Genomic DNA, 144,179 nt, shown 5'->3' with positions numbered 1-144,179 from the left:
CAACCCAGTGATTCTCAGGGAGAGGAGCAATTTACCTCCCTTGGGAGAAACACTGCTCTAGGCTAGTGCTTTTCAAATTTTAATGTGAGGACCGATCACCCAAGCTCTGGTTTCAATGCAGATTGTGGTTCTGTAGGTTTGGGTGGGGGTGAAGATTATGCATTTCAATTCCTTGATGCTTGTATTGTTGGTCCCTGGACCACACTTTAAGCAGCCAGGTTGTAATCTCGGTCCTGAGACCAAGTACGTTAAAAAAAAAAAGTCTCTTCCTGTGCAGTGCATATTGTTTGTTTATCGGGTGTTGATCTGGCAAGTAGTTGAGTCAAGGCAAGATAGGAAGAATTATTTATAAGCATTGTTGGGGGAAAAGTTTTTCCTCTACAAAATTTCTTCTGGTTGGTCTATGAACTAAATTGACATGAGACAGATTAACAGGAGAAAATCAAATTTGATTTTGTATGTATGGGAACACTACATATATTGTTTCTCTTGAGTCTACTGGATCTTGACTGCCTCTAGCTCAAAATAAGACTTTACGGGCCCAAGTGGCATACCCTGGGGAGACTTACCCTGGGCCCCTTCAGGGTCAATGAGAATATCCCCAGAAGTGGAATAAATGTTTCACTTTTCAGATATATGGAGGACAAAGCAACTTGGAATGTACTATGATATTTAAAGACAAATCCGACACCCCATGTGCAAACACACACATACACACTCACCTCTAAAAATTCCTAACATGCCTAGACGCTCATAGGTAATTATTCAAAGCTCATAATTAATATCGAATCCAAGATAGTCTAAGGTAGTGTTGAAATAGACGTTATGGCCATGCGACTCCATATCACAAGTGGACGTAGATTCTAGGCCCTTCCGTCTGACTGCGCACACTTGTTCACTAACTCTAGTAACAGCAGTATGAAACATATGAGCACCTGGGAGGTTCACCATTTTCAGAGAGAAGAGAGTTGCCCACCCTTTTGGCAAAGAGTTTCTCAATTTGCAGGATTCCCCATTGATACAGACTTGGTTTTTGTTGTTTGTTTTTAAGGTAAACGTAGCCACCGCTGAGGATAGTAAAGGCAGTGGTAAAACTAGCTTGAGTAGCAGGTTCCTATGAGGAATAAGTGTTAGATCTTCCATAGTGTCGCTGTGCCAAGGATGCTGTTTCCGGAAAAGAGGTGTGTATTCTGCTTTCTCATTACTCGCCAGCAGCCTCGACCCTGGGAGGTACTCATCTGGCGTGAGGGTGCTCTTACTGAGCTCTGCTGCAGGGACTCTGGTTTGACTGCTGGCTTTAGACGCTTTGCATTTTCAGTTGACTGAGCGATGATGTCCCAGAGTAGTGGGTCAGAGAGCCTGAAGAGAAGTGGGTCCTTGGAAATATTTTTTAATGTGTATTTATTTTTGAGAGAGAGAGAAACAAAGAGGGGGGGAGGGGTAGAGAGAGAGGGAGACCCCGAATCCGAAGCAGGCTCCAGGCTCTGAGCTGTCAGCTCAGAGGCCAGTGCAGGGTTCGAACCCATGGACCGTGAGATCATGACCTGAGCGGAAGTTGGACGATGCTCAACCTACTGAGCCACCCAGGCGCCCCTAGAAGTGGGTGCTTTTAGATGAGTAGAAGGCTTAGCTTGTTTTCCGGAAGCTGGAACTGTAGTTGCACGTGGGAATTACAGGTGAATGGAAAAGACAACAACCTAACTTAGTCTTATCCTCTGGTGTTCTGAGGCGGTCTCTCTGCGAGACTCCCCCACCTCTGATTTTAGAGAGGGTGAGAAGCTCTGAAGTAATTCCTCAAATGTGTAGACACGATGTCCTCATCTGTCATGTAGGTGCCAGTCGCTTTGGCCTTGTGCCAGTTTCCTTCTACGTTTCCTAAGGCGTAAAGAATGCAAACCACCGAATGAGAACAGGACGAGAGCCGACCAGTTTTCCCCATTCATTCCCTGGTCCTATACTTTTTAAAAACATTTAAATTCCAATGTAGTTACCACACAGTGTCATATTAGTTTCAGGTGTACAATATAGTGACTCAATAATTCTATACCTCATTCAGTGCTCATCATGATAAGTGTCTCTTAATCAAAGCACACACGGGAGCACCCAGTGATGAGTAACTCAAAGGGGTGATCAGAACTGGGACGCTTACACCGTCTCGACAAAAGGACCACATATTTTCAGAGGAGCTATCAGACACAGCAGAAGGACTTTGATTTCTTAGGGTGGCAAACTGTGGAAGGCAGATATATGGGGGAGCTAATGGAAGGCAAGGGCTGCTGAGTAAATGTTATTATGTCTCTTCCTTTGGTGCCTTCTCTGGGCTGGCAAGGGTAACTTTTGTCCTTCTTGGCAGAGAGGGGAGGGGGAATCCCTTCACAGATTTATATCATGCTTTTAAGTAACTGGGAGGAAGGCAGAGAACTTTCCTTGTATCTGCTTCTTCTCTGTTGACTTCAGCTCAGAATAATCATTATGCCAGGGGTGTATTTTGGGGTGCCTACACTGCATATATGTATACATCTATTGAGGAATAATTGACGTAACATTATATTAGTTTCGGGTGCGTAACGTAATGCCTCCGTAGTTCTATGTGCTGCAGTATATTTGTATATTACCGCCAGTAACTCCAGCATGGTCCTCCTTACCCTTGGGTGGCCATTGTTTGACAGAAGGTCCCAGCGCCCAGGAGGCTGTAAGGGTGACGTCCCTGCTTCCTCTGGGCTCTGCACTCACCTCTCGGGTGGTCTGAGGTGGTAGGAAGGTATCTGGGCTTCTGATCTGCTCGATCCCGGCAGCGAGAACTCACCTTTTCTCCTCCTCGTTGGGGGAAAAGGCTTTCTTGCTCTCTCCTTCTTGTCATCACTGACCTCAGAGCTTCTCAGGTCTGATGCCCAGCAGTGGGGCCCCATTAGTCTTCCAGCAGTAAAGACAACATACTCTCAAGGAGACCTTGTTGGAGAAAGAATACAAAACAGATAACTATGCTCTGCCTCCATTTCTCCTCCTCTTCTTTACAATTCCACCACTTCTGGAACTTTCTTTCATGTTACATAAAAGCTAAATGGGCCTAAGTCAACCTTGAAAATAAAAAAACCAGCCCTATGCTTTTTTTATTTGCCTTCCAGACAGGATTTATTAAGAAATTTCCAAACTCCAGCATGTGACAAAATGAGCCATCAGAAAGAAAGGCTTGAGATTAATTGTACAAATAGATGGACCCTTCAATACTGTTCCCTAAGATTAGTTAGTCTGAAAAGGAAAAAAAGACTGTCTTGTTTTCTCTCTCTTTTTGTAAATTAATTAATTTATTTTGAGAGAGACAGAGACAGAGAGAGCACTCCAGCAGGGGAGGGACGGAGAGAGAGGGAGAGAGAGAATTCCGAGCACACTCCGTGCTCAGCGCAGAGCCCAACGTGGGGCTCGATCCCACAACTGCGAGATCACAACCTGAGCCTATATCAAGGGCCAGATGCTCAACAGACTGAGCCACCTAGGCATCCCATTTGTTTTCTTTTTTTTGGGGGGGGGAGTACAAGTGAGTGAGGGGCAGAGAGAGAGAGAAAATCCCGTGAGGGAGGGAGAGAGAGAGAGAGAGAGAGAGAGAGAGAGAGAGGAGCAGGGCTCACCCCAAAATAATGGGACTCATGTTTTACCCGAAGTGGGGCTCGTGTTCCCAGAAGTGGGACTTGAACTCAAGAACCGCGAGATCGTGACCTGAGCGGAAGTCAGATGCTTAACTCGCCCAGGCACCCCCATCTTCTTTTGTTTCCCGAGAAGATACTTCATCAGTGCGCCCAGGCTCTTTACCTGAATCATTTTGCTTCAAAAAGCACAAATCCTTCTCAGAAATTGTTATGAAACCTCTCACGTGGTGTGGAGCTTCAGCGCGGAGATGGTTAATGAACAACTGACCGAGTCCCCCGGAGAGCAGGCAGAGTTCCACGAGCTCTTTCCCTACACTGGGAACCAGCGAAGTTCCGTTACTCTGTAGGAGAATTTTCACCACGGTGAAGGTGGGGCGGGGGGCACGTCTGGCTCTTAGAGACACTGGTAATGGTGCACGCAGCTCAGGTATTGCTGCGTGGTTAAAATAACACCAAGTATTTCCCAGCTGTGATGTCTCCGCCACTGGGATTGGTGTCCAACATGATTCTGTAAATGATACACATAGAATATTTTAGCGGATCATTTACCTGCTGAACGTGTCATGACCTCCCCAGAGACACTCCTTAAATTTTAGGCCCTCGGAGAGTGAGATACAAAGTGGGCAGGGGCGGGGTTCTAGCACCAAGTTTGGGAGTCTTTTTATTATCTATCTATCTATCCATCTATCTATCTACCTATCTAGTTAGTTAGTTTGAACTAGAGAGAGAAAGCATGAGCTGGGGAGGAGCAGAGGGAGAGAGAGAATCTTAAGCAGGCTCCACACCCAACTCTGAGCCCAACGCAGGGCTCGATCTCCTGACATCATGACCTGAGCAGAAATCAAGAGTTGGACACTGAACCCCCTGAGCCACCCAGGTGCCCTTGGGGTATTTTTAAAACCAGGCACACGGCGAGACGAAAGTTCACAAAAAGTGGTCCCTGACGTGTCAAGTTTCCTGAGTTTCTGATGCTCCTTAACGAACATCAGTGTAAGAGTTGCAGTATTCCATTAAGGGTTACCTTTATTATGGGGGCTCCTTTCTTTCACCTCTACAGTGGTTCCCAACCCTCTCTATGCCTTAGAAACACCCAGGGAACTTTTTAAAATAACACTAATACCCCCGCCTTACTCGCCATACCCTCTTCCCTAGATTCTAATTTGGTTGGCTAGTGATGGGACCCGGGCCTGTACTTTAAAAGGGCCCTAGGGGTGCCTGGGTGGCTCCGTCGGTTAAGTGGCCGACTTCGGCTCAGGTCATGATCTCGTGGTCCGTGAGTTCGAGCCCTGCGTCGGGCTCTGTGCTGACAGCTCAGAGCCTGGAGCCTGTTTCGGATTCTGTGTCTCCCTCTCTCTGACCCTCCCCTGTTCATGCTCTGTCTCTCTCTGTCTCAAAAATAAATAAACGTTAAAAAAAATTTTTTTTAAAGGGCCCTAGTGCTTAGTCAGGGTTGAGAACCACTGGTCCTGGTTAGAGGGACCGGACTTAACACGCAGGAAAAAGGCCAGTGAGCAGAGTGAGGCGCTGTGTGGTTCATACTCTCGGTAGGACAGATCAAGGAGGTTCCTTGGACGTGAGCCATGAAGTGGGCTTTGAGGGACCCATAGTGCAACTGGGAAGTCACAACGGTGGCAAGCAGGTAGCTAAGGTGGGAGTGAGGCCGTTGGACTGAAAGAGAGGCCAGAATAGGGGGAAGAACAATTGAGGGGCTTTGAACACGGCAAAAATCATGGCCACCTCACTCTCTTAGGAAATGGGGAACATTAAGCTCAATCTCCATAATAATGGACGCAAATTAAAAAAATCACGCAAATTAAATAGACGCAAATTAAAACAGGGTGATGTGATAGACCATACCTGGGCTGGGGGACGGATGGCCAGTGGTCAGGGAAGCCTGTCTGAAGAGGTGACGTGTGGGCTGGGACATGATTTATCCTGGAAGAGAGCCAGCCGTACACTCACAAGCAAGTGCAGACAGAATACAGAAATGCACGTGGAATGTTCCTGAACTAGCTGGGAAGGATGAGATGGGAGAGAAAAGTCCGTTCACTAGCGTGCTCCCTTCACGCTGTGCCTCAGTTTTCCAGGTTGCACGGAGCCCAACTCCAGGGGACGCCATCCCCACAAGTCAGTGGATTTGAACTCACACACACTCTTGGTACATACCCTTCTCTTCCTTCCCTTCCGTCTCCTCCTTTCCACCTTCCCCTGCATGTCCACTGAAGTCTCGTGGCAGTCTCTCCTTCGATCTGTTTCTTTCTTGTTCACCATTATTGTTGTATGACAATGGCTTGAAGTCTTTGCTTGTGCCCTTTTCTCTATTTTCTCACTTTTGCCCACCCTCCTCCAAGGACCCACCCTTACCTCCCTTGATTCCGGAGCGCAATTTCCCCTTTCTTTCTGTTCCCTGGGGTCATCTGCAGTGACCTCCACACCCCCAAGCATTCCCTCTCTTCTCCGGACCTCTGCCTCTGCTCCAAATCAACCACCCCACATGACCGCTCGTGACTTCTAGGGACGAAGCCCAGTCTGCAACAGGTAGGATTCGGTGACTCTGCCTCCTATCCCAACTCCGTAACTGGTCCCATTTCCCACTAGATCACGCGTGCTGACTCTGCTCTCATCCTCCTTCGTGTTTCTATCTGCTTGTCTCTGTTTCCAAGTCCATCAGGCTCCACCTGGTTTCCATACGTCGTCCATTCAGTCTGTATCCCAGGGTGAGCTGCACCTCCCAAGCCCTTGCCTGACAGACCTGTTTCCTAACCTTCGTTCTTTGCCCCTGTCACTTTCCCCACCCCTCCCTGAGGACAGATGTGCCGAGGAGAACTGCAAACCTGTCTGGTAGTCTAACGCGTTTCTACATAACCTGACGCTTCAGGCAGTTTGATGTTTTTTATTCATCTCATGCAGCGCTTTTCATGATGGCTGTCCCAAATCTTCCCCACCAGGTTCCAGAACCTCTTCTATCCTTGTCTCAGTCTTGTCTCCTGTGTTACTAACCTGCTCATCTAGTTAAACGTAATGGTGGCTCGTTGAGTTATCTGTCTATGCCCGTTTATTTACGATAGATACGTATTGGCATAAAGCATGGAGATCAAAACTTCAGGCTTCTGGGTGAAAAGTTTGACAGACCTGAAACGTTCTTTGTATCCCAACCACCTGAGTTGCCTCCCGTGCTTTGCTCAGAGCCCGGATTGTCATCCTGTTTAAGGCCAGGGCTTCCACTGCTGTTCATTCCCTTTCATGACCACCTCTGCCCATCTTCCCTGGCTCCTCATGTTTTAAATAATTACAAGAGTACTTTACCTTAATGGAGGGCTTGTTATTATGGGTCTGATCTGAGCTGAGTGTTTCATCTATGCGGTCACGTTCCTGTGACCTGATAAAGAAGATTTGGTTATCATTATTTTTTAAAGTGTCTATTTATTTATTTTGAGAGAGAGAGCAAGAGTGCACATAAGCGGGGGGTGGGGGCAGAAAGAGACAGGAAGTCAGAGAATCCCAAGCGAAGCTCCACGCTGTCAGCACAGAGCCTGATGTGGGGTTTGATCCCACAGACCATGAGATCATGACCTGAGCCGAAATCGAGAGTTGGATGCTTAACCAACTGAGCCACCCAAGTGCCCCAAGAAGATGTGGTTATTAAATCTAGAAGGGAACAAAGCACAAAGAGGCTAAGTAAGTTGTCCAGCTACAGTACTCTTATGTGGCAGTGTTGAGATTGGAACCCAGAGAGTTTCTTTCCAGAACCCGCGTTTCTGACCACGTGATAGCACTTTGCCTACAGATGTGCAGAATGAGGACGAGACCCTGCTGCCTCCCTCTGTGCTCCAGGAGCTCTGTCTTGGCTTTTACTGCCAAAGTGACGACAATTCCTCTCCAGTCACACCCTCTGATTCCTCGTAGACCATGTGCTCAGGCCCCAGTGTTCTGCCTCCTGCCCCATCACTCTATGAACATTGATCTTTGGATACTTATTCAGGATCAAATCTAGAGTCTCTCCTTACACTTCATACCCTTACGTCCATTTTGCAACTTTTCCTTCTTTGCATCTGGACCAAATCTTTTTCTGGTTTCTCCTGCAACCTCTCAGACCATTATTCCTTTACCTCTTGGCAGATATTGCTATATCCAGGTCAGTTTGGAGAAGAATCTGGATACATAACCAGGAAGGCTTGGACACCAGCTGATCAGGGCGGAAAGGGGACAGACCAGCCTCCTGAGAGTGTAGACTGTAGCTTAATTGGGGTGCAAGTGGAACACAAAATAATCTCAAATGCAAAGTCTTGCAGCCAGAAGGCATTCTGAAGGCTGTTTTTCAAACTGCCTGAAGTAATTACAGCCGGAAGAATGGATGTATTCCGTAGTCATTCCCCTTGATTTCATTGCTGGCACTGCTAGTTATGAGCTGTGTAACCATGGGCGCGGAAGGCAACTTCCCTCAGTCTCACCAATACAAAAGGGGCATACGGTTTTGCTCGGAGGGTTGTGTGAGGGTTAAATGAAGTAGCTGAAGGACTCAATAAAGGCGAGATCACGTTACGACTCATTCATTCCCTTACTTGTTCACCAAATAGACATCGGATGCCTACTGTGTGCCAGGCATATGCTGGATGCCGGGGATAGAATGTTCTAGTACAGACACAGTACCTGCTTTCACGGAGCTTACAGTCTAGCTGGGGAGATAGCTGTTAGTAATACTCGTGCCTTTCTTCACTTAGATCAAGGGTACAGAGAAGGCGGTGGTAAGAGACGAAGTTGGAAAGACAGGATTTGGGACATCCGAAGAATTGTGTGTCAGCTCGAGGACAGCATCCTAACCCAGCGGGTCATGAAGTGACCAAACGTTTCGGGAGGGAAGTGACAGGAAGCTGCCGTTTTGGCGGTCGGAGTGGGGGCTGGAAGGGGGAGACAGGAGGAAGCAAGGTCAGTTAACCACCGGTTTTGCAACAGTCTTGGTGAGAACAACGAAGATCTCAACTAGTGCTTTGCCAGTGAGGATGGGCAGAAGGCACCAGGGGATGGAAATATCATGACGATCTCCCAAGGTCTCCACCGGTTTCTTCCTCCCCCAGAATCCCCCAAGTTCCAGAAACTTCAGAGGCCAACAGAATTCACGATAACTCTTCCCTCAAGGCAAAAGGACAGCCTCTTCCTCTTTCTGGGCCCTAGCTTTTGTATTGGGCTTCCCTTGGGTCCCCATCTGTGCTTTCATGACCCTGAGCTGCCCCCTGGTGGAGTCTGGGAGTTTACAACAGCGCCCAACCCTTCCCGTGGTTCACTCCACCAGCCACTTGGGGGTCCAGCTGAACCAGGATGGCACTTTACTTTTCAAATACAGCAGCTCTGTGCCTGGGACACAGGAAGCTCAGGAAAGATTAAAAGATAAGATCGGGGTGGTGTTTTAAGGACGGTCGCTTGAATGGGATTAAGGAAGAACTCAGCCCTACCGGGTGTCTCTTGAAGGCAAACTGTCTACTTGTCCCTTCTTCCTTTCTGATGAGGACTCTCAGTGAAGCCCACGCAAGGGGGGCTTTATTTGGTGTCCTATGGGAATGTGGGCCCAGCGTTGTCAAAGCTTTAAATGTTTTAAGAGAAGTTGGGAAGCCAGATGAGTGCATGAAATGTGCCAGGATTTTTAATGTTGTAATTTAAAATCTTAAGAAGAAAGAAATTAACTCTATAGCCACCTGCTTTCAAGTTCAGTATGGTGGTGTATCAGTTACCAAATGCTAGTCCTATAAAGGATGAGTCGTAATCTGTGGCAAATTTGCACCGATTTACGGTGAAATTAGAAGAAAAAAAAACAGACAAAGAAGCAGGGTTTTCCATACAGCGAAATCTGTCTCATATAAAGGATGGCTTTTTTTTTCCCCCTCTTCTGTGACTGTGTCCTTGTATATTTTGTTAAAATAGTTTTGCTCTTACATTTATGCTAAAAAACCCTTTATTTTACTAAATGATGATGTTGTTTCTCACGGATTTACTTCGCAAAATTAAGAGTTGGCGACTCAGCATCACTGTTGTGTTTCATTCTGTTTTGTTCGTTGTTGAGATCTAAGTGGCTGGGCGCCACTGCTAAGATAAGGGCTGAACACCGTGGGGTAGTGTTTGCGCTTCGAAAGGACTTCCCCACCACCTCGAAGTGGATGGGGCAGATGCGTTGGCTGGGGAGAGACTGGAGGGTGGCAGTCACAGGGTGTGACGACGAAATGGAATTTCGCCTCATTCTTTTGTCTGGTGACTGAGGACACCAAGGCGCACGACGGGGAGAGATTTGTCCACGGTCGCCAGGCGGCTAGTTGCACAATCACGACTATAACCCAGTTTGCTGACAGCAAACGCGTCCTTTCGAATGCTCTGGTCGTTTGCACGTCAGCCCCACAGAACCTGGAGACGCTGCTGAGCCCAGCTTGTGATGAGGCCTAGGCACGGGGTGACCCGTGCGGTAGCGGAAGGGGGGTTGTGTGGTTGGGCATTTCTACTGCATTTTGGACCCCTGTATCATGCCCATTTCTTTTGGGGGCACAGAACTTTGCCTCTTATCTGCTATTGAGCTGACTTGCCTCTGGGATGTTTCTTTCGTGAGCGGGGCCTTGGGTTTAAAAGTATCTTACTATTGGGGCGCCTGGGTGGCTGAGTCGGTTGAGCGTCCGACTTCGGCTCAGGTCATGATCTCGCGGTCTGTGAGTTCGCGCCCCATGTCAGGCTCTGTGCTGACAGCTCAGAGCCTGGAGCCTGCTTCACATTCTGTGTCTCCCTTTCTCTCTGCCCCTCTCCCACTCATGCTCTGTCTCTTTCTCTCAAAAATAAATAAACATTAAAAAAATTTTTTTTAATAAATAAATGTCAAAACAATTTTTTTTTAAAGTATCTTACTTTTGAGGCGCCTGGGTGGCTCAGTTGGTTGAGCATCCAGCTCTTGATTTCGGCCCAGGTCATGATCTCATAGTTGGCGAGTTTGAGCCCTGCGTCGGGGCTCTGCGCTCACAGTGCAAAGCCTGCTTGGGGTTCTGTCTCCCTCTCTCTCTCTGCCCCTCCTCTGCTTGCATGCACGCGCTCTCCCTCAAAAATAAATAAACATTAAAAAAATCTTACTTTTAAAAGCTCACTGATTATGATATTTGGCTATGTTAGAAACATGAATTGCTTCGCTAACATACCACTCAGCTTTCTCACTGGTGCTCATTACCCCAATCTGTGCTTCTTTAACATTGTTTTCTCACTGTTGAACGTGTGTGTGTGTGTGTGTGTGTGTGCGCTCACGCTATATTCCCAACTGGTAAGTACATTTTGCATGGTTGAGAGTATTTTGTACACCTGTCCCCGGCAACTGCGACTGGGACACAGCAGAGGTCTGACCTTGTCGCCAAATTACAGAACGACTGAATAAGCAGTAATAATAATTTCCATAAATTGAGCATGCCAGGTGTGATTCTAAGTGCCTTTTTTTTCACACTCTCTAATTAAAATCAGTCTGAGAATATTTAGTATTTGCCTACCATGTGCCAGTGCTGTGTTACATACTGGGGGTATGAATGGAATAAATTCAAACATTACGTGGAACAGTATAGCCTCTATCCGCACGAAGCTGGCAGCCAGTGCCTTCCCGCACTCAATGCTGCCTCAACCCCTCCCGATTCGTGCTGGCCTGCAGCGCGCCATTATACAGAATTAAGACAAGAGTGGACAGTTAGGCCAGTTGCTGTGAAACAGGGCTGGAGTCAGGAAAGACGGGGTAAAGTAAAACTTAAGTGACGACACGAGGGATGGGCCAGAGGCAGCCAGGTGAGCAGAGAGGGGGAAAGGTGTTTTGTGCAGAGGAAGCAGTAAGGGTGGGGCCCAGATGGAAGAAACCAAACATGAAGCATTGAAAACAGAAGACAGGTCCAGAAGAAGGTGGGGGAAAGTGGGCAAGGGGAGGAGGTCAGCTTAGGTCTTGCTGTCAAGCTCCCATGATGCTTTGCAAAGCCCCTTAGGACACTTTCTAAATAAAAAGCATCGGATCCAATCAATGATGTCATTTGTTATTTATGTATTATTTGTCTAAAATGGGTCTTTTCCACCGGGCTGGTTTCCTGGAGCACAGGGCGCCATATGTCTTTGTTTGATCATCTAGTGCTGCCCTAAATTCCTCCGATGCACCTACTCTATATTCGGTGAAATCCTGCCTCTCTGACAGGCGTCATCCATCCGTGAGCACACTCTTGAACGCATCTGTGTGCCAAGCAATTTAGGAAATCGTTGAGAGGTTCCTCGTGGACTTGGCCTTGTTCTAGATTTAAGGCTCGGCATAATGGAGACCAAAAATCTCATGTACAAAGCGATACACAGTAAAACCTTGCTTTGCGAGCATAATTCGTTCCAGAAACATGCTTGTAATCCAAAGCATGTCTCTCAAAGTGAACTTCAAGAACCATTGGCTCAGTTGTGATCACGTGACATTCGGCGTCATGTACGACTCGTATTGCAAGACATCGCCCGTTTATCAAGTGAAAAGCTGTCAGAAATTCTTGCTCGTCTTGTGGAACCTTCACGGAACAGGTTACTCGCAATCCAAGGTTTTACTGTATCGCGATTTGGAAAGACTTGAGCTTTAAATTATCGGGTGGTGATTTCTCTCTTACGGGGGGCTTCGTTATGCCGGTATTTCAGGACCTGCTTGTGGTTTTCCCCTCTTAGCCCATCTGCCAGGCGGCCTATCAGAACGACTTTGGTCAAGTGTGGCGCTGGGTGAGAGAGGACCGCAACTGTATCAATGTGCAAGATGGCTTTAATGGAGACACCCCCCTGATCTGTGCTTGCCGCCGGGGGCACCTGAGAATCGTTTCCTTCCTCTTGAAAAGAAATGCTGATGTGAACCTCAAAAACCAGGTAGGCCATTACACATGAGTGGAGACAGCAATTGACTGTGGTAATCCTTTCTCCTCCTAGCAGTCGAGGATGTGCCATTTTCTCATTGCTTGTAGCTCCTGATACAATTTTTTTTTTCTTTAAAGGGACTAACACATACCATTCTATCAGGCTAAAGAGCCAAAATAAATCATAGTTCAATCAGCAGGCGTATTTTATGGTTAATTATGTCCTTGTACTTCTGAAAAGAAAGGTTCATTCATTCCTTCATTCATTCATTTGGCTAGTTGGAGCTCTCCCTTTCCTTTCCTCTTCCTCCTCATGCTTTTTCCTGCCTTCCTGCTTCCCTCTCCCTGCTCCTCCTCCTCATGATTCCAGAAGGAATGGGAAAGATTTCCTGGAAAAGAAATGCTGACCTGGTGGTGCTATTTCATGAGGTTTTTACCTACTGGGTCAATGTTCTCCGGGAGATCCTACCGTTCGCTCATAGGATTGAAGAAGGCCAGGTAGGTATTTGCCGAGGACAAACAAGGTCACGAACCAGAGGCTCCTGGAAGCCACACAGAGAGGCAGAAAGATGGTACTTAAAGATGCAGTGTTAGCCGACGGAACCCTCAGAATCAAGGACGAGCAGAACACAAGTGTATTGCTGAGAACATCTCTTTCGGAGCACCTTGGAACGGCCAGTGTCTGCATCCGAGTAAAGACAGCATTTAAAGTACACTCAGTAAATATAAAAAATCATTATTTGTAATACTGACGAGTGCTCTGTTTCCACTCACATACACGGAGTGAGGAAAACACAGCCTGTCGGGCCCGCTTACCCCCTTCCAAGTCAGTATCGACACCAGCTCCTCTGGAGCAATCGTGTATTATCAGCAAATGGATCGCTACCGGGCCTTCTTGCTGGTACTTCCTATTTTTTGCTTGGTTGGGTTTAAAAGCAAGGCATGCCTGCACCGAATGTGACAGCGAAGCAGCTTCGTGGACCGTGACACCGTCTCCCTTGCACACAGCTGGAGGGCCAGGTGTGTGGGCTTGTGGTGAGTGGGAGTGGCGAAGGCAGATGTCCGTGGGTTCACATCCTCTGTCGGGGGGACGTGCTCGTTTGGAAGCCGGGGGAAGGCGATGTCGGACAGCACAGGGATGGGGCCGAGAAGGCGGAGAACCTCAGCCAGCCTGCAGGGATCCTCTGGCATCAGGAACATCTTGGGAAGGACTTTAGGGATATGTTAGATAAACAGAGACTTTATCAGAAGGAGGGTTCGGTTTACATTTTTTATTTTGAGAATAGTTTTAATGGTTTTTAAATATTTAATCTTTCCCAAACACTAATCTTTGCACGTTAACAGCTTAACCGGTGCCTTCTCGTGTCTTAAATCTATGTTCAGGAGTCATTTTCAGACGTCCTATAAACAAAGGCCTGAAAATAAAACGAAAAGCCCTGTGGGTGATTCACATGCATGCGCCTAATAGAGACCATCAATTCTCTGGAGAGCACATTAAATTAAAACATAAATACGCTCTTTTTTTGGCTTGTCAGACTGAGCAGGATTAAAAAAGAAAATCAAGGCTTGATCGGGAAGAAAGTTTAAAATTTTTTTAATGTTTATTTTTGAGAGAGAAAGAGAGAGAGAGGGAATGAGTGGAGGAGGGGCAGAGAGAGAGGGAGACACAGAATCCGAAGCAAGCTCCAGGCTCCGAGCTGTCGGCACAGAGCCCGACGTGGGGCCGGAATTCACAGACTGAGAGATCAGGATCTGAGCCGAAGTCGGACGCCCAACCGACTGAGCCACCCGGGTGCCTCAGGAAGGAAGTTTAAATCGTTATTGTACCCGAGCACAGTTTAGCGCAATACGAAAAGCATTCACACATTTCATGTTAGCAATTATACTTTGAGAAACTTTTGCCAAAGACAAATTTAGAAATGTTGACAAAGCCTTATGAATGGAGATGTTCAGGCAGTATAATTTATAAAAATAGAAAGCTAAAAACTTGAAATGTCCAACAGATAGGGTTTGGTTAAATAAACTAGAATGGCTCCATTCAGTAGAAAGTCATGAAGCCGTTATAGGCCTATGTTTACCATTTTTAAATGGCATGGAAAAATGCACATATTCTAAATGTTAATTAAGTTCCACTGCCCAGTGTGGGGCTCAGACTCATAACCCTGACATCAGAAGTCACGCGCTCTACCGACCGAGCCAGTCAGGCGCCCCAGAAACTAAACTTTTTGATACGGTAATCTGAAAATATGAAATTTGAGACAAATATTAATGAGGAATCCTTTTCTTAATTTTCAGAAACAGAGAAACTGCTTGCATTATGCTGTGAAGAAAAAATTCACCTTCTTTGATTACCTACTCATTATCCTCTTAATGCCTGTTATGCTTATTGGGTATTTCCTCATGGTAAGTCCACTGTGCGTGTGACCAAAGGGCAAACGTGGAGATCAGCAGCATGAATCATCAAGTTTTGCTGGGCCGGTCATGTATAAAGAAATAGTAACAAAAATGAACTCTCGGTTTGCATTCTAAAAATGTACTTTCTTTCTTTCCTTTTTTTTTAATGTTCATTTATTTATTTTGAGAGGGGGAGAGAGAGAGCGAGAGCGAGAGCGAGAGCAGGGAGGGGCAGAGAGAGGGAGAGAGAGAATTCCAAGCAGGCTTCCTGCCGTCAGCACAGAGGCCGACGTGGGGCTCGAACCCACGAGCCGTGAGATCGTGACCTGAGCCGAAGTCGGACGCTCAACCGACTGAGCCACCCAGGTGCCTCCCTCTTTTTACCCCCCAAAGAACACCAGCTCTGTGCTGACTCATTCCCTTTTTTCCATCTGGTTCCCTAGTGGCTGGTTCCACCTTTGAGAGATGACTCAACACATGTGTCACTTACTCGTTAAATGACCAAGCTCCCTTCTCCTTGCAGCTAATAGACCGTGGATGTTAGTTAGTTAGTTGTCTTTGCTAACGTGGGCTCCGGGACAAAATCTGCCAGTTGGAAGTGTCATTGTTACCTCCTTGGGTATTTAAATGTTACAGAATTAGATATGATAGTGTTGATTTTGATGCTTCGATTTATGGGAAAAAGAAAACTGTAAGTCACTGATAAACACATACTCTGTTTATACCCCAGAAAAGTTCTCGAAAAATTACTTGTGTGTTTAGTACATGGCAGTTGCAGTTTCAGGGCCGGTGAGAGATCTTCCGTGTATTTTCAAAAGGATCGAAAGGGGGATTAGAAAGACTCGTTCAGAATTTGTTGACTCACAACGCTGCTTTCTAAGAAGGTCAGATGTTTAAAAGCCGGAGGCCCTGGCAAAAATACCAATTGGAATGAATAACCGCCTCTTAATGCACATTTTCCTACTTATTCATGGGGCTTGAATCTGTGCAGTTGAGATACGTACGGCATAAGCGACCGGGGAGGAAATTTCAGAGGAAGGGACCAGGAAGGACTGTGTCACTGCAGAGAAAGGCAGTGTAGATGTTGACAGAGGAGGGAAGTATAACCAGGGAAGAAAACTGGGTGGGGCTTCCTGTATGGCTAAGGGCTGACCTCCGGGACAGCCAGGACTGCCGTGCTCCCCTAGCAATGGGACGTTGGGGTGACGCCCAAACTGTCCTGTGGTCAGGGTCTCGGGGAACTGGGTAGGAAAAGGGGATTTCTGAGGGGTCTGGTTCATTTCGTTTCTTTGTTCGACCTTCTGGCACACTCTTGCTGGGGCCCTACTACGTGCAGGCACTGGGTGTGAGGGATGCAGAGATGAACCAAACAGATGGAGTCCTGTCCGTGCAAGAGTTCGTTGGAGGGCAGTGAAGAACGCATCAGTAATAAAATACGGCAGAAACGCCTGTAAAATTACTCTGAAGTAGGTAATACAGGGAGGTGATCAGTGCCACGAGAGCCCAGAGAGAGATTTCACCTGGCCGGGTAGGTCAGGGAAAGCCTCCTGGAGGAAGAGGGGCTCGGGCTGGGATACTAAAAATGGATTTAAAAATAAAATTAAAAAAAAAAATTTAAAACAGGGCTCTTGGGTGGCTCAGTTGGTTAAGCGTCCGACTCTTGATTCTGGCTCAGGTCATGATCCCAGGATTGTGGGATCGAGCCCCACGTTGGGCTCCGCTCTGAGCATGGAACGTGTTTGGGATTCTCTCTCTCCCCTTCTGCCCCTCTCCCCACTTAGATTCTCTGTCTCTCTCTCTAAAATAAAATTAAAAAATTGTTTTTTGAAAATAGAAGAAGAGAGGAGAGGCTTCTAGGCGGAAGGAACATTCGGGGCAGGGTGAGCCGGCAGGGACCAGAGGCCAAGACAAATTGGGCCTTGCAGGACAGGCTGGGAAGTTTGCTTCTGTCCTCAGAGCAATGGGACAGTGCCTGTGGGTTCTGAGCCAGGAAGGGAAAGACTGGTCCCTGGGCCCCAACCTCAGTAAGATTTGGCGGGTCTGGCGTGGGGCCGCCGAATTTGCATTTCTAAGTTCCCAGGTGCCCACGCTGCTGCTTCAGGACCACAGTCTGAGAACCTGATTGGTACTGGGCGGGGTGAGGAGGCGGGGAGATTTTAAGAAAGATGCATAGACGCATAGAGGTGTTGGGATTAAAATAAACCCCGTGGAATAGAATAGTCCAGGCACACGATGGAGAAAACGCTTGTCAATGAACCTCCTCTTTACGTGTTGTTTGTAACAGGTGTCAAAGACCAAGCAGAACGAGGCTCTCGTTCGAATGCTGCTGGACGCTGGCATCGATGTGAACGCCACGGACTGCGTAAGTTCGTGCGTTTAGTCACCTTGAAATGATATTCAGAATGGTATTTGCGGGCAGAGTATTTGTCACCTACAGAGTTACTCGCTTTGTTTTCCTAGACACGTCTACATGTTCCTCGTCTTTCTTTACGTTTCATTTTTCTTTCTTTCGGTTTTCACTGCTAGTCAGGTGAGCTGGGGGTCGGTTAGATGCTGCCACTAAACTCACGGGGATCTTTATGGACTGGAGGACAGTTTTAGAACTTTTTAAAATGTTTTTATTTTGAGAGAGAGAGAGAGGGAGAGGGAGACGAGTGGGAAAGGGGCAGAGAGAGAGGGAGACACAGAATCGGAAGTAGGCTCCAGGCTCCGAGCTGTCAGCACAGAGCCCGACGTGGGGCTCGAACCCGCAGACTGTGAGATCATGATGTGAGCCGAAGTCAAAAGCTCAACCGACTGAGCCGCCCAGGCAGCCCCCAGCTTCTCATGTTTTGCTGTGGGCGTTTTCACAAGTCACACACGTACTGGACTCTCCATTTGTCACCTGTAATGTGAGGGTAGCCACAAACCTACCTTGCGAGGCAGACTCATGTAGGGTGCTCAGCAGAGTGCCTGGCACACAGTAAGTGCTCAACGAACAACAGCTGCGGTGGCCAAGCTCCCAACCCACCCGTAAGCGAGTCCCCACCTGTAAACTCCATGGATGAGGATCAAAGTCAAAGAGCCCAAGTGGCGCGGAGGGCGTGATGAGCAAGCAGCAGTGAACTTCTTCCTGTCTCTAACTAAATATAAGGTTTTGTTCTCACCTTTCACCCGTACACCCTGCGTCCCTCTTCCTCCCTTAAATGATCATAAATGGGCCCGATGTTTACTTGTATGACGTTTTATTTGCTTATATTGATTGGATGAAGTTTTGGATTCCCAATTGTTTATTGAGAAAGGAGGCAAGTTGAAATTTGAGTAGACACGAACCAATATTCTGTGATCCTTGATTTGTTTTATGCCGTGTGCACCTCTGTGGGTGCATGTGTGTTACCGCTGTTCCGTGAGAGAGGAAATGTGCCCATCCCTGTTTCTATTAATTATTTACATCATTTTAGTTTTGATTATATTGGTATCATCATATGTTTAAACGGAGGTAGCTCTACGTGTGTGTGCACGTGTGTGTGCGTGTGTGTGAGAGATTGAGAGAGAGAGAACACAGGAGAATAAGTTACTGAAGTGTATGTTTTTCCTTTTATTTAAAATAGAATTTTGGGGGATACCTGGGTGGTTCAGTTTGTTGGGCGTCTGACTCTTGATTTTGACTCAGGTCATGATCTCACGGTTCATAGGATTGAGCCCCGTGTCACTGTCGCTGTCAGTGCAGAGCCTACTTGGGATTCTCTCTGCCTCTCTCAAAGTAAATAAATAAACATGAAAAAAAAAAGACAAAAAGAAAATAGAATTTTTGGGTTAATTTGGATAGATGACTACGGTGCTCTGTCATTCCTTAGAAAACTTCAAAATGTATTAAGTAAGATGTTATTAAAGATTGGGTGAATGGTTCGCTGAAGGTTTTTCTTGGTCCTTTCATTTAAAGTCAAAAGGTTTAAAACTTTGCCTGTGATCAAAATTTCTCTAGGATACTTTTCTGCTTCTCGATATGTATCTCTAGCTGGACTGTTACATTCCACACACACACACACACACACACACACACACATGCGCCACCATTTTTCTAAGACTATCTGAATATTCAGATAGTTTTTCCAACTCGAAGTAATGCGGTGCATTGTATTTCTAGGTAATTACACTCACTTTATTTCACATGGAAAAGTTCAAAGCCAGCTGTTTGGTGCATGATGTTATCACTTAAGAAAAATCAGCAGTTGCAGCATTATCCGTTATGCTCTTAGAAGAGTTAATAAGGTCTGGCATTAATTCGTCACATACCCAAACCATGGTTGTTGGGCTGCTTTTTGAGAGGCAATATCTGGGGCACAAACACCCTAGCTATCCATCTCTTTTCACTTGTAGTTGGTGTTTTAAGTTAGTACCAGCAGAGGAGATCCGCTATTTTAGAATGCAGAATATAAGCCACAGCAAACCAAGCATGAGAGGTTTCTACATAGAACTAACTGCACCGATCCTGGAGCTGGGCTGTAGCGACATGAGCACCGTCTTCGGGTTGCGGGGATTTTGATCAACAACCACGGGGGATGATATTTGCAAAAAGGCCCGTGTGGGGACCCTTGAGGAGAAAAGACGGTACGATGATCGAGGTGGCGATTGCCCGGACATATAGAATTCCACAAAGAAACCTTGAGACAATTGAGCGTTAACTTCTTGCAGGCTGTGTTAAGTTTGGAACAGAAAATGAGAAAGGAAGATATTAATGGCGTATAGGACGTTAACCATATACACATGGAGGCAGGGAAGCCTTTTGAAATACAAGAAAAGTGGGTGTGCGTGGATGATTTGCAGACCGGTTTGCTTGGGTGGACCCTCTAGGATGTGACAAGTGCTTGCCGAAGGAGCCGCCTGCCGGGTCCGTAGAGCCCACGATGAACTCACTGTTGGTCTTTTGGTTTCAGTACGGCTGCACCGCGTTACATTACGCCTGCGAAATGAAAAACCAGAATCTCATCCCTCTGCTCCTTGAAGCTCATGCAGACCCCATGATCAAGAATCGGGTAAGAATCTGTGGGCTGTGGTCCGAGGTCCTTCTAGCAACAGCATCTCCTAACTTGGGCTGTGTGCTGAAGTGAATTAATTGCCTCTGATGTTGTTGACAGCAAAGCTAATTGTCCTCACTAAGGAATTACGTTGTCCTATTCCTGTTAGAACCAAATGACCTTTACAGCCCTTGCCAGGCTTGTAAGTCAGTTGGTCTAGACTGTTTGCTAGGCCTTTTGCATCGACCTTGGACTGCACTGGAGACAAAGGACCGTAATTTCTTTTTCTCCTCAGCGTGGTGAGACTTCGCTGGATATTGCACGGAGATTGAAGTTTTCCCAGATTGAGTCAATGCTAAGGAAAGCATTGTAATCCTAGAGGCCTCACGTGGAGAAGTAGAAAGAAACCAAAGCGCCGTGTTCTCTCTCCATTTTGGACAATCAGTCTGTGGACCGCTCAACCTGGATGCTGCAATTTTACGGTTACCATGGGTAACCCTAATGGCGGTTGCCATGGTGACATTTGTGGAAGAGCTTTGTACTGATGATTTTTTTTTTCTCCCCGTGGAGTTCACCATGGTCATAATCTTTCTAGGAGAAACACTGAAGTCATGGGAGTTTCCACTTTGGTCAACACAAAGGTGACGTTTCCACCCCGGTTGGTCCTGAAGAAGAGAATCGCAGTTGGCTGGCTCGGTCCTCTCTTCTCAGGTGTGCCACTGTGACCAAGAGGTGGTCCTGTCTATATCATACCCAAAAAACGACTGTTTCTCTCCGTCCTTTTGAGTGGTAAGAGGAAGATTCGAAGTAGAAAGATTTGTATAGAATGATGTGTTGGGGGGGGTGGGGGGAGACCTTCATATGTAAATATTCATTTGGTGAAACAACTTCAATAAAACCATCTATCAGTCGTCAGGGGTGGGGGTATTTAGGCCACAGTCATATTGGGAAATCCTACAAGCCAGGGCTTTTTCTTTCTCTTTCCCGAGAGCCAATTTAACTAGAATACCTCTAGACATTTTGCTGTCAGCTTATAAGTAAAATCCGTCTTAATTATGAACAAAATTAGGCAACTATCAAGATGTTTCCTCACGGGGCGCCTGGGTGGCTTAGTCGGTTGAGCGTCCGACTTGGGCTCAGGTCAGGATCTCATGGTCCGCGAGTTCGAGCCCCGCGTGGGGCTCTGTGCTGACAGCTCGGAGCCTGGAACCTGTTTGGGATTCTGTGTCTCCCTCTCTCTGCCCCTCCCCCGCTCATGCTCTGTCTCTCTCTGTCTCAGAAATAAATAAACATTTAAGAGAAAAGATGTTCCTTCAAAAATACCTTTATGATTCTCTCGTGAATGCCAGGCAGCTACTAAGGTTGTTCTTTCTGTTTATTTTCATTGTTAAAATTCAAAATATTATTGTTAACGTGGGACAAAGGATTTCTTTACAATAAATAGAGCAAGAGAAAAAGATGCTATCTGCATTATACTTCCAGAAGGGAGACAGTGAATATCAAAATACATTTCCCAAGTCCTGTGTCAATGACACAGAGTAGAAATAAACACATTTAAAAAATGATCAAATTTCGCCAAGCAAGACTGAATCATTAATATCTTTAGACATGGACTAAAGTGTAGACATATCACACACTATATGAGGTAACGAACAGTCTAAGAAGAAAAGATTTACCATCCTTGAACAGAACAAAGGGTTATTGAAAATCAAATCCAGAATATTTATTGAGCCTTAAGGTGTATGTTTTGTGAAGGAAATAGTAGTGTGTAGGTACAGATTCAGAAGCCCCTACGTGTCTCTGAAATTATTTTAGACACATGGCACCGAATCGAGTTAGCAGGTGACTCTGGGGGACTGAATCAACAAATGAACTTCACACACCAGCGTACCTTCCACACGCACCTGTGTACCTTCAATTTGGTTTGCAAAATTACGCTATCACTCATGCGTGACCGTAACTGTCATCTTTGAGACGGTGTGAAAATTGAGCATTTTCTTCTATTCGTGACTGACTCTGGGCAGTTATCAAGATCAAAGAATAAAATACGAGACAGTTTGTTGTCTCTATGCTCATGACATCCTAATACTTTCTTCCTGGTTTTTCGTTTTTGAAGGCAGAAAACCGGGGCAGACATTTGTGGACATTAGGTCTTCTAGCGTCAGTCAATGAACTCTCCAACGAGCTGGGCTAGGTGCTAGGTACTGAAATACATATACGTGCTTCATGGAGTGCATAACGTGCTTACGGAAAACTCATTAAATCCCTCACAAAATTATTTCCTCTGAGACTTAACTATAAAACCCTGGTGCTTTCTAATGGGGCTTAAAATGTATTTCATCCATATTGTCCCCTCCCTCCCTCCCTTCCTTCTTTCTTTCCTTCCTTCCTTCTTCTCTCCTTCATTCCCTCCCTTTTCTTTCTCTTTCTTTCTTTCTTTTCTTTCTTTCTTTCTTTCTTTCTTTCTTTCTTTCTTTCTTTCTTTTTCTGTCTTTCTTCAGCTCAGCTTCCTGGAGTAGTATTATGTCTCTACAGCAATAAGGTGAAAATGTCCAGCTTATTTTGTCAAAGTTACAACAATCCAGAGATTCAAGACCTCTGTCTCTGTCCCGATCAGTCATTTTACTTGACTGGTCCAAATAGATGGCTTATAGAAAAAAATTAACATTTTAAGGGGCTCTCTCTGAATGACATAGAGAATCCTAGATAACCTCTAGCGGTCAGGTAAAATCGACCCTTCAGGATGGTAGAATATGACACATGAAACCTATGTTCACCCAATCAATATTTTAATTAGCTGATAAAAATTTCAATGTCAGTTTTAGTGTCCAATACAGGAAATCTCAAGGAATATGTACTATATCTCTGTCCTCCCTTCTCCACCCCCCTCCTACTCATATGGTGGGTTTTCAATTCTGGAAATCCTTAAAATCCTCCATTTAAGGGTTCCCTCTTCCCCGAGGCTTTTCTGAGACTTGTCAGTGTCCACGGTTTCATAATCGGATGCCACACACTCCCTGGGAAAAGCTGGTTTCTTCCTGCTTCATCAGGTGTATGATTTCATTGTACACACGGTGAGGAGCGTCCAAGCCCCAGATGAAGTCCACGTGTGCCCATTCAGGAATGTTCTTATGGTAGATGAGATTGGTCACCTCGGCCAGCAGTGTCTTCACATCCTCTGGGTTTGAAAGCCAGTCCTGACCCCCCGTCCACATCGCCGTGGGGACCGTCATGTCTCTAACTTTGTACCTTACAGGAGTTGGCTAGAAAAAAGGAACGTAGGTAATGTTTGGGTTTTCAAGCTCACAATTTATATTTAAAATAAACGATAAAAATATGCCATGTGTGGGGCGCCTGGGGGGCTGGGTCGGTTGAGCGTCTGACTCTTGATTTCAACTCAGGTCATGATCTCATGGTTCCTGAGACTGAGTCCAGAGTTGGGTTCTGGGCTGATGGCTCGGGGGCCTGCTTGGGATTCTCTTTCTCCCTGTCTCTCTGCCCCTCCCGCACGCTCTCCCTCTCTCTCTCAAAATAAATAAATAAATAAGCTTTTGAAAAAAAAAATATGCCATGTGTTGTGAAGAAAGGTGCTCGGGCACCCGCAGCCAAGCAGAAATTCATCAAGAATTTCTGTTCAACCCCTGCTTGAAGGCACAGTTGGTTAACCTTGCTGGGCCTCAGTTTCTTCATCTGGGAAATGGGGATGACACCTGTAATAACTTAGGAGGTTAAGGGAGAAATTTTGAAGGATGATTTCAGAAATCTCACAAGGCTAGAGGGAAATTTTATATATATATATATATTTATTATTATTATTATTTTCAATATAATTATATATAAATTTAAATATAATACAATATTTTAATATAAATATATATTATATATTATATTAGATATTATTATATGTATTATATGTATATTTTATATTATATATGTATAATATATGTATGTATGTATGTATATGTATGTGTATATATAATATACACATAATGTATGTGTGTGCATATATAATATACACGTAATAATATGTATATATATGTATGTATACACACACATATATGTACATATATGCATACATACACATATGTGTACGTACATACATGTACATGTACATACATGCATATATATGTGTATATATACACACATATATAATATACACATAACAATATGTATATATAATATATATAACATATATATATACATATATATATATATATATATATATATATATATATGATTCTATAGAGAAAGGCAAGAGATTGGAGCCTCACTGAGAAGTCCTTGGAATCTTCACAGAGACTTTCTGGAATAACAGAAAGCCCTTGAGGCAGACCCAAGCTCCAAACCTGGGGAAGTCAATGGCACTGGAACACAGGTAGTCTGAACCAAGCGAGGTAACAATTAGAGCCCGGCTCTGGTCTTCTATCACCCGAAGAAAAGTATCCAGGATTCCTAACTGACACTTTTCCTTTGTCAAGACGTGCTTTCAGATCATACTGGCTGTTCGAGCCCTGAGGTTGATCAAGCACCTAGAACTCTCCACAGTGAAGTTGAGGCTCATTTCTTCTCAGGAAATCCACTGTGGAGCCAAGGTGTCAACCCAGGCAGTCCTGGTTGAGTCTCTGGGGTTTTCTAAGAATTTACAGTTCTGGCCTGAGACTGTGATTTAGAATAAGAAATATATATTTGGTTTCCATCCCCATTTCTGGCACAGAGCTCCTAAAACCCTTGGAGTTTACCGGGTGATGAGAGCCAACAAAGTGTCTTTTGTGAAGTTAATGAGCTGACTTTTGGACTTCACCCAAAGATGGGGGCTGGCCCCCCAGTGGACACAAGCACGTGAGGGCTGGAACTTTCAGTCCTGCCCCCAGACCTCCAGGGAGGGGAGAGGGGCTGGAGACGAGTTCCATCGCCAGTGGCCGATAATTGAATCAATCCTGCCGATGTAAAGAAGCCTCTATAAACATCCTACATGGTTGGGGACCTTCCTAGCTGGTGAACACGTGGAGATTTGGGGAAAGTGGCATGCTAGGAGAGAGCTGGAGGCTCTTTGCCCCTCGCCCACAACCTTGCCCTATACAGCTTTTCCATCTGGCTATTCCTGGGTCACCGTCTTTTGTAATAAATGGATGATCTAGTAAGTTAAACGTCTGTCTGGTTTTTGCTAGCCAATCTGGCAAATTAACAGAACCCAAGGGGAGGGTTGTTAGATCTTCACTTTATGGCTAGTCGGTCAGAAGCACAGGAACAACCTGGGCTTGAGATTGGCATCTAGCTGGAGGGCACTCTCAGCAAATCGAGCCCTTGATCTGACGCCGTCTCTAGGTAGTGCCCGAATGAAGTTAAATTGTAGGACCCCAGCTGGTGCCCGGAGAACTGCTGGTTGGTGGTGAGGGATCTCCCCGCGCTCACACACACACAGAGGAATTGAGTGATCGGAACTACCTTCTTTAGCCTAACTTCGACACAAAAGGTCGGAGCATTCTATGGTGCCATTAATGCATTTTTCTCTTTCACGTGTGAGAACACTGAACTGAATTCGGGTCGAACTCCAAGGTGCTGTGATTCTACGACACCTTTTTGGCACGCGTGTCTTCCTTTCCTTTCCCTGACCATTTCTAGGGCCTACACTGCACACGCTGCTTTCTCTAGAATGTAAAACATTTATGTTGATAAAACTATCTTGAAGCTAGACTGCTTTCTCCAAAGGCATGTTTTAGGAAACAGTGAAGAAGGACCTAATAAAAAGTAGCTGATGGCTGTGATGGATAATATGCTGGTCAGGGCGCTCCCAGTCTGTCCCATTTCTCGGCTTTTTACATCTAGACCCTCAGAGGCTGGCCTCTATCGGGCTCCCTCTGGCTCTATGTTTGCATGGTCAGTATTTGTTTGCATTCACACAGAAGCCAACCAATAATCTTCAGTGGGGATTTCATGCTCAGAAGAGTATCCTAGTCCCTTCGGGCTTTCCACAACTGTTAATTTTATCCTGTAGCATCGACTGTGCATTTTCTTAGGTAATGCAATAACCTTTCCTATTTTTCACTTGCAAATGATAGATTCATTAAAAGTGTGACCAGCGGGACTCTTAAGGGTTATCGAGTCCACTAACTTTTAAAGACGGAGACATGGGGGTCTGCAGAATCAAAAGCAGCTCGCCCAGGACCACACAGAGGGTCATGCAAGAGAAGGACCCATGGGCATTGAGTGCTCTTTCATGGGCCATGAAGCAGCCTGACCCCTGCCATCTTCATTCATGGTTTTGTTTTTTATTTTTATTTTTTGATCCTAAAAGGATCCTTCTACTGACCACCACAGGCGACACTCTTCCCTTCACTAAATCTACCCTGTCTGGCTCCTTAGAAGCCCAAGTGCCTTCTTCCTGGAGGCAGCCTCATCGAGAAAGTTCTGCTACTCCATTATGAAAGCAGGAGGCCTCTTGGCTAAGCCGTGAACTTCTCTAGTTTCTTTTTTTTAAAGTAGACTTCACACCCAGTGGTGCACAACGCTGGGCTTGAGTTCACTCATGGCCCTGAGACCAAGACTTGAGCTGAGATCAAGAGTCTGATGCTTCACTGACCGAGCCACCCAGGTGCCCCTGAACTTCTCTTTTCAAATGGAGTCAAGCCCGAATTGTTAGCTGCTGGTCAAATTCTCATATTTTATTCCCGCCTTGACAAAAAACAAAAACAAAACCAAAACGAACAAAACAAAACAGAGACCCTGCCATGATCACTTCCCTCCCGTTTATTGCCAAAACAGGATGCATTTGATTTTCTTACCTGATTGCCTTTCTCCAGATTTTTGGTCTCGCTCCCCCAGTCAAACGCCCGGAGTTCCCCAGAGTTCACTGCCTAAAAGGAGACAAATGGACATGGCCTTCAAACGCACCAGACGCATCTGCTACCACTGTCTGTAGTCAGGAGGGAACTGGAGAACCAAGGCTGAGGCTGCTCTTCCACTCGGGGCTAGGATGCTTTCCGGGAAAGCGTAAAGGCAAGAGTAAGGCCCTTTCGGGGAGAAAAACGTATCTGGAAAGCACTTCCCACGTTGTCCTACAACTGCAGGAAGTGCATGCCCAGAACAGCCCACGTGCAGATGGCTGTCCCGCAGGACCAGCCGGCTGCGGCGGGAGAGCGCCCCCTAGCGCTCGCGGTGGGGTGGTGCTCGGAGAAGGCGACCGAGGTACAATCCAGGTCAGAATTCTTCTTTGCTTTTGATTATAAAGTCTCTCTCCCGCCCCGCTACCGCCCCCCGCCCCGTGTACACACACACACACACACACACACACACACACACACACACAGCAATGACCTTAGAAGAACAATCTGACTAGGCTCTAAATCCTTGGAGAAACAGGACCCATATTTATGGCTTTTAAAGGTCCTCATCATATTCTTAAAACTTTCTGCTTACAGTAGGATCCCTCTGGGATTTTTTGTTCAACAAAGTCGTAGTTTTATTTATTTACGTGTTCCACGAAGTGGTAGTTGCGGTAGATGAGAATCTAAGGTTAACCACGCTCTAGCTTTCTGTCTTTATCTCCGTCCTTCCTCCGACAGCCAGTCTACATAGACTCTGCAGTACGTCTCTAACGAGCAATATTAGGTGTGGTGCTTCTCCACGTCTGAAAGGCTAATCAGCATCCACACGGTCCGAGAATCCGTTCTGAGCGATCCGAGATCCACCTGTGGCGGTACATGTGTCTCATGTACATGAGACAGTACATGTGACTGGTGATCGGGACCCTCCCGTCTGTGACTGTCGGTGAAGTCAGCAGCACAAAGGACTCCTGTGAAACTTCTTGGGGTATTTAGGTCCTGCCTTCACATTTTTATCACCACTTGACTGTGCTGCTGGAGAAGCCGAGAAAGAGAATGGAAACGTGATCTCCAGCCTCATCTGTGACGTGTCCAGGGACAGAGAAAGGTCTCTCTTGGACCATCTGAAGTCACATTCTTCAAAAAAAGTTTTTTTAGTGTTGATTTATTTTTGAGAGAGAGAGGGAGAGAGAGCTTGAACAGGGGAGGGGCAGAGAGAGGGAGACAGAATCTGAAGCAGGCTCGAACTCACAGCTCCCGACCTGCGCTGAAGTCGGATGCTTAACCGACTGAACCATGCTGGCGTCCCTGAAGTCACATTCTTAAGGTCCACCCAAGATTCCTTGAGCCATCTCCCTCCCATCTTCCCTCCCATCTCCTGAAAAGATTCACTGCTCTAGATTAAATCCACAGCGGAAACAGCATTGACAGGATCACGTTTCCTGTTGGAATACATGTGAAATAACACTTGCGCAGTCAAAAGGACATCCTTCGACTACTTCAGACAAAACGCACAAAGACCCTCAGCCAAGGCGACACTCCTACCTGGCTCCAGTGTAGGATATTTTGCACAGACGTCCCGGCGGGCGTATGCGCCACATACACGTTTGCTCGGCTCTGTAACAAAGCACGAGTGGTTTGTGGGGCGTGGGAAAACTCACGAGATGTGCACCTTGACAAGACCACATCTCCAGGGGGTCAGAGTAAGACATGGGACTATCGTTAGTTTAGCAGCAATTATCTACGAAACAGACATATACACATGCACCTAAATTTTAAAAATGCCACTAAATGTATTCTCAGGCACCTGTATTTTCTCATCTGAGAACAGCTTCTCTTTAGACATCTGACTTCTTCTAAAAGCTTGACTAAGATAATTAAGCATGAGGGCTCTAGAACTGGGTCTGTATTCAAATCCCACCTCTGTCATTCAATTTGGGAGTTCTTTAATGCATTATTTATTTATTTAATTAATTCTTTAGGTATTTAATGCATTAAGTCTCAGGATACTAGTCTATAAATGGACGTATTGATAATACCTGTCTCATAGGGTTGCTATAGGGAATCACTTAGCCTGGCATATAATAAATGGTAGCTATTAATCATATTATCAATAAAAAAGGGAAAAAAATCTTTAGGAGTGAAAGACGTATGCCCCCGGCTGCTGGGAGCGTGGCTGGCAGACTGTTGGACTTCCTTGGAGTTGACGGGGGGGTCGTCCCAGTTGCAGAGAGCTGTCCTGCCCAACGTCTCCCCCGGTGACATCTGTAGTAAGTGACGGGTTGAAGCGGGATTATAAAGACCAACTCCTTCACTCCGACTTGGGACAGCTTGGAAGGGTCATCTGATATTCACATCAACCGAGGTTCCCACGGAGACCCCATAGCGACTTGACGCTTTCAGTCTACTGAATCCTGCTTCCTTCCTTGCCCTGGGTGCCATCCCAAGGGTCTCACTCCAAATCATTCTGCACACTAATCTCCAACTCAGATGGTGCTTTCTGAGGAAGCCCGCCAGCGACCCCACCAACAGTGGCTATGCCTAAGCTGAACTGAGATTCCGAGACGTCCCCTTAAACTACAAACTGGAAGGACCTATGGAGAAAGAAGAGGTGTGTGATGTCTGGCAGTTAACTCACCGCAGTAGAGCTGCTCTCACACCTGTTCCATCCATAATCTACGAAGTTAATATCTAGCAATGCCCTTACGTCAACCTTGACTCATCCCGTGGTGAAGTATTTACTGCGTGTTAGTATGATTTGAAGAAAACCGAATTAGTTGGTGTATGTCATTTCTCTAAGCCTGCCCTGTAGTAGCTCACTTTCAGGGACTGAGACCGATCACTCCTAGTGGAAACAGGATTTATTAGGCTCCCACTTACCATGTTCATATTGTTGGCGTTAAATCCTCCCAGAAGTAACATGACGTTGCTACAAATCTGATCAATAATCATCTGACCACACAGGTAAATAACAAACTGTCTGAAGAATCTGGTCTGGTACAGAAATTCTTTTTTGCCAAACAGGCCCTGTAAAAATATGAAATGGGGTAGTAGTTATTACATTAGGGTTCAAAAGAAGTGAGTCTAATTTAAAAGCATACAGATCTTCCTCAACTTATGATGGAGTTATGTCCCCAATAATACCTCATCATAAGCTGAAAATATCCAAAGTCAACAATGCACTTAATACACTTAACCTACTGACATCATAGCTCAGCCTAGCAGACCTTAAACATGATCAGAACGCATACATTAGCCTACGGTTGGGCAAAGTCACCTAACACAAAGTCTATTTTATTTATCTATTTATTTTAAAGGAGATTTAAAAATATTTATGTATTTATTTTGAGAGAGAGAGAGAGAGAGAGAGAGAGAGAGAATCCCAAGCAGGCTCCACACTTCCACACTGTCCACATGGAGCCCTATGTGTGGCTCAAACCCATGAACCGTGAGATAAGACCTGAGTGGAAATCAAGAGTCGGACGCTTAACTGACTGAGCCACCCAGGCGCCCCAACACCCATTTTACAATAAAGTGTAATTTATTGGGTACTGCGCCGAAAGTGACAAATAGTGGCTGTGTGGGGACAGAAGGGTGGTAAGTGTATCATTCGTTGACCCTCGTGACCCTGTGGTTGCCCAGAAGCTGTGGCTGCCGAGAAAGGATCGTACCAAATGTCACCAGCCCAGGAAGAGATCAACATTCAGAATTCAAAGTATGGTTTCTAGTGAATGCTTTCGCGCCATCATAAAGTCGAAAGATCATTATGTCGATTTTATATTCTGCATGTCGTGGCAAATCAGGTTGGAGACTCTTCTACACAGACAGGAAGTTCTCTGAGGACTCACATACCTTGATCATCATATCCGGCAGCAGCAAAAATTTGGTGCCAGGACTTTTGGCGTGTTTGACAGTGGCTATGGGTGCTAAAGCAAAATACATTTTGATTTTCTGAGCCAGTTCTGGCATGGTGGAAAAAGCAATAAAGCCTACAAAAGAAGAGATACGTCAGTGTGGATATCGAATCTCCTAAAACCCGTAAAATACTGATTTCACTCTGGTCAAGTTATTTCAGGAACTCCGTGCGATGGTGTCTTAACCGTCCCAGGGAAATACAAGCTCCTTAAAAGGGGAAAACACCAGCCACCAAAACACCTCTGTGTCCCCTAAGACATCTTGCAAACACTTTCCAGCTAGTAGGTTCTCATTACATTACCGAATGGACCTATTGAGTCCAATAGTACGGACTCTGAGAACATATATATGTAGAGGGAAGTAACTGTGTGCTAGACAGTTTTCAGGGGACTTTTGTAGCTCTTCCTTCATTTAATTCTGACTCTTGCGAGAGAGGTATTGAGGCAAATCTCTGCTTTATGGTGAAAGAGGTTGAGCGTTAGAGAAATCACCTTGTTTATTGGTAACGAGCATGTTCCGTAATATAATGGGTGTTTGGGAGAGCAGGGTTTACGCTGGCCTCCTTGACTCCTACCTTTTCTGGAGCCCAAACTGTAATGTAATCTAAGTTGTCTCGTGAACTGGGTTTCAACTCTTATTTTTGTCGTAGACTAGGTCTGGGACCCTGGCTACCCAGTCCGTGCCTCGGTTTCGGTATCTATGAAACAGTCCAAATTACCACCGTGTAGGGGAGATCTCTGTGGAGCCTCGGGGAGAAAAAGGGGGCTTTTAAAGCCAGGCCAAGGTCATTGAGTTTGAAATACTCTGTGCACTCAGATATTTGCAGCTTGAGCGGTAGGGGGCAGGGCAGACGGAAACCAGTATCACGTGACTTCCTCCCGTACCCAGAAGGTGAGTATTCACGAAGAGCGCTTCCTTCTCAACTTCTCCCTCCCTGTGATTAGGTTTGCCAGCCACAGGCCAAGGCAGGTTCAAGAGTAACTCACTCGTAGCTTTTGCCCTCCCAGCTGTAGGTCCTATCGCAGGACGGAGCCGGAATGCCATTAAACTGTAGTCCAGCTTCACTGTGACCCTCTCTGAACTCCCTCGAATGTCAAGTTTGAGAACTCCCGCTAACTCCCTCCAGTGCTACTTCTCTTTCTGCAAATCAAGTACAAGTTTTCCGTAGGAACAGCTCCATGGTTGACCACTAGAAGAGTCCTGTGCTTTTTTGGCCCCCTTTTTCTTCTCGAAATAGCATTTGGCCTCATCAGTAGCACCTTGGTCTTAATGTCACGCTGGACAATTTGAGTGTAGAGAAGAGAAAATCTCAAGGGCCTCTGGACATTAGAGCAAGGGCAGGCACTAACACCCCAACTTTCTTTCTGAGAAGTGTGTGGGGAGACGGGAGCGTCACCGCAACCGGTTAAGGTTGTTGAAAAATCCAGAGGAGAAAATGTGGAAGTCAGACTCTTCATTGGCCAGAGAGCACCAAATAAAAAGAAGCCCACTGAACACCTGCCCCGAATTCCAGGAGGTGTGCTTACCTGCCTTCTCAGAACCCCATACCCTGGCCGTCACCTTTGGGTTTGGCTCGGGGTGAAGGCAGAGCTCTCTCAGCCCTCCCGGGACAGCCTTCCCCTCACGGCCTGCGCTGGGCCCCTCCTGCTCTCCCCTTGTCCTGATCTAAGCCAAACACACTTTTCCTACTGGTTTCGGTCTGAGACGAGGCGGGAGACCGCAGACTGCTCTCCCGTCTCCCCAGTAGATGACCTGTATCCCGCAGGGGCCGTGCGTTACGGTCTCTCACAAGTGCAGCGAATGCAAAAGGACAACAGCACAAAATTCCAGGCGTTGTCCTTTGAAGGAAAGGAAAAAGACCTGGATAAAATCCCCCATCACTGCTGTCCGTAGTGGGACGACAATGCTTGCTGTGTATTGAATTGCAGGTACGCTCTGGGCCAGAAACGGCTCTGAGACGAAATCCCTGCCTTCCCAGACCTTGTATACATTACCATTGAATGGTCCAAACTACCTCTAACTCTGCTAAGAAGGAGTGATTATCACCATCTTACAGATGAGGAAACCGAGACCCGAGGGGCTGGAATATCGGCTCAAGGACATTCAGCTACGAGGCTCCAGAGCCAGATGTGATCTAATTCCACATCTGTCCGCCTCGAAAGCCCTCGCTCCTTCTACCACACCACAAGCTTCTCTCAGCTCAATCCCTGGTTTCCCACAGCCCTCGGAGTGGGAAGAGGATGGGGTCAGTTTTGAGACGCATGTCGGATGACAGATCCCAGGCATAGCCACGCGCACCGTATGCCCGCATTTCTGACTGTACAAACCTGCTTTCCTTCGAACCTACCCATGGTAGTGCCCTGTGAATAGCCGACATAATAGATCTTTTCCTGGCCGGTTTTCTGCAAAATAAAGTTTATGACTGCAGGAAGGTCAAACCTAGCCATCTCATCATAACTATAAGGGGGGAAAAGACAAAGTTACATGAAAAATTATAATCAGAAACGACAAAAGCAGCCCCGGGGTTTACAAACAAGCCCCCGAGGCATCATCCCCACCGGCCTGTTACTGTGCCCCTCACAACCCTCAGAGTGGACTTGTTTCACACCCGGGACACATGGGAGCCTCTGGGGCCACCAGCTATTTGCACACTGCTGTTTTCTCCAGATGTGATCGCAGAGCGGTAATCATCTTCCGTGGATGTTTACTGAGCACATGACTTACCTCCCAGTGGAGGTGTCTTGTTACACAGTTAGTAGAACAGCACAGGGCCGTGCAGATTCATTTGTATGGAAAGGATTGAAAATGCTGCGGGCCCCTTCTCTGATCACATGGATAAAGAGCAGGTTGAATGCCAATAGGTACTTTAAATAAAAACATTAAAAACCTTTCGTAAGAGTGTGAGATATGTATTAGTTAAATTGATGGTCCCTAAGACTTAATGATTTCCCTCATATCTTTTTTTTTTTCCTTTGAGAGAGAGAGAGAGGGAGAGCGAGAGAGCATGAGTGGGGAGAAGCAAAGAGAGAAGGAGAGGAAGAATCCCAAGCAGGCTCCGTGCTGTCAGCACAGAACCAGTGCGGGGCTCGAACTCACGAACTGTGAGATCATGACCTGAACTGAAACAAAGAGTTGGATACTTAACGGACTGAGCCACCCAGGCACCCCGAGTTTCCCTTATGTCTTTAATGTTGCCTGATCTCATCACTTTCTGGGTATCAGTCCTTGTCATTACTCAGGGGGGAGTTAGCCCCAGGATGTGCCTCTACAAGGAAATGGACCTACATCTTCTCTCCCCCCAGTCTCAACCACCTGACACCAACCACCATTTTCGTCCTTTTAGCCAGACCCACCTTCTACTTGGGAAACCCGATCTTCCCCACTCCTCCCCCCAAAGAACCGCTAGTGAAATTAAAACAATTGAGGGACATCACGGTAGGATATTGATGAGCCAACCAAGGTAAATTATCCAAATGCTAGAAGCCATATTCTTTATCCAGTTCTCCCAAAGACATCCGTGTCCGCCTCCACTCTCAACACTGTCGTATACCTGAAAGCCCAGAACTCATCTTGGTCAATGGAGAGGGTCTTGTGTTTCCGAGACCAGGTGTTTCCCCGGCTGTTCCCCAGCCACACGTCAAAACCAGCATCGGCCAGAATGAAGCCCAGGCTGTTGTTGGGAAGGTTGGAAATCCAGTTGCTGGCGTCTCCAAGCAGGCCATGCTGCAGGAACACCACAGGCTTGGAACCTACACGGGAGAGAATTTCAGCCGCGTGAAATGTTCTCCACCTTTCTTGTTACCCTCTAGGGTGTAAGGGCTTTCAAGGTCAAAGGACCTGTGTTCAAATTTTGATTTAGCTGCTTGCTAGATGGATTGTGTTGGTTGGTCACTCACCCTCTCTGCTTCTTGATTTCCTCATCAGAAGAGCAGGATTTTTGTTATGATTAAGTAAAATAGTGCACAAGGGGCAGATGGGGCCATGCCGGGCATAGAGAAGAGATCAATAAAGTTCAGCGTCCATTGTGGTCTTTGTGTAGTTTTTACTGTCACTAGATGTGTCTGGGCACCACAGAGGACATTGGAAGTGTCCTGGAGGCAGTATAGTATCATGATTAACATAATTATGTAATGACAAATATAATTATCTATCATATACTTTTAAATGTATATATAATGTATTATTATAAGATTATATATAGATGTATGTTTCGCATATACCATATATGTAACGGTTTAATGATTATGGGCCCTTCATGTCAAAAGCATTCATTAGCCAGCTTGAAGAAGTTCCCACTTCTCAAATACGGGAACATTTGAGACTCAAAATAAATAATGATAGCAATAAGTTATATCCCAGTGAATACATTAAGAATGCATAAGACTATATTGATACCCATCAATAAAAGAATAAACAAATAATTAGAGAGGGAAAGAAAAGCTCTTACTTACAGTGAAATATCAATAAATATGGAGAGATTGGTGGCCTTATAAAATCATCAGTGGGTGCTAAAATCAGTGGGTAAAAGTTCAGAGAGATATAGTATATTTACATGATCTGAAAGCATCTCCTCAAAAACTATTTGTTAGTTACAAAGGGGAAAATGTTGGATTTAGAGTAGAAAACCTGACAGACTCTACCTTAACAAAATTGTTAGAAAGCTAATATCGCTAAAGGGAACAGGACCAGTCATGCACGCCATTCACAAACGTTAACTCAAAATGTATTAAGACTTAAATGTGAAGCCTGAAACCATAAAATGCCTGGAACTAAACATAGGGGAAAATCTCCTTGACATTAGTCTTGGCGCTGATGTTTTTGGATAAGACACCAAAATCGCAAGCAACAAAACCAAAAATGAACAAGTGCGACTGAGTCAAACTAAAGATCCCCTGCAGAGCAAAGGAAACGCTCTCATAGTGAAAAGATAACTCACAGAATGGGAGCTAATATTTGCAAACCATGTATCTGATAAGCAGTTAATATTCCCGAATAAAAAGAACTCGTACTGCTCAATAGCAAAAAAAAGCCAATCTGATTGAAAAATGGGCAAATGATCTGAAAGGGCATTTTGCCAAAGGTGACATACGAATGTTCAACAAGCACATGAAAAGGTGCTCAACATCACTCATCGTCAGGGAAATGCAAATCAAAACACAATGAGCTATCACCTCACAACTGTTCGAATGGCTGTTATAGAAAAGAAGGAGTAACCAGGACGTTGAGAATATGGGAGAAAAGGGAACCCTTGTACACTTGCGTGGTAACATAAATTGCTACCGCCATTAGGGAAAACAATATGGAGGTTCCTCAACAGATTAAAAATAGAACCACCAGATAAACCAGCAACTACACTTCTGGGCATATGTTCAAAGGAAATAAAACCAGTGCAATCTCAAAGAGATATCTACATTTTCATGTCCATTGCAGCATTAAAAGATTGGAAACAACCTAAGTATCTGTTGACTGAGGAATTCATAAAGATGTGGTGTCTGTGTGTGTGTGTGTGTGTGTGTGTATAATTTAGCCATTTGTGACAAACATGGATGAAACTGGAGGACATTATGCTAAGCAAAATAAGTCAGGCAGGGAAAGACATACTGTATAATCTCACATATATGTGGCATCTAAAAAAAAAAAGAGTTGAACTCCTAGAAACAAAGAATACAACAGTGGTTACCAGGGACAGAGGGGTGGGGGAAATGGGCTAATATTGGTTAAAGGGTACAAGTCTTCAGCTATATAGTGAATAATTCCTGGGTAGCTAATGTATAGCAGGGTGGCTATAATATTAATTATAATATTAATATAAAGGTAATAATAGATAATGTCAATAATATTATCAATAGGTAATAGGTTATATCAATAATATTATCAATAATAGGTAATATCAAGCTAATAATATTGCATTTGCTAACAGAATAGATCTTAAGCATTCTCACTACAAAAAAAAAACATAAGTAAAATAAAATGGTAACTCTTGGAGGTGATGGATGTGCTTGCTAATTAACCTGCTTGTGGCGATCAGTGCATAATGTATCAGAGCAAACCATCACACTGTGCACTTTAAACATATACAATTTTGTCAATTATGCATCCATAAAGCTGGGGAGAAAAGAAGAATATTTTTTAATAAAGCGAATATCACCAGTATCGGGACAAGCCGTTATCATGTGCTCCAAAATATGACACATTGAGGGCACACCTCTGCTTCTGTGGCATTCCCGCCAAAATGTATAACCTGCATCACATCATGAAGAAACACCAGACAAAACAAATTGGAGAGCGTTCTGTAATAACTGTCCAAAACGCTTTTAAAAAAATGTCAAAGGCAAAGAGACAAAACCTCAGAAATTGGTTCAGTTTATAAAGGAGAACCCCCCCCCCCAAAAAAAAAACCCACAAAACATGACAACTAACTGTGGCATATGACCCTGGATTAGATTACTGACCAGGGATAAAAGCAAACATAAAGGACTTTGGTATAACTGACATAATTGTAATATGGGATATGCAGTAGGTAATAACATCAATCATTTAATTTCCTACGTTTTGAGAAATGTGCTGTGATGAGATAAAAGAACATTTTTAGTGAAGGCGATCAGGATACCGCCTAGCCTCCTAGGGGATTTTCTCCTCGAAGAGGCCAATAGAAGCTGCAGAAACAACACTGGCCACGAGAGGGGAGTATTCTGCATCAACGACCCAAAAGGCAGGTGGATACACTGAACTCCAAACTCGCGTGTGACGAGTGAACAGTCTAAGTAAACAGGATGCGAGGAAACAAATTCCATTCATGAATGGGGGCTGCAGGTGATTCGTGAGCTTAGGAACTGCCACAGTCACTCGATCGCTCAGAAGAGCTGTGCCTGGTTTACGTCCTAGGACTAGCAGGGCTTGGTGAGAAGTTCTTTCTGCAACTCCCGGCTACTTGTTTATTTGTATAAAATTCATTAAAATTCATTCACTCCGTCCACGTATGTTTATTGGCATCTAGAACGTGTGTGGCACTCTTTTAGGCACTGGCTGTGTAGCCTTCAAGAGAATAAAGTCCCAGTTCCCGATGAGTTTACATTCTGGTTGGGGGAGACAGATGGTGAATAAGTAAATATCTATCCCACCAGGTGACAGGTGCCATAGGGAAAAGGAAGCACGATAAAACGGCGAGAGTGTGCTAGGTGACAAAGGGCTGCTATTTTGAAAAGGGTGGTTAGGGAAAGAAGGTGATTGAGAGGACCTGAATGAAGGCCCGGGCAGACTGTGTAGCTATCTGATGAATTAGCGGTCCAGAGGGAGCACGGTTAAGTTCAAAGGCACCGAGATTGGGGCATGCTGAAGATATATCAGGCAGGGTTGTGCAGCTGGCATAAAACAAGTTGGTTTTCAAAAAGCTGCACAAGTGTAAGTTGCAATAAAACAGAACCCTAAAGTCTGTTCACACCGAAGACCATAGCATTCACCCAGCCTTCCCTGGTTCTAGTTAAGAACGTGGGCTAGAGCGGCAGACAGATCTTGATTTGCGTGTGGGTTTTGCAACATTCTAGCAAGTGCTAGCACAGGCTTTCTGGACAAGTTACTTAACCTCTGTGAGTGGCAGTTTCTTCGGAGTATTGTGAAAGTTAAATGAGACAAATGCAAATAAAACCCGTAGCCTTGTACCTGGCGTTTAGAAAGAACACAACATGAAATTATATTATCTGTACTCATCACAAATAGTGTAGTTGCTGTTACACACGTAGAGCTAGAGTATTCAAAGGAACAGAGCCACATGGAGATAGAGGGTGGGCACACTTTCATTGGTAAGGAACGCGAATTTTTTAAAAACCAGCATGAGCTGAAAATCCCATATACAAAGAATGGGATTATATGAATTGTAGAGAGGTCTAACAAATTTTAAATGTACACGTGTTGCCTGATTTTTAAAAAATTTTGGTGAGAAGTTGGGCAACATCTCAAATACTTAAAGTGCTGTTCGGATGGGGAATAGAGTGTGCAGGGGTGGGTGTGAGATGCCATATTGAAATTTGCATTCTTCATGAGCAGGGCCTGGTGTGGTCTGGTCAAGAGACTGTCAGTGAATATTCTAGAATGTCTATATAAAAGGAGTTTGGGGATGGGTTATATGCTAGAAGGGGTCAAGAAATGGACCTTCCTGGAAGGTTTTTTTGTTTTTGTTTTTGTTTTTATTTTTTAAGCAACCACTATGCTTCTTTGGGATAATTGGAGATATTTGGATTAATGGGGTGGTTGTGATGGAGATTATGGGGGGTAGTGAAGCTATCTTTTGACCCGAACAATGGGCTCCAGTCTGTAACAAGAACACAGACTCCCCTCTACACCCCCAAATCACAAGGAAGTCATTACTGTAGGGAAGGCTGCCATATTGGAGGGGCATGGGGTGAACCATACCTGTCTTCTTAAGTTTCGTTAGGCCTTGAGGAATTCTGTTAACAGAAAGGATATACCCATCTTCTGTCACGACTTCATACTCTTCCCAGGGATAGCCTTGATGTTGGATGATTTCACTCTAAGGAAAAAGCACAGTGTCTTTTGAGTTCAGTTCTGTATGGCTATACTCTCAATAGTTCAAACGTAGTAAGTAGATTCCTTGACCTGGAAGATGTAGACAAGACGTCCCTTCTGTTCCCTAGTTAAGCGTGTTACCTTAGAAAAACTAGCCACCAACACTAATGCCAGCTTCCTTTGCCTTTAAGCAAAGTTTTTTTTTTTTTTAATGTTTTTATTTATTATTATTTTTTTGAGACAGAGAGGCAGAGTATGAGCAGGGGAGGGGCAGAGAGAGAGGGAGACACAGAATCCGAAGCAGGCTCCAGGCTATGAGAGCCTGACGTGGGGCTCGAACCCACAGACCGTGAGATCATGACCTGAGCCGAAGTCGGAGGCTTAACTGACTGAGCCACCCAGGCGCCCCTCTTTGCCTTTAATGTGGAGAACGGACCAGAATAATGGTTCTCAAAGTGTGGGCCCTGGACCCAAAGCATCAGTATCACTTGGGCACTTGTTAGAGTGACAAGTGATCCGTTTCCCTCCACAACTATTGAATTGGGAACTGGGAGGGATTTGTGGTTTAACGAGCTCTTTCGGAAATTCTGATTCACCCTAATGTTTAAGAACCACTAGACCAGAATACTGGTTCCAAAGCCTGAGTGGACATCAGTATTATCTGGGGCACTTAAATGTACAGATATCTGAGCCCACTTCAGGTTAGGGATCAGGTAATTCTAATGCAGTCAATGCGGGCATCTGTCCCAGGAGAGCTCATGAGAACCCTTAGACCACGGAATTTCCTAAGGTTCTTTTCAGATCTAAAAACCACAGACTCGGGACACCTAGGTGGCTCATCCAGTTGAGCATCTAACTCTTGGTTTCAGCTCAGGTCATGATCCCAGGGTCACGGGATTGAGACCTCGGTCGGGCTCTGCTCTGGGTGCGAGACTGCTTAAGATTCTCTCTCCCTCTCTCTCTGCCCCTCCCCTGCTCGTGCTTTTTAAAATACAATACAATAAATACAATACAATAAAAACCACAGACTCAAGAACAGCAGTTCTTAACATTTTTAGGTCAAGGATCCCTCGGGGAATTCGAGGAGAACTATAAAAAGGAATACACACGTGGACACACAAACACGTTTTTGTGTATACTTTCAGGAGTTCCTGATTTCTTGTTGCCTGTGTATGGACCCCTGTTTAAGGACCCCTACTCTACACAGTTATCACATGTAGAAGGTCTTTGTGAAATACGAGGCTTCAGAAATCTCCTCCGTATCTTCACTATTCCTACCCACTGTCATCACCCAGAGGAGGGGATTATTTCTATCAGCTGCTGCGTTTACAGGACCGATAGAGGAGAAAGCCGGGACTGAAATGCCCAGCGTAGTACCTGAGGAAAAGCCTAGTAGTGGGAGAGAAAGTCCCTGAGGTCCCACTGCTTGGCTTTCAATCCTGGTTTGAACACTGATACACAAACCAGCTGTACGATCTTGGGAAAATTAGTTAACTTGTCCTTGTTCCTCAATTTATAAACCTATAAATGAGGTGTGCCCACGGTTTATACTCCATGGGGTTCTCGCAAGGAATGTGAAGAGATAATGCACATATAACACTCACTAGATTACCTGGCACATAGTAGGTGTTTAATGCACATTAGCGACTACTGTAACTAAACATCACGCCCACCCTCTCAAGTGACTACAATTCCTGTTGCAGACGTGAGGTTAAGAGGCCTTTTTTCAGAAAAAAACTTCCTGAATTCTCTGGATTGGGTCCCCCTATTTTATGTTTTCTTCTTTGATTTCACTGTTCTTGTCATTAGCAATTGAGTGTCTATTTTCCCTGCTGGACGGTATAGCTCCATGAACTAGGGGCTTTTGGTATCCTCAGATCTCTGTAACCTAGTGATTAGCACGTATCAAGGGCCTAATAGGTGCTCAGTTAACACCAGCTAGAAAACCACACGCATGAAGCCAGCTGTCTGCCAAAACATAGGAGAGATTACATCCGTGTAAATCGGTATACGGAATCAAATCCGTTCAGACTCCGAACAGCTTGTATTTCATTTCTTTGAATCAAAACCAGTAGTTATATGAATTTCCTACTTTACTTTGCCTCTCCATGCATGAACTCTCAATGGCAGAGTCGGGTTCAACGGATTTTAGTATTAGGGCTCCTGAGGTCCCAAGGGCGCCCGGCGCTGGGCACACCCAGTGGGTGAGGCCAGGGAGACCGGCTCTGTCTTTGGCTCGAGAGGTTCCCTCTAATTACTCAGAGGAATGTGTGTGGGACCTTCGCCGGGCCAGGAGGCAGGAGGGAGCCTCTCCCCACCTGGGAGGGTTCACTGTGCAGCGGTTAGAGTGATGAGGCTTGTGTTCGGGCAGGCCTGGACTGAAGTTGAAGCTATGCTACCTGCCAGTGGTGTGGCCCAACGGATGCTCCTCATAGCCTCTTTATTCTGTTTCTTGATTTGAAATACGGAGATGATCCTACGTACTGCAGGGGGGCAGTGAGGAGGACACGGCCCCTCTGCCGTTTTCATGACAGTATCTGCGACGGGATACGCACAACTTGATGAGGGGCGCTGCTGAGCTCAACTAAGAGCTCGAAAGTGAGCTGAAAACTTCTCTGGGATGCTTAAAAAGTCGTCACGCCGTTCACGAGTTCTACCCCTCTCTAGATTTCCTCTTATTGCCAGCCAACCGAGTGACCAATCCAAAAGAGGGTAAGGAGAATAGACCAGAACGGGCACAGGATGTGACTAGGAGCAGGTGTCCCGACAGTAAGGAGTGAGAAGCGAGACCCTTCTGATCCACACGAGATGGCAACAATCAAGGGTCTGGGTGTGGCTCAAGATACCACAGTGGTTTCTCTGCTCCTAGAATGAGCCGAAGAATCCAGGAAAGAGTTAAGTGGTGCTCGAAGCAAAAGGATTAAGCCACTCGCCCAAATTCACTGAATTTGTTCAAGGAGAACGCAGGCTTACTCACACCCGTGTTGGCTTTCTTCCCAGCACCGTGTGCTGATCCATGACTACGCTCTGCCAGCAAAAGTCACGACCACACATAAATATAATATATAATGCAGATAATACACAGTGCAAAAGTTAACGTGGGAGCCGCGTCATTTCCCCCCAAGCGTGGAAAATCCCAACTTACAATATTCATGAATGCTTCTGGGTCCGCTGCTTTAGTCGGCAAACCTCCCGAATTCACATTTCTTTGGAACACATATGCCACCACAATCAGAAGCCACATCTCCGTCCTGTGTGAGACAATCCACACCCTTGACAAGAGTTTTGACATGATCCAACATCTGCATGTGTGTTTTTTCCCGGCGATAGAGCAACCGGTTCTAATGTCAGAAGGATCTATGGGTTTAAACACTGTTTCCTGAATGTCCCATCTAGGACGCTTCCCCCAAATTCTGAGACAAATTCAACAAGCTTGGTTGATAGGAAGGAAACAGCACCAAGTAGACTGGAAACGTGGCCCAGGATGTCCCAATGCCACCAGGCTCCTCCTACCGCTCACGCGGCTCAAACTCACCAATCCTCACCTTCTAGGTGTGGGGAACTTTCTTTGATGCAACCTGGAATTATGTGCACGTGATACAGCCCATAAAACCCCTGTTCTTCATCATCAGGAAATAAGAACCATAGGGAAGATCATTTTTCTTTTATTCCTAGGTTTTTTTTTAATGTTTATTTATTTTTGAGAGAGAGAGGGGTGGGGACAGGGGCAGAGAGAGACAGAGACAGAATCTGAAGCAGGCTCCAGGCTCTGAGCTGTCAGCACAGAGCCTGACATGGGGCTCGAACCCACGAACCGCGAGATCATGACCCCAGCCAAAGTTGGACGCTTAAGTGACTGCGCCACCCAGCTGCCCCCCCCTTTTCTCCCCTAGTTTTCAATCTCTCTTCCAAGGGTGGAATCCAGTCTGCAGAACGCATTACAAGTTTCGATAGCCACCTTTTAGTGATGAGTGAGATCATTGGTCGGAAGAAAATGCATCTTCCACGTTTAGACCCTTTTTTAATGTGGCTCCATTAAATAGACACGTGAAAAAAGTTTCATGTGGGGTCGTAACCACTGGCTAATTGCCAGGAGATGAATCAGATGGATGCTTGGTAATTAAATCGTCTGCAATAAGTAGAATGAGTTGCAGCCTAGTTATTTGCATGAGCTAAATGTCCCAGTTTGTTGTACTGTGTGGTCACGCGAACCCCTCCTTACCTTACTATTATTTGAACGGGCCGGGAGGATAGATTTGCTGTCGTTTTGAGAAAGAATGTGTTCACGTGTCAGAAAAAACACCTTATTTAAAGTCATATATTTCTTTACCCCTACATTAGCTCCGTAGAGTGGAGCAGAGAAGCAGACTAACTTACAGCCTTCTGGAATGTGGCTGGCCAAGGAGCCCAGGCCAGAACAGGACTGATGGGTCTGTGAGAAAGTACCACCCACAGTCTGGGCCTCACCCAAGCTGGGCCGGCTGCACAGGTGCTGTGGGGGAAGCTGGAGGCTCTTATTCAGACCCACCTCAACATTCCCACCAGGCCGATCAGATGCTCGCTAAGGAGGGGCCCTTTGACCTAGTTCCGGACAGCAGGGACAGCCGTCTAGCTCTGAGGATCCCCGTGTCTCCAGGACCCTCTACACTCACTCTCCAGTTCTGCAGAGCCAGACTCTGGCTCTCCCATCGCTGCCCTCTTGGGACTTCTCGATGTCACATAGCTAGAAAAAAAGACAAATCTTTTGTTTTTAGAAATGTGAAGGCATTAGATGATTGGCCAACGTTACCTAGGTGGGTTGTGGTAACACCAGAACTGACATTCAGGCGTTTTAATTTATTGGTGAGTGTTCCTGATGCATGGGGGAAAAAAAAAAAAAGAAGAAGTGCCATATTTCAGTGTCCTCTTGCCCATTCAGGGACAAAGCCTCACCACCATCCAAAGAAATGACATCAGTCGCTGGTAATTGGTAACTGGTCTCTTTAAAACATCTTCTCCTGGATTTGAGATTCAAAATTGTTCTGTGATTTCATTATAAGTTGGGAAATCTACTCTCATTTGCTCCAATATATTCGGGTAAGATCAACTCCCACACTGGATTAATTACCTGGTGAATATCACACAGATTTATTAATAAAAGAATTGATGTCTGTTCAGAATGAATCCTATGTTTTGGGTAGTTTTGTTTTCAGCCTTTATTCACTGTGTCCTCCGTGGGTGTGAACAAGACAGAGAAAATACAGTTCAATTTGGCTACCAAATTCTCGGGTGACTTTTAGGAGCCTACAACTGTCATTTTGGAAGCAGGTAAATGACACTCTAAATCCAGCTGAAACAGCTACACTTTGAACAAATGTGATATAAGTTCAGTTCTTCCCCTTTCCAGAATTTTGACCCCATGAGCAACTCTTAAACATGGGAAGCATCAGAAGCATTAGAAAGGGACATGGGGGTCCAGCTGTTCCAACGTGACCTCCAACTTGGAACTATTTATCCCAAGAGATCTATCTTCAAGGGTTTCTATCCTCCTTTCATCCTTTAAATGGGTTTTTATCGGGGCGCCTGGGTGGCTCAGTTGGTTAAGCGGCCGACTTCTGCTCAGGTCATGATCTCGCGGTCCGTGAGTTCGAGTCCCGCGTCGGGCTCTGTGCTGACAGCTCAGAGCCTGGAGCCCGTTTCAGATTCTGTGTCTCCCTCTCTCTGACCCTCCCCCATTCATGCTCTGTCTCTCTCTGTCTCAAAAATAAATAAACGTTAAATGGGTTTTTATTGTGTCAGTACATAAAGACAGAGCATCTGCAATACTCTGCCATCTTGAAACTAAGAAAATGGGTCTCTCCCAACGTACACTACGTGCAAATCAATTAAATATCAAAATTACGTAAAAGCAATGGGTCTTATTCAGTAAAAAGTGAATAAGGAATCAACATGTAGCCTTCCCTGAAGATGTCGTGTGTGTAAAAACTGTAAAAATGGAAACAGTTATACAAAACAGGAGAAAACCCAAAAAAACAGAAAACACACAGGAACACAAGAGTAAAAAAAAAAAAAAAAAAAGGAAGATGAAAAAAAAAAACCAACCCTCAAACTGGAAGAGAAATCTTTTCTGTTTGAGTTGTGGGTTAAAGGGCTTTCAACTTAGAGCTGTGTTCCACCAACGTTGAACTGAGTCTTGTTACAACAGTTCCTTCAGGTTTTACAAGCTGAAGCCCTGAGTCCGGTGGAGGCTGGGCTGTGGGATCTATCTGAAGTCTGAGACTGTGCTCTGATCAGAATCTCTCTGTGATCAAACATCCGGAACTTCGAAATCAGGCCTTGAACTCAGGCCTGATCTCTTCCTCTCTCACCAAGAGTTATCTTCAAGGACGCTCCAGGCCTTCAGGCAAATGGCCTTTTGGCTTATCTACTCTCCCGGTGGGTCAGACATGCCTGAAAATATGTTTCTCATTTTGAAATCAACCAATACCTCTCAGCTATAGTAATCAGCATAGGTTGGCTCCTTTTTTTTTTTTTTAAGAAAATAGAAATTATTTTAAGTTAGAATAAAGTTATTAAAATCTAAAATAAGTTGTAGTTAAATTAAAAAATTTAGAGTTTGCAGGGCACCTGGGTGGCACAGTTGGTTAAGCACCAACTCTTGATTTCGGCTCAGGTCACGATCTCATGGTTTGTGAGTTTGAGCCCCAAGTCGGGCTCTGCGCTGACAGTGCGGGGTCTGTTTAGGGGTCTGTCTGTCCCTCTCTCGCTGCCTCTCTCTCTCTCAAAACAAATAAATAAACATTAATTTTTTTTAGAGTTTGGGAAAAATGTTTAAAACATGATTGCAAAACAAGACAATAGAATATATTTAGGTTTATATGAGACACAAGGAAAACTACAGAGTTTTAAAATACCAATTGCACAATATCATGGTGGCTGGGTAAACAGTGGGTTAATTTCTAAAACCAAATATACAAGCCCTAAAAAAAATTTCCCTAAGCTTTTGTTTGTCCGGGAAAGTATTTATCTTGCCTTCCTTTCTGAAGGACGACTTTGTGGGTAAAGCATTCATGGTCTGCAGTATCTTTCATTAGTGCTTTGAATGTCTCGTCCAGCTCTCTCCTGGTCTGTAAGACCTCTGCCAAGACATCCACTGATGGCTTTGTTGGAGCTCCCTTATATCAGATAATTGTTTTCCTCTCACTGCTTTAAAAATTGCCTTAGATTTTAGGCAGTTTTATTATAATGTATCTTGGGGAAGATCATTCTGAATTGAAACTTTGGAGTGACCTAAGAGCTTCATGAACCTGGTCATCCAACTCTCTCCCCAGATGTGGGAAATTCTCCATCAGGATTTCTTTAAAGTTTATTTATTTTGAGAGAGAGAGACAGAGAGAGAGCAAACAGGGGAGGGGCAGAGAGAGGGAGAGACAGAATCCCAAGCAGGCTCTGTGCTGTCAGCACAAAGCCTGATGTGGGGCTCAAACTCATAAACCATGAGATCACTACCTGAGCTGAGATGAAGAGTTGGATGTTTAACCGACCAAGCCACCCAGTTGCCCCTCCACCAGGATTTCTTTAAAAAAAAATTTTTTTTTTAATGTTTATTTACTTTTGAGAGACAGAGACAGGGACAGAGTGTGAGTGGGGAGGGACAGAGAGAGGAAACACAGAATCCCAGGCAGGCTCCAGGCTCTGAGCTGTCAGCACAGAGCCCGACATGGGGCTTGAACTCAGAAACCATGAGATCATGACCTGAGCTGATGTCAGATGCTGAACCGACTGAGCCACCCAGGCGCCCCTCCACCAGGGTTTCTTTAAATAAGCATTCTGTTCCTTCCCTTCTTCTCCTTTCTGGATTCCAGTGATGAATATGCTGTTTCTATTCATGTGTCTTATAAGGTCCTATAGGCTTTCTTCTTTCTTTTGTATTTATTTATTTTTTATTTTTTTAGCTTTTGCTCCTCTGAGTGGATAATTTCAATTCATCCGTTTTCAAGCTCACCTCTTTTTTCTTTCAGTTGTTCAAGTTTTGTTCGAATTCTTCGTTGGATTATTCAGTACAGCCATCATGTTCTTTAGCACCCAAATTTCCGTTTGTTTCTTTGTTATGTTTTCTACCTGTTGAACTTCCCATTGAGATCCTGATACCATTAAATTGTTACCTGTGTGTTCACTTTTTGCCCTCTGGGTATCTTTACAAGAAGCAGTTTTGAATTCTTTGTCAGGCAGTTCCTGGATCCCCATTTCGTTGGGGCCAGTTATTGGAGGGGCACCATATTCCTTTGCTGGAGTCATGTTTCTCTCATTCTTCATGATTGCTGTAGCCTTGGACAGGTGTCTGTTCATTGAAGAAGCTGTCACCTCATTCAGACTTTGTGAACTGCAGTTGGTGAGGGAAACTTTCGCCTGTGGGGGGAACATGCTGTGATACCAGACCACGAGGCACAGGGTGCCAACGTGGGAGGTATGTGTCAGGCACTGAGTCAGGGAGGGAGTGATGTCGTTTTGGCTCAGGCTGCTGAGGTCCATGGCATCGATAACTGTGTGGTCCTTGGTTGAGCGCTGTGAGGGTGTGCAGGGGTTGCAAGGGCAGTTGGGGTCCTCAGTAGGTCCAGGAGCTGGGGATCAGCGTAGGCAACAGTGATGGCTGGGGCTGGTGCTGTTCACGCACTTGGCCGCGGGGGCCAGCGGCAGGGGCCGACGGCAGACGCACGGGTAGTAGTGGGGGGTAGGGCAGGCAGCAAGGACCAGGCTCAACTTTGGGCATGCTGGCTGCTGCGGGCTGTCATGTGCTGTCCGCTGACTGCACTGTGTCCCGTTGGGCACGTGCATAGCAGCGGAGGTCAGTGACCGGCGTCTGGCGGGTGGTGTGCAAGAGGACGGCTGAGAGACTAGCCCTGAGTGTGTGCGTGGCAGTAGGGGGTCAGCCGGGGGGGGTCTAATCTGGTGTCTTGCTCTCATGCAGCTGCAGGGTCTGGGCTGGCAGCCGTTGCAGCCGAGGCGGGGGGTGGAGGGGACCAGGCACTCGGGAGGCTTGTGTCAGGGGATGTGAATACCCACGGAGGAAAAGCTGGTGAAATCTGCAGGGCTCTGTGCTGGCCGCTGGTGTCTCTCGTGGGGACAGTTGCCAGGTCTGTCTGCAGAGCAGGTGCCCGGGAACCGGGATGGCTTCTGCTGCGTGGCCGTATGGGTGGCCCCTGCTCTCTTCTTTGTTCCCACCTGTCTCTCAATGTCTCAGCTCTGCCACCTGGGTGGGGTGAAACCAAAGCAGGTTCTTTCACGTGGTGTCCTGAAAGGCCAGGGAAGCTCACCACTTAGCTCCTTCTTTCTTTCTCAGGCAGGGGGACTCTCTCTAGCTGGGGGGGACTCCCCCTTCACCCTGGGCAATGCCGGCTTCGTGGCTGGGGCGATGAGGGCAAAGCCAAGATATCTTCCTTTATTCTCACGTGTGGTTGTCCTCTGGTTATTTGTTACTGAGGTTCTTTAAGTGGACCCCAGAACCCTCCCGGAGCTGTTGTTGTTTGCGGGCAATTGTCTACTGGTTGAGTTTTGTGCTGGGGGGGGTGGAGGCTGGGGTCTCCCCTGCTTATGGAACGTCTGACTCTCTGACACTTTCTTACCTTTGCTGAGCCTCGGTGGCCTCCCTTGTGACACGTGAACAGTAATGGCACCTCCTTCCTCGACTTCTATGTGAGATAAGAAGGCAATGCTTGGTTCAGAGTGAGCACCGAGCCCATCGCAGCAATCTTATGTCATGCAGATCATGGTGGTGGTGATGCTCGGCAGGCTTAAGCACCATGGCCTCCTGCTGGCTGACTTGACCTTGATAAGATAAATCGGTTTGGGGTCGCCTGGGTGACTCAGCTGGTTGAGCAACCGACTTCGGCTCAGGTCACGATCTCACGGTCCGTGAGTTGGAGCCCCGCGTCGGGCTCTGTGCTGATGGCTCGGAGTCCGCTTCGGGTTCTGTGTCCCCCTCTCTCTCTGCCCCTCCCCTGCTCATGCTCCATCTCTCTCTCTCTCAGAAATAAACATTTAAAAAAATAAACCAGTTTGTCTATCAACCAGTAAAACTAGGAATCATCCAGTGTGGAGAGCCACAGTCACATGCACTGAAGGCTGGTCCAAGCCTGACTCCTCCTGACTCTGTCCCTTCCTGGCCCAGTGACCTTCGTCATCTCAGCACCTTGGTGAAAATATAGCACCACGACGATGAATGGGAAAACATATACAATGGGCTAAGTGCATGTGCCTGCTTAAGGAGCAGTAAGCTCTCTCCCCGTGACTCTTTCTTCTCGAAGGATCCTGTGATAGGGACACAAACCTGGTGGCTTAAGTTCTCAGATTTATTTCCAACCCGGGATTAATTAAGCCACAATTTGTTAGAGCTGAAATCACAGACTTCTGAAATCAATGAGCTCAACTTCCTGACTTGCATTCAAAAATTATATGTTATGCAGAATACGTATTTGCAATAAAACCTCAAACACTATGAAGCACACAGAATAAGATGTTCATCCTACTTTTCTTCCTGGAGAGAATCCCCATTGATCGGTCCACATGTCACCTCCAACATACTTTTTGTATGTTTCCATACACATAATTATACATACACACAAACACATGCAGCTTTATTTACATGAAAAATGCATTTATCTGTAGAAATACGTGTATGTTTCCATGTTTCTATATAGCCTTGAAAATGTCTGCCATAGAAAAGGCCTTTTTATTTCAATATTTTAAATCTACCTCATTCGATTTCACTCCTGCAAAAAGTCACATGGTGGGGATCAGGATATGAAAAGGCAGCAATCATTCTATGCTCATGGCTGGCTCTCGTCTCTCTGCAGTGTTTATCACAAACAATACCATAGTGAGTATCATCATATCTGCATGGTGTGTGCACATATGAGAGTATTTTTGTAGGACAGACTGAAGATGGGGAATACTAGATCAAAGTTTATGCAGTTTGTACATTGTCATAGCTCCTGCTAAATTGTGTCCAAGAGATAGACCCAATGTAAGTTCTCATAATAAGGCATGACCATGATTTTTGATTCGCATCTGCATTTATCGATTCTGCATTTCCTAAATTTGTTTTTTTTTATTGTTTTGAGACAGAGAGAGAGAGGAATAGAGAGAGAATCCCTAGTGGGATCCGCATTGTCGGTGTAGAGCCCAACGTGGGGCTCGAACCCACAAACCATGAGATCATCACCTGAGCCGAAATCAAGAGTCAGATGCTCAACTGACTAAGCCACCCAGGTGCCCCATTTCATAAGTCTTTTTAATTTTTCCAGTCTGATGAAATCAAGATGATATTGTGATTTTTGTTTGCATTTTCCTGAGTTACAATGGACTTGGGAAATTTTCATGTGCTTTGGCTAACTGATTTTTCTTTACGAACTGCCCTTTCAAATTATTAGCCTATTTTCTCTGCCTTTTAAAAAATGATTTTCTAGGCTTTTTATTTTTATTGAACATTGATCTTTAGTTGGTTATACGTGCTACAAATACTTTCTCTTTTCCCCCTTTTAAAATGTTGCTTATGGTGCCTTTCTTTCGTTCTTATTTCATTTTACAGACGCATTAACATGCTACGGAGTTAAGTCTCTTGAGGTTTTCATTTGGGGCTTCTAGGTTTTCTGATTTTTTCCAAGACAAATATTCTTGACCCCAAAGTTCTATAAATACATTCTATATATTTTTCTCAATATTTTCCCCACGCTTTTCATCTAGAACCGCAGACCATTTGAAATTCATTTTCTATATAGGTGGGTGTCGAATCTGGATTTTTTTTTTTTAAATAAGCAGTTATTTCATTTTACAAGTATAACTTGCCCTGTAGTCTTTTCTGTCGGATTCCACTGCTGTGCATGTGACCTTTCCTTTATCATCTTCTATCATAAGCTTCCGAAGCCTCAGAGAACTTACAGGGTTTTCCTAGAGCAAAGCTTCTCAACTGAGAGCGATTTCGTTTCCACTTTTGGCAACGTCTGGAGACATTTTCGGTTGTCGCTGCAAGGGAGATGCTACTGGCATCTAGTGGTAGAGGGTCAGAGATGCCGCTAAATAAACATGGCACAAGGCCGTCCCCCCACCCCTCACATACCGCACCCCTGCAAAGGATTTCCCCATTCAAAATGTCATTGATGCCGAGGTTGTGAAATCTTGTCTTAGAGCCATTACGGCATATGACTATAGGTCTGAGAAAAAAAAAACCAAATCCTACTTGGAAAAGGTACATGAACATGTTTTAAAATCAGTATTTACAATTGCTGGCTTTTCGTATCCGTTGATAAATCCTCCGAAAGTAGTGATGCGTAGGAGCTGGCTGTTTTCCAGGTGAGAATACTGTGACTTTTCACACTGTCATTCTTTTTTCCTTCACTTTTTTTTTTTTAATGTTTTTTTTTGAAGGAGAGAGAGGCAGAGCGTGAGCCGGGGAGGGGCAGGGAGAGAGAGGGAGACACAGAATCCGAAGCAGGCTCTGGGCTCTGAGCTGTCAGGCTCTGGGCTGTGGGGCTCGAACCCACCAGCCGTGAGATCACGACCTGAGCCGAAGTCAGACACTTAAGCGGCTGAGCCACCCAGGCGCCCCTCACACTGACATCCTACGAGATGCTCCCTGTCTTCACTCCACAACTGGAATATTTTATTCTCACCGACGACATTGTTTGTTCCTTTGAATGACAAACGCATATACCAATTGTGTGCTCTTTTCAAAGCACTGGCTGTGAGCAGACCAGGTGGGGCGCAAGTTTTCAAAGCTGACTTTACCCCCTTACAAAAACCAGACCGAGGATCATCTGAGCGGTGATGCTGATGTGGGTTTCCATCCCGGACTGATGGAAGCAGCATGTCCAGGTTTGGGACCCGGGGATTTGTATTTTTTTTTTTAATTTTTTTTTTAACGTTTATTTGTTTTTGAGACAGAGAGAGACAGAGCATGAACGGGGGAGGGTCAGAGAGAGAGGGAGACACAGAATCCGAAACAGGCTCCAGGCTCTGAGCTGTCAGCCCAGAGCCCGACGCGGGGCTCGAACTCACGGACCGCGAGATCGTGACCTGAGCCGAAGTCGGACGCTTAACCGACTGAGCCACCCAGGTGCCCCCAGGGGGATTTGTATTTTTATCAGGTGAACCGGATGGTTGTGAGGACGAGCTGGGTTTGGGGACCGCTGCATGCGACGCTCACAGACATCCTGCCCACGGGAACAGAAGCTCCAGAATGGCTCTTTGCCCTGAAGGGAATTTAACCCCGAGGATAAAGTAGGACCGGGGCTTTTAGGGTTAAAGATTTCCCTGTATCCACCAGCATCAAGAGATGTAGTAAAAAGATGACTCATAGTAACCACGATCTCTTTGAGGTTTCAAAATATCATAAGGGAAAACCAAGGGGGTTGAAGGAAACAAGTATGCAAGTTGCTCATTTTCTATGGCTGCTAATGATAGGTTGTGTGGGTTTAGTTTTCTTTCATCTCAAAATGGATTTAAACATTAATTAAGTATCATAAGTCTGCGTGCGTCTAACAAACAAATATAGCTAAGCCTAGAGAATGAGATCACATGGATTTGGTCCGCACGATGCCAAGAAAGTGCCGTGAGTCACCTAATGCCACCCACGGAGGCATTTTGCAAAATCTTCTGATAAACGGACCTTTTGACGTTTATCAAGATGTTTAGCGTCCGGGGCCACTCAATCCCAGAGATAAAAGAGGTCTGAGCAGAGCGGTGAAAGGCTTGAACTTCCAAAATTGCTTCAGCGATAGCCAAATCATTTTCTCAAGCACACTGAGCAGTTAGAAAGCGACGACAACCAACGGTTGTCTTCAAGTCCTTAGATGTTAGCCTTCCCCATCCGTCCTATCTATCATCAAGTTGGTTTCCTGCGGAGTGTGTCAAAGAAGGAAGAAAAATTCGAAGTGAACTGACAAAAATTGAATATATGCCTGCCAATTCATAAAGATACCTGTGGTGGAAGAATTATTTTAAAAAAAAGATCCGAGAGCTAGCTAGACCCAGGTCCCTGGTGGAGAGCATTTTGGCAAAGGAAAGTGAAGGGTAGAAACCAGAGCATGTCTGAGGTCCCTGTTAATCCTAGGGACTTGGTGACATCTATACACAGTCAATCTGTCATCCAGGTGATATGAAATCCGGCTAAAGACGGGATGGTGGGCAAAAGAGGGCTATTTCTTCCCATGTACATCATCTACCGAGAAAATTAGGGCATCCGATAGCCCTGATCTGAGTACTGACTCACGACTCCCTCTGAAGCCACATCCAGAGTGTGTGGTTACTGGAGCAGGAGGTCTGGCAATTTGAGAATGACATCCGAAAAAAGGAGGGTCTTAGGATTTTCACATCTGTAATAAATCAGCAGGCAAGGGGCACCTGGGTGGCTCAGTAGGTTGAGCGTCTGACTCTTGATGTTGGCTCAGGTCACGATCTCATGGTTTGTGGGTTCAAGTCCCAAACCGGGCTCCGTGCTGACAGTGCAGAGTCTGCTTGGGATTCTCTCTCTCCCTCTCTTTCTGCCTCCCCCCGCACCTCTGTCTCTCTCTTTCTCTCTCTCTCTCTCTCAAAACAAGTAACTAAACTTAAAAAGAAATTAAAAAGAAATCAGCAGACAAAGAAGTGTCAATGTTGAACTTAAAACTACCTAAGATTTGTGAGTACATCTATACAGGTAAATAAACCCGGTAGCAATCAGACGTGGGATTAAATCACTCAAGAAGGCAGATAAGTAATTCAGGAGCTATCGAAATCAGTGCCTTTGTCCCCAAACATCTTTTCTTCCCTAATTATGAGAAATTACTCTGTTTTTCATAAGGCCTGAAGTTCCAAAATAAAAAAGAACTTGGTTAGCGGGGCACTCAAGTGAAGGGGACGGAGCACTGGAGTAGGAGTCAGGGTCTGGGGTCGCTGGGTCGCTAGTTGTGTGACCCTGGGGCATTCACTTCCTCCAACTAGGCGCTGGAGTCTATACAAATTCGGCTGAAACCAGATTGGTAGTTTTCAAACTGTTGAAGTCTGGTTTCCGTAGAAGGGCTGCAAGGAGTCCGCCAACAGGGGCATTCAGTTTTGTTTTCAAATGTAATTTTGCTCATGTATTTATTTATTCTTAGTTTTCATTTAAATTCCAGTTGGTTAACATACAGTGTTATGTTAGTTTCAGGTGGACAATATCGTGATTCAACACTTCCATACAAGTCTTGGTGCTCATCACCTTAATCTCCATCATCTGTCTTACACACCCCACCTCCCACCTCCCACCTCCCCTCTGGTGACCATCAGTGTATTCTCTATGGTTGAGTCCATTTTTGGGGGGCACCTGGGTGGCTTAGTGGGTTAAGAGCCCAACTCTCGATTTCAGATCAGGTCATGATTTCAAGGTTTGAGAGTTCGAGCCCCACGGCAGGCTCCATGCCGACAGTGCGGAACCTGCTTGGGATTCTCTCTGCCCCTCCCCTGCTCTCTCTGTCCCTGTCAAAATGGATGAAAAAATAACATGTTTTAAAAGTCTGTTTTTTGGATAATTTTACTCATTTAAATAACTCAGTTGGTATACAACATACACATTTGTGATTACGTGTGATTCTGTGCCGACGGCTCGGAGCCTGGAGCCTGCTTGGGATTCTGGGTCTCCCTCTCTCTCTGCCCCTCCCCTGCTCGCACTCTGTCTCTCTCCCAAAAATAAAATGAAACATTAAAAACATTTTTTAAAGAAATTTTTTTTTAACGTGTATTTATTTTTGAGACAGAGAGAGAAAGAGCATGAATGGGGGAGGGTCAGAGAGAGGGAGACACAGAATCTGAAACAGGCTCCAGGCTCCGAGCTGTCAGCACAGAGCCCGACGCGGGGTTCGAACTCAAGGACCGCGAGATCATGACCTGAGCCAAAGTCGGCTGCTTAACCGACTGAGCCACCCAGGCGCCCCTAAAAACATTTTTTAAATAAAGTGATCACCTTTATAGGAATACAACATATCGAGGCTGACAAAGTCCTGGCAGATCAGCTCAGAAGAGGGAGACAGCGTGCCCACATGGTTAAGACCAGCTTCAGCGTGATAAGGGCTAAGGCAGGCAAGGCGCACAGGGAACCAAAGGTGACAGGTGGAGGGGAGAGGAAACAGGCTAGAGCCAGGTCCCTGCTGGCACACTGCAGGCCTTCAGGGGACACCCTAGCACCATCCCCTGTTGCCCTATAAAGGGACGAAATAGGAAGTGTCCCTGCATCCAAAAGTTGCTTCTCCTCCCTCATAATTCTTGCTTGGGGATTCTCTCCATTTCCAGGATGTAGCAGCCTACCTGGCCTTGTCATTAATGTTGACATCTCTCCATTCTAGAAGATTCTCCCCAAGGGTTCCTGCCTTGAGATGTTTATTTGGTTGTCTGTTATAAGCCTAGTCTATCTTTCCAACAGGGAATACGCAGACTCCTTAATCACATCAATAAACACCAAATAGATCAAAACGAACAACAACAAAACCCGGAAATTCCAGAAGCTTTATAAATAAGTTCTTAAATGTCCTTAAAAATAAAGACAAAATAACTTTTATTCCTGCTTTTTCCAACCTGTAATATACCCAGCAAAGGATGGAAAAATTGGGGATCATGAAAGACTCGAGGTATCCCCGAGTTTCTTCAAAATTTTCTCCCAGGGCCATTAAGGGGTAAGCACGGGGATGTGCAGGTTCAGCTGTGGAGCCTGGAAATCCCAACTGAACGCTCAAGACACAAGCTCACCTAGTGTGGACTCCCACCTATCAGAGACACGGAGGATGGTGGAATGTGATAGACCTGGGTTCAAATCCCGGCTCTGCTCCCGCCAACTATGGGCCCTTGGATGATCTTCTGATTTTCCCTTTTCTTACCTATAAATGAATAATGACACCTTCCTTGCAAGATTGCTGGAAAGCCTAGGAAACACCATCATGGGCGAAGTGCACAGCATGGTGTCTGGCATCTAGAAGCCACTTAATACGTCGTTGGTATTTATTGTTGCCGTTCTTCTAGGATGAATGCCATTTGCAGGCTTGAGGCAGAGAAGACTGAAAATAAGTCTGACTACTGGGAAATGTGCTATTTCACGTTTCAGTTAAAATATCTGAGGAGTTGGAAGCCGGCGATCCTGACAACAGACGGCGCTCTTTTAAGCGGCTCCCGTTCGCAAGGTCAGGTTTAGGCGGACCTGCCTGGCCCCGGCTCTGAGGCTCTGCTCACCACCGGCTTGGCCGCGACAACGCTTGGCAAGGAGGAAATATGGGAGTTTTCCGTCTAACAACCTGTACAGGCAGCTGAAGCAGAAATTCACTTTAAGGCTATACGATCTGATCTGATTGCGTTGATTAAATCAACTGGGTGCCTCCCACAAGACTTTTCTAATAAAGGCGAAGATTTTGAAAAGAACTTCCCCATTTGCCGCAGTGAGAAATGTCCATGCGCCATATCTTTCTGTGATGGGAAAACACGACACGAGACGTGTCTATAAGCTCATCTAGATATTCTAGGGAAAAATAGTCTCCCTTGTTTTTTTTTTTTCTTTAAGGAATTGCTCCATTTCTAGAACATCTCTTTCTGTCCTTTTTCTTTCTCCAGTAAGAAAGTCAAGGGGAAGGTAAGCATGGTCTCTTATTCAACACGCGTAACATGAAGTGAAAAGGTTCTCCTCATTCTTTCCCCCCAGATAGTCACCACTTATTACCCTGTCTTTTACTCATTCAATCTTGCAATTAATTCCAAAAGTAAATATTCTTAGTTCGGAAATTTATTTCTAGGGGCCATCCCTGGCGAGCAAAAACGGCATAAGTACCGTGTGAGGGAAATGGTTACATAAATTCTAGTTCATCCTGAGAACAATACTCTCCAGTCATTACATATACATTATAGCAGCGTATAACAAGTTTCAAAGGGGAGGATGAAGGCTACTAAATAATCTTTACTGAATACTTTTAAGTGATAAACAGACATGAATAGAAAGAAGACCAGAAAGAAATCTATCAAAATATTAACCGAGTAGTTTTTCTCTGGGTGGTGAGAATTGTGGTTATTTATTATTTTCTTTGTTAGTGTCTCTGTTCTCTAAGATACCTAGGATGAGTATATTTTACTTTTGCCGTTGAACACAAACAAAATAAACCTTTTTCTTTTAATTTAAGAGACTATTCCCAAACCTACTTGAAACCAGAGAAAGGCAGTGCAATTTAGGAACAGAAAGAATCATAGGATGACCTACCTCAGGGCAGGATGCATTTGCTGAAGGAGGGCTAATTCAGGAATGCTGTCGCCTCAGCTCAGATACTGAAGGAGGGGAGGAAGCAGGGCACTGACCACACGCGCCTCCCCTATAATCAGCCATCATCTCGGCGACCAGCTTCGCTGCCTCAGGCGTAAATTCTTCCGCAGTTGCTTTAATCTAAGGCTACCCTTCTCCCTGATGACCCGGTGGAGGTCCCTGTTTCCCCAAAGGTAGGCCATCCTCTGCTGGGACTATGGACGATTTTAGCTGCTGCACAGGCTACAAAATAAACAATGGTCTTAAGTCGTATTGAACCACAGGATGGGAGAGTCCGACTCTATGTTAGTTTCCTATTGCCACTGTAACCGAGAACCACAAATTTCGTGGTTTAAAATTACATAAGTTTGGGGCGCCTGGGTGGCTCAGTCGGTTGAGCGTCCGACTTCAGCTCAGGTCACGATCTCGCGGTCCACGAGTTCGAGCCCCACGTCGGGCTCTGGGCTGATGGCTCAGAGCCTGGAGCTTGCTTCTGATTCTGTGTCTCCCTCTCTCTCTGCCCCTCCCCCGATCATGCTGTGTCTCTCTCTGTCTCAAAAATAAATAAACGTTAAAAAAAAAATTAAAAAAAAATAAAATAAAATAAAAAAATAAAATTACATAAGTTTAGGGGCACCTGGGTGGCTCAGTGGGTTACGCGTCCGACTCTGGCCCAGGTCATGATCTCGCGGTTCGTGGGTTCGAGGCCCGAGTCTGGCTCTGTGCCGACAGCTCGGAGCCTGGAGCCTGCTTCGGATTCTGTGTCTCCCTCTCCCTCTCTGTGCCCTCCCCTGCTTGTGCTCTGTCTCTCTCTCTCTCAAAAATAAATGACCATTAAAAAAGGAAATAAAATTACATAAGTTTATTCTCTTGCAGTTCTGAGGGTCAGAGAGCTAAAGCCAGGATCAAGGTGTTGATAGCTGCCCTCTCTCTGAAGACTTCAGGGGACAATCTGCTTCCCTTGCATTTCCTGACTCCGAGAACCTCGCATGGCTTCTGGTCGTTCCAAGGTACTCTGTCTGACTTTGACCTTCTTGCTGCTGCCTTTTCTTCTCTCCTTCCTCCTCTCCTTCCCCTCCTCCTCCTCCTTCTTTTTGAGAGAGAGAGAGAGTGGAGAGAGGGGCAGAGAGAGGGAGAGAGAGAATCCCAAGCGGGCTTCATGCTCAGCTGGGAGCCCAATGTGGGGCTCAATCCCACCACTCTGGGATCAGGACCTGAGGTGAAATCAAGAGTGAGAGGCTTAACTGACTGACCCATCCAGGGGCCCCACTTGCTTCCTTCTTATAGGAACCTTTGTGATTACATCGGGCCCACCCAGGTCCCGGTGTCCTAACATAATGACACGGACCAAGTCTCTTCTGCCTTAGAAGGTAACAAACACATTCACAGGTTTCTGGGATTAGGCCAAGGACATGTTTGGGGACCATGATTCATCCTACTACAGTCTCCCTAGAGAATTTCTTTCCACTTTCTGGGCATCTGGCTGCCTCAGTTGGTAGAGCACATCACTCTTGCTCTCAGGATTATAAATTCAAGCCCCACGTTGGGTGTAGAAATTACTCAAAAATAAAAATCTTCAGGGAGCGCCTGGGTGACTCAGTCAGTTAAGTGGCCGGCTCTTGGTTTCGGCTCAGGTCCTGATCTCACGGTTCGTGAGTTCGAGCCCTGCATCAGGCTCCACACGGGGAGTAACGCTCTGTCTCCCTCTCCCTCCCCTCCCTTCTCCCACTCAAAATAAATAAATAAACTTAAAAAAAAAAGGTAAGAATATTAAATTTTTTTTTCCAAATAAAAGAAATAAAAATCTTTAAAAAACAAAACAAAACAATTTACTTTCTGCTTCATTCACGGTGTATTCTCTACATGGACAGAGGGTGGGCCAGGAAATCGGGAGAGACGTCTTCTTTCATTCAGGGAGAATACAAATTAGCAATGGGAACATCGAACAAATATGGAACGCTTCCTGAATTTGTAAGTCACCCTTGTGCAGAAGTGACGCGAATCTTCTCTGATTCCAACTTTAGTTTATGGGCTGTTCACGCGAGCACTTAAAAGTGCTTATTACTTTGATGAAGCTTATGAAGACCCATCGTATCCCAAATAAGTTAGCTTTCTCAGCCCAGGGGACTGAGGTTTGGTTAGGAAAGCCATCTGCACAGATTAAAATGACAAAGAAAAACCAAAGCAAACCAACCAAAAACGAACCAACGGACCCAGCCACGGGCCCGTGAATACAGAGAGCAAGCTGACAGTTTGCCGTGGGGACGGGGGTGGGAAGTTGGGAAAATGGGTGAAGGGGGGCAGGAGACACAGGCTTCCAGGAGTAGGATGAATAAGTCACGAGAACAAAAGACGCGGCACAGGGAATCGGGTCAACAGTATTGCGATAGCGTCGCGAGGAGACAGATGGGGGCTACGCTTGTGAGCACGGGTTGTCTAGGGTTGTCTAGACCCTTGTCTAAGGGTTGTCCACCCATTGTGTTGTGCAGCTGACACGAATGGATCGCTGTGCCACCTATGCTTGAATAAAACACTTCTTTTGAAATGGCAAAGGTGCAAGTTGCTGAAAAAAAAAAAAAAACAACACCGGTCCTTTTCTTTTATTTATGCTTCACACAGATTTTTAATGACTGCTAGGTAGTATTGTCATTCTTCTTTTCATTTGGCTTGGCTCTGTGGGAGACGGGATGATGCTGATGGAGATTTTGAGGAGACCGAAGTCCCCTCGCACCCCGACGCTGGCTGGGGGAGTGTTTCGTAACCGTCAAGGTGTGAACACCAGCGATCTGTTTTCTCTACACGCCCAAAGCATTCCTGACAACCCATCGGAACTCTAAAATGTAATGAGAACCACATCAATGTTTTGCGATCTCTAAATATCAGATTAAGATAGGCGTGAAGGACTCTGCAGTCAAGTCAATGGAAACGCAGAGAAACTGACACTTCTCAGGGCAACGTATACAGCAGGTGTCAGCATGGAATCCAGCTTTGGGTAGGACTGGCAATTAATTCAAATTAATGACTCCAACCTGAGCGTTTTCTTCCTTCAAGTCACCTTGCTAAGCCCTGACAAGTTAAAAGGTAAAAGCCCGAGGCGCCTGGGTGGCTCGGTCGGTTGGGCGTCCGACTTTGGCTCAGGTCATGATCTCGCAGTTCGTGGGTTCGAGCCCCGCGTCGGGCTCTGTGCTGACAGCTCAGAGCCTGGAGCCTGTTTCGGATTCTGTGTCTCCCTCTCTCTCTGCCCCTCCCCACTCTCTGTCTCAAAAATAAATAAACGTTGAAAAAAAAAAAAAAAAAAGGTAAAAGCCTGAACTTGGAAACAACCCAGAAGTCCTTCGGTGGGTAAATGGTTAAATAAACTGGTGGGCCCGTATCATGGGTGCTGCTTGGCAACAAAAGGGAACAAATTTCATACACGTTAACAGTTAACAGTATGGATGGATCTCAAGTGAGTGAAATAAGCCAGGACTAAAAGGTCACGTACTGCAGATTCCACACAAAGTCACAGAGATGAAGGAACTGATTCCTGGTCGTCAGTGGTTAGGTTCAAGGAAGGTTGGGGAGCACTAAGAGTGGTATTTATGTATACAGGGAAAGTATGAAGGAAATTTCTGTGATGATGGACAGTTCTAGATCCTGATTGTAGTGGTGGTTACACAATCTACACAGGTGATAACATTTCATTGCGTGCAACGCACACACGCACGCACACGCACACAGGAGTGCATGGAAACCTTGTGAGATCTGAATAAGCTCTGTGGACTGTACCAAGGTCAATTTCATGGTCTTGAGAGTGCAGTAGAGTTAGGTGAGATACCACCTTTGGGGGAAGCTGAGTGAAGAGTACATGGGAACTTTCCGTACCGGTTTTGCAATTTCACATCAGTCTATATTATTGCAAAATAAAGATTTTAAAAGATTAAAAGGTTAGAAAGGTGCAGAAGCTATTCTCAAGCCACTTAAAGTGCACTAGGGAGATAGACTAAAGAGATAACTCAGAAGCATAATAAAAAGTGATTTGGGGCACCTGGGTGGCTCCTTCGGTTAAGCATCCGACTTTGGCTCAGTTCATGATCTCATGGTTTGAGAGCTGGAGCCCCACCTTGGGCTCTCTGCTGTCAGTGCAGAGCCACTTCAGATCCTCTGCCCCCCCCCAAATAAATAAAAATTAAAAGATATTTTAAAAAGTGATTTGGAAGAAGTATTAATTTGGGGGCCTGAGGTTCAGGGAAGTCTTGTCAAAAATGGTGGTGTTTGGGCCAGACCCTGAAAGGAGTGGGTGAGTTTCACAGGAGGAGAATGGGGAAGTGGTCAGAGCTGAATAAGCCCTGGGGGGTCAGATAACTTCCTTGCTCTTGGATTAATGAGTCTCAGAAAGCCATTATTTTAGTCTGGTTTCACCTCTCCGAAACTAATTGTACTTCCTGAAAGAAATTCACCAAAGACTTTACATTTGACATGGATTCGTATTAGAAATTAATGTTATTATTTACCTTGTTCTACACAAAACATTAATGCGATATTTAGGCTTGAGAAACTATGGCACCCTAGTGAGCCTGTTAGGGGGTTATGAGTTTCTTGCTTTGTGTAAATGTAAGGGTAAGACAAAGAAAAGGAGAAACATTGCCGAATTTTCGATAACTTTACATTACAAGGTCTATACTCTAGTGGATTGCTAGATTCTGCACTTACTTGGAAGTGATCCTGGTATTTCAGACAAAGGAATGACAAACGTGTTATGATTGACCTGATTGGCAATCTCCCACTGATCTGAATTTTTCATCCAGCTTTATGGAGATATAACTGACATATAACATTGTGTAAGTTTCAGATATACAACGTGATGATTTGATACACTTGTATATTGTGAAATGCTTACCTCAAATAAGGTTGGTTAACACATCCTTAATCTCACATAATGACTATTTTGTTGTTATGGTGAGAACACTAAAGCTCTCACAACAACTTTTAAGTACACAATACGGTATCGTGACCTATGGTCACCATGCTGTCACAATCCCCAGAACCTACCCATCTTAGTTACAAGTGCGTACCCTTTGACGACATCTCCTGCCCCCCACCTCAGCCCCCTCCCCAGAAACCACCACTCTACTCTGTTTCTACGAGCTTGATGTTCGTAGGTCCCACAAATAATTGGGATCATGAAATATTTGTCTTTCTCTGTGTGACTTATTTCACTTAGCACGATGCTCTCAAGGTCCATCCGTGTTGTTGCAAATGGCAGAATTTCCTTCTTTCTTTATGGCTGAATATTACGCCGGTGTGTGTGTGTGTGTGTGTGCGCGCACGCACCACATTTTGTTAATCCCTTCATCTGTGAATGGACACTTCGGTTGTTTCTGTGTCTAGGCTCCTGTGACTAATGAGGCCACAAACACGCAGGTGAATATCTTTTTTAGAGAGTAATTTCCATTCCCTTGAATATAGACTCCAAAGTAGGATTGCTGGATCATATGGTAGTTCTATCTTTTCATCTCAATTTGGTGGCTAGGGTTCGCAAAAAACACAGCAATCCACCCCCCGCCCAAACAAGCAAACAAACAAACAAAAGAAACCCAAAACATTGTCTCCTCTTCTGCCTTAATTTTTCAAGTAATTTTGGTCTAGGGCAATACAAACACGGTTTTCTCCATGGGGTCCCATTGTCATATGTATACCACTTCGGGGGCGCCTGGGTGGCTCAGTCGGTTAAGCATCTGACTTCGGCTCAGGTCGTGATCTCAGGGTTCGTGAGTTTGAGCCCCACATGGGGCTCTGTTCTGATGGCTCAGAGCCTGGAGCCTGCTTCGGGTTCTGTCTCTGTCTCTCTCTGCCCCTTCCCCACCCCCCCTCAAAAGAATAAATAATAAACATTAAAATTTCTTATATACCATTTGAACATATTTATACAGATATGTGATGTCAGACCCCCTGGATTAAAATCATGACGCTTTCACTTATGCAACCTGAGGAAAATTTGGCTTTCATGGCTCTGTGCCTCAATTTTCTCATCTATAAAACAATTATGACCATGGTACTATCCCACAAGCTTGTAAGTTTTAAATGAGATAGTTGATGTAAAACTCTTAGCAAAAAATAAACTGTTACTCAGAACTACAATAGTCAATATATTTGCTACCATATGCAGTGCTAAGGTATAAAAATTATGTATATAAAAATATTAAAAGCGTGAGGCATACTTCTGTACTTTTTAGCTTGTCGATTTAAAGCCGGAAAGCTTAGGGTTTTTAAAAAAATATGTTTTAGGCAACCTGCGGAATGGGAAAAGATATTTGCAAATGACATATTAAACAAAGGGCTAGTATCCAAAATCTATAAAGAACTCACCAAACTCCACACCCGAAAAACAAATAATCCAGTGAAGAAATGGTCGGCAAACATGAATAGACACTTCTCTAAAGAAGACATCTGGATGGCCAACAGGCACATGAAAAGATGCTCAACGTCGCTCCTCATTAGGAAAATACAAATCAAAAACACACTGAGATACCACCTCATGATGGTTGGAGTGGCTAGAATAAACAAATCAGGAGACTATAGATGCTGGAGAGGACGTGGAGAAACAAGAACCCTCTTATACTGTTGGTGGGAATGCAAACTGGTGCAGCCACTGTGGAAAACAGTGTGGAGGTTCCTCAAAAAATTAAAACTAGACCTACCCTATGACCCAGCAATAGCACTCCTAGGAATTTACCCAAGGGATACAGGAGTACTGATGCATACGGGCACTTGTACCACAATGTTTATAACAGCTCTTTCAACAACAGCCAAATTATGGAAAGAGCCTAAATGTCCATCAACTGATGAAGGGATAAAGAAATCGTGGTTTATATACACAATGGAGTACTACGTGGCAATGAGAAAGAATGAAATCTGGCCCTTTGTAGCAACGTGGATGGAACTGGAGAGCGTGATGCTAAGTGAAATAAGTCATCCAGAGAAAGACAGATACCATATGGTTTCACTCTTAGGTGGATCCTGAGAAACTTAACAGAAGACCAGGGGGGAGGGGAAGAGGGGGGAAAAAGTTACAGAGAGGGAAGGAGGCAAACCATAAGAGACTCTTAAATACTGAGAACAAACTGAGGGTGGATGGGGGGTGGGGGAGAAGGGAAAGTAGGTGATGGGCATTGAGGAGGGCACCTGTTGGGATGAGCACTGGGTGTTGTACGGAAAGCAATGTGACAATAAATTTCACATTTAAAAAATAATAAAAACAAGTAAAAAAAAAACCTTTTTATTGAAATATAACACACATAACAGAAAATGTGCACACATTGCAAATATAGAGCTAGATAATTTTGATTGCGGTGAGAACACTTAAGATATACCCTCTTAGCAGATTTTCAGTTGTAACGATTATATCATTACAACATAAAAAATTAAAAAGAGTAAGTCACTCATCAAGTTTCTACCCTGATGTTGTATTGTCTCAGTTTTATGTTTAATAAATATATATATATTTATTTATTAATATGTGTATATATTTAACATCATAGAATTGTACCATTTTTACTTTGCTTCTCTTCACATAGCATTATACGGTAGATATTTTCCCCACTACTGCATGGCTTTCGTGGTGATCACTGTCCCCCATCGAGACATATACATCAGATTGATGAATGTTAGTTTGGGGGCAGAATGGCTCCAGATTATCCAGGAATCACCGCTTTGGAGAACACCGTACCCAAGCACAGCCTGCATCAGGAGACTTGGTCAGATGTATGGATTTGCCTGGAATCTTTTGTTGGTCCCTTCTAACCCATTCTTTATCCAGAAGCTCAAGTGATCTTTTCAAAATACAGGGACTGAGTGTCCTTCAGGTAGAACCTTTAGGTGGCTTGCCATGGCTCTCAGGATGAAAGTCTTTAACATTTAGACGCTACGTCGCCTAGCCTCTGCTTCCATCCCCAGTTCAATCTCTGACTGTGCTTCCATTTGTCAGTTGTTCATGAACTATTAAAACACTAAAAAAAAAAAACAAAACAAAAAACAAAAAACCAAGCCCCAATCCTGTAAAGGGGGCACTGCTTGCTGAACAATGCAGCCTCCCTCTGATTATAAAAGGGAACTGATTGATAGAGGCGTACAACTCGTTTATGTTGCAGCGAGGATGGTTTTATCCATGTATTCTACTATGGGTCCAAGGACTCACTTACCCTGCAGCCATGGGTGGGATTACAGGAAGAGGTTGCCCCAGAGAACTTCCTGGATCTCTGATGCAATAGAGGCGTAGGAATGTCTAGCACAAGCCCAGCAAAGGCAAGACACTTTGACGGAGAAATTGCAAGTCTGTCTCCCAAATCCCTACCCTTCCCATCACCCTGAAAACCCACGTGACTAAAAAGATAAGAGAAACGTCCAGACTTTAGAGGACTCTCAGCTGGGCTTTGAAGGTTCGGACCTTGCCATACGCTAAAAGCTGTAACTGAATTTGACTGAAATATCAAGTAGGGTAACAACTTTCTTACTTTTTGCCCAGTCTGTCTCATTGTGCACAAAGACGGGCAGATGGCCCCATGCATAGGTGCCTCTCAACATAAATAAAAGACTAAAGCAATCAGCTTGGAAAAGAAAATCCACTCTCCTCTCTCCGAACTTTCTTGGTCTGTCTGCTTTGAGACACTGTGTTTGGAACAGTTGTTGAACATAGTAGCTTTTCTGCCGCTCAAGTCATTCTTACTGCTACGCCAAGACGCTTTTTACTATGAGGAGTGTATTTAATAGCTAATTTTGTTCCTCAACAATTTTATATTCTAACAAATTATGTCTGGGCACAAGCTCTGTGCGGGCTGAGAATATATTAAGACATAATAGCTGTGGTCCGGGATCTTCTCTACTGGAGGAAGAGGGATAGGAGGAAAATGAGAAATGATGGCGTTGGGGGATTTCTTGGAAAATCAGAGTGCAAAATTGTTGAGAGTTTAATCTAGAAGTAATACATGTCTAACGATTCCAAGCGTGAATGAAGGGAGTTCTCTTTCTGGTGGTGTTACATCAATAAGGACATATTTACGACCTTCAGATAGAAACTCAAAACAGATTGCAACATACACTGAAGCCGAAGCTTCTTCCTTGTTGACTACACATGGCCAAGGCCGGAGGGTGACTGTCTTAAAGGACTACCAGGCATTTGCCTGGCATTCTCTAGAGTAATGATCACTTCTCTGTCATTTGGGGAAGGACACAGCAGGAACATTCCATTCTTCAACTCCTACAGGACACATGGCCTCGTGGACATTGTGGCCTGATTTAAAAAGAGCAGCAAACTCTGTTTGACCCCTTCTGCTAGGAAACCTAATGATTAATGTTACACAAAAGTTGTTATTATCGGTGGTCACTAGTATGGTTTGAAGGTCAACAGACATGTTATTACCGTGTTTATCAATCTGCTCAGTTTCTAAGATGGTTGTGTGTTTCCGACGGAAGACTGCCAGGCGGTGGGGTTTGCCCACCACTCGGCAGGGAGCACCTGGGGGGTGTCCAGTTGGTTGAGTGTCCAATTCTTGACTTGGGCTCAGGTCATGATTCCAGGTTGTGGGACTGAGCCCCAAAGCGGGCTCCAAGCTGAACATCGAGCCTGCTTGGGATTCTCTCTCTCTCTGCCCCTTCCCAGCTTGCATCCTTGCTCTCTCTCTTAAATAAATAAATAAATAAATAAATAAATAAAACCATTTAGATCACTCAGCAAAGTTAAAAATATTTTCATCCAACATTAAAATTCTACGTGGTCTTTGAATGGGCCACTATGGTTCAAAGACATTTCCTGTAGGTATAAAGGGGTATTTGTATCAACACTCGAAATGGTTTCTGTACGATATTTTTTGGAACAATGTGGGTAATTGCAAAAGATCCTACTCCGTCTTCATGTCTGTTGGTCATGGTTTTTCAAGTTGTCTGTAATAACGTGCCAACATATATTAAGCGATCGAAGCAAAATGGGGAAGCACGTGGTACATTTAGGTGAGAAAAACAAATGAGTATCTACGGATCTACTTGGATAGGCATGTATGATCCACAGAAGGTACTCAAAACCACCGCTGAAAGACGGTTGTCTTTGAAGGCGAGACCGTGTGACCAGGAGCTGGGGCAAGGGGAGACACTCACTTTGTATTGCATTCCCTATTTTCACCTTTTGAGTTTTGTGCCTGCATGTGGTGGAATGGATTCTGTCCCAATTCTGCACCCCCGCGTAATCGCATTGTGTGTGCACTTTCTCTGTCATGTGATTTGCAGCCTCTCCTTGTAGGTGAAGCAGACCACCCCACCGGCTGGGGTCGGCCTTGGCCGTGTGATCTGCAGCTGCCAAAGGTATGTTAGCAGACGGGCAGCGGGCGGAGGTTGAACCGTGCCGGTGTGATGGTGACGGTCCCCTTGTGCTCTTGGGACCTATCAGGTGAAGAACACGATCCCGTGTTCTTAGCTGCTAGTTACAGAATGAACTGGCCTGTGGAGCAGACCAGGACCCAACCCACAGAGTTGAGCCAAGCCCAAGTGATCCCAGCTCAAAGCCCAGCCAGGCCGCACGACTGTGAGCACGGAAAATAAATGTTCACTGTTGGGGCGCCTGGGTGGCTCAGTCGGTTAAGCGTCCGACTTTGGCTCAGGTCATGATCTCACGGTTCATGGTTCAAGCCCCGCGTCGGGCTCTGTGCTGACAGCTCAGAGCCTGGAGCCTGCTTCGGATTCTGTGTCTCCCTCTCTGCCCCTCCCCGGCTCATGCTCTGTCCCTCTCGGTCTCAAAAAAAAAAAAAAAAAAAAAAATGTGCACAGCTATTCACGACTATTTGTTACACAGCATTATAGCAACAACCAAATAAGATAAATCCCATATAGGAACTCACTTAATTAACCTCTGCTTAACTAGATTACTATATCAACTGATGCCTTCTTTTCTCCCGTAGATACCTGAACTGACATCCAATGACTCCTAAATGCTCATAACTAGTAGGCTGATTTGTTATAACATCTTTCCACTCTTTCCAGTTGAACTGTATGCTTGCTGAGAGTTAGAGATTTGTTCTCAGACTTACTTATGCCTGTTCTGTTTGTTATAACAGTTTAATTGTTTAATGCATTTTGATTAATTTGGTTAAATGTGACTTCAAAAGACTGTATTGTTTGCATGAAGATTACATTTTACTCTTTGGAAGACCTCAATAAAAGTCACTAGAAACTGATAAAAATTCAATTTTTATCAGTTTATTTTAGTCTACTCTTGGTAAATAAAAATCATACAAATATGGAAGGATTTGCATTTAACGTTGGGGTTCCCAAGTGGGGTGCCTGGGTGGCTCAGTGAGTTAAGTGTCTGACTTCAGCTCAGGTCATGATCGCATGGATCACGAGTTCAAGCCCCACGTGGGGCTCTGTGCTGATAGCTCAGAGCCTACAGCCTGCTTCGGATTCTGTGTCTCCCTCTCTCTTCCCCTACCCCACTCGCACTCTGTCTCTCTCTCTCAAAAATAAACAAACATTAAAAAACTCTAAAATAAAATAAAATAAAATAAAATAAAATTGCTTCCCAAGTGTTTTAAAATTGTCATTCCTTTTAAAGACACTGAAACTGAGGTTAAAAATCATGAATTATGGATTATTTATTGAAGAATGATGATGTGGCATTTGACATCCCCAAAACCCTGATCCTACGTGCAAATATCAGTGACCTAATCTACATTTACCCGTTTTAAGTTTAAATAAACTGTGGGAGGTATGCATGTGTATCATTTATTTATGATTCCTTGAGGATCGTAAACAGTTTTCCGTTAACGACATTATCATAGAAGGTCCGGAACTTTTGCAACTGAACTTCACGCTACTCTTGGAACTCTATACTTAATCCTAGAATCAATGTCTGGCATCATTTAGAGAACGAAGGAGAGCAAGACTTAGAATATTCCTGTGCCTCCCTTGGGGCTTCTCAAATAGGTTTTCCGAAGATGCTTTAAATGTCTCTTGTTAGCAGGCAATAGTGTAAAGTCCACATCGACAAAGAAGTCACCAGTAGTGATCGGTTTAGCTTCTCTTTAGAGCAAAAGAAGAGAGAATTATTTCTCATGTGTTCTAACTTAAGAGTAATCAGTAATTCAGCTTATCTTACCTGCTCATTCCCAGTTTTGTCTCCCTCTCTTTTCATTCTTTGCTTGGAATGGTAAAATGCGCCCCCGGAATACTTAAATTTTGTTAGTTTTCCTAGTCTGCTGTTTTCTTTCATGCTTGATGTGGGCTGGGCCTTATCTCGTGGCTTGTTTACAGATAGCCATAATGACTATGGCCCTAACGTATGGCCCTATGTCACCCCAAGTACATTCCCAAGTGGCTGCCTTTACAGAGCTTTTCCTTCCGGGAAATTTTACTTTAACTAGGAAAGAAAAAGTCCTCTTTGAACTACTCTCCCAAGTGTACAGTTAGCAGAGGTGGAAAATCGGGCCTACCCTTGACAGAGGGGAAGGGATTTGGAGGGTGTGCGCATTTCTTAGAGAAAGAACAGGACGGTTGAAATAATTCTTGCTTGGATGTCAGCTAGGGGAGCATCTCGGCAACAGCAACGAGGCGAACGAGCCTGGGGAAGACTTTGCTGCTGATTAGTCTCTTTTCCAGGGCCTCTCACGGGCTTGCACGCAACTTTGAGCCCAGAAGTGCATGCGTCAGGAGTATGACTTCATCAAGTCTATGATTTTCCTATACACACGCTGAGGAGCGTCGAGGCCCCAGATGAAATCAAAGTGGTTCCAATCAGGCAACAGGTCGAAGTAACGGAGATTCCTGATCTGGGGGAGTATCCTGGCCACATCCTGGGGCGTTACAAGGACGTCATTGCCCCCAACCCACATAGCGGTAGGCACTCTCATGGTGGTCAAGTCATAGAGTGGGGGGCGGCTCTGGAAGAGACAGAAAGAGCATTCGTGACAGAAAACTCCTCATGGCCACCACTGGGTTCCGATAAGCAGACAGGCTGCTCAGTGAGCATTTGCTACAATCATAGTTCTTTCAGGCTCTGGGAAGTAGAAATATTACCTGCAGTGGTCCCTGTCTTCAAGGAGTGGGAAGGAACAAGGCAAGATAGGTACATAAGCATTTGCCTACAAAGTAGGGTATGTCAAAAGCCAAAAAATGGCAGGGAAGGTAAAGAAGAAATGACTTCCGACTGGGGGTTTCACAGAAAAACGAGTCATTTGAAGTGACTTTTGAGGGAGCGTTGGATTTTGACAGATAGGGTTGAAGGCAGGAGGGCTTTCTAGCCAGTGGCAAGAGTGCGTACCCCCCCGCCCCCCCGGTAAGGACGGTGAACTGTCCCGGGAACCCCAGGAAGAAAATACGTGAGTGGATGAGGTAGGAGACAGACAGTCAAGGTCCAGACTCCAGGCTAAGGTATCTTGACATCTTTCAGAAGTCGGGGGAAGTGAGGCAGGGTCACTTCTCAGAGCTCTGTCTTAAGATGACTGCATGGGCATCGTATGGGATGACCTTGAAGAAGGAACAGGCTGGAGGTAGGTCCTGAAGCCATCTAGACAGGCAGTAGGGATGGTCCAGAGAAAGGGATAATGGAAGCCACAGGGCTGATTAGATTCTCCAAGGGAGAAAGGAAGAGGGGTATGAAGAATCTTGGAAGAGGTTGACAGTTTGCGAGTGCGGGGAATGGAAAGTAGCCAGTGTAGACGGAGGACAACAATCAAAAAAGGAAGGAAGGGGTGCCTGGGTGGCTCAGTCGGTTAAGAAGCCGACTTCGGCTCAGGTCATGATCTCGTGGTTTGTGGGTTCGAGCCCCGCATCAGGCCCTTTGCTGATAGTGTGGAGTCTGTCTGTCAAAATAAATTTATTTTTAAAAAGGGAAGGAAAAACGCAAGAGCACTACGTTATCGAAGTCTACGTTGGGGCAGTGAACGGCAAGGAGGCTGTGGTGACTGGCAGACCATGTTTCCTGAAGGCAAGAACGGGCCATTGGATTTGGTAATGAAAAGCCACAGGCCACTTTACATAAAGTAGCTGTATAGAAAGATGAAGGCCCAAACTACATATCCCAGGGTTCAGGAATGAGTGGAAGAGGGGAGGAAGTGGAAAAAGTCAGCCTTTTTAAATATTAAAAAATGTTGGTTACAAACAGAGGGATGGATTAGCGAGCGATAGAATCGGTAGGTTGACAGAAGGTTGTTTGTTCATTTTCCAAAAGGAATAGCAGTTCACTGAAGACGACAGAAGGAGCCAGGAGGAAGAGGAGGTGGGAAGAGATGGGGTCAAGGGCACAAGCCCTCAGACTCGGGAAAGAAGAGGGCCTCCATTTTGGGAGAGAGGAGGGAAGAAGAGAATCAAGGGGACAGAGACATTTTAAGGTGGATAAGAGGGGCATTAAGAAATTTCATTTATGGGGCGCCTGGGTGGCTCAGTAGGTTAAGCGTCCGACTTTGGCTCAGGTCATGATCTCACGGTTCGTGGGTTTGAGCCCCACATCGGGCTCTGTGATGACAACTCAGAACCTGGAGTCTGCTTCTGAGTCTCTCTCTCTCTCTCTCTGTCCCTCCCCCACCTCTCAAAAATAAACATTAAAAAATTTTTTTTAATTTTTTAAAAAAATTAAAAAAAAAAAAAAAGAAATTTCATGTATGCAGCCAATAAGCGTTAAGGGCCCAGGACATGCCCAGTATCTTGCCAGGTGAGAAAACACCGGTGAACAAAACAGAAGGGAATCTCTGCCCTCACGGAGCTCACACGGGCTAATTCTCTTGTTCTCTATCAAACACAGTGCACACAGAGACTGCGCTGGGAATTTAAGAGGGCAAAGTGTTGAGACCAGAATATAATAAAAATTGACTTCAAATGGCCTAAAAGCAGACACACATAAAACAGGGTTGGCCTGAACTAAGGTAGGACCATCTATCGAACCGCTGAGAAATTCTAAGCACGTTGACGCTCTCCCATACTTAAGTCAGCACGTTGCACCCTTCAATCTTACAATTCTATTTGTTAATTTTGCCTCAATAAAGCTGAAAAAGAAAGGACTGTGACTAACAATGGTCTTAAGGGAGTGTGTGAGATTTTTGTTTCATTCTCTCATAAACAGAAACAATATATAAATATAACATGCTCATTAAAAATAATGGAAGTGGAAGTATGTAAAATCCCAAATGAGAGCCTCCTTTATTCCTTCACATTCTTCCCCTTCATTCTACCTTTCGTCTCCTCTGTGAAGGTAATCTCTTTAACATTTGTTGGTGGGTTTGTTTGTTTGTTTGTTTTCCTGGCCCGATTCTAAGACTTTGCAAATATATGCATCTGTGACTATACATGGTCTGAGGGGCAGGGGAAAACTTCGGGGGTAGCAGAAATGTTTGGTATCTTGATTGTGGCATGGTTACATGAATGAATGTATTTGTCAAAACTCACCGAATTGGAAAATCGGCGAATCTTATTGAATGTAAATCACGCCTTAATCAAGCTTAAAAAACAGTAAAAACATACATACCTCTCTTAGTCGTCTTAAGGTCTGGTAGAATAATTTCTCTAACAATTCAATCCATTAGTGAGAAACTGACTGGTCTAATAAATAGCCTTAACTATATACCAGTCTGGGAAAACACTGGAAACATTTAATTTAGCGAAAGAAATGATGCCAAGAGGATTAATCCCAAGTACGGAGGGTTAAGCGGGTGTACAAATCGTAGTGTGAAAAGTCAGAGGGAAAAAAGATACCAAAGGCTCAAGTCTTCATGGGTAGATAATATTCCTGCAATGTTCTTGCGGGATCCTATTTTTTTCCTGTTGATATCAGGAACTGGGTATTCATCTACTCTGTACATTTTCATAGATTTTTATAAAACGATTTCCATTAATATACAGTCAACAAAATTATGTTAAAGAAAACACCTCAGTAACACTGACTAGATCTTGCCGTTACTGTAAACGAAAAAGCAAGATTAAAAATTGTGTCGGGGGAGTGCCTGGGTGGCTCAGTCAGAACAGCATCCGACTTTTGATCTTGGGGTCATGAGTTCGAGCCCCACGTGCGCTGCAGAGATGACTTAAATAAATAAAACTTCAAAAAATATGCCTAGAAGCAGCGGTAGTGAGATCGGAAAAAATGCAGTAAAATATTGACACGTCTAGTGTTCTCTGGGTGGAGGGATTACAAATTATTTGAATTCCTTAAGATATGCTTTTTTTAGGGGCGCCTGGGTGGCGCAGTCGGTTAAGCGTCCGACTTCAGCCAGGTCACGATCTCGCGGTCCGTGAGTTCGAGCCCCGCGTCGGGCTCTGGGCTGATGGCTCGGAGCCTGGAGCCTGTTTCCGATTCTGTGTCTCCCTCTCTCTCTGCCCCTCCCCCGTTCATGCTCTGTCTCTCTCTGTCCCAAAAATAAATAAAAAACGTTGAAAAAAAATGCTATAAGATATGCTTTTTTTATTTCTAGACTTTCTGCGATGAACGCATATTTAAATGAGACGTTTCTTAAAAAGCTCTATCAATGAGAATGCCACCAATGGCCAGGTAAGACTCTTTTCACTCTCTGATAATTTCTTTCTCTTTTTTAGTGTTTATTTCTTTTTGAGAGAGAGAGAGAATGTGTGAGTGTACCTGTGCGCATGAGCAGGGGAGGGGCAGAGAGAGAGGGGGCAGAGGATCCAAAGTGGCTCTGTGCTGACAGCAGCGAGCCCAACACGGGGCTCCAACTCACCGACCGCAAGATCATGACCTGAGCTGAAGTCGGAGGTTTAACCGACTGAGCCCCCCGGGCGCCCCTCTGATAATTTATTATAATTTCTCAAAAGCTGGCTTCTGGGGCAGTTCCGAGCAGCTCACCTGATTGTAATGATGCATGTTCTCAGCTTCGCTTCCCCAGTCATACGCCCTGAATTCATCTGATCGGTAAAGCTGAAATAAATGTGTTTTGGAAAAGTAATTAGAGTAACAGCCACAACTGTTAACAGCAAGTCTTGGGAAACCACTAGGCACTGGTTAGAAAAAAAAGGCTCCTGGAGCACCAGTAGGATATAAATACATTTTCACTACTAGAAGCACAAGGTCAACAGAAAGGGAAGCAAGGATCTCCCTTGGTTTGAAGGAAGAACTCATGGAAAATCTACACCCCTCGGGGGGGGGCAGTCAAATCTCTGGGGGAAGGTTCGGTCTCCTCAAGCTTTCCCTGGCTACCTCTCGCTTCAGCTCAGGGTCTATTTTACAAGCTCCGATCTAAGATAGAGTTCACTTATGTCACCTACTTGCTCTCCACCATACCTTGCCCTGTCCTTTAAAATCGGGGGACTCAGGGGCGCCTGGGTGGCTCAGTCGGTTAAGCGTCCGACTTCGGCTCAGCTCATGATCTCACGGTTTGTGGGTTTGGGCCCCGCGTCGGGCTCTGTGATGACAACTCGGAGCCCGGAGCCTGCTTCGGATTCTGTGCCTCTCTCTCTCTGCCCCTCCCCCGCTCACACTTTGTCTCTCGCTCTCTCTCAAAAATAAACATTGAAAAAAAAATTTTTTTTAAATCTGGGGAAATCAAACCAAAGACCGTGTCAAGGACAAAGCAGACACCGGCTTTGAAGCTTCTTAGGGTAGACCGGCTAACCCTCTTCTTTCGGATGTAGTGAAATAAGCTTGGAATAGTTTTCCACGAAAAAGACGCTACCTGTTTTATATGCAGGATGTTCTGTATCGATGATCCAGTGGGAGCGTGTGACATATACACGTCCATTCGACTCTGAAGGGAAATAAAACACGGTACAGCAAAACTCACCCAATGAAATAAACTACACCTTCCAGAAGCCGAGAGCAATGGTGATAAGAATTAGCAAATGGAAGCTGGGGTTTTGGAAATGACCAGGCGGGTAAGATAAATAAATCATGCCAGGCGCTTGAATGTGAGTAAACCCCGCGTTGCTTGGGAGCAAACTGCCATCAGCTTGGAAGCCGTGGGTTAATTGGCTGGTTTTGAAGTAGGAGAAGCAACGATGGTCATCACGGGGCAGTGTGCTTTAGGAAGGTGCTGTGTGCGAGTGTAGGGATGTGGTGTGCGTGTGCAGGGGTGTGCACTGTCACAAATCACGAGGCCGAAAAAACCCGGATTTCAGGAAGTAACTTTGTTCATTAGGAGCTTTGTGACTTCGGGCAGGTCATTTCACATTTCGGAGTTTCTGTATTTTCACCTAGTAAGTGAACATACTAAAAAATCCTACCGTGCCAGGCTTTTGTGAGGATAAAAATAAAGTATCGCAAAAGAAAAGCAAAAAACAATCGCTTCCCTAGGTGCTGTACTTTGGCCTTTGCAAAACAATAGAGAGATGAAAATTATAGAGCTATAATAGTAATTGTAATCCTATGTCCTAGAATACCGTATAATGAAAGTGATCAAGGGAACTATCAGAAATATTTACTTTTGGGGCGCCTGGGTGGCTCAGTCGGTTAAGCGCCCGACTTCGGCTCAGGTCATGATCTCACAGTTCCCGAGTTTGAGCCCCACCTCGGACCCTGTGCTGACCGCTTGGAGTGTGGAGCCTGCTTTGGATGCTCTGTCTCCCTCTCTCTCTCTCTGTCCCTCCCCCACTCGCGCTCTCTCTCTCAAAAATAAATAAACACTTAAAAAAATTAATAAATACATTTACTTTTGAATAAGCAGGCTTTGAACAATGGTTCCCATTGTATTTCCGTTGGGCACAACTTAGCCTCTTGAATAGGGGTAGAGCGGGCTGGCAGAGACCAGCTATTTGAGAACTAGCCTCACTGTCACAGCCTCACTGGCCGCCATATGGAATTCAACCACATCAGTCCGCAAATGTAAACTCCTCCTTCTCCTCCTCCTTGAATTCTCCTACCAGGAAACAAAGAGTTGATGAAACAAGACTGTTCCTTTTCTGTGGGAAAGGGATTCGACCTCCATTCCATTGTGTCTTGTGCTTTGTAAGTGACGTGAGGAGTTTTATCTGAGGCCAACAGCACCCAGCAAATGAAGGCACACAGGAGATAAATTCAATGCTTGGATGTACTTCTTTTCTCTTCTGGGATTATTATTATTATTTAGGGCACAGGAGTGGTTGTAAAATGAAATGGATGGTAGTAATGGTGGCTGAGAGTAAACAGGTGAACCCTCTACTCATGGTGGGACATCATCGTTTTCCTGTGTGTGACCAGGGACAGAAGGATGACGCTGCCTATTCTTTTCCCCGGTCTTCACAGTCGTGGTCCATTGGATACCTCATCTATGCTTAGCCAATCTTTGCCCTTATGCTTTAGAATATCGTGTCAACCTTTGCCGTTTAATAGATACATCAACGAGAGCCAAAGAAAAGCTGGAATTTCTTAGAGCATCCAATGGTCCCCTGATCATCATACATACCACGTTCATATTTTTCTTGTTGGCTCCAGCCCATAAGGACATAATTTCACTACATATCACCCATAATATCTTATTGTTGCAGATTTTGGTAGAAGGTGCCTTGCCCATCTTATCTTCTAAAAAGAAACCTTTGGTACCAAAAAAACGCTGTGAAAAGAAAAAAGAAGTATCCTTTCAAGAACCATTTGCAGACTCCTTGATTTTCCCCTCCATCCCCAGGAATGAGGATTCTCGGGAGATCGGTTTGTGTGTGTATTTGCTGTTTTTGCCAAGGAGACCAAGTCATCCGGGCAAAGAAACGACTCAAGAATCCATCTCCCTCGAGGGAAGACTGTCTGCTCAACTCTGCCCAAATGTAGAAAACGTCCCAAACTGAACTGAGGTCAACACCCTTTGCAACAGACCTGTCAACCACACAGAAGGGAACTTACGTCACTTGAGCTTACAGTGAACAACACAATAAAACCACTATGAAACCAGTCATTAGGGACTATGGAGATTCTTCCTTGTATTAGTTCACAATTGTTTTTTTCCATTCCCACCACTTCGCCCTAAACCAGGGCTTGATTTTATATAAAAGTTACTATGAAGCCTGAATTGGTCTCCTTGACTTCATTTTGGCCCCAATCCATTTTAGCCGACACCCCAATTTTGGCAAAACGCGATGCTTTTTGTGGCGTGAACTTTTTAGAGAATCAAAAAGCAAACAGAAAAAAAAAATCTTTGGATGGATAAAGTCCCAAATCCACATTGGGCACCAAACTGTTTTTTCAGCCCTTGGAAAATAACCAATAAATGTCTGAATGAATAATCGGGCTGTAGGACATTTGGGTTTGGGCATCTTAACAAACCTCCCCTATGAGAAAGGGTGTATTATTCAGGCTTATGTAACACACGATCCAAGATGGGATCCTCAGATACATTTCGGTGAAAACGAGCCTACCTTGATTACGGAATTTGGAAGTAGAAAGAAACTGGTAAAAATGCCCGTGGGATATTTGAATGAGACCACAGGACCCAAGGCAAAATTCATTTTGATTCTTTGTGCCAGTTCAGGCATGGTGCAAAAGGCTACAAACCCTAAGAGAACAGGAGACAAGACAATCTTGTAAAAATTAGAAATACCGAGGCAATGTCTGTACTAACAAAAGTAGGACTCTGCTTTGACGGGTTGTCTTTCTATCGCAACAATCTTGCGGATGAATTGGGAAACTTCTGAGATGTTCTGCAAAGATAATCTGCCTTCAGTCCCTCTGCTGTCAAGTGTCCATTTTTCTCGGATTCTGAACAATGTACCTTGGTCGGGGAGAGCGAGGGGATAAGCTGTTGGAGCCGCCCCTGCCGAGGGGCCGGGGGCGTCTTCGCTCACAGGCATGGGCTAAGTGCGGGCAATGCTGTCATTTTTTTTTTTTAATTTTTTTTTTAACGTTTATTTATTTTTGAGACAGAGAGAGACAGAGCATGAACGGGGGAGGGACAGAGAGAGAGGGAGACACAGAATCTGAAACAGGCTCCAGGCTCTGAGCTGTCAGCACAGAGCCTGACGCGGGGCTCGAACTCACGGACCGCGAGATCGTGACCCGAGCCGAAGTCGGCTGCTTAACCGACTGAGCCACACAGACGCCCCTATATCCTTTTAGAATATGTCCTGGGATGCTCACTGGCTGTTCCAAACATATCAGTATACAGCACCAATAAATATACATCTGCTGTTGATGCTAATGGTGATAAGGAGACTGTAAGATTACTTATTTATTTTGCATAGTTTCACCCCAGCTAAAATATTGCATTCCACGTAATCTCTTAAAATGGAAAACGTTAGTGGAAGATCGCTAACAAATTGGCATTATTAATAGTATGGCTTCCTCTAAATTTGTACTTGGAACTGGATTTTTTATTTCTTTCTAAAAGATGTAGTAAATCATTAAGAAGTACATTTTCAGAGAGTAGGATCTTGGGCTTTTGAGAATTTTTCTACATAGTGCTTACATTTAATTGCGATGCCATAAATATTAAGTCACATGCTAAATGGGCCCAGTTGACGTATGCTTTTGTGTTTCCACTAAAAAAAAGTGATCGTACGTTTTCAGTTTGTTCATATAGAGATATAACCTCATGCTTTTACTATTTTTTAAAAATCCCATAGGGGTTGTGAGGCAGGTATGATTGATACATATTTATCATTCTTCAGGGTTATTTCAAGGCATCAGGCTTTACTTTTTCAGCTCAGAGGGGACCTAGACGCTTAACTCTTTGGAAATACTTCTTTAGATTTGGGGCACATGGAAATTATATCACGGTTACAAATGTGCTGTTGGGACCAGACATGGAGGAAAGATTTGTCCTACACACGGTCTCTGAAATTCAAGTTCACAACCACATAGGGCACTAGGATTTCATGTCCGGCACAAGACAGAGAATTAAGGGCAAATTCACAACCACTTAGGGCACTAGGTTAACACGTAAGATGAACTCTTGCAAGGCTCCGACCTTGTAAAACACGGACATTTGTAAACATACCTATTGTCGTGCCAAGGGAGTGTCCAATGAAATACAGCTTCTCCTGACCAGTTTTATTTACAATGAAGTCTATTATTCCCGGAAGATCGTATTTGGCCATTTCATCAAAACTGCAAAATAAAACAGGGGCTTATAAACACTCGCTCCTAAGTTTAAGACGCAGAGCACCTGCTCACTTAGTTTTTATACACAGAATTCTGTGCTGTTCACTCATTTGCCTTGCATTTCATTATTTATCCGGTCACGTGCAGGCTATTGGAGGCTTGTTGGCTGCATTTCTATGCGTTACTTTTAACGGGGCTGATTTCAAGACTTGTGTGTGCTGTCCGACGGTCAGTCCTACCCTTTCTCCCCTTCATCCCCTTCCCTTTTACATCTGGTTTTTCTGCCTCTACTTCAAACACTCCCAGGGCGCTTGCAAGATTCATGCTCAGCTTTGGAAACAGAAGTGGTTGCAAATCACGACTCTGGCTGAGTAACTTCTGATGAATTACTTAAATGCTCTGAGCTTCAGGTTCCTCATCTGGGAAAGCAACATAATGCCAGGGATGTAGGAAGGCTGCTAAAGGTCGTCTTGTAGTAAACAGGCTCCACCTTTCCGACCAAGGGCCACGGACACAAAATATTATCCTGATGTTTGCCCCTGCCCCAAATTTACTCTATCCTTCCTTTATTCTTCCCCTGCCAGTGGGTGCTGACCATTTCATTCGTGTGCTAGGAATGCACCTTCTGTTCTGGCAGCTGGCTTGCAAACCAGCAGGGAGGTTAGCCTTGGGAAGTCTCTTGCAGGCATCAGCCTGTCCTCTGATGCCCGCAGAGAACACTTTCCCTAAAAGAAGCAGGCAGCGTATTAGACCATTGTTCTCTGTTGTCCATTAGCAAGGTTTTAAAGACCTCCTATTGGGTCTGTGCTGAAAATGGTATTTAATACCGTCTCAACCAGAGTTTCTGTAAACAAAATCGAGTACTGGTACACATCATCTCTGCAAAACTGAGTGACCGTCCGAGGGGAAAGACCTGTATTCGTAGCGTCGGAATGCACATAAGCTTCTCAAGGGCCGGTACTTAGCCTACCGTTGAGCGCTCAGCGCCCAGAACTATGCAGAGACGAGACACTCCGCAAACATTGGTTGAATGAGTGTGTGCACCGGTCCTAGAAACGTCCTGAGCTGCCCCTTGAGACATGCTTATAATGTACAGTATTGGACAGAACTGGATGTTAAAATGATCCTGGGAAAATGATGTAACTTGCTTGTGGGAGAATCAGTGGAAATCAAACTCCTTGCTATTTCTCTGCTTTGAGAAGTTAGTAGAAGCTACACGGAACCACGTGACTCCCAATGTTACAGATTATTATTAATATCACCCACACTATTATATTCAAAGCAATGGTCCCAAAGTCTCTTCATGATTTTTCTTAGATACCGCTTACCTAAAGGCCCAGAATTTTTCTTCAGTCACTGAGAGCGTCTTGTGTCTTCTTGACCAAGTGTTTCCCCGACTGTTTCCCATCCAGACATCGTAACCTGCATCTGCTAGGAGGAATCCAAGGCTGCCATTGGCATAATTCTCAAGCCAAGAGGCATTGTCTGCAAACAAAGCGTGTTGCAAGTACACAACTGGGCGGGGACCTGGAAGGAGGGAGGAAGAGAGAGAGGAGAGAGAGAATAATTTATGATAAGTAGACCATCTCAGGAACATGATAGAAACACACACATGCCCAGAAAAAGCAAAAACCTAATCAGCATTCACCTTTCCCTTTCATATAGAGCATTTGGTTAACATGGTGTAAGTTTCTTGAGCACATGCATTGCACCTAGTGGTATGTTGACAGATGGCCACGGATGAGCTTGTTAAATTCTCATAACAACTCCAGAAAGTAGCTACTATTTTAAGGATCCTCATTTTCCAGAGGAGGAGACGTGGCTTTAGAAGGTAGTTAGGTGACTTTCCCAAGGGGCCACCCAATTAACGGGGTGCCGAGCCAGGACTCAAGCCCGGTTCTGTTTCACAACCAAGTGGGTGCTTGTAATGGTGCTCAGTGCTCCATGAACTCACTTTTGCGTACCTCCTGGGTCTGGCTGGCGGAGACGTGAAAATGATCATGCTTGATGGTGTTCTGTGCCTCTTCCAGGGAGGAGGGGGATGTGACCGTAAATGGACAGCATCTGGCTCCTTGCCAAGCTTCTAGCCAACCCCCCCCCCCCCCCGCCTCTGCCTACTGGAGAGCATTTGAAAACCCAAATACAATACAACCAGCTCAACACCCCTCTGACAACAACCGAATTCCTGAGGGAGAGAGTCTTCAGGGTGGAAGGTTCCAAAAAGTCACCATCATTCAATGGGTAAGAGCACATGCTCTCTGGAGCCAGGCTGGATTTGAATTCTGATTCCATCACTTGCTATTTGTGTGACCTCGAGAACCTGCTTTGCCTTATCATCTGTAAAATGATAACCATGAATAGTACTGACCTCATACGGATGCTGAGAGCTTTATCTGATATAAATTGATGTAAAGCTTTTAGAATAATACACTTAATAGATGGCTCTTAATTCCAAATCTTCCCCAAATCCTCCCTCCTTAAGTGAAAGCTTTCCTGGAGAAATCCTCTCCTTTTATGCTTCCTGGCCATCCCCTCCCCCCTGCCCCCCCCCCCACCCAACTTGGGCTGGTATTGAAACTAAACGAAGATTAATAGAAGACCCAGGATGCCGTGTTAATGTGAATTTCAGATGAATGATAAAAAAACGTTTTGTATAAGTACATCCTAAAGTGGAACTTGTATGAGAAACCGATCTGTCATTGATCTGAAAGTCACCTTTCACAGGGTGTGTCCTATTTTATCTGGTAACCCTACCTAACCCCACTCCCAGTTTTCATTCCAAAACCCTAGAATTACACATTTCTTTGTTAGAGGCAGAGGAAGTTAAACAGCGTGATGTTAGTTGCCCCTGAATGTGACTGGCAGGAGAGCCCGTGCAGCAATCTGAGTAAATGACTTTGCCCTGGAGCCTCCCCAGATACTTTGCTCAGTCTTCCCTCTTTCTCATCCCGAGATCTGCAGTTATGTGTCCCTATTTAAAGAACAATTCCTCTGCTTTTGTCTGGCTGGCTCTTTATTCCAAAATTCAGACCTTCCTACCACCATGTTCTTTCATTCCACAAAACTTCTGTCCCTCAAATCAAAACATAGGTGAATGTTCCAGGTTTCCTTCCTGGAAAAAAAGTTGCAGATATGTCACGATCATTTAACTTGATTTTCCCCCCCTTTAGCCTACAGAGAGAAGCCTGTTGATCTTTGCAGGGGCAGGAGAGACTTCACACAACCCAGTCAACCTCACACAGCCCAGCAAACGTCTTTCCAGCAGCCAGGAAATCTGCTTTCCTGGGATGTAACAATTTTCCGCATGAGAGATCAGTAATGAACCAGCGAAATGCATGCTTTGCCTTTGCATTTACACCCCTACCCACAAGCCACGTCGGCCGCCTTCAACAAGATCAGTCTTGCCCTTTGTATTTTTAGCTTCTTGCCTGGCTTCAGAGAATGGGAAAAAGAATGAGGCTCCCTGTTGACTATTTAAAGACTCATCCAGTTTTGACAAACCAGTCATTCCGTTAAAGGAAAGCCAGCAGTCAATGTTAGTCATTTGCTCTCCTCCTTCGCAGGAGAGACACATCTCATACCTGTGTTTCTATCATCTGTTCGCCCGTGGGGGATTCTATTGATGCTGAGGATGTACCCGTCTTGAGTGGTGACTTCATACTCTTCACTGGGGTAGCCATTATAGGTGATGATCTCACTCTGTCCAGTGAAAATACAGGTATTAGCTCAACATCTTCTCCAGAGGTCATCAAAAGAAACCAGATCAAAGAATCTGGTGTGTGTTTATTGGGGTGAGTGATCTGAAATCTGTAGCCCCAGGTAACTGTAAGGTTAATTTACTATGTAAAGTCTTGATAACGAATAAGCAGACTATTAGAAAAGGTCTACTATTGGCAAATCTGGGGGTGAGTGGTTGGGTGGAGATATTATTTAGTATCGACCCATTCTTCCTTTTATTTTTAATATGAAATGTACTGTCAAATTGGTTTCCTTACAACACCAGTGCTCATCCCAACAGGTGCCCTCCTCATTCTTCCGACAAAACTATGTTCTCAAGTCGATTCTCCAGACCCCTCTTGGTTTAAAGATAATAAAACCACAGTCCACTAGAACGCTGTCATATCTATGATCCAAATGGCTTAAAATACAAATTCTTAATGTTTTAAAAATATAATTTCAAAAGAGGAGGTTGCCTACAATCATGAGTTCGCTTTACGTGACTAGAGAGTATTATTTATTCAATCAGAAGAAAACATCAGCCTAGCTTGACTCAGAGAAACGTTAAAATCACCTATGTTTTTTTTTTCCATCTGTTTCCTTCTCTAAGATTTTTCTGCTATCACTAGACCTTTGCTAATCTCACAACCCACGCATCAGCCCTATGTGATGTCTTTCGGAACCTCGCATGACTTACAATATTCATCCACACTTCAGGATTCGCTTCATTTTCCAAATTAAAGAAGCTACCAGCATTTAAAGTTCCACAGAGCAAACAGGTTGTTGTGAAAAACAGCCACATCGTGGGAATGCCTGACATAAGACATTTAATAATCACAGATTAATCTTATACATCCACGTTGATGAAGGGATGAGAATAATGCCCTGGTGAAAACCAAAAGACGAGCGTCCTAGAAACACCGAGAAAGCGTGGGAGGGAGCCAACGCAGTAAGCTACCTCTGAGCAGGTGAATCCATTGCTCACATGGAAACTGCTATGACCCCGTCCAGTTCTTGAAGGAAATTTAATTTAGTATGGAGGCTTATTTCTTGGTTTTCTCTCACTCAAAGTTTTTCAATTATGTCATTCAGTCTCTGCTCACCTTCCAGTTGCCGGATACCTGAAGACACCGAGGACAGGTGTCTAAGCCACAGCAAAGTGGAAAGTGCCCCTATTCTCTACCCCAACCGGCTTCCCACAAGGCAAACAAGAGCAATGAGCAGAGAACCTGACTATCAGTTTCCAGGGAAGGGATTATTTGCCTTGGGGACACCCAGAGGGGAAGGTAGCGCGTTGAAATGTGTTATCTCTTCCTTGGCACGGCTTCAGAGCATTTCTTCCAAGGCAGCCCGACGTCATTGCGGTGCAGAGGGCTCGTCCTATACGAGCTGCAGCCCCATGGTCCGAGATTGGGATCCAGCCTCACCACGGACAAGATTTCTGACCTTGGGCAACTGATTTAACAGCTTTCTCTCTTGGTTTCCTTGTGGGCAAAATGAGGATAATGACGTAACGTCCCTCACAGGGTTACAGGAAGGATTAAGTGACCTACCGTGCAGTAAGTGTATGTAAGCCCTTTCACTATTTTTCCTAATCTGAGCATGAGCCAGAAAGGAACATCAGAGAGCTTTTCCTGGAACAAATTAATGACTCACTTCTAGAAATTGAGAGCTTCCTTCTGAAGTTAATAGCTTTCCATACATTTGCTGTCCGGTTGAAGATAATCTGCTACCTGCAAACGTTATGTAATTTTAAAGGTTTTTAAACCTAGCGGTAGCTAATGTCTACTCAGTGCTGAGCTCGTGTGGAGAATAGCTCTACATACTTCGTGTATGTTATTTAAATCTCAAAGAAACTCCATGAAGTAAGTTCAATCATCCTCACCTTAACAATGAAGGAAACCAAGGCTTAGAGAGATTTTAGATCTATCTAAGGTCACAGAGCCAACAGGTGACAGAGGGGGACCAGGAAGGTCGGCCAACTCCCAGTAGCACCCTTACATCTGAGAACCATTCCCGACCCACCTCCCGGTTGTGATCTATCTTGATCTTACCTACTTAAGGAAGCTTCCCCTGCTCCCGAAGACTCCGTGCCGATTAGGAACCTCCGGACTTCTGCATGTGACATCAGGCTGAAGAATGAGATGTAGTTGCAGTGACAGTTAGAAGCTGGAGAGAGGAGAGACCGGAAGCCCATGGAAATGAGGAAACCCTGCACTAAGGCACCGCCCAGGGCGTCTTCCTGACGCCCCAAATGTCATGATTCGCTTGTAGATTGGGAAATAGTGGTCTGCACGATGCCAAATAACCAGTTTGACTGAATCCTTCATGTTTCCACTGAGTGTCTGCCACGGCAGGGAGGGTTCAGCAACAGTTTCAAAGTCTTGCATGAGATGGGGAAGTAGGATGTACCGATCACCCTAATGGCCAAAACCAGGCATAACAATGCCTACCTTTCCAATGCCGTAGCGTTTTTGTCGTGAAGCCATGTATGTAAAAGCACTGATGTCAACCATGCAGCGTGGAGGGATGCGATTGATTGTGGCTAAGTTGTGGCAGTGAGACCATCCAGACTCCAGGCCCTGGATGCCCGGCGGAACCCAGTACTAGCATTGTGCCAGAGGAAACTGACCATCGTGGGTGCTGAACCACAGACCACGCCCCTTTACTTGAAACAAAGGGGAAGCGCACCTCGGTGGCTCAGTCTGTTGAGCGTCTGACTCTTGACTTCCGCTCAGGTCGTGATCTTCTGGTTCCTGAGTTCGAGCCCCACACTGGGCTCACACTGACATTGCAGACCCTGCTTGGGATTCTCTCTCTCTCCCTCTCTCTCTCTGCCCCTCCCCCGTTCACTCTCTCTCTCTAAATACACAAATAAAATTTTATAAAATTATAAATAAAAAAAAGTAGAAGCAGAGGCCAGAGGAGAAGGAAGGGAATTTAGTTCTACACCCCACCTCCAATAGTGGAGGCCATGTGCATCAATTTTCTGTCCCACTCTGTATTCTGTACGCCTGTAGGACCCTAGCAGCCACCGAATCTCTCGAGGACAAGAAGCAGGAAGAAAGCTACCTCCTCCTTGGCCCAATCCAGTAATTTCAGTTCTTAGTTTGGACTCATTCTCCAGTTATCTCAGAAACAAAGATATTATTTGTGTGTATCCAAACCCTAAGATCTGCTGCACTGGAATGAGAAATTTCATGCCAATCACACGAGTGTGAATTCAAAGATAGCACTCAGTTTATTGGAAGAGGTGGAAGGATTATGGACCCTCCAACCTCCTTCTGCCTTTGAGGAAAGACACCCCTCCCGGTTCTTCATGGCCCAATGGCAGAGGCGTGCGGGGGTGCTGGGAAACGCTCAGGGCTTCTGACTTGAAAAAGCGCTTCTAACAGAACTTTAGTGGACTCTGGAGAGTTCTAGGAAGCACAATGTTCATACTATTAGTGTTGATTCATGGTCATGGCTCCATGTGGAAATAGCATGGATGGACTTAACCGTCTCAGGCCTTTACAGGTTGTAGCCCAGCACAAATACAAAATAATAGTGCCTACTCTCTAGAAGCTCAAATTTTCCCTGCCTTTTTTTTTTTTTTGCCCATAATTTTAGATGCTATTAGAACTGTAGCGTGATCTTGGGCAAAATGTAGATTGAAGGGCAACTTTCTGAAGCTCTGTGGTATTTCTGATATCTTGATCCAAAGATCATATCGCAGTCTGAGCAAATTAAAAAAAAAATTTTCAATGTTGTTTTGTATATTAAAAAATTAATGTTTATTTTTTGAGAGAGATATATAGAGAGAGAGACAGAAAAAGACAGAGCACAAGTGGAGGAGGGGCAGAGAGAGAGGGAGCCCAGAATCCAAAGCAGGCTCCAGTCTCTGAGCTGTCGGCACAGAGCCCAACACGGGGCTCGAATCCACGAACCACGAGATCATGACCTGAGCCAAAGTTGGACGCTTAACCAACTGAGCCATCCTGGGGCCCCATGAGCAATTTTTTAAATGATGGCTGCCGGTTCCAATATCCAGGTAGCTAAAAATATGCAGTTGAGCATAGAACATAGGTCCTGGAATCTTGGTGTCTATCTGTGAAAATAATTCTTATTTTCCGTCCAATGTTCTCATTCAAAATACATTTGCTATTACATCACATCTTTTTGTTTGTTTGTTTGATTCTTTCTCCCCCAAGGCTGGTTTTTCATAATATATAGATTTGTATCAAAGGGGGATAGCTTTCCCCTGAAAACAACTGGAGGTTAAAAATATTAGGCTGTAACTAACAAGATACAAAATAGAAGCTAATGAGAATTTTGGAAAAATAAATGATTTGAAACTTTTGCCCTGGAATAAAAGACTTTGCATGGGGCACCTGGGTGGCTCAGTTGATTAAGCCTCTGAATTTTGGTTTCAGCTCAGGTCATGATCTCATGGTTTGTGAATCTGAGCCCCATGTAGGGCTCTGCACTGATGGTGTGGAACCTGCTTGGGATTCTCTTTCTCCCCTCTCTCTGCCCCTACCCCGATTGCTCTCTCTCTCTCTCTCTCAAACAAAACAAAACAAAACAAAACAAAACAAAACAAAACTTAAAAAATTTTTCCAAAAGACTTTTCATGAACAGGAACACAGAATTTGTTGCTTGCTCACTGGATAATTTATCTAATTCATTATACATCTTAAAATTCAAATAAGGCTCAATAAAGCTGCACACACACCCACAGTGTGATTGATTGGTACACTTTGGCTTTAGGAAAGGCACTTTAAATTACGTGTAGCAATTTTATTTCTTCACCCAGAAAGCAAAGTTGGCCATGCTCATAACATCTGTAAGATACAATGCTGTTTCTGAGATCGTCTGTGAGACTAAAGCAGGTTGTCGTAAACGCTGCTGTCCGTGAATCTCCATGTCACCTCCACTAGACTACACCCACCTTCACACACCGCATGGTGACAGTAAAGATGCAGAAGGGAGAAAAGGCAAATAAAATCTAAAATGCGCAAAGGAAAGACTGCTTCCATTTAAAGAGACATTATTACCCAAAGCGCAGGTCTGGGATGCCATCCACGTCCCCAGAGAGGCAGGATCAGGACTGTGTTCGTGGCAAAGGTCAAAGCTTTGTGAGAATGGAGAGGAGGGGCCATGCCATCTAATAGGAGGAGATTTACAGCATCTGGTCCTCCAAGTAGGTTTACCTGCCCAGCTGCTTACTTAATGTGCAGAACTTATGTATGGTATTCTCTACAGGTCATTTTGTACTTGAATTCCTGTAGGAGGTATGTCCCAGCAGAGGTGCTTTTTTAAACACACACACGCACACACACACACACACACACACACACACACACAGCACTTGGCCAAAAAATTCAAGTTGACTCTAGTTTGAGATACAGTCTCATCAGTTTGTGTAGGTGAATGAATGGAATGTGCAGTAAGGGTAACGTTGGTTGTTTTGATACATGGTCCTATTTCTTTCCTGAGTTAGCTTTTTATTGCTTTAAACTGCTGTTGAATCACCTTCAAATCTCCCCAGCACCCCTGAGAATGGGTAGATGGCTTTTAGCATCACAGGATCTTGATTTCATCCCTCCCCTCATCACCATCAGCATCAAACATAGTCTCCGGGTGAGTGAATTAATGAATGGATGGATGAATCTGGAAGTCCAGAAAACATTGCTTAGTTACCCAGGAAAACTAATATTATTTTTATCCATAAAAAGAGTGAACTCTTGATTATTTATTGAATATTTACTTTGCATCAGGCGTCTTACCTTGTTACTCTACCAGCCTGGCTATGAATTCTGCTGGATCTCTTTGCTTTAAAAGCATACTTACAGTATGCTGCAAAGGACATTTTTCTTAATATTATTATATGGTAAATTTCATAAGAGAGCAAGCTCATAGGGAAAGTCAATCTTGCTTTGTTTTGTACTAAGTTGGAATAATGCCACCATTAGTTATAGATTGCCGCACATACTGACACAGTAAAAAATTTCTACTGGATATTCCTTTTTCTGCTTCCAATTTCTCCCTAAATCTACCCATTAGGGCACAGTCTGGTATCTTTCACGCAATCTCTCTTCTCAACCTTATAAATGCAGAATTATTCAAGTTTTTCCCTACAAATAACCAGATTTCTTAGGCCATAATAACCTCTTTTCTCTAAGCCAGCACTTTCCGATAGAAACATGATGCAAAGTACACATATCATTTAAAGTTTCTTATGGCCATGTCTCTTAAAGTGTAAGGAAATGGGTGAGATTATGTTTTATGTTATACTTCATTTAAACTAATAGATCTAAAATATGATCGTGTCAACATGCAATCAATATTATTCATGTGAGACTTTAGTTTATTTCTTGTTTGTTTTGTTTTGTTTGCACTAAGTCTTTGAAACCTGATGATTCTGAGACACTCACAGCCCATCTCCGTTAGGACTAACCGCATTGTAAGTGCTTACTAGCCACATAGTGACTGTGTATTAGAAGCTAAAGCTGTCTCCTATCGGTCTTGAAACTTTTCTCCAACTTGAAGGGACTCCCCTCAAAGACATAACTTTGTATCATATATTTGACCTTAGTTGAATATCCGCCTATCCAACTACTTACAGTCTGCATCATCAAATTACTTTCTCAAGTGCTTGGCCTCTGCTCCCCCACCGAGACTTGAGTCTCACTATCCCGCAAAAAGTTTTGCTCACCAATATGTAGCGACAATACTTTATCAAAAGCACAAGGGACACCAGTGTTCTCAAGGTCAGTAAATCTAGAGAGCTTGTGACGTTGACTCTACTCCAACAACAAACGCCAAACTATTGTTTAAAGTTTTTTAAAAATGATTTCATATTTCCTGGTAAAGAAAATGTCACTGAAATGATTATGCCATCATTTATTTGTTTGTTTATTTATTCTAGTGTTTATTTTTGAGAGAGAGCTCGAGCGAGATGGGGAGGGGCAGAGAGAGAGGGAGACACAGAATCGGAAACAGGCTCCAGGCTCCGAGCCATCAGCATGGGCAGCCCCACGCAGGGCTCGAAGTCACAAACTGCGAGGTCGTGACGTGAGCCAAAGCTGGATGCTTAACCCGCTAAGCCACCCAGGTGCCCTGATTATACTGTTACTTAAATTCATTTACAAGTTCGACAGCTTCCTGGATTTACCTCTTCCAAGAGCGTTGGTTAAACAAACAAGAGTTAGAAGACATGTGTGCAATTAGTACGGATTTTTGGAGAAGGTTTTGCTTTGAGATCACACTTTGATTGTCCCTAAAAGATGACTGAGTCCTTAATATGGAACTGAGAAAGTATTTGTCCATGGCTAACCTTGGGGTTCCAAATAACCATGTAGTAGCCAAAGCTTCCTTAACTCAGCTGGAGCTCTGGAAACTTCTATCTAGATTCCCTGGATCTGCCTAATGCCTTCTCCATGTTGTGGCTATTGTCATCACTTGATTTTATTTTATTTTATTTTATTTTATTTTATTTTATTTTATTTTATTTTATTTATTATTTTAAAGTTTATTTATTTTGAGAGAAAGAGAGAGAGAACTCCAGAGAGACAGGGAGGGAGAGAGAGAGAATCCCCAAACAGGATCCGCACTGTTAGTGTAGAGTCCGATGTGGGGCTCAAACTCACGAACCGTGATGTCGTGACCTGAGCCGAAACCAAAAGTCAGACACTCAACTGAGCCATCCATGCGTCCCTACCTGTCATCACTTTATTTTTATTTTATTTATTTATTTATTTATTTATTTATTTATTTATTTTTAAATGTTTATTTATACTTTAGAAAGAGAGAGAGTGCGCATGAGCCAGCAGGGGAGGGCCAGACACAGAATCCGAAGAACCTGAGCTGTCAGCACAGAGCCTGACGCGGGGCTCGAACTCACAAACTGCGAGATCATGACCTGAGCCCTAACCAAGAGTCCGATGCTTAACCGACTGAGCCCTCAGGGACACCATCTAAGTCTCCTTTAAGCACTCTTGAAATTAACACTCTGCAATGGCTTTGCAGTCACAGTTCTGTAACCGGCCAGGAAAGCCTAGAGCCCAGGCTCTGCACCCCTCTGGCACTCACCTCGTCCCCTCTCTCCCTGGCTCTCTGTGCTTCTTCAACTGTCTCCAGTGAGCCTAGCTCCTGCCGCCCGAGCCAGTCCCCTGCCTGGAATGGCTAAACGACTTTACAGATCTGAGATGTACTTTTATTTGCTCAGACAAGACTTCCTTCCCCGTCCTCCTTGATGAGGGTGTCCTTCTTGTTGGTGGCTTCACCACAGTTATGATTAAAGATTTAAATTCTGTGAGGGGGCAGTTGTTAAATATCTGCTTTTACTCTTTAGTCTATAAATTTCACTTGGGCACAACAGCCTCTACCTTGTTGCTCTTTGTGGTCTCAATGCCTACTTAGATCACAACAGGCACTCACAGCATTGTAGCATTAAGAGTCAGAGCTCAGTACAGACGAGATTCTGAATTTTAGAAAACTGCTAACTTGGGGGAAATATCTACAAGCTTCAGTTCCTTAATCGATAAAGAAGGGATGAGAAAAGTACCACTTTTATAAGACTATCATGAAGAGTAAACATACATGTATGCTGATTAGACTGTTAGTTACATGTGGAAAAGGCTCCATGTATTTGAAGGATGTGTAGGTGGTGATTTTATGTCAAATCGTATACTTCCTCTGTGGTTTTTTTCCCCTGCACTCCTAGGATCTCCTATGTGTTTTCTTACAGGGAAAGAATACACTAGTTTGGCCAAAAAATGGATATGATTCTTGTGACAGCTGTAGTGTCTAATGCAAATTCTAAACACATGTTTTGATTTATGCTTTGTCCCTTGCAGATTTCAGTTAAGTGACTCAGCATGTGTAAGTGCAGTCATTTTCTGGGACACTGACAGTATCGAGTCAGGATATGCCAGTCTGAGATGCCATCGTCACCAAAGAGGTGCCTCTCTATGCAGCCTCCTGGCACTCTGCCAGCCACCCTTTCCCATTCTATATGACAAGAAATTCTTGACAAATGAGTCTTAGCCAAAATATATTAAGTTGCGTGTCTTGAAAGTACCCCTATTCCTATAGGACCTACTCCAGTGCTTGGAGGACAGAGAAGGTACTCCTAACCATTCAGCAACTATTTATGGAGTATTGGTTCTGTGTAAGCACAATGAGACATCCACTGTCGTTGGGCAGTTGGGGTCCTGCGCAAGTTCATTTGGAAACCAAATTAATCTCCACATTCTCTGCCTTTTACTTTCTGTGAATATCCCCAAGGCTGTCTCTACAACTCACGTCGTTCTCTTCCTCCTCTGGGATGTCTTGTCTGTCCTCAGCTTTCTATGATCGTTCCTGTCTTTGAGGTTCAATAACACTGCGCCCCACCATTCACGTGGCGCTTAGGGTCTGTGACGGTACACCATCAACCTCCACGTACACGTGATTATATCCACACCGTGGAGGCATACGGAAGTGCTCTTGGGAATTAGAATAACCAGTGAGCTATTTGCCATTTGACCTTGGGTACCTTAGTTAATTATTTCTGGTACTGATCTCCTTCATGTGCAAAATGGGCATACTAATATCTAAGTCATAAACTATTATGTGGATAGATGAGATAATGTGTGTCTTGTTCAGTAATGTCTTGTCACATAGCAGGGAATCAATAAATATTAATCCTCGTCCCCACGTACACACTCAGTACCTCCCCACCCCCCATAGCACTGGATAGTACGGCGTCAGATAAAATAATAGATATCATTTAATTGTGTGAATAAGTGGAGAATAATTGATTGACAAATACGATTATGCTGGTCATACTGCACCATGAGACTGTACTGGCTCCTGTACTGGACAGCTTTGGGTTCATCCCCCTGCCCCCCAAAATCACTCCACGACCTCAGGAAGTTATTAACTTTTCAAACATTTGGACTTCTTATCTGTAAAACAGAGGAAACGTGGAGTCCATCTTCAGGGCTATGATGAGAATCCAGTGAGATAAGCATACAGAAAACACTGAGCGTAGTGCTTGGCCAAAAATAAGTAGAGATGATTTCTATTAATGTTACTCACATAAATGTACTCAAGTCTCAGGAGGCCAAGGAAAAAGTTCTTGGGATTAAATATGACTTTACACACGCCATTTAATGTCTTGGTATATGTAATTCCTATGCGAATTAAGAATTCTATTTTTCCATACAGGATATGGGTCATGATTGAAAATATTAAGCCATTATCTGTGCCCAGCACTTTACAAATAATAACATCTGCTAACCCTTTTCTTTGGAACTGGTATTGAGTTAAAGTCTTTCATGTCATCTCACAACTCAATAATAGAGGTACTTAACAATAGCTCCGTTTTACAGATGGGAAAAGTGTGGATCAGAGTGATTAGTTAACTTGTCTTTGGACATAATGAGAGCAATAGAGCTAGGAACCAAACATAAAGACTTCAGGGCCCATACTGAAGGGCTGTGCTATACAAATATACTTCATATACAGCTTTTGTCTTCATGACAGCATATGGGTTAGTCAAGAATGAGTGTCTCCATGTTAAAAAAAAAAAAAGAAAAAAAAAGAAAAAGAAATAGCTAGAATCGATGATAAATGACTTCCCCAGGGTCACGTAGTTAATCAGTAGTGGTGCTGGCTCTGAACTTCTGTTGATTTACGCTACCATGAGCACTCTCTCCCCAGCAATTCCACATTACTGCTCGGTCAATAAGAGAAGGGGTAATTATACCTATGAGAGCCCTTTAAAATTTATTTTATTTTTTTAAGTTTATTTATTGATTTTGAGAGAGAGAGAGCTCAGGAGAGGGGCAGAGACCGAGGGAGAGAAAGAGAAGCCCCACGCGGGGCTCAAACTCGCGTGCCGTGAGATCGTGGACCTGAGCCGAAATCAGGAGTCGGATGCTTAACTGACTGAGCCTCCCAGGCGCCCCATTAGTTTATTTTATGTTTACTGTTGAAGTTCGGTTGACATACGATGGTCTATTAGTTTCAGAGGCACAACATGCTGATTAGATAATCCGGCACATTGTTCAGTGTTCACCGCAGTAGGTGAGTTGCAGCCGGCTCCACAAGATGGCGCCCGGACGATGGACCCCCAAAGGTCAGCCTCATGAAAGGAAAGCTCAGGTGCAAAGGAAAGGCCTCTCCTTACAGGGGATGGCAGCTTCTCAAAATTTCCCATTCTACTAAATACAGACGGAGCAGTGTTTTGTTGAGGCTTGGGTAACTCAGCGTGGCGGGGCAGGGCTTCGCTGACGGGAATTAGATTGCGTAGGGCCAAGTGGATTGGGTAGGGCCAAGAGGATGCTACCGCAAGGGGCTGTGGCTGTGGAACAGCCTGCCAACACACCTGTCAACAGATTTGTCAGACAAATACCAACCAGGCTGGCAAACCTGGCCCTCCTCTCTGCCAGTCTGGTTTTGACTCAGAACTCGGGGAGCCTGTTTTACATACACACCTACGTGCCTCCTCTGTCCTGACATGGTCCGTGTCACCCCCTGCCCTCCCTTGCTGGTTCGGCCGCTCCCTCTCTGCACTTCTGGACGCATAGATTTTTGCTTTAGTTTCTCTGCTTACTTTAAATCTGTACACGATTCTGGCCTTGCCCCCTGTACAAAGCCCTGAGAATCCCCTGACATCAGGAGTCTCCCTGACCGGGCAATCTCGTGGAGGCTTCCTCATCTGTATCTCTAGGGAGATAACACAAGGAAGTGTGAAATGTTGGATTTTGGATTCAGATGACTCTGGGCTCAAGACCCAGATTTGCTCCTAGTTCTTCGATATTTGGCCCGAGCCAGCGTGCACGTCTTCGGAGGCTCTGTGGTCTTTAAAATAGGATAAGCATAGCACCTTTATCCCAGAGATGTGGGCAGGGATAAACGGCTCGGGCCATGCCTTTGATAAATGCTCCAGAAGTTAGTAAGTGCTCAATGATGTTATTACTACCCTCGTTGGCTTGAGATTCCCCGGCATATTTGAAATTCCGTATAAATCACAGGATGAGGACCATGTTTTCCTGTTTCATGGCCTATCTCCTGCCTCTAACACAGAAGAGGTGCAGGGTACATTTTTGTAAACGAACGCCTTGTAACTTTAAGGGGGTCGTTCGAAAACCTCTTTGGCAAGGATCTCAAAGACACTCCTAGAAGAGTCTAGTCCCCTGAGTTCCCAAGTGCTTGCACAAAGTAGGCTTAAGGTGGAACTGAAAAGTTCCAGGTTAAAAGCGTCTCCCCTCTGCAAGCTACCAGTGTTTGGATTCCCGAGCACGTAATACCAAATCAAACTAAAAATATTAAATTCACATGATTTATGAGAGCGATAGTGACATATCTTGAGGCTTCTACCAAAAATAAATTACAAATGAAAAAAGAATGCTTGTAAATAAAGCACCGAGGACCAGAAAATCCAACCTGATTAGGAAATGCAACGTTGTGATTTAATTTTAATAGAATTCCATTCAGCTTAAGGCAAACAGTGTGGGCAGATCCTGTCAAGGAGAATGAAGATGTGTGTAGGTGGAGAGCCCTTATTTGAATGAAAGGTATGCATTTGATTAGGGAAGCAGAAGCAGATGTAGCTGGAAAAGCAAGGTATGGGAAACTCTGAGCTATAGCTAGGAAAGTCAGCATGGAATGAAAGAAAAAGCAGTAGAGACACGGTAAGTTCTGGTGCAGCGGTATTTCACGGTGAAAACACCCTTGGAGGGAGGAATAGGGAAGATGAATCAGTGGGAAAACTTGTAATTGAAGATGTTAAGGAGGAAGCAATAAAGCTTTTGCAGAGAAAAGCTGATGCAGTCGGTTAAGCGTCTGACTCTTGATTTTAGCCCAGGTCATGATCCCATGCTTCGTGAAATTGAGCCCCTCATGGGGGTCTGTGCTGACAGAGGGATTCTGTCTCTCCCTCTCTCTCTGCCCTACCCTGAGCTCGCAAGCTCTCTCTCTCTCTCTCTCTCTCTCTTCCCCCCCGCAAAAAAATAAACTTGAAAAAAAAAGAAATACTACATCGGATCAGCGTTTTGGAAATACAGTTTTAATCCCAGTTTAGGATTAGACTAACTCATAGATATGCCACTTCAGCTCTCTCTGTGTGTAATACTCACAGCGGAAAGCAGAGGGCTGGATTCCATTAGTTTCCTGCAACATACGAATCCTAAGAGACAATTTTAGATAAAACATGGAGGAACTTTAAAATTGTTAATAGTTGTGGTTTTTCTTAATGACCTTATGTCGGGTTATGCTAGCTATGCATTGGCAGAATGATACAATCTTTAAAAAGAATCTTAACTTTTGCTTCTAGACACAGGAGAATAACAGCGTCTGGAGTTACCATTCTGCCACAAAAAACCGGAACCCTGGAACCCAAGTCGTAACAGTTTTGAGACACTGGACATCGGGCCGCACAGGACTGTTATCACTGAAGGGAAGGACACAGATGAGGTATTCTCTATGCAAACCTTACTTTTCTGCCTACTGATCATTTCTAGATCACAGCAAAGGTAGAGGAACTCCAAGAAAGCTCAGTGGGGGTGGGGTAAAGCCACGGATGCCAGGGAGGCCACTGTGGTTGGAGAAGAACATGGGCCAGGTGCTTTGGGATCTGCACGCCCTGGGTTCTGCTCACACAGACCCCCATCCCTGGGGCTTCCTGGAAAACCACTTCCCAGGTGAGGAGGTGACACTCATCAGGAAGATGTATGACCATCTGACTCCCCTCCACAGCCTGCCTGGGGCCCCAGGCCGTCTGCATGGGTATCTCTTTGGAAAGCTCACTCTGATGCACAAGTAGGACAGTCCAGAGCCCAGTAGCCTTTGAGGGGCCCCTCTGATGCCCCCTGGTGCTGGGGCTTCTGCCTGAGCCCACTGCTTCTCCCTGCAGCCACTGGGCAGCTTTTTCACCACGCTGGAGCCCTCTCCCAAGATGTGGACCCAATGGAAACAGTAACGCCTTTGGCAACGACAACAACAATAACAACAACAAAGGAAAGAAAGAAAGAAAGAAAGAAAGAAAGAAAGAAAGAAAGAAAAGGAAAAGAAAAGAAAGGAGAAGACAAAAAACTCAGGGGTTAGCTGACTAGTGGAGGCAGAGACTGGAATTCAGGGAGAAGGACAATAAAACCTGTGAGTCAGAATACCAGAGAAAGAAGTGCAAGCCAGAGAAAGAGCTTCTGGAAATAGGGGATGGCATCTCACGGAGCTCTGGCTGAATAATAATGTGCCCATGCTAAAGGCAGAATCCCACAAGAGTGGACAGAGTAAAACTTTCAGAGAAGGAACAAGTGCCAGGAAACTATAAGCAAAACAACTTCTAGAGTGCACGCAGTACCCGTAGGGATTCATTGAAATTCTCGCCGGCCAGCATGAGAGACCTTTCAGAACACCGCGGGGGTTGAGGCGGGGGACGGGAATTCAGTAGAGACTTCAGAAAATAGACGTGTCAGTGGCAGGGCAGAATTTCCTTAGAGGAGAGATCGCTCTAGACTGGCCTTTAGGTGATGAAAAACAAAAACAAGCGTGTCTCGAAATAATCAGACTTAGCTGCAAACAAACTGACTGCCAAAAAATTCCTAACCCCGTCTAAAGGAATAAAAGTTAGCACTCAGTGCCTGGCAATCCAATAGCCTGGCATCCAATAGCAAATGATTCAGCATGCAATAAGGCAGGAAAATATAACCCACAGCCAGGAGAGAATCATTCCATAAAACAAACTTATAAAAGGGAAGATAATTGCGTGAACAGAAAGTATGTTGAAATAGGTCCTGAAAGATGCTTACTGTGTTCAAGGATTTAAAGGAAAACATAAAAAGTGGTGCCTGGGTGGCTCAGTCGGTCGAGTGTCTGACTTTGGCTCAGGTCATGATCTCACAGTTCATGAGTTTGAGCCCCGCGTCGGGCTCTGTGCTGACAGCTCGGAGCCTGGAGCCTGCTTCACATTCTGTGTCTCCCTCTCTCTCTGCCCCTCCCCTGCTCATGCTCCGTCTCTCTCTCCCTCTAAAAAAATCAATAAACATTAAAATAAAGAGAAAAACATAACATAAAGAAGGGAAAAACAGAAGATATAAAAGAGACCCAAATGGGATATCTACAGATGGAGAATAATAGTCTCCAAAATAGACAATGCACCAGCCAGGATTATGGCAGACTAGACACTGTGTAAGAGAGAATTTATGGGTATGAGGACACCCACAGACACTATTTGAAATGAAGCACACAGAGGGAGGACGCTGGGGAAAAAGCACAGCTTCATTGACTTGTGGGTCAACAGCAGGTGTCTAACATACAAATTAGACACCCAGAGTAAGTGAAGGTACCAACGATACTCGGACAAATGATGAACAAAACGTTTCTAAATTTGATGAAAACTGTAAATCTGCAGATCCACGAAGCCAGTTGAATTCCAAGCAGAATACACAACAAAACCACCTCAAAGTTCAATGAACTCAAATTGCTAACACTCCATTGGTAAAAAGAAAATCTTAAAGCAGACAAAGAGAAAAAAAAGACAGTCCAAAGACACGAATATAAGAAATCACAGACTTATCAGCAACTGCATGCCAGAAGGTAATGAACAGCATTTAAAAGGACCGAGGGAGTAAGAACAAATTAGGAAGCACGTCAGTCTAAGGTTCTCTTGTCCGAAAAAAAACAAGTCTTTTAGAAATGAAGGCAAAATGCCTTCACTGATCAGCCCAACCGGAGACTCTGGGGGCCTCTCAAACTTTTCCCAAAGATATACATCCACCATTTCTCTCCCTCTCTTTTCCCAGGGTGGGGATGAGGCCCCCAGGGACATACAAGTCAAAACCATGATGAGATATGCTCAACTCCTGTTGGTGGCTATAACAAAAGCAATACTAACAATAAAACAAAACAAAACAAAACAAAACAAAACAAAACAAAACAGAAGTGTTGGCCAGGATGTGGAGAAATTGGCCCCTAACACATTGCTCGTGGGAATATAAAGTGGCACAACCTCTGTAGAAAACGGTATGGAAGTTCCTCAAAAAATTAAAAACACAACTACTGTACGATCCAGCAATCGCACTTCTGGAATCTATTCAAAAGCATTGACATTAGGGTCTTGAAAAGATACATAGACGTCCATGATCATCCCAATAGTATTCACAATAGCTAAGGTATGGAAACAACTTAAATGTCCGTTGACAGGTGATTGGGCACAGAAGATGGACTTTATACGTAGATAGAATGGCCTATAATTCAGCCTAAATGATGGCAAAACAAAGACTCTTTCAGACAAACACTGAGAATCCATCGCTGGCAGATAGATCTGCCAAACAAATTTGAAGAAAGTTCACCAAAACAAGAAAAACGAGGAAACTCTGTCAGCCCAGAGCCCGACGCGGGGCTTGAACACATGAGCCGTGAGATCATGACCTGAGTCGAAGTCGGACGCTCAACCGACTGAGCCACCCAGGCGCCCCTCAAGCTTTTAACCAAAGAGACAAAACAATAGTCACAATAATAATAATGATGATGATTTGTTATTACCATTAATCGTAGTTTACTATTGCTGATAAGAAATTTCCGCAAACTTGGTGGTTTCAAAGAATATACATTTATTTTGTCACTCTGGCTGTGGGTCTGGGTATGGCACAGCTAGTCCCCTGCAGCTCAGGGTGTCTCCCGGGGCTGCAAATGAGGGGTGGCCAGCCTTCTTTCTCAACTGGAAGATTTACTGGGGGATTCGTGGGCTTTTGAGTTCATCCAGGATGTAGATGTAATTGATCTCACAGCTGTATGATTGAGAATCTGGTTGTTTGCTGGTTATCTGCTATAGGCACAGATCCTAGAGGTCATGTAGGCTTCCTCCACATATCTGTCCTCTTCATCAAACCAACAAGGGAGATCTCTTCTCCAGTCTGCCTGATGGATTCTCCTATAATATGACGCAATCAGGAGTTGACGTCCTTTGCCACAAACATGATCCAAACAAGGGTGTGACAGCATTACCTTTGCCAATTCTGTTGGCCAGAACCAAGTCTCAAGGGCATCCCACACTCAAGGGGAGAGGGTTACACCAACACACGGGCACTAGGAGGCGAAAATCATTGGAGCGGTCACCTTAGGGTCTGGGCGCCACAGTATTATTTTAAGAATCCACTTGCTTAGAGAAAGGGAAGCTATTTAATTTTGCAAACACCCGTCCATCAGTCTAATAAGGTCTTGGTAAATTTCCCGCGGTGCGTCCTGTCCGAGGTAAAAATCCACATGATTGTAGTGTGGAATCAACTTATAGTAAATAAGCCTGGGAATTTGGGGCAGTAAATTCTCAACGTCCTTGAGGTCAGCCACACGGTCGTGTCCTCCGCTCCACACAGCTGTGGGCACTCGCATCTTGGTCACGTTGTACAAGGGAGGTGTGAGCTAAGTATGATTAGAGACGGAGAGAAGAGACCAGATTTCGCAGAAAACCACATCGGGGGAGTAACCTTATCGATTGTTAAGCAAGTTCTTCAAATGCTAAAAGTATGCAGTTAGGATGCACTTAATGATTTCCAAACATTAAAATGTTAGAAGTGCTCGAGAGCACTTCTGTGCAACGGTATGAACTGTGAATAAAGAAAAAGGTAACCGTGATATTTCTGATTTGCACGTTGGGGAAAATAGGAAAGAATCCTCAAGGAAGGGGGCTCTTATTTCTATGGGGGACCATCTTTCTTTCTTTAAAAGAACTTTTTTTAAGTATATTTATTTTGAGTAGGGGGGATGGTCAGAGAGAGAGAGAGAGAGAGAGAGAGAGAGAATCCCAAGCAGGCTCCATACTGTCAGCACAAAGCCTGACATGAGACTCGATTCCATGAACCATGAGATCATGACCTGAGCTGAAATCAAGAGTTGGTTGTTTAGGGGCGCCTGGGTGGCTCAGTCGGTTAAGCATCCGACTTCAGCTCAGGTCACGATCTCACGCTCCTTGGGTTTGAGCCCCGCGTCGGGCTCTGGGCTGATGGCTCAGAGCCTGGAGCCTGTTTCTGATTCTGTGTCTCCCTCTCTCTCTGCCCCTCCCCCGTTCATGCTCTGTCTCTCTCTGTCTCAAAAATAAAACGTTAAAAAAAAAAAAAAGAGTTGGTTGTTTAACTGTCTGAACCACCCAAGGCACCCTTATGGGTGACCATCTTTCTAGTAGGGCTTGGCACTCGGAGTATGTCCTTTTGAAACAATATATATATATATATATATATATATATGTACACACACACACACATATATATGTATAGGATAAATGTAAATACCTCTTCTCTGGTGCAGAAATCTGGGCTTGGGGGGATTATTGACACTTGAGCGGACTCTTTGGGGAGCATTGAGACCAATGGATGAAAACAGTTGAAGTATGACGTGAACAAGGAGCCAGCCTGTTCCAGAGAACGTGATGTCTTTTCCCTTCTCTCTGGGATCTAACAAATCCCATCCCCCAGCTCCTCAGTGGCCCCAGATGACCCGGCCTGGCCAATCAGTCCTTCATCCCTCTGGCCTCAGTGACTGGATGAGAGATGGGCACATGGCTAAAACCGGGCCAGAGTTCTCTCTGGAACTTTCTGCCAGTGTTCCTGAGAAAAATACTGGCTTTTTCTTCGGGTTTGTGGTGGAAAGAACGATACGAGTTGAGCACACGCAGTCACAATCTTACTATTTTTGAAATAGCCTGAGAAGGGGAAGAGCATTTGTGAGTAGAACTGGGAGAGAGAGGGAGGGGCGCAGGGAGAAGGAGAGCCCGGAGGACAGCGTTCCAGTTCCCTGCCATTGTGAGTTGATCACCACCCTGTTCAGTACAGTAAAGCAGAAGATAGATTTTTTTAAACCTAACGTAGAGTTGTCTCCTGCCATGCACAACTGAGAGAATACAGACTGCCACCATATTCCAGGGACCGAGTTGTGTTTTCCCCAAATTTGGATGTTGAAACCTTAACCTCTAATTTGACTGTATGAGGAGGTAAGGCTGTTAGGAGGTAATTGGGGTTAAATGCAGTCATAAGGGCCAGGTCCTAATTAAGTAGGACTGGCAGTCTATAGGAAGGGGAAGAGAGAGATCTCTCTCTCTCTCTCTCTCTCTCTCCAAGCGCACTCGCAGAAGAAAGGGTACGTGAGCACATGACAAGAAGGTGACTGTCTACAAGCCAGAAAGGGGCTCCTCCCCAGAGCCCCACCAGCTGGACACTGACCTTGGACATCCAGCTTCCAGAATGTGAGAAATAGATTTCTGTGGTTTAAGCCAGTCTATGGTCATTCTTCTTTTTTTTTTTTTTTTTTTTTTTTTATGGCATCCTGAGCAGATTTCTACACTGTTGTTAACAATTTTTGGCAGCAAGGTTAGGAAGAAAAGGTAACGTGGACAAAGACGCAGATCCTTGGGAGACTGTAACCTTGGCCAGGGAGAGGTTTCCTGGACTAGTAATGTACCCGATGACTGGGTTGGGGGCGGTGCTGACTTGGGGACCGTGCACCTTCAGTTCTCTCGGCAGGGCGATATACAAGCAGAGATCACAGGCTCGATCATCACAGAAGTTACTGTTAGTCGATGGGCTGGTGTCCGGGTCTTAGAGTTACTGAATATCTTAAGTATGTCGCCTGTCCCCTATCTTGCTGGGAGACCGTGGCCCTGGGCTTAGGAGCAAGTGATAAGGGAGGAGGTGAGAAGGCAACGACAAGGCAGGGAGGCCAGTGAGCACAGATCAGGGCTCACAGTGGTGCTGTAAGGGCTGGGGAGAGCCCGCGCAATGCCCCAAAGGCCAAGAGCAAACTGGGGCAAGAGGAGGCATGCTTTTCCCGACTCTGGGTTTCTCAGCAGGATAATACAAAGCATAAATACTTAGATGCAAAGACGGAGAAAGTTAAAGAGTAGAAAGACAGCTGTAAATATTAGCAAGCTTCGTGGCAGGAGAGTGGGGCTGAGGAGCCCCTGAAATCAGAACACATTTACCGCAATGATTTAGGACACTGTGAAGGATGAAAGGAAGCTCAGAAGAAGGCAGAGCCAAAAATGAATATGCAAATCAGGATGCAAATGAGACATGCTGACTTTGGGCCAAGACTTTTTTTTTTTTTTTTTACTTAGTAATGAAGGTTTGGTGATTACACTGATAATTATGCCCGTCTTATTTATGGTCATTACTCATAGTTGTGACAAAGGTTATTGCTTTTTACACATACATGTTGTTCACCCTCAGCTTGTTTGGGGTTTTCTGTTTCTTTCCCAAGGTCCCAAGCAAACGATTCATGTGTAAACTTGAATCACCATGTATCCTGAAGATGGGAAAGATCATCCCTGTGACACAGCTCTCATCCAAGTTGACGTTTAACTCTCACAAAGTAAGCTCATCATCCAAGACTCTTTCCTTTTAGCAACTATCTACTCTTTCTAGGGTAAGAAATTGGTTACTCACAAGACAAATTGGGACTTTGACATAGTATGTGGGTCTGTGTGTGGCAAGCAGCCTAGAAGAAAACTATAGCAGTTTGGGAGGAAAATCAGATTCTTCACTCCAGCTAAAATTATGTATCTTCTCTATCGCAGTTACTACAGTGGCACTGAAAATCTGCTTTTTTGAAAAATTTCCAAATTTCCATACCCCTTTTTTGAAAAACTCATGTATCTTTGATGGCCACTTGTGTAACCTGAGTTCCCTCTATCAGCAGGAGGCCAAAATCATGTATGGATTTTCTTATAAACACTGGGAAAAATAACAACAAATAAAACACCACGTATTTCCATTCAATAGAGAACTTTGGCTTCAAAAGTTTTCATAGATTATGTCAAGAAATATCTTGACATACCACTCTCTGGCAGATATCAGTACTTCTTCCTAAAAGTGATATTTCTGTCTAGTATATCTTTAATGATATATATATGTATACGTATCTATATATGTATACATATATATATGTATGTATATGTATATATGTGTGTATATATACATATATATGTGTATATATACATATGTATATGTATATACGTATATATGTATACATATATGTATACATATATACATATTTATATATATACATATATACATATATATATATATACATATATACGTATATATATATACATATATATATATATATCAGTCTCCATATATATATATGTATCCATATATATATATGGATACTGATATATATATATATATACACATATATATATGTATATACACACATATGTTAAATGAGCAGTAATTGTCATCCCAAAGAACTAATAGGGCAGTGTTAGTTCATTTTATAATAGATGGGTAAGAAATGAGAGCATATGTTCCAGAAACAAAGATTACATATCTTTAATTCTCCTTTTAAAATATGGTCTTGGGGTGCCTGGACAGCTCAGTCAGTTAAGTGCCTGTCTCTTGATTTCGGCACAGGTCACGATCTCACGGCTTGTGAGTTCCAGCCCAAAGTCCGGCTTTGCGCTGACAGTGTGGAGCCTGCTTGGGCTTCTCTTTCCATCTCTCCCTCTGCCTCTCTCTCTCTCTCTCTCTCTCTCAAAATAAGTAAATAAATGTTAAGAAAAACATGGTTTTAATTAAGTGCTGAGAGTGTCTACTTTTTTTGATGTTTATTTATTTATTTTGAGAGAGAGAGAGAACTGGGGAGGGGCAGAAAGAGAAAGAGAATTCCAAGCTGCTACCTCGGGGCCCGACATAGGGTTCCATCTCACGAACAGTTAGATCATGACCTGAGCTGAAAGAGTTGGACGCTTAGTCGACTGAGCAACCCAGGTACCCCAAGAGTTTCTATTTTTTGAGAAGGAATAAGTAGGGCTATAAAATCCAGGAACCCCTGAGTCATATCCTGGTTCATTACTAAGCTAAATAATTTTGACAATTTACCTAACCTCTCTGAGCCTCTGCAAACGTGGAGGCAACATATTTACCTTGTAAGGTCATTGTAAGGATCAAAACTAATATGGAAACATCAAATTTTTTTTTTAAAAAAGGGGCGCCTGGGTGGCCCAGTCAGTTGAAGGTCCGACTTTGGCTGTGGTCATGATCTCATGGTTCGTGGGTTCGAGCCCCGCGTCGGGCTCTGTGCTGACGGCTCAGAGCCTAGATCATGCTTCAGTTTCTGTGTGTGTGTGTCTCTCTCTCTGCCCCTCCCAGCTGTCTCTCTCTCAAGATATAAAACATCAAAACATTTAGAAATAATGGTATGGAACATAGTAAGAAACCGATAAGTGGAATCTGATCTATATAAAATATGTGGCACAGTGTTGGAACCTAGCAGGTACTTAGTGAGTGGAGACTGATGACCACGGTCATCCATGTACCTGGTGAAAGTGCATCATGTTCTCATCAGGGTTTCCCCAGTCAAAAGCTTGGAACAGACCAGAATTAGCAGCCTATGATAAAATAGAAATAAAAACACATTACGATGATGTAAGGAAACAACACGCATTTAAAGACTGTAAACAGAGGCACACCTGGGTGGCTCAGTCAGTTGAGGGTCCGACTTCAGCTCAGGTCATGGTCTCATGGTTCGTGTGTTCGAGTCCCAAGCCGGGCTCCGGGCTGACAGCTCAGAGCCTGGAACCTGCTTCGGATTCTGTCTCCCTCTCTCTCTGCCCTCCCCCCCCCCCACATACACTCTCTCTCTCTGTCTCAAAAAATTTATAAATATTAAAATAAATAAAGACAGTAAGAAAATATACAAAGAGGATGACATTACATCCTACTCTTTAGGCACGAGAGCTAAAGTCCAGTAAAGATTAATAAGCTGGATAATAAGACTGATACGAGCCGATATAGTAATTCACAGAACTGACTGACCGTCTTTTACTCTCCTCTATACCTCTCCAGTGAAAATTCTCAGATAGCAATGTGTTTATTTTTTTAAGTTTATTTGTTTATTGAGAGGGAGAGGGAGGGAGAGAATGACTAGGGGAGGGGCAGAGAGAGAGAGAGAGAGAGAGAGAGAATCCCAAGCAGGCTCCGTGCTGTCAGCGCAGACCCCGACACGGGGTTGGAACTCATGAACTGTGAGATCATGACCATGACCTGAGCTGAAACCAAGTCAGACGCGGAACCGACTGCACCACCGAGGCGCCCTGACGACAACGTCTTCGGGTGTTATAACACTCTACAGAGGAACGTCTACGAGGATGCTGCGATTGAATGATTCTTGACCATCTTAGCTTCAGGAATCGTCATAATTTTTTTGAAAGAGGCACCAGCTGTTCATCGACATTGAAAAGTGACCGACGTTTTCCTACACGGCTGTGTCCAGTATCCCTGTCAGGGTGTCGTCACTACATTCCCTGTTCTTGAACACTTTTTGTTGCTCCTGAAGGAAACGTGTGCACGGAGTAGCTTCAGCGCTTCCCGTGTGAGGGGCTCTGTCCCCCCAGCAGCCAGCCGTGTCGTCAGGAGCGGGGCCACCTGCTGAGTGTCTGAGACACCGGGCACGCCACTTGGACATTTTCATGTTCAGACTTCCGCTACGAGAATGGAAACGGTCATACACCTGCACGCCTGGGGCTTCCTTCTTCTGTGACTTGCCACCCACGCTGGACCGAGGAAGGAGGTCACGTTCACGTTCACCTCACACGTTCCGGTAGGTGATTCTCAGTCTGTCCCACGGTTTTTGTTTTTGTTTTTGTTTTTGTTTTTGTTTTTTTTCCTGAACTTGAATCTCAGAGATTTTTTTCCACACTCATTGATTTAATCCTGATGCTTCGTTTAAAATTATTCCCATCATGCTCTCTATTGACAGAGGCGGTCTGCTGCGGTCGTTTTTCAGCAATGGGAAGCAGCAGCGTGGGCTCCTTAAGTACCTGGGTTCTAGCAGCAAACAGACTTGGTCTCAGTCCAGGCTTAACGGATTATTGAATGTGTCATCCACGGCAAGTTACGTATCTCCCCTAATTCCTGTCTGTGAAATGGGAATGATAACATTCTCCTCATAGTGAAGATTCAATTGGGTGATGCATTAAACAGGGTGCTAGGGTGTAGCACCTAGAAATGCTCAGCAAACCTCTTTTTACTAACATTACTGCTCTCGTCATTGTCGTCACCCTTGCCGTAGCCATCCGCATAACTTATGACCAAGTGTCTCACCTCATCCCCCTCCCCACCCCCCTGACTTATTTCTGTCCTCAAGAGGACTTTTTGCCACAGGAGAAGAGATCTTTTTAAGAGCAGTGAGCTGTGAGACACGTAAGGGACAGGCCAGGACATTTGTGGCATAAGGGGTATCGATGCCTTCGTGGAAAGACTGTTAAGAGAATTCAGTGAGACCGAAGGAAATCACACGTACGAACAGCAAGGACACATAGTAAGTGCTCAGGGAAAGTGAAATTGGAGTTGTGTTACCCACCACAGACCCTCTCTGTCTCCTCACCGGGGGGGAGGCATTCTGTCCTGAGCATCTTTCTTCCTGCAGGAACTTGAGGGCTTATCTCCTGGGCGTGGAACTCTTCAAAGGAGTTCAGAAGTCCTCAACTAGTGTTTCAGGCGATCTACAACAGTGATTCTCAACCGTAAAGCATGGAGCAAACTTATCAGGGTGGAGGTGAAAGTGTAAACTCATAGGGATCTCGGATATGTCAAAACTTCGGGAAGACCCTTCTCTCTCCCCCCCCCCCATACACACACACACACACACACACACACACACACACACTCATCACACTTGGTTCAGAAAGCTGGGCCAATTGAATATGACTTCTCCCTGAACTTGCTGAATATTGAGCAAAACGGTAGCACACACACAAATTTAAACTGAGAGTGAAAACAGAAACCGTTAATCTATTTTCATCTCTATCTCATACTTAACTTGCGCAGAGTAAAGCATTATTTCCACACTCTGAAATGGCCCATTCGCCAATAGGAGGATGCACAGATCTTTCCGGAATAGGCTCTATCGTGTTATATAAAGTTTTGTTTCCCAAAAGAGGAAGTACAAACCTTCCCTAGAAAAGGCAGTTGGGAGTAATCCAAAAATCAGAGTTCAGTCCGAATAGGTGGGAACCAGGCCCAAACACCAGCAACCGAGGACACAGAGAACAGAAGAGAGAACAGGGAATGAACACGAGTTGATGCTGATTTCGGAAGCATCCACCTGACAGAGGCAGGTGCCTGAAAAACCCCGCGATGGGCTCTGGGAGTCCTCCTCAGGGCTCTCGGGGCGATGTGTGTGCATCAGACCAGGAGTAGGGAGCACGTACCTGGGCCCAGTGCAGCATGGTCTGCACAGATGTTCCCGCAGAGCTCTGTGCCAAATAAACATCCAAGCGACTCTGCAAAGTGGAGATTATTTCTCACCGGGAGGCTAATCATATGACCACACCGCAAGTAAACTTGAATATTCTCTTTCTCTCTCTGGGGAATAAACACGGACCATGCCCTCTTTAAGAACTTTCTCCTCCCGTAGCTCTGTTCTGTCTTGTACAGTCTTCATAAAGCCCACAGAGGCCATCCCGCCGGTCAAAGACACGAACATGCCTTTTCTCTCCCGCCTCACCTCAGATGGCCCAAGAGTACAGGGGGGTTGAGGGGTGAGAGCCCCAGCGACCTTCGTCACTCTGTGTGAAGTCCCAAAGGACATTCTGAGAGAGTTGTTCATCATGAGACATTGAGAAAAGATCTAAATGTTTCCTTTGCCTTCTGATTTTAAAAACATAGTGAGTATCCCACAGGGCTCTCTGAAAGTTTGTGGAACATAATCCATCCAGGATTGTAACCTCCACTGACATTTAGACTTTTTTTCCGGATTAAAAAAAAAAAAACTTGATATTTTTCATTGCCTTTTTTTTTTTTGACATTTTAGTATACAAAACGGTTATTTTTCCACCAAAGTGAGCACAGAAAGAGCATGGAGCTTTAAAAAAAAAAAACACTACCCCTCATGAGCTAGCCAAACCTACTGAATCAATATCAAAATCTCCAGGGTTGAGTCCTGGACATGTGTATTCCTTCAAAGTTCCACAAACTCTACTCAGACATCCCTGGATATCCTCCACTAAAATAGACATCCTTGCAGAGATTCCATAGGCCGGCCCCCAACAGTTAAAAAAAGGGGGGGGGGCAACTTGACTGTATAAATGTACAACGAGGGCCCTCAGTGAATGTTCTAGAGGGTCACGTTAGGAAGTCTTCCTCTGGCAAACTCTGAGGCCATGTCGAGAAGATGCTTTTGAAATGATCCCTCTTGTGTTTGCTTACAGCTCTTTGCCAGCTCTGCCTACATGATATGCTACCATCTAAGCGATAGGCATGTGCAATCCCCTCGGTAAACGGAGAAAACAGAAAAGGAGTGTGAAAAGGCAGGGGTTAAGGCATGCTTTGCATAAACGGCTATTTACAAATCTTGTCTGAAAGCAAGAAAAGTGTTTAATCAGTGCTCTCCAGTAACGGAGGGAGACTAGGCTCTGGGCGGAAATCTGTGGGATAGTCGGAGACCACTTTCAACCATGTCCTGCTTCTGGTTTCAAAGATACCTCCTCTCTGGCTGGGGGTGAACAGTAGCTTTCCATCTTCCACCTCCCCCCTAGTCAGCTCATGGTGACTAAAGAAGAAAAGGATTTCAGCTGGAGAGGACTCCCCAAGAAACCCAACTGATCCCTCTCAGTGTCCCTTCAACTGTGAATCTGTAGCTGTCATTGGAAGGCCATCCCTTAATCCCAATGGATTAAAGAAGTCAGTGGTTCACAAAATGACTATTTCTAGATCACCTATGAAGGTGGAAAATTGGTTTAAAAATTACAGATGCTTGGGCATACTGAAATTCTACTTCAGTAGGTCTGAGATAGACAGACCTCAGGCACAGCGAGATAAATTTCAAAACCACAGTCTTCATGTCAGTGGAGGACCTTTCCAATGGCGGCGCTTTGGCCAACAGCAAGGGTTGGTGAGAATGTTCAGTGGCAAAGCCTTCTCAAATCCTCCTGCTAAAGCAGGTGGAACCGCCTCCCGCCCCCCAGCTTCAGTTGGAAGCCATCAACATGTAATTTCAAATCAGGAGACAAAAAGGAGACCCTGAGATGTGGCTTTCGCGCAATTCAGAACACATTCTCCTCTCCTCAGTGCAACAAAATAATTGCTTTTCTGGATCCGACTACTTACACATACCATGTTTAAGTTTTTTGGGTCAAATCCACTCAAAGTAAACAGGAAGTTGCTGCAGAGATGACGGAATAGCTTCCGGTTGCATACCTTGGTGGCAATGAATTGGTCAAAAAAGGTATGAGGGTAGAACATCTTGTCACCAAATAACGCCTGCAAGATCAATTTAAGATGCCATCAGATTTCATGGATGTGGATGTCAAAAGTGGAAAGTGAGTGGTCATTCAGCCAAGGACTGGACAGAGGTGATATCTGCTCAGTGCTAGTCCTCAGTAAAATGGAAAGGCCTGGTAAATTTTGTTTTTGGTTCTCCCAACCCACCTTTGTGGTCTTCTCAACACATCTCATGATTCCCTTTCCCAAGGTCCTCTACTTGGGGTGTTTTTCAGAATGCCCTCTGAGAAATTAGCCACCGTAGGAAATTGATAAGGCTTTGGAGTCACAGATACCTTGGTTCGATTCTGGACTCTGTCTTTACACCTTAACGAAGTATTTAATTTCTATTATCCTGAACTTTCTCAATGATAAAATAAAAAATTAACATGCTATGTTGTGAAGGACTGTTGTCAAGATAATAAGTCATGTTTAAAAGGTACCTACTGAATCTTCTAGAACCTAGTAAACATTCCCCAAACAATAGCTATTATTACAAGTAGTGAATGATATAGACTTAATGAGCCATTCCTTCCAGAATCTTTTAGTAAACGCTTCCAGAGGCAAAACTTAATCCCCCTAAAATGAATCTTTACTAGTGAAATTTCAGGCAATGTTGCCAGTGAGTTGAACTTACTTTTTGAACCCTAGGAATCCCTTCAAATTAGAACATACACTCATATCAAACTCCTGTGCATATAAGACAAATCTTACCTTTGCTTCACAAAAACTAGTTTTATAATCTTAGGATAATAAACTAGATATGAGGATGAAAAAGTATCTTTTAATTCTTTTGGAAACATCCATTTACAGTAAAAACAAAAACAAAAACAAACAAAAAAAACAACCAAAACAAAACAAACCTCGCTTATCTTTTCCTGGAATCCTTTATTGACTGGTGATTACAACAATCAATTAGATTAGATTAGAACAATAATAACTAGCATTTATTTTTATTGCATTAGTGCACGACAAGATCTCAGGCTATCTTTGGTAAACTCGATCCGGTGAATTCCTCCTGGGTAGAGTTGGTTGAATTCTGAATTTGAAAAGTGGTTATTTTATATGATCAAAGGTAATCTTCATTTAATGGAATATTTGATATCCCATGGAATATTAATGAATCTAAGATACACCATGACTTTATCTACCCCTTCCTACAGGAGAGGGGGAGGGAGGAAGGGAAAAAAAAAAGAGAGGCTATAATTGTTAAGCTAGTTCAAATCATATTTCTTTAGGTCAGGAAGGCAATAATTAACCATGGCAGACATTATCTAATTCATTCTGGCCTCTTATTCATTTTGTCTCAATCACTGGGACACTTGAACAATATATTAGATAATTTATTAATCCACTTATCAAATTGTAACTCTTCCTGTGTAACTGTCTACATGGTAATTAGTAATAGCCACAGACACAAAGAGAGAACTTTTTTTTGTTTTGTTTTTAAAGAATGGCTTCTTTAAAAAAAAAAAAAGACTTTATTTTTAAGTAATATCTACACCCGGGGCACCCGGGTGGGCTCGGTCGGTTAAGCATCCGACTCTTGATTTTGCTCAGTCATGCTCTCGCATTTGTGAGTTCAAGCCCCGCACTGGGCTCTGTGCTGACAACGACTCTCTCTCCCTCTCTATCTGCCCCTTCCCTGCTTGCTGTCTATTTCTCAATCAAAATAAAGAAAAATAAACTTAAAACAAAGTAATATGTACACATGGGGCTCAAACTTAAACCCTGAGATCAAGAGTCACGCGTTCTACCAACTGAGCCAGCCAGGTGCCCCTGAACTTACCTCTGAAAAGAACGTTTTCATCTATTCTGTTCTCAAGTGCAATAATCTAAATGGAGTGGCTGGCACATGAATACGTAGTGAAGGTAGGAAACAGGGTCTGGTTTTCACCAGTGAACATTTTTCTTTTTCTTTTTAACATTAAAAAAAATGTTTTATGGTGTATTTGTTTATCTGGAGAGAGACAGCAACAGTGCGACCAGCGCAGAGCCCAATGGGGAGCTCAAACTCACAAAACCACGCGATCGTGACCCGAGCTGAAATTAAGAGTCCACTGCTTACCCGACGGAGCCACCCAGGCCTCCCCTAACATTTTTCGTTTTCAACGACCAATATCTTCATCATCCACCCTTGGCAGAAACTCCGTATGAAAAGGAAGTACCAGTTCAGAGACGTGAGCAACCGTGGAAGCATGATGTGAAGAAAGAGGTTAGGGGCACCTGGGTGACTCAGTCGGCTAAGCGTCTGACTCTTGATTTCACCTCAAGTCATGACGTCACGGTTTGTGAGATGGAGACCCAAGTCGGGCTGTGCGCAGACAGCGTGGAGCCTGCTTGGGATTCTCTCTCTCTCTGACCCTCCCCCATTCACATGCACTCTCTCTCTCTCCCTCTCTGCGTCTCAAAATTAAATAAACACTCAAAAAGAAGAAGAAAGAGGTTCCATCTGCCATAAAAGACCCTTGTTCTTTATTCTGACAGCCGGTATTTCCAAATACTGGGTGAATTAGCATGGCAGTCGCTGACTTTACCTCTACACCCATGCATGAGTGACTCAGCAAAACGGTCATCTATTTACCCAGGGACAAATAACTGCTCCTACCCCCTAACCTAAAAAGAGAGGAGAGTAACGCAGGCCAGCCAGCCACATAGCACCCATTTGTACAGCGTGGTAAACGTGGCTTGTAGAATGTAATTCCAAGTTCATTCTGGAGGGGGCGTGTGTGTCCCATAACAGCACAAGATTCTTCAATTTGCTCCTTCGGTAACTGGGTGAATTTAAAAAGGCACCACTTCTTTTGGGTACACGGCTCCATGCCGGGTCACATGACTTGCCAAGCCGACCATGGGCTGGATGCAGCTGTCTGTGGCTTGTTGAGCGGGGCACCCTAAGGATCCCGGACTGACTTCTTCAGGCTGGCATTGAAAAGGTGGGGGAAATAACTACACAGAAGAAAGAGCACCCACCATACATGACCTGGTCAGATCTGGGTTCAAGTTCTGGTTCTGTCACCCACTAGCTGGGTCATTCGGGACAGGCTGCTTAGGCTCTTTGAGCCTCACAGTTTTCTTTTAAGAAACGAAGACAATACTAACAATGCTCACTGTTTAAATAACATGTAAGAAGCAAAGGGTCAAAGCCAGCAAGATACAAGAACACGTAAATGCCCAGGGACCAAACAAGGGGCGGGAGCGAAGGAGGGGATAAACAACTGGCAAACAGGAAATCTGAAACGCCAAGTGCTGTGGCTTTGAATCCAAAATAAATTCAGTGAATACTACTAGATAATATCTACTGAATACCTGCTGTAGGCCTGGTACTATACTTAAACATGTATCATCTCAGTGACTCTCCCAAACAACTTGACAAATTTTTACCCATTTTTTTACTCATTCATCCATGCATGCGTGCATTCATTCATTCACTTTCAACCTTATTGAGGAATAATTGACGCCATAAGACACTAAATATCTTATAAACGGAAGTTTGTACACTTTGACCTACATTTCCCCATTTCTCCTTCCTCCAGCCCCTCGTAGCCACCGTTCTATTCCCCTTTTCTAGGAAATTGGCTTTTTAATATCAGATTCTACATATAAGTGATTCAGTACAGTATTTGTTTTTCTCTGTCTGGTTTATTTCATTTGGTGTTATGCCCCCCAGTTTCACCCATGTTGCAAATGGCTGTATTTCCTTACTTTCTTTTGGCTCTTTAATACTCTTTAAAATTTTCCCATTTTCTTTTGTTGAGAAATCTCTACACTGTTTTCCATAAGGGTTATACTAATTTACATTTCCACTAGCAGTGTATAAGGGCTCCCTTTTCTCAACATCCTTGCCAACATTTGTTATTTCTTGTCTTTTTGATAATAGCCATTCTAGAGGTGACTGGGTGGCTCAGTTGGTTAAGTGCCTTACTCGATTTCAGCTCAGGTTGTTATCTCAGGCTTCATGAGTTCAAGACCCGCATCTGGCTCTTGGTTGGTAGCTTGGAGCCTGCTTGGAATTCTGTTTCCCTGTCTCTCTGCCCCTCCCCTGCTCATGATCTCCCTCTCTCTCTCTCTCTCTCTCAAAAATAAACATTAAAAAAGATAATAGCCATTATAACAGGTAGGAGGTAATACTCCATCATGGTTTTGATTTGCATTCCCTGATGGTGAGTGATGTTGAACATCTTTCCATGTACCTATTGGCCATTTGCATGTCTTCTTTGGGAAAATGCCCTTTTTAAAACTGGATTACTTGCTTTTCTGCTATTGAATTGTATGAGCCTTTTATATATTTTGGTTATTAATCCCTTATCAGATACATGGTTTGCAAATATTTTCTCCTATTCTGTAGGTGGCATTTTCAACATATTGAAATGTTCCCTTTGCTGTGCAGAAGCTTTTTGGTTAGTCCCATTTGTTTCTTTTTGCCTTTATTGCTTGTTCTTTTGCTGTCTTACCCAGAAAATCATTGGCCAAGACCAAGGTCAAGGAGTGTTTTCCCTATGTTGTCTTCTAGGAGCTTTATGACTTCAAGTCTTAAATGTAAGTTTTTAATCCATTTCAAGTTAATTTTTGTGAGTGGTATAACATAAGGGTTCGGCCTCATTCTTTGGCATGTGGCTATCCAGTTATCCAAACACCATGTACTGAAGAGACCATCTTTCCCCCACTGTGTCCATAGCACCCTTGTCAAAATTTAGTTGACAATAGGAGTGGGTTTCCTTCTGGATCCCTAACACACTGCTCTATGTACCTGTTTTTATGCTACTACAATACTGTTTTTATTACTATAGCTTTGCAATATAGTTTGAACTCAGGAAGTGTGATGCCTTCACTTTAGTTCTATTTTCATAAGATTGGTTGGGCTATTTGGGGTCTTTGTATCTCCACACAAATTTTAGGATAGGGTTTTTTTTTTTTCTATTTCTGTGAAAAATACCATTGGAATTTTGATAGGGACTGCACCGAATCTGCAATTCACTTTGGGCTGTATGGACATATTAATGGTATTAATCCATCCAATTTGTGAACATAGGCTATCTTTTCATTTATCTGTGTCTTTGTGGGTTGTATCAGTATAGAATTGAATCCCCATGGGCTAATTTAATTACTTCTCACAAACCCAAATCTCTGGCTTCTGTAAAGATTATCTTACTTTTATCCGCTTTCACTGAAATCACTGAACACAAGGATCGCTCTTAGTCAGCCCTGGGAGAAGCCCATATCAATATGGAAGAGAAAAACACACTAAGCCACATGGACCAATTCACTTCAGCTGAATAACTGATCAGATTAGTTAGCCGTCAGCTAGCACAGAGAATCTGGACTTCAGGATATTGTCCAGATTTTGAGGACTTGACAGACTGAGAATCACTAAAAGCTGGAGTTTCAGTGATGGGGGAAGGTATGGTCTGTGCAAATCATGACAGCAACAAGCAGCTGATATTTATTAAAAGCTTAGAACGTGCAAGTCCTGCTTCTAAGGGATTCACATGTCTGACGTCAATCCTTAAAGCAGCCTTATGCGTGGGAACTATTATGATCCCCCCCTTTACAGATGAAGAAAATGATTCCCCAAACATTTCAGGTCTTGGCCAAATTTACCCAGCTAGCTAGGATCCAACCCCATGCCATCTGGCTCCGTGTGGTGATTTTAACTACTACTCCATACTTCTCCTGAAAAACCAAGGGCTGCCAGAGAGAAATTTAACCTACTAGATTAAACAAATCAATTAATCGAATCAACATTTGCTTTATCTGTGGTTGAGGAATGACATGGACAGAAGCCTGTAGATGTGTATTTAGACAATAGTGTATAATGGCATCGGAGTGAGCTCTCTGAACCCTGTTGGTAAAATTACACCACGGTACGTCTCTATCGATAGCTTATATCTGTTATCGTCTCAGAAGTTTATAAAATGCCATTTTGTCCAAGGTTCTCTTCTCTTGAAATCAGCGAAAACGGAGCTCGTTTTAGTTACTACAGATTTAAACTTGGAGGAGCCACATACCTTGACTACTTTTCTGGAAACGGTTGTTAATTTTTTCATAGGACTTTGGGTGTATTTCACCGTGATGACCGGAGCCAATGCGAAAAATATCTTAATCCTTTTAGCCAGCTCTGGATTTGTAGAGAATGCTATGAAAGCTGGAAGGGAAGAAGACACTAGTTTGTAGGTTTCGAACAATTCTTCATTCATCGTAAATGATAGCAAAAGTAGTCCTATTAAAAAGAACAACAACAGCAACTGAAAAAAAACAACAACAACTTAGAGTAAGTACCATCTGTAGGAAGAATTCTCTAAACTTCTCAAGGGTGGAATTGACTAATTCAAAATACAGTGACTTTCCTGTCCCTGGAGAATTTAAGTCTACTGGTAGAGAGTGTTGCAGAAAGGGTTCAAACACCCACTGTGGGGCATACCTAGGTAAACCCCGAGGGCCATTCTCCTTTGGCCACGCTCCTTAATACTAGACAACATTGGGCTATGATTGTGGCTTCCCATTCAGTAGATGCGTGGAGATTTGAGCACGTTACCTCCCCACGCAAGTCTCCGCTTTCCCAATCTGCAAATGTGGAAAACAGGATCCTTCGCGGATGAATCTTTTGAATGTTAAATTACGTATGCATAAAACTGAAGGTATTATTTGGCATTCTCACCATTAGAAAGGATTTCCAAATTCAGTCGTTTGTAATACATGGATGATAGCGATCTCAAATGTTTGTAGGTCGCATGAGAGGTGTGGGGAAGATGCATCGCCTAGTACGGGCGTGGAAAGACCTACTTTACGCCAGAAACCTGATTAGGATCCAGATACAGAAAAGAGCCTGGTGGAAATGGTGTCGGTATTGTTGAGGCGTCTAGCTAATGGGGATCAGGGAAGGGAGCGAGGTGCCTCGTGGCATTGCCCACACGGCCTCAGTGCCTCTCGGAACCGCAAAAAACACTGATGGTGACATTTCGTCCCCACGATCTGTAATTCTCTGCTTTCTTTTTGGTGTCCTCATTAGACTGCAAGCTCTTTAAGGGAAAGATGCATATGATTTTTGTCTCTACCTCCCCAGCATCTAAACCGGTGTGACAAATGTGTGTGGTATACACAAATGAATAATTCTCTCTCCCTCGGGCTTAGCTACCAATCTCCAACAATCTCCAAATTCAACGGGGTGGGGGGGGGAGGGGGGGGGCAGCCTGTGTGTGTGTGTGTGTGTGTGTGTGTGTGTGTGTGTGTATCCCTGTTGTCATCCTTGTTTTAGTTACTCTTCAGAAACCAGCCAGAGGGTTTCCCAGGTCGAGTCCACAAGCTAGAGACACTGCGCAGAGGGAGGTAGCCCTGACCCCTTCCGTGAACACAGAAAGTCCTCTGACACTCTCAGGTCACCCCTGCCCAAACACACCGATGGTGGTGCCTTGGGAGTGGCCCACGTAGTAGAGTCGCTCTTGTCCTGTTTTCTCTGCAATAAAATTGATTGTGGCTGGAAGGTCGTAGTTAGCCATCTCATCCAAACTGCCAAAGAGAAAGAACAACAAAATTGGAGAAAAAACACCTCATTGTCAGGCCTACAGTGTTCGAATACTTTTACTGCAGCCACAGATACTTGGCACTTGTCGATTTAAGACTGGAATCAATATCTAGCATTAGGCATCTCTGCAACTTCTGAGGATGTCACCTTGATTGCAAGAGTAACAGGGTTAAGAAACCAGAGTCAGAAAAATCTGCTTTGCAGAGGCCCACAGAGGATCTTCCTGTAAGGCTGGTCATGTTTCTCCTCACTCTACGGCAGATTTACCAAACTCCCTTGAAAAGAACAATTCCTGGAATGCCTACGTTGTAAACAGAATAAAGCAAGTAGATTTGTAGACCTCAGCCTGGACAGACTGCCTCGGAATTTCCGGGGAAGAGGCCTGGTAATCTGCACGTTTTCGCAGGGCCTCTTTTCCTGTGCAGAGTTGGGAAAACGCTCCCCTAGGGCATATCCTCATGCTGTCTGTCATCACCCGTGACACAACAGCACTGGGGTGTGGAGTCAGGAAATGCCATGTGGCTTCTAAGAATGAAACCAAGGAACAAATGACTTCAGGGACCTTCAAGGCAGGCTTCTTAGCTCCTGTGTCAGCACGGGGCTTCCCGCTGTAATGAAGCAGCCGTGCCCCAGGGGCACTGCTCCTCAGTCATTCTGTGGTCAGGCTTTCTCTTTCTTTCCCCGGGACCTGGCTCCAGGGACGGCTTCAGCCCTGCCAGCCTATGGTTTGTTCACTACGGAGTGAATCAACATTTAAAATACCGTTTGCGCAAACTCTCTCTAGGCTCCCTCTTGGCTTATCAGGGATGTCTGGCTCCCAGAATTTTCGCCCAGAATCTTGTTTCTGGTCCCATTTCTCGATTGGTTTCCTTTTTCCTCTTTAGTAAGCACACCTTGTAACCTTCCTCTGGGGTCCACACTGACAAAGTGAGAGTCCTGGAGTTAACCTTCTAAAGATGACCTTTGCGTTTTGATTTTTTTTTTGCATATATACCTTGCACACACATGCCCTCCAGACACCAACACATGGGCTTTTTATTTCTTTTACTTATTAAAATTTTTTTTAATTTTTAAATTTTAAAGCTGGCTTTAAATTGAAGCTGGCTCCAGGCTCTGAGCTGTCGGCACAGAGCCCGACGTGGAGCTTGAACTCACGAGACATGAGATCATGACCTGAACGGAAGTCAGATGCTTAAATGACTGAGCTACCCAGGTGCCCCAACAAGTGGGATTTTTAAAACAAACATCAGTGCAATGAATAAGGACAATTTCTTCAGAGCCTGGGTAGAGGAAGATACGTTTGTTTCTTTCTTGAGTATTCCACTGGGTGTGTTTGCACAGTAAGGGAAAAATCAAAGGGTGCTGGTCCATATAAATGAACAAAGCAGGGGCACCTGGGTGGCTCGCTTGGTTGAGCATCTGACTTTTGGTTTCAGCTCAGGTCATGATCTTGTGGTTTGTGAGATCAAGCCCCACACTGGGCTCTGCGCTGACAGCACGGAGCCTGCTTGGGATTCTCTCTCTCCCTCTCTCTCTGCCCCTCCCCTGCTTGTGCTCTCTCTCTCTGTCTCTCTCAAAATAAATACACATTAAAAAAAATAGATAAATGAACAAAGTACACACTTCATCAGTACGTATCTCTTTACCTGAAGGCCCAGAATTCTCGTGATTTGGGTGAAAATTTCAAGTGTTTTCTGGACCAGGTGTTTCCCCGGCTGTTCCCCAGCCACACGTCATAACCGATGTCTGCCAGAAGGAAAGCCAAGCTGTTGTTCGGAAGGTTGCAAATCCAGTTACTGGCAGACGCAATTAACCCGTGTTGCAAATACACGACAGGCTTTGGAGCTGCAAGACACGGGCGACAAGAATTTCATGTCTGAACCCTCTGAGCATCTATAGGAAAATTCTGTTCCTGACTTCCTCTGATATAGCACAGAGGTTAAGGGATGAAATGTGGCACGGGGTAAACCTGGGTTCTAGTCTTTTATGAACTACTTACTTGGGCAAGTTATTTATCCTCTCGTGTCTTGTTTTCCTCCTTGTAAAATTTTGATTTAAATAAGATATTGTGTTTTCCATAGGTGCTGGAGTCAGGCTGTTCTTGCTTAGAATCTATTCCTCCCAGCACTAACCCCTTTGTGCCTCAGTTAACTGATCTGTATAATGGGCAACAGTAACAAATGCTATCTCATAGTAGAGTCACAGGAATTAAATTAGGATAAAAATACATAAAAGACTGTCCAACACAATAAATCATTTCCCCTATTATTATTATTACTTCTACGAATAACATTTTATTTCTTAAGGAGTCTCTGATTAGAAAACTAAATTTTTCTCAAAATAATAACAGAAACAATAAACATGCCAATTTTGAATATTGACGAATGCCAGGCACTAGGCTAGATTTTACACACAACCACATCGTTTCATTTACACTGTCGGGAAGCAAAAGGCAGAGACGTTCAGTGAAATGTTGTGTGATGTCAAGTTGTTAACTTGATATAAAAGTCCTGCTCACAATGTAGAATTGGAGCAGCTTGACTGAGGAGAAAAGAAAAGGAGGAGGTAGGGAGGTGGTGTTGAGACACAGACAGTAGAGAGAGAAGGGACTACCATGTTCCTGGCTTTTACAAATGGTTTGTGGTCTTGTGCTGGTACCCACGACCCCCTGAGCTCACTGTGGCGCTAGCCCAGCTTCCCAAGATCGGACAGGCTACACTGGGAGATACTCTGGAAGAGGCTCTGGCCACCACGACCCAAGGAACCGAAGTCTATGTCCATTCAATCGAACTTTCCAGGGAATGGAAAGAAGAGGTGTTACTAATTCTCCTAAATCATTGCCAAAGAGCAGTCAGAAGCCGTAGGCCCTCTCTGATCTGAGCCCCCACAGCTTCTCATCGTACAGACAGCCGTCCAGCTCATGCGTCTTGGCAGCTACCTTGCCTGGCAGAACTGAAATCGAGTTTGGGCAGACAGAGTTCTCACGAGTGTTTACAAAGGTCATGGAGTTTTCTGGGGGCTGGCGGTTGGTTCTATAAAGTCAACAACATCTCCCTCTGTTTTTGAAAAGCTAGATTTTCTCTTCACATGATTAAAGATTGTGATACTGGGAGGTTTTGTTATACAACACTCCAAAGTATCAAAGGAGCTAAGAAATGAGAGAAGAAAGCAAATAGTGGCTTTGCCAAGTGACTTCCTCTTTCCTCTACAGGGATCCATCTTGATTGTAGGGAACTAAAAATGGGTGTTTAATTAAGTTTAAGTATAGTACAAATAGGGTCAAACTTGCTTCAAAAATTTTTTAATATTGGGGCGCCCGGGTGGCTCAGTCGGTTAAGCGTCCGACCTCGGCTCAGGTCACGATCTCGCGGTCCGCGAGTTCGAGCCCCGCGTCGGGCTCTGGGCTGATGGCTCAGAGCCTGGAGCCTGCTTCCGATTCTGTGTTCCCCTCTCTCTCTGCCCCTCCCCCGTTCATGCTGTGTCTCTCTCTGTCTCAAAAAAAAAAAAAATTAAAAAAAATTTTTTTAATATTTATTTATTTTTGAGAGAGAGAGACACAGGGCAGCAGGTGAGGGGCAGAGAGAGAAAAGGAGACACAGAATCAGAAACAGTTTCCAGGCTCTGAGCTGTCAGCACAAAGCCCGACGCAGGGCTTGAACCCACAGACCATGAGATCGTGACCTGAGTTGAAGTCAGACGCTTAACTGACTCAGCCACCCAGGAGCCCCGGGTCAGATTTACTTCAAAAATGAAGTCCCAATGCCTTAGGAAGAGAACTAATTACAAATGAAGTAAGTTGAAAAGCTATCATAGTAGCTGAAGCAAAAGATGATGATCATGTCCAAGCTGAGAGGAGTTTTTGGAGGAGAGAGAAATTTAGAGGCCAAATTGATAGATCTTGGTGATTGGCTGGATATAGGAAACGAGGGAGAAAAAAGTGTCAAGGTGACTCTTAGGGTTCTGGTTTTTAAGCCTGAAGAGAGGGTATCTCTAGAATACCCTGTGTGTGTGTGTGTGTGTGTGTGTGTGTGTGTGTGTGTGTGTGTTTTGGAAGGAAGACAAAATGGTGGAGAAAAAAAAAAGACTACATAAACAGTATACAATTGACTTTTGAACACCATAGGTTTGAACCTTGTTGGGTCCCCTTACATGTGGATGTTTTTTTGAGAAATACAGTACAATACTAGAAATGTATTTTCTATTCCCTAAGATTTTTCTAACAACATTTTCCTTTCTCTACCCTACTTCATTATAATAATACAATATATAATATGTATAATGTACAAAATATATGTTAATCGACTGTCTGTGTTCTTGATAAGGCTTCTGGTCAACATTAGATTATTAGTAGTGAAGTTTTGGGGGAGTCAAAAGTTATATGTGAGCGTTCAGCTGCTTGGAATGGGGGTAATATTGTCCCTCACCTCCCTGTTGTTTTAGCCAACTGTATATCTAACTGCTTTCAAAAGTCCCAAGGATTATACGAGTGAAATGGAATCTAGCGGTGGAGGTGATGAGTTTCTTCTGGAACAGGCCAGACTATTTCAGAACAAAGGCTACCCTGGTACCGTGAGGAGACCTAGGAATCTCTGCTTTAGGCATGATTCCTTCCAAAACAAAATAAATCCTACTTTTTCTTGGACATCCTCTTCCGTGGGGAATCCTGTAAATTCCGAGGACGTAACCATCCTTGGTCACAACGTCATACTCTTCATAAGGATAACCCCAGTAGGAAATAATCTGGCTCTGAAAAGAGGGGAGGAAAATAGACACATTCATGATGTCATGTCTTGATAAACTGCAATGTGGTACTTTAAGTTATACAACTACTGTTCCATGACGTCCTGGGACAGAATGCAGCAGGAAAATCAGGATAACTTGAGGAGGGTTTTAGGAAGAGGTTGCATACAGAAGCATGGGAAGGCGAGGTAGGGTGACCGTACATCTTGGTTTGCCTGGCTTGGTATGACGAATGCACCCAGGGTTCACTCTCAAAACGTTTGCAAATGAATTATATGGTCATCTGATGAGGGAAACCATGGGGGATTGTGTGGTACCCTGTGGCTAGTTACGAGTGAGTTGTTCCCAACCCCCCATGAAGGGAGGTGGGAGAAAGTGGTCACCAGGCCCAGAGTGAGATAGAGAGAAAAGGGCACATGGAGAGGAAGTATGGCCTTTGGCAGAAGGGCACGGCCCGCTTAGGGTGACCTCATGGAGGAATCCAGGGCAATAAATCATCTGATCTCAGCCTCCTTCCGCCTTCTGCTCTCCTGCTCAAGATCTCAGTTGGCTGAACTGAACTGAAAACCAAAGTCAAGGGAACTTGTTGCCTCACTTCTGACAGGTCAGCTTCTTGGGCAGACAGAAAGGTGTGGAGAAGACAGAGCGGACCCAGATAAAAGAAACGTCCCACAGAGATACACACGCAAGAGGGGAAGTACCGTTTACTGGTCATCTTCCGCACAGAGCAGTTTATGTCCCCTGCTTGTTTAATCCTTACAACAGGTCTTTGAGATGGCATTATACCCATTGTACAGCTGGAAAAACAGTGTCAGCAAGATGAGCAATCTACCTGAAACTGTGCTCTAGGAAAAGCTAAGGACAAAAGGAAAGTCTGAGTAAGTTGAGCTCCAAAGCTCACGCCTTTGCCACAGGATTCTGCATTTGCCCATGCAGCGTGCACCAGACATGAGCATATATTATGGGACTATTTAAAACAGTGGTCATGAGCCTAGATTCTAGAGACAAACTGCACGGCATCGAATTCCCGCTCTTTCTCTTGTTAGCCAGGCAACTTTGGGCAAGTTATTTAACCTTTTTGTCCCTCGTTTCCCTCAACCGTAAAATAAAAATAATACTAGTGTTTTTTCACAGATTTGCTCTGAGGGTTATACATAAAATATCTAGAACGATGCCTGGCACGACGTAAGTGCTCTAGAGATGTTTATAATTCTTGTTATCTTTATAGAATAATTAAGAACCAAAAAGCACCCAGGCCGGGAAGGAAGACAATGTGTGCGAATATGACAGGAAGAGGGAAATTTCGATACGAGGACATATAGCCATGGACTGTGAGTTCAGCCATGTAGGAGGTTAGGGGCACCTGCTGGATAGTGTGGAGAGAGGAACACACAGGAGACAATAATTAGAAACTTTGACAATTTCATTCTTCTTAAAATTCTAACACAAACTTGGCACTGGTGAGGACATCGATGGTGCATAAGGTATACAAGCTGTGGAGCATCCCATTGGAATGAAGCCCTAATGGTGGACATTGTCAGTCATTTGCCTCTTTTTCTTTTTCTCTCTTCCTTCCGTCCTTCCTTCCCTCCTTCCTCCCTTCTTTCCTTCCTTCCCTCCTTCCTTCCCTCCTTCCTTCCTTCCTTCCTTCCTTCCTTCCTTCCTTCCTTCCTTCTTTCCTCCCTCCTTCCCTTCTTCTCTTCCTTCCTTCCTTTATTCCCTCCCTCCCTTCCTTCCTTCCTTTATTCCCTCCCTCCCCCCGTCTCTTCATTCCTTCCTTTATTCCCTCCTTCCCTCACTTCCTTCCTTCCTTTATTCCCTCCCTCCCTCCCTCTCTTCATTCCTTCCTTTATTCCCTCCTTCCCTCACTTCCTTCCTTCCTTTCTTCCCTCCCTCCCTCTCTTCCTTCCTTCCTTCTTTCCTCTCTCCCTCCCTCCCTCTCTTCCTTCCTTCCTTCCCTCCTTCCTTCCTTCTTTTCTTCCTTTCCTCCCTCCCTCCTTTCTTTCCCTCCTTCCCCCTTTTCTTTCTTTCTTTCTTTCTTTCTTTCTTTCTTTCTTTCTTTCTTTCTTTCTTATATTCTTTGACTAGCACACTATTCCATCCCACTTTTGATATAAATTTAATATAAATTTCTGATATAAATACATTTTGATATAAAGGTCATCAGTATGAACTCTTGAGACTGTTCTTCAGGAAACCACCATCAGATGGTACCTCAAGCCACCAGGAAAGGGAATATTACTGGCCCAACTTGGCTTGGGTCTTTCAAAGCTTAGATTAGTAACTTTCAGCTACTGGCTAACCACACCAGGGAAAGGGGAGGAAGCACAGATTTAGTCGATGTAGAACTGGTTGTAGACAAGCACATCGATTATATCTAAATTATTGTATATAAAATGATGATAAATTACTACTTCTTTATCTTAATGTTTTCTTTTCTTAATGAATGACTTACAATATTCATAGTAGCCTCAGGATTTGTGATGCCTCCTTTCTTGTGATAACCATGTATAGGTCCAAGAAGAAGCATCCAGTAGGCTGCTGCTAAAAGCTGCCACATTGGGGGTCTTCCTGGGAAAGAAAATATTAACATACGTGTCATCAAACAGAATTCTGAAAGTGAACTTTGCTGGAATCCTTCTATAATACTACTGCGGGAGAGCATGGGAACATGCTTCTAGGTTCCACTTTACCAGGCAATAAACTTAATATTCAAGACTCATTCCATGAAAAATCAGAAAGTATAAATTTTTACTAAGAAAGAAGGAAGGAAAGAAGGAAAAAAAGAAAGGAAGGAAGTCAACTTCAAGTAAGTCTCCAATAGACAGCTGAACAAAAGAAGGGAATGTAGAATTGGCAGAAAGAGAAATATAATGGCCAATATATTAAAAAAGCACACTTAATATCTCTAGTTATCAGATAACGTAATTCCTTTTCTTCTGATCAGGGGAGTGAGTGCTGGCATAACCTTTATGGAGAGAAATTTATTAGCATGTCTTGCAAATTTAAAAATATTCATCGGGGCGCCTGAGTGGCTCGGTCAGGCATCCGACTTCGGCTCAGGTCATGATCTCACGGTCCATGAGTTCGAGCCCCGCGTCGGGCTCTGTGCTGACAGCTCAGACCCTGGAGCCTGTTTCGGATTCTGTGTCTCCCTCTCTCTCTGCCCCTCCCCTGTTCATGCTCTATCTCTCTCTGTCTCGGAAATAAATAAACGTTAAAAAAAAATTTAAAAATATTCATGCCTTATTGCTTCTTGGCCTTTTGGCTAAGATCTGTTCTTTTCAGTGTAATATCTGATGCATCTTTTATCTGAGGACAATATATTAAATAGATTTTTGGAACTAGAAGAGGGAATAGGAGCTTGCTCTGTTCCCTCCATGCATCAACCTGGTATTGCTGTAAGTCCAGGAACGGTGCACCCCCTGGGGGGAACAAAAAAAAAATTCGTATCTTTCACTCAGTAATTCTATCTCCAGCAGTCTAGCCAAAGGAAAAACAATATATGTGTAATAATAAAAAAATATATTATAAAATCATTCCTGATTATGTATCTTAATATAGTGAAATTTACCACATAAGAGATCGATAAAATAAATTATGGGTGAGAAAGAATGGAATTGTTCAGCCACCAAGTATGTTTATAAGTGTTATGTGAAATTTCTATTATATAATATTGAGAGAAAAGCGATGTGAATTGTGCATATATTTTGAAGCCCAGTGATAAAACAAATTATAAAGAGGAAAAAGAAAAAGAAAGAAAAAGAGAAACCCCTCATGACTGACCCCAAGACCTGAACTTTACTGCCCACCTGCATATACCTGTCTATATTTGTCCACACTTTCCTAAAGTTCTTTTTTAAGAACTTACTTCTAAGCTTATATCTTAACTCAGGAAAAACCCATGATGGGCACAGCATCCCATGATGGAAACAGAAACGACCCCTCAAGCAATAATGACTGCCAGAGGGAGAGCTGTGGTGGCCCAGACCACCCAGACCAGTTTGAACTCAACCCCTGACTCACACCTGCACAGAGGACCATGCTGTGACCAGCTGTTAACCTCTACCTCATTATAATACTAAAATCTCCACCCAAGGAGGAGCAGAAGCCTCATTTACATAACATACAACCTGTGTATAAGCATGTTTCCTTAAGGTGCAGGTACGACCTTATGCCTACCTCCATATTGGATGACGAGGCTCCTCTCTCTAAATATTCATCCTAACCCTATGTGAAAGGAGCCCATCCCATTGGGGATTCCCGGCTTTGGAAGTTATTCCCCGTGATCTCCTTATTTGCTGCCCATAAAGTTTATTTTGTGTGACCACATAGACCAGTCTCTACCTATGACTCACCAAGGAGTGAAGTCATGTGAGTTCAGTTACATAAGCACCAAATTTTAATTACGGTTATATTTAGATGGTGACTATTTGGGTGATCACTCTCTCATTTCCTAGGACTTTCCATGTTTTGTAATTTTTTTAATTTTATTTTTATTTTTTGAGAGAGAGAGCACGTGCACAAACACATCTGTGCATGAGCAGGGGAGGGGCAGAGAGGGAGGAAGAGAGAGCATCTCAAGCAGGCTCCCCGCTCAGCTGGAGCCCAACACGGGGCTCAATCTCACGACCCTAAGATCATGACCTGAGCTGAAATCAAGAGTTGGATGCTCAGTCAACTGAGCCATCTAGGCTGGATGGAAATTCTGGAAACAATGGGGGAGAAAGATGATTATATTCCTCATTTGGCTTTGAAACCACCTAAGTTTATTTTTTTAACTAAAAAAAAATTTTTTTTTTAATTTTAGAGAGAGACAGAGAGCACGTGAGCAGAGGAGAGGGGCAGACGGAGAGAAAGAGAATCTTAAGCAGGCTCCACACTCAGCACAGAGCCTGACATGGGGCTGGATCCCACGACAACGAGAGCATCGCCTGAGCTGAAATCAAGACTCTGACGCTTAACTGACTGATCCACCCAGCTGCCCTGAAACCACTTAAGTTTAAAAGCAACAAAATGAAGACAGATGGTAAATCGCAGCCGGTAGGAAATGGAAGGATTTTTCAGAAGAGGCCTTCAGTATTGTTATAGAAAATTCCATGAATCTCTCTCTTGGATTCATCAAGATCATAATCTCTGTTGAGTATCTGCATGAACATAATTAATGTATAGTATAATTAATACGATTAATGTAGTAAATACGTACTTTTATTATCAACATAGCACATTTGTATGTAACTAATATTGATTAATAGAACTTAACTCTGGTTGATCACAATGGTAGTGTTAACACCACCAACAGTAACAATGATCACTATCGCAACTATTGAGAGCCGATTATGTGCCGAGTTAGGTGTCAGACATACATGATCTCATTTCATTCTCAAAATTATCCCAAGGGATAAGAAATATCATCTCCATTTTATTTCAAATGAAATTGCGTCTCAGAGAGGTCAAGTCATGTGCCTCAGCTCAAACAGAGTGATGACGGCAGAATCTGACTCTTGTTGACAGACCGTGAAGGAAATTTACCGACCATTTTGTGCCCTTGACCAACTGGTGGATGCGGAAAAGGTTTACAGGGTCCTCTGGCTACTAAGTGCCTGATTAGTATAGGCATCATGATTACCATTAAAAAAAAAACCCGCCCCAAACCCCACAGTGATAACTCTTAGAATCCACCCCAGCCAAAGTGAATGAGACTCTGTGGCGGTGTCCAGGGATCTGCATTTTCAGATTCCAAGTGATTCATATGTCTTCCAGCGAGTGAGAAACAGCTAGGTGGCTGGGTTCCTTGCGAACAGAAATGTTTTCCTTCTCATTTCTGTCTCTCCGGAGCTAGCACGGAGGGTCTCACAAACCGTGAGATTACAGCATGGAGGTTCTTATGAAGGCTTGTCAAATAAATAAATGGGTGAAAGACTGAATGAGTGCACGACTTAATCTTAAAGATGACCCCATGCTGACTCACTATTTCGTCCGCCAGTGAGCCCTCTTGCTCAGGTGTAGACACAACAGGGAGAACCAGAAACGGAGCTCCACACACGCTCTAACTAGAACCCCTTGTACTTACTCTTTATCGCACTTCCCTGAGGCATTGACCAAGACGTTTTGCAAGAACATTCCAACCAGCAGACCAGAAAAGCCCTGATGGCAATAACGAAAGGCCTAGAAGACCACCCCCACAGGTGCCCTTCCCTGCCTGTGGCTATGCACCCCCATCCAAGACGGAGCACCCTGCCTCCTCTCCTGCACGTACCCCTCCCCCTGTCCCCAAACTCTCCCATGAAACCCTAGGTGTCCTTGCCACAGAGAGGTGGGTTGTTAAGACAGGAGCCTGTTACCTCCCCCAGCTGCTGCCTCTCCCCCCACCCCCCCCAATTAATCCTTTTTTTCTCTTCCAAACCCTTGTCTGGCTTCTCTTGAGCCGAGTTTATCTGAGTTTGTTGGGCAACAGTGCTGGCAGGCCAGCCCAGAACTCTGTTCTCTATTCGTCGGGACCCCTGGTCCCCACCGAGAGGGAAGCTGGCCTTCGGAGCCCCAGGGCTTACCTGCTTGTTCCCTGAGTCCGCTGCTGTGATCATGGATCAGTAACAATTCCTACCCGCCCCCACCCCCCATCCCTTCATGGGTCCTCTCTGACAGGTAGGCTTTGAGAGTTGATTACACCCTTAACTCAGGATTTATCTTATGGGAAATCATTAGGGAGTTTTTTGTCTTTAACGGTCCTTTGTCTTAAAGCATTTACAATTTAGATGCCCCGGTGTCTGCAGAGTGGTTGGCATTTGAGGCCTCCGAGTTACAATCCTTGCAAGTGAATCTGAAGGCCACACTGGAGAGCTGAGGTGGGGTGGGAGGGGGGAAGGGGTAGCGGGGGAGGGGGCCTGTGCAGAGGAGGAGCGCTAGGTGGCTTTGCCGGGGTGCAGCTGGTAGAAAGAGCTGGAGTCTTCCCAAGGGATGGCGCAAGAATGTACCGGTCGTGACAGGCTGTGCTTTGTAGCCGTGACACAGAGCCCCTTTGGCCGCTTTGTTTCATACCTCTGTGCAATGGGTCTGGGTTTGGAAGGGCGACGTGTCCCGACAAGAGGAGCCTGCGTGTTCCATCCTGTGGCAGGTTCTAACCCAACAGCCTTTCTTCAGGCACCCCTCCCCAGGCCTCTGCTTACCTGCCCTTTCCAGGGGTGCCCTGCTCGGCCCTATCTGAGCCTCGTAGTATTAGCTATCACTGTCGGGTGAGTCTGCCCGACTTAGACACCTCTCCTTCGCGACACTCCAAGAGTCCTCGGATTTCTCTGATGTGTTTCCATGACAGCATCTCACGTTGACATCCTCCTGATTCACAGCGGTGCCCAGAGATGTTAGGACTAAGAGCGCAGACACGACAAGTGCCAGAGGTGCTCAGTCCTTAAAGGTGAGATCCTGGGGCCTCAAGTCGCCAGACTTGGTCAACACAAGTTATGCATATTTTAGATTTATTTATAAAGAGAGATTATATATTAGACATATATATCTAATCTATCTATAATCTCTCTCTCTATAATCTCTCTCTATATAATCTCTCTTTCTATATATAATCTATCTATATGTATATAATCTATCCATATGTATAATCTATCTATATAATCTCTCTCTATATATAATCTATCTATAATCTATAACCTATATATATACAATCTATGTACATATATATTATCTATATATATAATCTATCTATATAATCTATCTATATATAATCTATCTATATATATAATCTATATATATATGTAATCTATTTATATATAATCTATATATATATAATCTATCTATAATCTATATACATATATATTATCTACATATATATAATCTATCTATATATGTAATCTATATATATATATAATCTCTCTCTATATAATCTATCTATATATAGTCTATCTATATATAATCTATCTATATAATCTATCTATATAATCTATATACAAATATATATTATCTATATATATAATCTATATATATAATCTATCTATATATAATCTATCTATATATAATCTATCTATATAATCTATCTATATATAATCTATATATATAATCTATATATATAATCTCTCTATATATAATCTATGTAGATTATATTGAGTTATCACTCTAAATCAGCATTTCACACTGCTTTTTCTAGTAAACATGATTCCCGAAAGGTGCTACTTGTAAGAGCTCAGGGGAAAGCATGTGTCAGATTGTATATATTATACACACGTAGGTATGCACATATATAGCTTATATCATATACATAAATTACAAATAAAATACACGCAGTAGATCATGCAAATACCCCTCCTCATCTTTCTAAATGTCCCCTGGAGTGAAAAATACTGCTGTCGTTATAAACACATATATATACAAATGCTATATGATGATGTGCTCAGAGAGTCTTAGTTGACAATATTATAATTAAGGATCAGTGTAGTTCTGCAATTCTGATCCTGTTTGACTATAATCTACTTTTCTGCAGTTCCACTTGCTTGTGAAATTTTATTCATTGACTAACACCCGTTAAACATACTGTGGCCCAAATTTTCTAAGGAACGCTCTTGGGAAATGCTGCTTTATTACATATATATACATGTATATATATTCTTTTTTTCTATTTTCTACACCAAAAAAAAAAAAAAATCTGTGTAATTAAGTGAAGAGTAAAAGGACACAAGTAGCCAAAAACTGGAACGTCATCTGTGAAAGTTTTCTGCAGGCAGATGTCCTCCGCGGTGCTGAGACCCTGCTATGCACTTACCCAAGTTCGCTTGGAGAGAGGCGATCAGGAACGGGACTGCTTGAAGGACTGTCCTCCGCTGCTCAAAACTCTTTCTCTCCTGGTTTTCTGTCTCCCCCTCCAGCTAGTGCAGCCAGGGAGACGCAGGAGACGTCCTAGAGAACATTGTCCTGCTGCCTTTTCTGTCTCACGTTGAGTTTCACTATTTTATATCACGTTCATGTGGATCATCGGGAGGCAGCTCTCACGATGCATTTTGCACTGACAAGATACATTGACGATCGCATCAAGGATACCGATTTCTCAACCCAAAAATGATAGAAATAAATAGAAACTTTCTTCTACTTTTCTCATTGCTTCAGAATAGTTGCTGTCAGGCTTATTAAGCAGACGTTCAACCAGGGCTGATGTCAATGCTTGGACAGCACTCTCAGTGAATCCGCACCCCAATTTTTCACTCTGTTGCAAAAATGGGGTGAGAATTGGCCAGAATATGAAGGTACAGAGACTCCATCGTTAGCTTTATTCATTGAGCAGACTGGGATTCATCAGAGCCATACACAGAAACTGGCCTTCCTGGGTTTTCAAAGCTTGCTTAGGAAATATTTGCAATTGAGTGAATAAAAAATATTACATGTCAAAATTAGTAATATGTAATATAATTATGTTAATTTACAATGTAGCATATAATAATGTATATTCACTTATATTAGGAAAGAGGAAAGTTAACAATCAATGACACAAACTTCTACCTTATTGAAGGAAAATTAAGCCCATAGTAAATAGAAGAAAAAAAGTAATAAAGATAAGAGGAAATAATCAATAAAGTAAAAAACAGAAGATTAGAGAAAAGTAACAAATCCCAAAGTTGGTTCTTCGAAAAGATTTATAAAATTGATAAGCACTGGGAAAAAATAGAGTTATATAAAGCAGCAGAATAAGAAATTAAAGAATGAATATCATGAATGTTATTACAAATAATAAAATTATAATAAGGGAATACGATGAAAACTACAAGCTAATCAATTTGATAAATTAGATTAACTGGACGAATTCTTTGAAAAACACAACTTTAACAATTTCTGTTTCAAAGAAGAAGTAGAAGATTTGATGAACTGTATTCTATTAAAGAAATTAAATTTGGGGGCCCTGGGTGGCTCAGTTGGCTAAGCATCTGACTCTTGGTTTCAGCTCAGGTCATGATCTCACAGTTCATGGTTTCAAGCCCCACATTGGGCTCTGTGCTAACAGTGCAGGGCCTACTTGAGATCTTTTCTTTCCCTCTCTCTCTGCCCCTTCCCCGCTCATGCTTGTGCTTACTCTCTCAAAAATAAATACAAACAAAAATCTCACTTCTGACTATCATGACTAGTAAATATTAGTCTTATTTGTTAAAAATGATTTTTGTTTGAGTTGGGGCAGGTTATACTTCAGTCCTTAAAAAGACTAATGAATAATATGGGGTGCCTGGGTGGCTCAGTCGGTTAAGCATCTGACTTCTGCTCAGGTCATGATCTCGCGGTTTGTGGGTTCGAGCCCCTGCATCGGGTTCTGTGCTGATGGCTCAGAGCCTGGAGCCTGCTTCCGATTCTGTGTCTCCCTCTCTCTCTGCCCCTCCCTCGTTCACACCCTGTCTCTCTCTCTAAAAAATAAATAAGCATGAAAAAAGTAAAAAAAAAAAAAAAAGATTTATGAATAATAAACAAAGGAAACCCTCATTGTTTCCTTAGTGAATATCCTATTTAAAATTTAAGGAAAAAATTATGACAATTAGGCCCCCCTCAAAAAAAAAAATAGAAAAGGAAGAAACACTTCCCAAATCATTTTATGAGGCCAAAATAAATTTAAATCACATTTTAAAGTGATCTAGATAGCCAAAATGTATTGGCAAAAGACGTGAAGTTGGATGACTGACACGACTTGATTTCAAGGTGTACAAGCTGTGGCAATCGGCATTATGGGGCAGTGTCATATGATAAATGTCTAGTGCAATGGGACACGACAATTGTTGCACAAATATAGACACACACAGAGTCAACTGATTTTGGACAAAGCCTCGAAGGTAATCCAATGGAAGAGAATCATATTTGCAAAAACAGTGCTAGGAGGGTACATAAGAGAGAGAGAAAAAAAACTCAGTCCCTAACTCACACTGTTGGCAAAAGTTAAAAGTAAATTATTAGCCTGACCATAAAAGCAAAAACTGTCAAGCTGAAACAAAAACAAAGGAAATCTTCATGACCTCAGGGTAGGCAAAGATATCTTAGGACATAAAAAGCATGAAAGACAAAAATGATGGATTGGATCTCATCGAAATTGAAAACCGTACTGCTGAAAAGACAACACTAAGACATCCAAAAGTCAAGCCATAGACTTTGAGAAAATATTTATTTGTTTTTAATATTTATTTATTTTTGAGAAAGAGACACAGAGCGTGAACAGGGGAGGGGCAGAGAGAGAGGGAGATACAGAATCCGAAGCAGGCCCCAGGCTCTGAACTATCAGCACAAGAGCCCAACGCGGGGCTTGGGCCCACGAAACGCGCGATCATGACCTGAGCCGAAGGCAGACGCTCAATTGATTGAGCCACTCGGACGCCCTGAGAAAATATTTGTAAAACAAAAATCTGACAAAGAAATTTTATCCAGAATATGTAAAGATCTCTTGCAATTCAGTAAGAGGTCGAAGAGCCGCTAATAAAATGGACAAAGACTTTGAACAAAAGAAGGTATATACATGACTAGTAAGTACTATAGTCCATAGTCTTATAGGTTAAATATACAGTATTTATGGACTAAGTCCATAGGCTTATAGGGTTAAATATACAGTATACAATTACCACATGACTCAGTATTTCCACCCTTAGGTATTTATGAAGAGAAATGAGAATCTATGTTTTCTAAAGGATTTATAAACAAATATTCATACCACGTTTATTCACAATAGGCTTCAACTAGTCATAACCCAAATAGCTGTCAATTATGGAATGGATGAACAGATATGGGTTATCTGTCCAATGAAATGCTACTTGGGAATAAAAAGGGAACAAATGACTGATACGTATAACCACATGGGTAAAACTTAAAAGCATTATCTTGAGCTAAAGAAGAAAGTCAGATACAAATATATATATATATATATACAGATATATACAGATACATAGACAAAAATCGTATTAATATGTGGTGAGAGAAATCAGATCGAGGGTGATTTGGGGCTAGGCAGCAAAGAAACATAAAGGGATTGTCTAAGGTGAGGGGTATTTAATATCAAGACTGATCTTATGGCAGTTACATGGGTATATTTGTCAAAGGTCCTGGCTTGCACTCTTATAGCAGCAAATTACATCACGATATGCAAGTTATACCTTAAGAAAGTGTCGAAAACAGAAAGAAGACGCAGCCACAGTGGCCCAATATCCTTGCCATGTGAGGTCCATCCACTCTGTTTCTCAAACCTCAGAGTCTTTGTTTGTATATGTTAAAAATACTGGGATCTTCAACCCTGTCTCTCAGAGATTCTGATTCTAAGGTAAAGTATAGACTCAAGAGCTGCATTTTATTATTTTATTATCTTATTATTTTAAGAGCTGCATTTAAAAAAAGTTTATTTATTTTTGAGACAGAGAAAGTGACAAGGGGAGAGGCAGAGAGAGAGAGAGAGAGAGAGAGAGAGAGAGAGTGAATCCCAAGCAGGCTCCACGCTGTCAGCACAGAGCCTGACACAGGGCTCGATCTCAAGAACTGTGAGATCATGACGTGAGCCAAAATCAAGAGTTGGAGGCTTAACCGACTGAATCACCTAGGCGCCCAAGGGCTGCATTTTTAATTAGTACCTCCAGGTGGTTCTGGATCTAGGTGGCTCCAAATTCACACTTGGAGAAGCATGTCACCAGACAGATGGAATTCTTGTTTCTCTGCCTTTGTCCCTGTTTCCCACACCTGTGATCTCCCTGCCTTCATCCCTCCAGATTCTCTCTCTCCTGCCTGGTTCAACTCTTTTGAGTTAATCCCTGCCCTTTGCTCTGAAATGTGCTTCTAATGAGCTTGAAGATGATACCACAAAACATCAAACCATTTTCCAATTGTTGGTACTTCTAAGTGGAAATTGTTCCAATTCTCTTAAATTACATAGAAAGCTGCTTGTCACACCCTTTCTTCATAAACATTTCAAAGACGAGTAGTACGTATTTTGGTAACAATTGGGTAAGCTTGAATTCGTAGCCTTTTCCAAGGAGATCTGAATTACGATGTCTGTAGAAATAACCCCCAAATCCCTTCCAGATCATCAGCCGGGTTTGCTCTTTTGTTTTGCTTCCTGGCTGACATTTCATTTAATTATTCAATAAGAAAATATCTTGGCATTCTGCTTTGTATTTCACCTCTCAGTCTTCATTTTAAGGGCAGTTTTACAGGCTTAGTTCCTGAAAAGGAACTTACAATACTTGGCACATGTTAGATACTTGATGATATTGTTCGATTCTAACTCAACTGACAGGTCGCAGAGCCAAACTCATTCAGTCTCCACGTGCTGCTACGTTATTCAAACTGATTTCTTTTTCGGTTATAAGTTTTGCAGAGAAATGGTACTAGTCTTTGTAAATGATTCTGGCAGGACACAATTAGTCATGCCCTGGCAGTGAGGGAGCAGAACCATGGCTATGCCAGAAAATCCAGTCCATAAAATCATGTCTCTTTCAGGAATACATATATTTTTTGCTTTGAATACTCATCTGTCTCTCTTTTCCAGTCATCAGCGATAAAAGTGGTATTATTAGTGACATTTATAATGAAAAAATAAAATACAATGATAATAATAGCAGCTATGGGGGGGTGGGGGGGAGGTTAAGATGGCAGAGGATTAGGGACACCTTAAGCTTGTCTCATCCCTCAAACAAAGGTAGGCAGTTATCAAGTCATTCTGAATGCCCAAGACACCAACTGGAGGTCTGAGAGAACAAAAAATGCAAGTCTACTAGCAGAAAAGCGACCACCTTCTGGAAGGTAGGAGAAGCGTAGAGTCGTCTTGGGAGAGATATAGCTGTGGGTACGGTGGGGAGGGAGCCTGTTTAGGGAGGCTACCACAGAGTATTATAAGCAGCGGAGCACAAAATCTGACCTTCTAGAAGTCCGCTACAGTGGGGATGTGCCTGGCTTGAGGGTGCTCAGATGGCAAAGCAGGGAGGAATCTCAGGAGTGACAGTGTGGGTCTGAAGACCCCCGGGGTGGAAAGAAGGATGGGCGACGCCCACGTGCTATGCTATTTCCAGGCACAGGAGCAAGTTACTAGGGCTGAGGGCAGCAAGCAAGGATTCCAGCCTTTGGCTCTGTTTTGACATAAACTCTGAACCACTTGTACAGGCGTGCCACCACTTTCCTTGCACAGGCGGGCAAAAGCCTGGCAAGACCCTCCTCCAGGAGAACAGAGCAGGTTGTCCCAGGGGAAATGAGTCCCTACAATTTGGAATTTTCTAATTCAGTTGCACACCTGAGATAAAAAAAAAAAAAAAAAAGCTTGGTGACAGGCCGTGTGACTGCAGGATTCTGACAGAAACCAGGGACGCAAGGGGGTGACTGACTGTTCTTCTATGAGGGTTCCCTGAAGAATGGGGAACCCCATCTTTCAGCTCTAGGGCTAGGGAGCTGGGCGCCATCGTATTTATTCTGCTCATCAGAATGACAGCCGTCAGGGAGCCAAACAGCGCCACCTAGTGGAGGCCAGAGATGTTTACACCAAGCCCCAACCCGCTGAAGCCTGGAATCGCATTTCCGCTGAAATAAATCAGCCTCAGAATGAGCACGGCAAGCACTTCCCCCAGAAAACCAGCACAAACCCCTTGCTCCCACCAAGTCTACTGAGGACAGACTGCTACCAAGCTACACCTCTAGGGGAAATAAGATCTAGCTTCCTGTTTACTTTTATTCTTTATTGTTTTACTGTTTTATTTTCTTATTTTTCTACTATTTTTATTTGTATATATTTTATATTATTTATTATTTTTTTGTTTTCTTATTTTTATTTTATTTCAATTTTTGGAACTAGATTTTTTTTTTAACAAGCAAACCAAAACACACCTAGGATTTTTTGCCTTTTTTTTTTTTTGTCTTTCTTTGCTTGTTTTTTCTTTCTTCTTTGTCTTTTCTGGAAAGAATAACAAGATGGAAAAATTCACCCCAAAAGAAAGAACAGGAAGTAGAACTCATGGTTAGAGGTTTAATCAGTGCAAATATAAGTGAGATGTCTGAAGTCGAATTAAAAAAAAATGATTATAAGGATTCTAGCTGGGCTTGAAAAAAGCGTAGAAAATATCAAAGAATCTCTTTCTTCAGAGATAATAGAACTAAAATCTAGTCAGGCCGAAATTAGAAATGCTATAGCCAAGATGCAAACCTGAATGAGTGCAATGACAGCAAGAATGGATGAGGCAGAGGAGCGAATGAACGATAGAGCAGATAAAATTATGGAAAATAATGAAGGTGAAAAGAAGAGAAAAACAAGAATTATGGATCATGAAGGCAGACATAGGGAACTCAGAAACTTATTAAAACATAATAACATTTGTATCATAAGAGTCCCAGAAGATGAAAAGAGAGAAAAAGGGGCAGAAGGTTTATGTGAACACATTATAGCTGAAAACTTTCCTAATCTGGGGAAGGACAAAGACATCAAAATCCAAAAAGCACAGAGAGCTCCCATGAAATTCAACAAAATTCAGAATTCAACAAAAGTCAACCATTGCCAAGACATATCACAGTCAAATTCACAAAATACACAGACAAGGAGAGAATCCTGAAAGCAGCAAGGGAAAAAGTCCTTAACCTCCAAGGGAGGACAGATCAGGTTCACAGCAGACCTATCCACAGAAACTTGGCAGGCCAGAAGTGAGCGGCAGGATATATTCAACATGCTGAATAGGAAAAATATGCAGCCCACTTTTTTTTTAATCCAGTAAGGCTGTCATTCAGAATAGAAGGAGAGATAAAGAGTTTCCCAGACAAAAATGAAAGTTCATGACCACTAAGCCAGCCCTGTGAGAAATTTTAAGGGGGAATCTGTAAGTGGAGAAAAAAAAAAAAATACCAAAAGCAACGAAGACTAGAAAGGACCAGAGAACATCACCAGAAACACCAACTCTACAGGTAATGCAATGGCACTAAATTAATATCTTTCAGTAATCACTATGAATGGAAATAGAATAAATGCTCCAGTCAAAAGACACAGGGTATCAGAATGGATAAAAACAACAACAATAACAACAACCCAAGATCCACCTATATGCTGCCTACAAGAGACTCATTTTACACCTAAAGACACCTTCAGATTGAAAGATAGAGAACAATCTATCATGTTAATTGACATCAAAAGAAAGCCAGAATAGCCATACTTGTAACACACAAATTAGATTTTAAACAAAGACTGTAATATGAGATGAAGAAGGGCATTATATCATAATTAAGCAGTCCATCCATTGAGGTCTAACAGTTGTAAATATTTATGCCCCCAACTTGAAACACCCAAATATAGAAATCAATTAATAACAAATATAAAGAAACTCATTGTTAATAATACAATTGTAGGGGACTTTAACACCCCACTTACAACAATGGACAGATCATCTAAGCAGAAAATCAACAAGGAAACAATGGCTTTGAATGATGCACTGAACAATGGCTTTGACTGGATGGACTGAACAGATCTATTTGGCAAATTTCATCCTAAAGCAGCAGAACACATTCTTTTCAAGTGTATATGGAACTTCTCCAGAATAGACCACATACTGGATCACGAATCAACCCTCAACAAGTACAAAAAGATTGAGATCATACCATACATATTTTCAGATCACAACGCTATGAAGCTTGAAGTCAACCCTAAGACGAAATTTGGAAAGCCCTCAAATACATGGAGGTTAAAGAACATCTTACTAAAGAATGAATGGGTTAACCAGGAAATTAAAAAATAAATAAAAAAAATACATGGAAGTAAATGAACATATGACGGTCCGAACCCTTTGGGATGCAGCAGCAAAGGCAGTCCTAGGAGGAGATCACATTGCAATTCTGGCCTACCTCAAGAAGCAAGAAAGGTCCCAAATACACAACCTAAAGGAGCTAGAAAAGTAACAGCAAATAAAGCCTGAAACCAACAGAAGCAGGGATAGAATAAAGATCAGAGCTGAAATAAATGATATAGAAACCAAAAACACAGTAGAATAGATCAACAAACTAACAGCTGGTTCTTTCAAAGAATAAACAAAAATGACAAACCCCTAGCCAGATTTATCAAAAAGAAAAGAGAAAGGACCCAAACAGATAAAATCATGAGTGAAAGAAAGGGATCACAACCAACATCACAGAAATACAAACAATTATAAGAAAAGACTATGAAAAATTATATGTCAACAAACTGGACAATCTGGAAGAAATGGACAAATTCCTAGAAACTCACAAACTACCAAAACTTAAACAGGAAGAAATGGAAAATTTGAACAGGCCCATAGCCAGCAAAGAAATTGAATCAGTAATCAAAAATCTCCCCAAAACAAGAGTCCTGGGCCAGATGGCTTTCTAGGGTAATTCTACCAGACATTTAAACAATTGGGACACCTGGGTGGCTCAGTCAGTAAGTGTCTGACTTCAGCTCAGGTCATGATCTCAAGGCTCGTGAGTTCAAGCCTCCCTCCGACCTCTGTGCTGACAGCTCAGAGCCTGGAGCCTGCTTCTGATTCTGTGTCTCCCTCTCTCTCAGTTTTTCCCCCATTCATGCTCTGTCTCTGTCTCTGTCTCTCTTTCGCAAAAATAAATAAACATTAAAAAATTAATAAAAAAAAAAGAGGACACTTGGGATGAGCACTGGGTGTTTTATGTCAGTGATGAATCACTGAATTCTACTCCTGAACTCATTACTACACTATATGTCACCTAACTAAAATTTAACTTAACTTATATGTATTTATATATAACAATAATAGCAGCTACCATTTTCAGTATGTGTCCTGTATAACAATAATTTTTGAAAATAACCTTGAGCCAGGAGCTTTTAGAAAGTGGTTGATATGAATTAACGTATTTCAGCCACGGAACAACTTTATTCGTAGGTCCTAGTATTATTATCTCCTTTTCATTTGTTTGGCAGAAGGAGAAACTGAGGCACAGAGAGGCTAGTTCGTTCGCTAAATTCACACAGGCCGTAATTGCTGGCACTGAGATTTACGTGGAGGTCATTTGATTCAAGATACTACAGTCAATCCCTCCTCTACACTCACTCTGCTGTGTGTGCTCGAGCGTTCCTTCAGTCATTTCACGTCTTTTCATGACCACCAGCGTGATCATGTTCATGGACTTTTCAGTAATTCAATATACAAAGTCGTAAGCTAAAAATCTCATTCAAAAGAAGTTGGTAAAAAAAAAAAATAGTGGCTGTTCATCTGGCCGCTTCCTCATTTCTGACCCTTTGGTAAAAACTGGGATAAACTACTTTATTCAAGACAAGGAGAAATTACTGATGTTTGTTGTGCACCATTCGAAGGTTTCCCTCTGTCTCTCAATCTCTTCCTCCTTCCCTCTCTCCTTCCCTCTCTTCCTCCTTTTTCCTTCTACATCATTCTTTGTCCCTTCCCCCGTCCTTCCCTCTGTAGCAGGAAGAATAGCATTCGCTTTTTGGTGTCAAAGGGCTTCTACAGAGGACCATGCTCTCTGAGGCAAATGAACAGAAGTGAAAGTGGAAACTGCCCAGATAAATCAGGTTTAGATCCCCACAGAGGCCGTCATTAGGCCGAACAGGTGCTGTGGTTCATAGAAGAATGCAAACTTCGGCTCAAATGGCTCACAGAGCAGAGTCTGGAGAAATTAGGAATTATTCTGAGGAAGCGGTAATGTGTTTATAGCAAGCACTTTAGCTGTCCACCACTTATGGGAACTCAGGCCATTCATCTGTGGCACATGGTAGGTCCACAGCCTGGATTTGCCGACCAAACGTGAGAATGGAAGCAGGTAGCTGCAAATTACTTGCTTCCTTAGTTGTTATTGTCATTGCCGGTTCTAGCTCTCTTAGCTGAAAATACTACTGAACTGTATGGTCCATTTCTTATGTTGAAAAAGTGGCAAAAGAAGATGTGACTTTAACTGAGGGAGCTCGGTTGGGATACTTTCCTTCCTGATATATTGTTCTGAATCTTCTGGTAGCCAGGACAGTTAGAAGACTACAGAAATGAATCAAATTAGCAAATAAAAGATTCATTTCAAAACTAGAAAATATATTTGACAAAACTCAATTCCTCTTCGTAACCGAAAGTTCCCAGTGAAGTACAAATAGAAATTCCTCAGTAAGTCGAAGGGGTCGTGTGAAAAATTCTCCAGGTGTAATTATGATCAGCAGTCAAATACTGAATACTTGCCCTTTAAAAATGGGACAAAAGACAGGATACCTGCTCCTCTCCCTTCTATTCAGCAGGGAGCTGCAGGTGGTATGGAATAAAATAAAGCAAAAAGAAAAAGGGAAAACGAAACAAGAAAGCATAAAACTGGCAAAGTAGAAGTGAAACCATATTTAGCTGCAGGTGACATAAGAGCACATTTAGAAAATCTTAACTAATCTGAACAAAAATTGCTAGATCTAATGAGGAAAAGCGGAAAAGCATCGGGACGTCAGGTAGTATATAAAAAAAGCAATTGTTTACCTTATGCTAACCAAAAATGCTTAGGAAACAGAAGTTTTAAAATATGAGATGATTGGCATAAAAAACAAACGTAATACGAGACAATCTGAACAAGAGACCAGCAGGATCTTCACGTTGAAAATCACAAAACTTAAGGAAACGTAAACAAACGAGAGGTATTGCCTACTATATACATAAAAGACACCATATTGTTAAGCTGGCAGTTCCCAAATTGAACTCTATATTGATTAAGTTCCAAGGAAAATCCCAGCAGACTCTGTCTTAAAAAATGACAGGTTGATTTTAAAATTCCTATAGAAATACAAAGTCCCTACAGTAGCCTAAGGTATTTAAAAAGAATAGTGAGGCAGGAGGGCTGACATTACACAATTTTCAGATTTCCAACGGAGCTACCTGTAATCAAGACAATGTGGTATTGGCATAAGGATTGGAAATGATGCATCACAAGAATAAAGTACCTAAATGGACCAAATTGTATGTAATCTAATCACTTTTGACATAGGTTCTAGTGCCAAACAATGAGAAAAGAAACATTTTTTTCGGTAGTTACTGGGTAATTACTGGGAAGTTACTAGTAATTTCGCTGGGACAACTGGATATCAATTTTGAAAAAAAAAAAAACGATGCACTTCTTCAACGAGGCATAAAAGCACACTTGAGGTGTATTGCAAATCTAAAAGCAAAAACTAAACTGTAAAGCTCTTAGAAGAAGATAGAAGATAATATTTTTACAAATTTGGGATCAACAACTATAAAAGAAAAAATATATTTATACAATCTTTATATCTTTATATCTTTATAAAGGAGGCTTTATAAAATACAAAAAAACTTGTGGTTGTCAACAACGCCGTTAAGAAAATAAAAAGGCAAATCACAGATATGAAAATATTTCAACCGATATCTAGTAAAGTATGTATGACTAGGAGCTTTCAACATATAAGTAATAATAAGACATACATTTTTTTAAATAACTTCTTTTTTTTAATATGAAATTTATTATCGAATTGGTTTCCATACAACACCCAGTGCTCATCCCAACAGGTGCCCTCCTCAATGGCCATCACCCCCTTTCCCCTCAACGTGGATGGAACTGGGGTGTGTTAAGACATACAATTAAATTTAAAATGAGCCAAACGCTTGGAGAGTCACTTCACAAAAGAGGGTACAGGAAGGGCCAATAAACAGGTGAAAAGATGCTCAATATTGTTTATCATCAGAAAAATGCAGAATAAAACCCTCGTGATCGACTGCTAAACACCCGTTAGATTGGCTAACATTAAAGAGACCAACAAGCGCAAATGTTGGAGAGGAGGGGCCATCAGATCTTTCATACGTTGCCGTTGGGAGTTTATAACATTACAACCGTCAAAAACTTAGGCAATGTCTCCACTCGGGACTCTCTCTCCATCTCCCTCTGTCCCTCTCCTGCTCTAAATAAATAAATAAATAAACTTAAAACTCAGGCAATTTCCTAAAACCCTATAAGACTACCGTCCTATTTTTAGGTAGTTGCTCAAAATGAAAGAAAATATAGGTCTATGCAAAGACTTGTCTTCGTCTTGTTCCTCGAAACGTTATTCAGAATAGCAAATTACTGAAGGTAGCCCAAATGTCCATCAATTAATAGAAGGGATACACAATTGTGTTGTATTAACACAGTGGAACTCACGGACACATATAACAGAGGTAAACCTCACAAACATGTTGCTGAGTGAAAGAAGCGAAACGGGAAGGAATGCTTACTTGATAATTCTTTTTCTACGAAGATCGAGAACAGGTAAAATGAGGAGTGCCTGGCTGGCTCAGTCGGGTGGAGTGTGCGACTCTTGATCTCGAGGTGGTGAGTTCGAGCCCGGTGTTTGGTGTAGAGAGTACGTAAAAGTAAAATCTTCGGGAAAAAGAAAAGAAAAGAAAAGAAACAGGTAAAATGAATGTATTGGAACCGAAAAAAACGACAGCGTCTGGCGGTGGCACTGGCTGGAAAGGTACAAGAGAAAATTTCTGGGTGACAGCAGTGCTCTGTATCTTGTCAAGGCTCGCCAAACTGCATCCTTAAGATTTGTGCATTTTTATTGAACATAATTATAACTCGAGTGAAAAGAACCTGGAAACTATGTTGCAAAGCAGGTGTTCTCAATGATTACTGGTTTCAGCATAAATTAGTGCAACTCATT

At 43.8% G+C, this 144,179-nt stretch overlaps 4 protein-coding genes, 1 non-coding gene and 1 pseudogene across 8 annotated transcripts in view; 2 read left to right on the top strand and 4 right to left on the bottom strand.

The window, feature by feature from the left end:
* Positions 1–21,050, top strand: part of ANKRD22 (ankyrin repeat domain 22) — a 22,256-nt gene extending 1,206 nt beyond the window's left edge. The window contains exons 2-6 of the mRNA XM_015536265.2: positions 12,327–12,518; positions 14,801–14,908; positions 17,184–17,261; positions 19,816–19,914; positions 20,192–21,050. Of these exons, the coding sequence (XP_015391751.1) occupies positions 12,327–12,518; positions 14,801–14,908; positions 17,184–17,261; positions 19,816–19,914; positions 20,192–20,269 (555 nt within the window). The 3' untranslated portion in view covers positions 20,270–21,050. The remainder of the gene's footprint in view (positions 1–12,326; positions 12,519–14,800; positions 14,909–17,183; positions 17,262–19,815; positions 19,915–20,191) is intronic.
* A 1,319-nt stretch (positions 21,051–22,369) lies between these two features.
* On the bottom strand, positions 22,370–42,455 carry LIPM (lipase family member M). Its single transcript, XM_007079265.3, has 9 exons — positions 42,301–42,455; positions 39,042–39,159; positions 34,183–34,381; positions 32,980–33,089; positions 30,570–30,706; positions 29,598–29,744; positions 28,263–28,334; positions 26,679–26,750; positions 22,370–23,159 (listed from the first exon to the last, which is right to left on the bottom strand). The coding sequence occupies exons 1-9, from the start codon at positions 42,445–42,447 to the stop codon at positions 22,890–22,892; spliced, it is 1,272 nt and encodes a 423-aa protein (XP_007079327.1). The 5' UTR covers positions 42,448–42,455; the 3' UTR covers positions 22,370–22,889.
* Positions 42,456–59,359: 16,904 nt separating this feature from the next.
* On the bottom strand, positions 59,360–59,462 carry LOC122232234. The gene has a single exon (XR_006209577.1). It is a non-coding gene; the product is annotated as a U6 spliceosomal RNA (small nuclear RNA).
* Positions 59,463–68,994: 9,532 nt separating this feature from the next.
* On the bottom strand, positions 68,995–85,781 carry LIPN (lipase family member N). Of its 3 annotated transcripts, none has more exons than XM_042960561.1 (11): positions 85,552–85,781; positions 85,153–85,267; positions 83,796–83,911; positions 82,963–83,080; positions 80,710–80,908; positions 79,278–79,387; positions 77,701–77,837; positions 76,758–76,904; positions 75,054–75,125; positions 74,228–74,299; positions 68,995–70,316 (listed from the first exon to the last, which is right to left on the bottom strand). In XM_042960561.1, the coding sequence occupies exons 3-11, from the start codon at positions 83,898–83,900 to the stop codon at positions 70,083–70,085; spliced, it is 1,194 nt and encodes a 397-aa protein (XP_042816495.1). In that variant the 5' UTR covers positions 83,901–83,911; positions 85,153–85,267; positions 85,552–85,781; the 3' UTR covers positions 68,995–70,082. The 3 variants fall into 3 exon arrangements, with proteins under 3 accessions (XP_042816495.1, XP_042816496.1, XP_007079326.2); XM_042960562.1 differs by having other exon boundaries at positions 85,153–85,230; XM_007079264.3 differs by having other exon boundaries at positions 85,153–85,781.
* A 14,427-nt stretch (positions 85,782–100,208) lies between these two features.
* Positions 100,209–125,144, bottom strand: LIPK (lipase family member K). 2 transcript variants are annotated; one of them, XM_007079263.2, is made up of 9 exons: positions 125,040–125,144; positions 122,476–122,590; positions 119,491–119,689; positions 117,719–117,828; positions 116,331–116,467; positions 110,176–110,322; positions 108,273–108,344; positions 105,378–105,449; positions 100,209–100,489 (listed from the first exon to the last, which is right to left on the bottom strand). In XM_007079263.2, exons 1-9 carry the CDS (start codon positions 125,142–125,144, stop codon positions 100,250–100,252), a joined length of 1,197 nt encoding a protein of 398 aa, XP_007079325.1. In that variant the 3' UTR covers positions 100,209–100,249. The 2 variants fall into 2 exon arrangements, with proteins under 2 accessions (XP_007079325.1, XP_042816497.1); XM_042960563.1 differs by having other exon boundaries at positions 119,491–119,590.
* A 688-nt stretch (positions 125,145–125,832) lies between these two features.
* Positions 125,833–126,011, top strand: LOC122232169 (annotated as a pseudogene).
* Positions 126,012–144,179: the final 18,168 nt, after the last annotated feature.

This window comes from Panthera tigris, chromosome D2 (genome assembly GCF_018350195.1).
Source record: "Panthera tigris isolate Pti1 chromosome D2, P.tigris_Pti1_mat1.1, whole genome shotgun sequence".
Taxonomy (NCBI): Eukaryota; Metazoa; Chordata; class Mammalia; order Carnivora; family Felidae; genus Panthera; species Panthera tigris.
The sequence above is the reverse complement of the archived record's forward strand: the minus strand, read 5'-3'. Positions and strand labels throughout refer to the sequence as shown.

Bases quoted from the DNA above. Each gene is read 5' to 3' on its own strand.
- LIPM (XM_007079265.3), bottom strand. From the start codon at position 42,447: ATGTCAAAACTCTTGTCAAGGGTGTGGATTGTCTCACACAGGACGGAG. The intron at 29,745-30,569 runs GTATGTGAGTCC...ATATTTTTACAG, and splicing joins TGCCGGATATGATGATCAAG to GGCCTGTTTGGCAAAAAAGA. The intron at 26,751-28,262 runs GTAGGAGTGTCG...GTCTCCTTTTAG, and splicing joins ATATCCTACACTGGAGCCAG to GCAGTGAACTCTGGGGAACT.
- LIPN (XM_007079264.3), bottom strand. From the start codon at position 83,900: ATGTGGCTGTTTTTCACAACAACCTGTTTGCTCTGTGGAACTTTAAAT. The intron at 74,300-75,053 runs GTAGCGTCTTTT...CATTTATTTCAG, and splicing joins ACATCCTGCATATAAAACAG to CTTTACCGATCAGATGAATT. The intron at 70,317-74,227 runs GTGAGCTGCTCG...TGTCTCTTCCAG, and splicing joins ACATGCATCATTACAATCAG to AGCCGCCCCCCACTCTATGA.
- LIPK (XM_007079263.2), bottom strand. From the start codon at position 125,144: ATGTGGCAGCTTTTAGCAGCAGCCTACTGGATGCTTCTTCTTGGACCT. The intron at 108,345-110,175 runs GTATGTGTAAGT...TCCACTTTGCAG, and splicing joins ACCCAAAAAACTTAAACATG to AGTCGCTTGGATGTTTATTT. The intron at 100,490-105,377 runs GTACATGGATGA...AATCATACTTAG, and splicing joins ACATGATGCACTTTCACCAG to CTCACACCTCCCTTGTACAA.